General features: G+C 42.8%; 1 protein-coding gene across 7 annotated transcripts; it reads right to left on the bottom strand.

Moving 5' to 3' along the window:
* Nucleotides 1-21,733: 21,733 nt before the first annotated feature.
* mef2cb (myocyte enhancer factor 2cb) lies at nucleotides 21,734-87,930 on the bottom strand. Of its 7 annotated transcripts, XM_058635525.1 has the most exons (12): nucleotides 87,656-87,930; nucleotides 80,275-80,407; nucleotides 55,775-56,027; nucleotides 47,274-47,477; nucleotides 32,982-33,125; nucleotides 32,682-32,819; nucleotides 30,237-30,417; nucleotides 29,195-29,242; nucleotides 24,686-24,858; nucleotides 23,372-23,501; nucleotides 23,010-23,145; nucleotides 21,734-22,384 (listed from the first exon to the last, which is right to left on the bottom strand). In XM_058635525.1, the coding sequence occupies exons 3-12, from the start codon at nucleotides 55,826-55,828 to the stop codon at nucleotides 22,036-22,038; spliced, it is 1,557 nt and encodes a 518-aa protein (XP_058491508.1). In that variant the 5' UTR covers nucleotides 55,829-56,027; nucleotides 80,275-80,407; nucleotides 87,656-87,930; the 3' UTR covers nucleotides 21,734-22,035. The 7 variants fall into 7 exon arrangements, with proteins under 7 accessions (XP_058491508.1, XP_058491501.1, XP_058491503.1 ...); XM_058635518.1 differs by lacking the exon at nucleotides 32,682-32,819 and having other exon boundaries at nucleotides 87,656-87,929; XM_058635520.1 differs by lacking the exon at nucleotides 32,682-32,819 and having other exon boundaries at nucleotides 30,237-30,414; nucleotides 87,656-87,929.
* Between the last annotated feature and the right edge of the window lie 43,207 nt (nucleotides 87,931-131,137).

The following is a 131,137-nucleotide window of genomic DNA, read 5'->3' as shown; positions in this document are numbered from 1 at the left end:
AGTGTGCTAGGTTCAATCCCAGCTCTGCCATATTTATGTGTGGAAGGATCAAACTGTAATTCAACGGTTGAAATTTTGAAAGACTAAAGATGGGAAACCAAGAGTCTCATCATACACTGAAGTCGTCCACGCTTTGTGACACGATGACACTGAAAATCTTCGTTTTCTCAGACGTCCAAGATGAGACAATAACTGAGACAATAACTAAGCCAAAGAGCCTCAGTGGCCTCATGGATGAGATCTGACCTCATCACCCAGGGGTTGTGGGTTCGTGTCCTGTTGTGTTACAGTGTAAGTTTGGAAAGACTCAACCTGCAGGAAAATGTTCATCAATGTACAATAAATACTAAGTTTGAACTTATATTAATCACATACTCTGTAGGCTCCGCCCTCTCTGTGTCATCACCACCAGGAATCAATAATCAATCACTTTAATCAACGAGGAACAAAGCGTGTGATGACTCCACCTCTCCTTCCTCCTTGTGTCCTTTCTCCTCACATCCTCTCCTTCCTCCTCGTGTCCTCTCCTGTCACACACACACACTCAGGAAAAGCTTAAATCAGGACGTGGTCCGTGCGTCCTCTTCCATTCTCTCTCGAGGGTCTCACATGTCGGGGAACTTCATGTCGTAGAACGGCGTGGAGCGCAGCACCGAGTGTCCACACGGAGACGGAGGAGGACGAATGACGAGGTCAAAGACTGCTCCAGTTTAGACTGAAGTGAGGATGACTTCCTATACTATGACTTTTTTGACAGATTTTTGACGACATGCTATACTATGACTTTTTTGACCGATTTTTGACAACATGCTATACTATGACTTTTTTGATCGATTTTGGAAGACATACTATACTATGACATTTTTTACCCATTTTTGACAACATGCTATACTATGACTTTTTAGACCCGTTTTGGATGACATACTACACTATGACGTTTTTTGACCCGTTTTGGACGACATGCTATACTATAAAGTTTTTGACCAATTTTTGACGACATGCTATACTATGACTTTTTAGACCCGTTTTGGATGACATACTACACTATGACGTTTTTTGACCGATTTTGGACGACATACTATACTATGACTTTTTTGACCGATTTTTGACAACATGCTTTACTATGACTTTTTTAACCGATTTTGGACAACATACTATACTATGACTTTTTTAACCGATTTTGGACAACATACTATACTATGACTTTTTTGACCGATTTTTGACGACATGCTATACTATGACATTTTTGACCGATTTTTGACGACATGCTATACTATGACTTTTTTGACCGATTTTTGACAACATGCTATACTATGACTTTTTTGATCGATTTTGGAAGACATACTATACTATGACATTTTTTACCCATTTTTGACAACATGCTATACTATGACTTTTTAGACCCGTTTTGGATGACATACTACACTATGACGTTTTTTGACCCGTTTTGGACGACATGCTATACTATAAAGTTTTTGACCAATTTTTGACGACATGCTATACTATGACTTTTTAGACCCGTTTTGGATGACATACTACACTATGACGTTTTTTGACCGATTTTGGACGACATACTATACTATGACTTTTTTGACCGATTTTTGACAACATGCTTTACTATGACTTTTTTAACCGATTTTGGACAACATACTATACTATGACTTTTTTAACCGATTTTGGACAACATACTATACTATGACTTTTTTGACCGATTTTTGACGACATGCTATACTATGACATTTTTGACCGATTTTTGACGACATGCTATACTATGACTTTTTTGACCGATTTTTGACAACATGCTATACTATGACTTTTTTGATCGATTTTGGAAGACATACTATACTATGACATTTTTTACCCATTTTTGACAACATGCTATACTATGACTTTTTAGACCCGTTTTGGATGACATACTACACTATGACGTTTTTTGACCCGTTTTGGACGACATGCTATACTATAAAGTTTTTGACCAATTTTTGACGACATGCTATACTATGACTTTTTAGACCCGTTTTGGATGACATACTACACTATGACGTTTTTTGACCGATTTTGGACGACATACTATACTATGACTTTTTTGACCGATTTTTGACAACATGCTTTACTATGACTTTTTTAACCGATTTTGGACAACATACTTTACTATGACTTTTTTAACCGATTTTGGACAACATACTATACTATGACTTTTTTGACCGATTTTTGACGACATGCTATACTATGACATTTTTGACCGATTTTTGACGACATGCTATACTATGACTTTTTTGACCGATTTTTGACAACATGCTATACTATGACTTTTTTGATCGATTTTGGAAGACATACTATACTATGACATTTTTTACCCATTTTTGACAACATGCTATACTATGACTTTTTAGACCCGTTTTGGATGACATACTACACTATGACGTTTTTTGACCCGTTTTGGACGACATGCTATACTATAAAGTTTTTGACCAATTTTTGACGACATGCTATACTATGACTTTTTAGACCCGTTTTGGATGACATACTACACTATGACGTTTTTTGACCGATTTTGGACGACATACTATACTATGACTTTTTTGACCGATTTTTGACAACATGCTTTACTATGACTTTTTTAACCGATTTTGGACAACATACTATACTATGACTTTTTTAACCGATTTTGGACAACATACTATACTATGACTTTTTTGACCGATTTTTGACGACATGCTATACTATGACATTTTTGACCGATTTTTGACGACATGCTATACTATGACTTTTTTGACCGATTTTTGACAACATGCTATACTATGACTTTTTTGATCGATTTTGGAAGACATACTATACTATGACATTTTTTACCCATTTTTGACAACATGCTATACTATGACTTTTTAGACCCGTTTTGGATGACATACTACACTATGACGTTTTTTGACCCGTTTTGGACGACATGCTATACTATAAAGTTTTTGACCAATTTTTGACGACATGCTATACTATGACTTTTTAGACCCGTTTTGGATGACATACTACACTATGACGTTTTTTGACCGATTTTGGACGACATACTATACTATGACTTTTTTGACCGATTTTTGACAACATGCTTTACTATGACTTTTTTAACCGATTTTGGACAACATACTATACTATGACTTTTTTAACCGATTTTGGACAACATACTATACTATGACTTTTTTGACCGATTTTTGACGACATGCTATACTATGACATTTTTGACCGATTTTTGACGACATGCTATACTATGACTTTTTTGACCGATTTTTGACAACATGCTATACTATGACTTTTTTGATCGATTTTGGAAGACATACTATACTATGACATTTTTTACCCATTTTTGACAACATGCTATACTATGACTTTTTAGACCCGTTTTGGATGACATACTACACTATGACGTTTTTTGACCCGTTTTGGACGACATGCTATACTATAAAGTTTTTGACCAATTTTTGACGACATGCTATACTATGACTTTTTAGACCCGTTTTGGATGACATACTACACTATGACGTTTTTTGACCGATTTTTGACGACATACTATACTATGACTTTTTTGACCGATTTTTGACAACATGCTTTACTATGACTTTTTTAACCGATTTTGGACAACATACTATACTATGACTTTTTTAACCGATTTTGGACAACATACTATACTATGACTTTTTTGACCGATTTTTGACGACATGCTATACTATGACATTTTTGACCGATTTTTGACGACATGCTATACTATGACTTTTTTGACCAATTTTTGACAACATGCTATACTATGACTTTTTTGATCGATTTTGGAAGACATACTATACTATGACATTTTTTACCCATTTTGGACGACATACGATACTATGACTTTTTAGACCCGTTTTGGATGACATACTACACTATGACGTTTTTTGACAGATTTTGGACGACATACTATACTATGACTTTTTTGATCGATTTTGGACGACATACTATACTATGACATTTTTTACCCATTTTGGACGACATACGATACTATGACTTTTTAGACCCGTTTTGGATGACATACTACACTATGACGTTTTTTGACCGATTTTGGACGACATACTATACTATGACTTTTTTGACCGATTTTTGACAACATGCTATACTATGACTTTTTTGATCGATTTTGGACGACATGCTATACTATGACATTTTTGACCGATTTTTGACGACATGCTTTCCTATGAGTTTTTTGGGTGATTTTGGACGACATACTATACTATGACTTTTTTGATCGATTTTGGACGATATACTATACTATGACGTTTTTGACCGATTTTTGACAACATGCTATACTATGATTTTTTGTCACATTTTGGACGACATACTACACTAAGACTTTTTTGACCCGTTTTGGACGACATGCTATACTATAAAGTTTTTGACCAATTTTTGACGACATGCTATACTATGACTTTTTTGATCGATTTTGGACGACATGCTATACTATGACATTTTTTACCCATTTTGGACGACATACGATACTATGACTTTTTAGACCCGTTTTGGATGACATACTACACTATGACGTTTTTTGACCGATTTTGGACGACATACTATACTATGACTTTTTTGACAACATGCTTTACTATGACTTTTTTAACCGATTTTGGACAACATACTATACTATGACTTTTTTAACCGATTTTGGACAACATACTATACTATGACTTTTTTGACCGATTTTTGACGACATGCTATACTATGACATTTTTGACCGATTTTTGACGACATGCTATACTATGACTTTTTTGACCGATTTTTGACAACATGCTATACTATGACTTTTTTGATCGATTTTGGAAGACATACTATACTATGACATTTTTTACCCATTTTGGACGACATACGATACTATGACTTTTTAGACCCGTTTTGGATGACATACTACACTATGACGTTTTTTGACAGATTTTGGACGACATACTATACTATGACTTTTTTGACCGATTTTTGACGACATGCTATACTTTGACATTTTTGACCGATTTTTGACGACATGCTATACTATGACTTTTTTGACCGATTTTTGACGACATGCTATACTATGACTTTTTTGACCAATTTTTGACAACATGCTATACTATGACTTTTTTGATCGATTTTGGACGACATACTATACTATGACATTTTTTACCCATTTTGGACGACATACGATACTATGACTTTTTAGACCCGTTTTGGATGACATACTACACTATGACATTTTTTGACCGATTTTGGACGACATACTATACTATGACTTTTTTGACCGATTTTTGACAACATGCTATACTATGACTTTTTTGATGGATTTTGGACGACATGCTATACTATGACATTTTTGACCGATTTTTGACGACATGCTTTCCTATGAGTTTTTTGGGTGATTTTGGACGACATACTATACTATGACTTTTTTGATCGATTTTGGACGATATACTATACTATGACGTTTTTGACCGATTTTTGACAACATGCTATACTATGACTTTTTTGTCACATTTTGGACGACATACTACACTAAGACTTTTTTGACCCGTTTTGGACGACATACTATACTATAAAGTTTTTGACCAATTTTTGACGACATGCTATACTATGACTTTTTTGACCGATTTTGGACGACATACTATACTATGACATTTTTGACCGATTTTTGACGACATGCTATACTATGACTTTTTTTACCGATTTTGGACAACATAATATACTATGACTTTTTTGACCGATTTTTGACGACATGCTATACTATGACTTTTTTAACCGATTTTTGACAACATGCTATACTATGACTTTTTGGGTGATTTTGGTCGACATACATTACTATAACTTTTTTTGACCGATTTTGGACAACATACTATACTACGACTTTTTTGACCGATTTTTGACGACATACTACACTATGACGTTTTTTGACCGATTTTGGACGACATTCTATACTATGACTTTTTTGACTGATTTTTGACGACATGCTATACTATGACTTTTTTAACCGATTTTTGACAACATGCTATACTATGACATTTTTGACAGATTTTTGACGACATGCTATACTATGACTTTTTTGACCGATTTTGGACAACATACTTTACTATGACTTTTTCAACCGATTTTGGACGACATACTATACTATGACATTTTTGAACGATTTTGGACGACATGCTATACTATGACATTTTTGACCGATTTTTGACGACATGCTATACAATGACTTTTTTGACCGATTTTGGACGACATACTATACTATGACTTTTTTGACTGATTTTTGACGACATGCTATACTATGACATTTTTGACAGATTTTTGACGACATGCTATACTATGACATTTTTGACCGATTTTGGACGACATACTATACTATGACTTTTTTGACCGATTTTTGACGACATGCTATACTATGACATTTTTGACAGATTTTTGACGACATGCTATACTATGACTTTTTGACAGATTTTTGACGACATGCTATACTATGACTTTTTTGACCGATTTTGGACAACATACTTTACTATGACTTTTTCAACCGATTTTGGACGACATACTATACTATGACATTTTTGAACGATTTTGGACGACATACTATACTATGACATTTTTGACCGATTTTTGACGACATGCTATACTATGACTTTTTTGACCGATTTTTGACGACATGCTATACTATGACTTTTTTAACCGATTTTTGTCGACATGCAATACTATGACTTTTTGAACCGATTTTGGACAACATACTATACTATGACATTTTTGACAGATTTCTGACGACATGCTATACTATGACTTTTTTGACCGATTTTTGACGGCATGCTATACTATGACTTTTTTAACCAATTTTTGACGGCATGCTATACTATGACATTTTTGAACGATTTTGGACGACATACTATACTGTGACATTTTTGACCGATTTTTGACGACATGCTATACTATGACTTTTTTGACCGATTTTTGACGACATGCTATACTATGACTTTTTTAACCGATTTTTGTCGACATGCTATACTATGACTTTTTGAACCGATTTTGGACAACATACTATACTATGACATTTTTGACAGATTTTGGACAACATACTTTACTATGACTTTTTCAACCGATTTTGGACGACATACTATACTATGACATTTTTGAACGATTTTGGACGACATGCTATACTATGACATTTTTGACCGATTTTTGACGACATGCTATACAATGACTTTTTTGACCGATTTTGGACGACATACTATACTATGACTTTTTTGACTGATTTTTGACGACATGCTATACTATGACATTTTTGACAGATTTTTGACGACATGCTATACTATGACATTTTTGACCGATTTTGGACGACATACTATACTATGACTTTTTTGACCGATTTTTGACGACATGCTATACTATGACATTTTTGACAGATTTTTGACGACATGCTATACTATGACTTTTTTGACAGATTTTTGACGACATGCTATACTATGACTTTTTTGACCGATTTTGGACAACATACTTTACTATGACTTTTTCAACCGATTTTGGACGACATACTATACTATGACATTTTTGAACGATTTTGGACGACATACTATACTATGACATTTTTGACCGATTTTTGACGACATGCTATACTATGACTTTTTTGACCGATTTTTGACGACATGCTATACTATGACTTTTTTAACCGATTTTTGTCGACATGCTATACTATGACTTTTTGAACCGATTTTGGACAACATACTATACTATGACATTTTTGACAGATTTCTGACGACATGCTATACTATGACTTTTTTGACCGATTTTTGACGGCATGCTATACTATGACTTTTTTAACCAATTTTTGACGGCATGCTATACTATGACATTTTTGAACGATTTTGGACGACATACTATACTATGACATTTTTGACCGATTTTTGACGACATGCTATACTATGACTTTTTTGACCGATTTTTGACGACATGCTATACTATGACTTTTTTAACCGATTTTTGTCGACATGCTATACTATGACTTTTTGAACCGATTTTGGACAACATACTATACTATGACATTTTTGACAGATTTCTGACGACATGCTATACTATGACTTTTTTGACCGATTTTTGACGGCATGCTATACTATGACTTTTTTAACCAATTTTTGACGGCATGCTATACTATGACATTTTTGACAGATTTTTGACGACATGCTATACTATGACTTTTTTGACCGATTTTGGACAACATACTTTACTATGACTTTTTCAACCGATTTTGGACGACATACTATACTATGACTTTTTTGACCGATTTTGGACGACATACTATACTATGACATTTTTGACAGATTTTTGACGACATGCTACACTATGACTTTTTTGACAGATTTTTGACGACATGCTATACTATGACTTTTTCAACCGATTTTGGACGACATACTATACTATGACTTTTTTGACCGATTTTGGACGACATACTATACTATGACATTTTTGACAGATTTTTGACGACATGCTACACTATGACTTTTTTGACAGATTTTTGACGACATGCTATACTATGACTTTTTTGACCGATTTTGGACAACATACTTTACTTTGACCTTTTCAACCGATTTTGGACGACATGCTTTACTATGACTTTTTTGACAACATGCTATACTATGACTTTTTGACCGATTTTGGACGACATACTATACTATGACTTTTTTGACCGATTTTTGACGACATGCTATACTATGACATTTTTGACAGATTTTTGACGACATGCTATACTATGACTTTTTTGTCACAATTTGGACGACATACTAAACTATGACATTTTTGTCACATTTTGGACGACATACTAAACTATGACATTTACGTCACATTTTGGACGACATACTAAACTATGAAATTTTTGTCACATCTTGGACGACATACTAAACTATGACATTTTTGTCACATTTTGGATGACATACTAAACTATGACATTTTTGTCACATTTTGGACGACATACTAAACTATGACATTTTTGTCCCATTTTGAAAGACATACTAAACTATGACATTTTTATCACATTTTGAAAGACATACTAAACTATGACATTTTTGTCACATTTTGGATGACATACTAAACTATGACATTTACGTCACATTTTGGACGACATACTAAACTATGAAATTTTTGTCACATTTTGGACGACATACTAAACTATGACATTTTTTATCACATTTTGGACGACATACTAAACTATGACATTTTTGTCACATTTTGGACGACATACTAAACTATGACATTTTTGTCACATTTTGGACGACATACTAAACTATGACATTTTTGTCACATTTTGGACGACATACTAAACTATGAAATTTTTGTCACATTTTGGACGACATACTAAACTATGACATTTTTTTCACATTTTGGACGACATACTAAACTATGACATTTTTGTCACATTTTGGACGACATACTAAACTATGACATTTTTGTCACATTTTGGACGACATACTAAACTATGACATTTTTGTCACATTTTGGACGACATACTAAACTATGACATTTACGTCACATTTTGGACGACATACTAAACTATGAAATTTTTGTCACATTTTGGACGACATACTAAACTATGACATTTTGGTCACATTTTGGACGACATACTAAAGACATTTTTGTCACATTTTGGACGACAGACTATACTATGACTTTTTTGACCGATTTTGGATGAAATAACCAAACTATGACTTTTTTGTCACATGTAGGACGAGATACTAAAGTAAGACATTTTTGTCACATTTTGGACGACATACTAAACTATGACATTTTTGCCTGATTCTGGACGACATACTAAACTATGACATTTTTGTCACCTTTTGGACGACATACTAAACTAAGACGTTTTTGTCACATTTTGGACGACATACTATACTATGACTTTTTTAGGTAATTTTGGACGACATACTTAAGTATGACATTTTTGTCACATTTTGGACGACATACCAAGCTATGACATTTTTGTCACATTTTGGACGACATACTAAAGTATGACATTTTTGTCAAATTTTGGATGACATACTATACTATGACTTTTTTAGGTAATTTTGGACAACATACTATACTTTGTCTTTTTTGGGTTATTTTGGACGACATACTAAAGTATGACATTTTTGTCACATTTTGGACGACATACTAAGCTATGACTTTTTTGACCGATTTTTGACGAGATGCTATACTATGACTTTTTTAACCGATTTTTGACAACATACTATACTATGACATTTTTGACCCATTTTGGACGACGTACGATTCTATGACTTTTTTGACCAGTTTTGGACGACATGGTATACTATGAGTTTTTTGTCACATTTTGGACGACATACTATACCAGGATTTTTTTGACCCATTTTGGACGACATACTATACAATGACGTTTTTGTCACATTTAGGACGACATACTATAGTAAGACATTTTTGTCACATTTTGGACGACATACTAAACTATGACATTTTTGTCACATTTTGGACGACATACTAAACTATGACATTTTTGTCACATTTTGGACGACATACTAAACTATGACATTTTTGTCACATTTTGGACGACATACTAAACTATGACATTTACGTCACATTTTGGACGACATACTAAACTATGAAATTTTTGTCACATTTTGGACGACATACTAAACTATGACATTTTTGTCACATTTTGGACGACATACTAAACTATGACATTCACGTCACATTTTGGACGACATACTAAAGACATTTTTGTCACATTTTGGACGACAGACTATACTATGACTTTTTTGACCGATTTTGGATGAAATAACCAAACTACGACTTTTTTGTCACATTTAGGACGAGATACTAAAGTAAGACATTTTTGTCACATTTTGGACGACATACTAAACTATGACATTTTTGCCTGATTCTGGACGACATACTAAACTATGACATTTTTGTCACCTTTTGGACGACATACTAAACTAAGAAGTTTTTGTCACATTTTGGACGACATACTATACCAAGACTTTTTTAGGTAATTTTGGACGACATACTAAACTATGACATTTCTGTCAAATTTTGGATGACATACTATACTATGACTTTTTTAGGTAATTTTGGACAACATACTATACTATGTCTTTTTTGGGTTATTTTGGACGACATACTAAAGTATGACATTTTTGTAACATTTTGGACGACATACTAAGCTATGACTTTTTTGACCCATTTTGGACGACATACTATACTATGACTTTTTTGGGTGATTTTGGACGACATACTAAACTATGACATTTACGTCACATTTTGAAAGACATACCAAACTATGACATTTTTGTCACATTTTGAAAGACATACTAAACTAAGAAGTTTTTGTCACATTTTGGACGACATACTATACTATGACTTTTTTAGGTAATTTTGGACGACATACTAAACTATGACATTTTTGTCAAATTTTGGACGACATACTATACTATGACTTTTTTAGGTAATTTCGGACAACATACTATACTATGTCTTTTCGGGTTATTTTGGACGACATACTAAAGTATGACATTTTTGTCACATTTTGGACGACATACTAAACTATGACATTTTTGTCACATTTTGGACGACATACTAAAGACATTTTCGTCACATTTTGGACGACAGACTATACTATGACTTTTTTGACCGATTGTGGATGAAATAACCAAACTACGACTTTTTTGTCACATTTAGGACGAGATACTAAAGTAAGACATTTTTGTCACATTTTGGATGACATACTAAACTATGACATTTTTGCCTGATTCTGGACGACATACTAAACTATGACATTTTTGTCACCTTTTGGACGACATACTAAACTAAGAAGTTTTTGTCACATTTTGGACGACATACTATACCAAGACTTTTTTAGGTAATTTTGGACGACATACTAAACTATGACATTTCTGTCAAATTTTGGATGACATACTATACTATGACTTTTTTAGGTAATTTTGGACAACATACTATACTATGTCTTTTTTGGGTTATTTTGGACGACATACTAAAGTATGACATTTTTGTCACATTTTGGACGACATACTAAGCTATGACTTTTTTGACCCATTTTGGACGACATACTATACTATGACTTTTTTGGGTGATTTTGGACGACATACTAAACTATGACATTTACGTCACATTTTGAAAGACATACCAAACTATGACATTTTTGTCACATTTTGAAAGACATACTAAACTATGACATTTTTGTCACATTTTGGATGACATACTAAACTATGACATTTACGTCACATTTTGGACGACATACTAAACTATGACATTTTTGTCACATTTTGAAAGACATACTAAACTATGACGTTTTTGTCACATTTTGGATGACATACTAAACTATGACATTTTTGTCACATTTTGGACGACATACTATACTATGACTTTTTTGGGTGATTTTGGACGACATACTAAACTATGACATTTTTGTCACATTTTGGACGACATACTAAGCTATGACATTTTTGTCACATTTTGGACGACATACTAAACTATGACATTTTTGTCACATTTTGGACGACATACTAAACTATGACATTCACGTCACATTTTGAAAGACATACCAAACTATGACATTTTTGTCACATTTTGAAAGACATACTAAACTATGACATTTTTGTCACATTTTGGATGACATACTAAACTATGACATTTACGTCACATTTTGGACGACATACTAAACTATGACATTTTTGTCACATTTTGAAAGACATACTAAACTATGACGTTTTTGTCACATTTTGGATGACATACTAAACTATGACATTTTTGTCACATTTTGGACGACATACTATACTATGACTTTTTTGGGTGATTTTGGACGACATACTAAACTATGACATTTTTGTCACATTTTGGACGACATACTAAGCTATGACATTTTTGTCACATTTTGGACGACATACTAAACTATGACATTTTTGTCACATTTTGGACGACATACTAAACTATGACATTTTGGTCACATTTTGGACGACATACTAAAGACATTTTTGTCACATTTTGGACGACAGACTATACTATGACTTTTTTGACCGATTTTGGATGAAATAACCAAACTATGACTTTTTTGTCACATGTAGGACGAGATACTAAAGTAAGACATTTTTGTCACATTTTGGACGACATACTAAACTATGACATTTTTGCCTGATTCTGGACGACATACTAAACTATGACATTTTTGTCACCTTTTGGACGACATACTAAACTAAGACGTTTTTGTCACATTTTGGACGACATACTATACTATGACTTTTTTAGGTAATTTTGGACGACATACTTAAGTATGACATTTTTGTCACATTTTGGACGACATACCAAGCTATGACATTTTTGTCACATTTTGGACGACATACTAAAGTATGACATTTTTGTCAAATTTTGGATGACATACTATACTATGACTTTTTTAGGTAATTTTGGACAACATACTATACTTTGTCTTTTTTGGGTTATTTTGGACGACATACTAAAGTATGACATTTTTGTCACATTTTGGACGACATACTAAGCTATGACTTTTTTGACCGATTTTTGACGAGATGCTATACTATGACTTTTTTAACCGATTTTTGACAACATACTATACTATGACATTTTTGACCCATTTTGGACGACGTACGATTCTATGACTTTTTTGACCAGTTTTGGACGACATGGTATACTATGAGTTTTTTGTCACATTTTGGACGACATACTATACCAGGATTTTTTTGACCCATTTTGGACGACATACTATACAATGACGTTTTTGTCACATTTAGGACGACATACTATAGTAAGACATTTTTGTCACATTTTGGACGACATACTAAACTATGACATTTTTGTCACATTTTGGACGACATACTAAACTATGACATTTTTGTCACATTTTGGACGACATACTAAACTATGACATTTTTGTCACATTTTGGACGACATACTAAACTATGACATTTACGTCACATTTTGGACGACATACTAAACTATGAAATTTTTGTCACATTTTGGACGACATACTAAACTATGACATTTTTGTCACATTTTGGACGACATACTAAACTATGACATTCACGTCACATTTTGGACGACATACTAAACTATGACATTTTTGTCCCATTTTGAAAGACATACTAAACTATGACATTTTTATCACATTTTGAAAGACATACTTAACTATGACATTTTTGTCACATTTTGGATGACATACTAAACTATGACATTTACGTCACATTTTGGACGACATACTAAACTATGACATTTTTGTCACATTTTGGACGACATACTAAACTATGACATTTACGTCACATTTTGGACGACATACTAAACTATGACATTTACGTCACATTTTGAAAGACATACTAAACTATGACATTTTTGTCACATTTTGAAAGACATACTAAACTATGACATTTTTGTCACATTTTGGATGACATACTAAACTATGACATTTACGTCACATTTTGGATGACATACTAAACTATGACATTTTTGTCACATTTTGGACGACATACTAAACTATGACATTTTTGTCACATTTTGGACGACATACTAAACTATGACATTTTTGTCACATTTTGGACGACATACTAAACTATGACATTTTTGTCACATTTTGGACGACATACTAAACTATGACATTTTTGTCACATTTTGGACGACAGACTAAACTAAGAAGTTTTTGTCACATTTTGGACGACATACTATACTATGACTTTTTTAGGTAATTTTGGACGACATACTAAACTATGACATTTCTGTCAAATTTTGGATGACATACTATACTATGACTTTTTTAGGTAATTTTGGACAACATACTATACTATGTCTTTTTTGGGTTATTTTGGACGACATACTAAAGTATGACATTTTTGTAACATTTTGGACGACATACTAAGCTATGACTTTTTTGACCCATTTTGGACGACATACTATACTATGACTTTTTTGGGTGATTTTGGACGACATACTAAACTATGACATTTACGTCACATTTTGAAAGACATACCAAACTATGACATTTTTGTCACATTTTGAAAGACATACTAAACTAAGAAGTTTTTGTCACATTTTGGACGACATACTATACTATGACTTTTTTAGGTAATTTTGGACGACATACTAAACTATGACATTTTTGTCAAATTTTGGACGACATACTATACTATGACTTTTTTAGGTAATTTCGGACAACATACTATACTATGTCTTTTCGGGTTATTTTGGACGACATACTAAAGTATGACATTTTTGTCACATTTTGGACGACATACTAAACTATGACATTTTTGTCACATTTTGGACGACATACTAAAGACATTTTCGTCACATTTTGGACGACAGACTATACTATGACTTTTTTGACCGATTGTGGATGAAATAACCAAACTACGACTTTTTTGTCACATTTAGGACGAGATACTAAAGTAAGACATTTTTGTCACATTTTGGATGACATACTAAACTATGACATTTTTGCCTGATTCTGGACGACATACTAAACTATGACATTTTTGTCACCTTTTGGACGACATACTAAACTAAGAAGTTTTTGTCACATTTTGGACGACATACTATACCAAGACTTTTTTAGGTAATTTTGGACGACATACTAAACTATGACATTTCTGTCAAATTTTGGATGACATACTATACTATGACTTTTTTAGGTAATTTTGGACAACATACTATACTATGTCTTTTTTGGGTTATTTTGGACGACATACTAAAGTATGACATTTTTGTCACATTTTGGACGACATACTAAGCTATGACTTTTTTGACCCATTTTGGACGACATACTATACTATGACTTTTTTGGGTGATTTTGGACGACATACTAAACTATGACATTTACGTCACATTTTGAAAGACATACCAAACTATGACATTTTTGTCACATTTTGAAAGACATACTAAACTATGACATTTTTGTCACATTTTGGATGACATACTAAACTATGACATTTACGTCACATTTTGGACGACATACTAAACTAGGACATTTTTGTCACATTTTGAAAGACATACTAAACTATGACGTTTTTGTCACATTTTGGATGACATACTAAACTATGACATTTTTGTCACATTTTGGACGACATACTATACTATGACTTTTTTGGGTGATTTTGGACGACATACTAAACTATGACATTTTTGTCACATTTTGGACGACATACTAAGCTATGACATTTTTGTCACATTTTGGACGACATACTAAACTATGACATTTTTGTCACATTTTGGACGACATACTAAACTATGACATTCACGTCACATTTTGAAAGACATACCAAACTATGACATTTTTGTCACATTTTGAAAGACATACTAAACTATGACATTTTTGTCACATTTTGGATGACATACTAAACTATGACATTTACGTCACATTTTGGACGACATACTAAACTATGACATTTTTGTCACATTTTGAAAGACATACTAAACTATGACGTTTTTGTCACATTTTGGATGACATACTAAACTATGACATTTTTGTCACATTTTGGACGACATACTATACTATGACTTTTTTGGGTGATTTTGGACGACATACTAAACTATGACATTTTTGTCACATTTTGGACGACATACTAAGCTATGACATTTTTGTCACATTTTGGACGACATACTAAACTATGACATTTTTGTCACATTTTGGACGACATACTAAACTATGACATTTTGGTCACATTTTGGACGACATACTAAAGACATTTTTGTCACATTTTGGACGACAGACTATACTATGACTTTTTTGACCGATTTTGGATGAAATAACCAAACTATGACTTTTTTGTCACATGTAGGACGAGATACTAAAGTAAGACATTTTTGTCACATTTTGGACGACATACTAAACTATGACATTTTTGCCTGATTCTGGACGACATACTAAACTATGACATTTTTGTCACCTTTTGGACGACATACTAAACTAAGACGTTTTTGTCACATTTTGGACGACATACTATACTATGACTTTTTTAGGTAATTTTGGACGACATACTTAAGTATGACATTTTTGTCACATTTTGGACGACATACCAAGCTATGACATTTTTGTCACATTTTGGACGACATACTAAAGTATGACATTTTTGTCAAATTTTGGATGACATACTATACTATGACTTTTTTAGGTAATTTTGGACAACATACTATACTTTGTCTTTTTTGGGTTATTTTGGACGACATACTAAAGTATGACATTTTTGTCACATTTTGGACGACATACTAAGCTATGACTTTTTTGACCGATTTTTGACGAGATGCTATACTATGACTTTTTTAACCGATTTTTGACAACATACTATACTATGACATTTTTGACCCATTTTGGACGACGTACGATTCTATGACTTTTTTGACCAGTTTTGGACGACATGGTATACTATGAGTTTTTTGTCACATTTTGGACGACATACTATACCAGGATTTTTTTGACCCATTTTGGACGACATACTATACAATGACGTTTTTGTCACATTTAGGACGACATACTATAGTAAGACATTTTTGTCACATTTTGGACGACATACTAAACTATGACATTTTTGTCACATTTTGGATGACATACTTAACTATGACATTTTTGTCACATTTTGGACGACATACTAAACTATGACTTTTTTGACCCATTTTGGACGACATACTATACTATGACTTTTTTGGGTGATTTTGGACGACATACTAAACTATGACATTTTTGTCACATTTTGGACGACATACTAAACTATGACATTTTTGTCACATTTTGGACGACATACTAAACTATGACATTTACGTCACATTTTGAAAGACATACTATACTATGACTTTTTTGACCGATTTTGGACGACATACTAAACTATGACGTTTTTGTCACATTTTGGATGACATACTAAACTATGACATTTTTGTCACATTTTGGACGACATACTAAACTCTGACATTTTTGTCACATTTTGGACGACATACTAAACTATGACATTTTTGTCACATTTTGGACGACATACTAAACTATGACATTTTTGTCACATTTTGGACGACACACTAAACTATAACTTTTTTGTCACATTTTGGACAACATACTATACTATGTCTTTTTGGGTTATTTTGGACGACATACTAAAGTATGACATTTTTGTCACATTTTGGACGACATACTAAACTATGACATTTTTGTCACATTTTGGACAACACACTATACTATGACATTTTTGTCACATTTTGGACGACATACTAAACTATGACACTGTCTAAATAATTCAAGTTTTAAAGGTTCAATCCACCCAATGTTACTCCTTTACCAGCACAAGTCCTGCACCCGCTGACATCAGCAGCAAGAACAGCAGGCCTGCTCAAAATTCCGCCGCAGAATTTTCTAGTTCTTTTCTTTCTCTTTTTGAAATGCATGCAGAAACAAGTCAAACACAATGAAGTCACACCGAGGCACATCAGGGATAACTAAGAAAGCCAGTAACTTTACTGAAATCTCTGCAAAATACAAATAGCCTTTTTTTTCCCCCCTCCAGCAGAGGAGACTTTTCAAATTCCATCCCCATCATACGTGTGTTTGTTCACTACATACAGCTGAATCAAGAATCAAGAATCAAGAAACAAGTCCCCCCCCCTTTGAGTTTACAGAGATGTGGATTTAATTTAATACCATCTTTATCTTAAAGTGGCGACAAAGGCCAGCTTTTGCCGCTGAAAGCCCCCCCCCCACACACACACACACACCACCACCACTCCAGGAAAAACATTAGTTCCAAACCTCCTCATTTCCAGGTTTTTACAAGCTACATTGATACTACAAACTGACTTTTTTTAAAAACATATTAATCCTTGTTTTGTTCCACTTGTGAGTACAACTTAAATAAAGCAATGGTGTGTTTGTACACATGACTGTACAGGTGTATGGTCCCCCCCGTCCCCGTCCCCGTCCCTCTTCACCCTTTGGCTGAGGTTCTGCAGGGGTCAAATTCTGAGGTACCAACATTTTTTTTGTCGTATTATAATAGTGACAAAAACAAGAAAAACAACTGATCAACAGATGATGAAAAAGAATGACAAACAAAAAAAACCCATATAAGATATAAATACAGAGTTTTCTTTTATGTCTTTGGTTTAAAATAAACTACAGAATTCTAAATAAACATGTTGTGAGCAAATAGTCGTGTGCTTTTTAATCGGTGTAAACGTGTGTGTATGCGCACAGGGAGACCCAACGAAGGAACAAACACTGCTGCAGCCTCAGTAAATGCATAAACTGAGCTGCGTCCGACTCGTCATTGAAATGTGAAACCAATTGTACATTTGAGCAAATTCTTTTTATTGTGTCGTTTCAATGTTTGCAAAAAAAAACCCATAAATGAATGTTTTAAAATAAAAGTTGAGTTTACAACACAAACAAAAAATGCCACTGGCTTTGGTTTCTCCACACTTCTTACGCTGCCTGAAACAGTTTATATACATATATATATATATATATATATGTATATACGGTACATATATATATATATATATATATGTATATACATATATAATTTTTCTTCTCAGCCTTTTTGTACTGAAATTAAAAAAAAGAAGAAAGAAAAAATAAAAGAGAGAGAACACTGTTGTAGAGGCTCTGCCCCGGTTTGACTACACAGTTTTGTATACAGTAACAACAACGTGAACCTGCATGAATTATGCACATATAGAAATATCATAACATTTAAGTGACAGCAGATTACGGGGGAGTGGGAGGCAGAGAGAGATTATGTGGCTAGTTTCATTATTTTTCTTTCAAAAAAACAAAAAAGCAATTCATCTGAAAAAGGAACAATTGTGCTTCTCCCATACCAGCATGATCAATTTGTCCTTTGTGTGTGTGTGTGTGTGTCTGAAGCTGAACGTGGGAACATGAGGAGTCACAGGGAAAATGACATTTCATGAGAAATGATTCAAAAGAAAGAAAAGAGAAATGGTGTGGCTGGATTGGCTCTGGCCAAGATTACAGTGAAGGTGTTTCATGACATTAAGTGTATTAAATGAGTTCATATGTGATGATTTAAACTGAAGGCTCAGTCATATTTCCTCATCAGCGGCGACAGCCGCGTGTGCATCGTGTGTCAGTGTTTATTGTTTTTTTCTTGTCGTCCTGCAGTTCCAGTCTTGTGACATTTCCTTCCCACTAACAGGTTGTTTCTCAGCAATCAGGCCCCCCACCCACCCCACACACACACACACACACACACCTCCCTCCCTCCCTCCCCTCCGTCACACAAACTGTGGCAATGAGCTCCGGCTGGTTTTTAAGGTCAGACTAAAATACAACCTCTTCCTCCCGCCCCCTCCCCCGGCCCCCAAACAAGCACTGCTCGGGGCTTAAAATTAAAAACAAACAAAAAAAAAAACCAGACGACGTGTGCAACCGCACATCGAAACTCCACTAAGAAACCAACAAGAGAAAAACAAACAAACGAAAAAAAAAAATCATTATTATATATATTTATATATTAGAAAGCTATACACAAGCATGTTAATTTCACAGATTTTTTTGTTTTTAAAAGATTCTTAATATTACCATTATTATATATATAATTAGAAATACACGTTTAAAAACAAACCTCTACAAAGATAAAACAGTTCAGCAAAGCGTCAAATCTCAGTCTGTTTTTCATGGCTTTGGGCTGCTCGTCGGCGCGCCCTGACATCACCTCCCTTGTCCCCCCCCCGTCCCCCCCGTCCGAGTTGGGGGGGGGCGCGAAACTTATCCGTCTCTTATTAGCAAAGCTATCAAAAAACACATTCTGGCTTATAGAAACTACAAAAAGCCACAAAAATGCTTTGCATTGAATTCCTTTCATATGAAAATATAAGCAAGTGTATCGTACAATTGTTTTTTATTCCTTTTTTTTTTCTTTTTGTTTTTTTGAATTTTTTTTTTTTTACTTTAATAATAATACTGAATCGTTAACACTAGCTGGAGAGTTTCCTTGATTACACTAATGTAGCTCTTAGATCAAAATGGTGGTCCTTTTGGCCCAAAGGTTCCCACACACACACACACACACACGCACGCGCGCGCGTCTGTTTACCTGTACAGTCCTTCAAATGTTGCATAAAAGCTTTTTCCCATTGAGTGAGTAAATAAACCTTGTAAATGGCCGGCGACTTGACCCCTGCCCTTCCCCCCCCCCCCCCCTTGACCCTTTATATTTACATAAATACGTTGAACCTGCAACATGACATCATCTAAATGTTAACACACATTTTTTTTTTTGCAAGGGAGAACCGCAGAGCGAGAGCGAGAGAGAGAGAGAGAGAGAGAGAGGGTAATATAGCAATGAAACCGACACTGTACACATGTATTGTTTTTGTCCAACTCAAGTGCTAAGATGTTTTTTTTTGTTTATCCACTGGACACACACACACTCATGTTTATGCAAAAAAAAAACCAAACAAACCAACTTTTTTTTCCGCGTTTTTTCTCCTGTTTTCGTCTTTAGTCACTGATATATCGCTGAGGCAACATTGTTAAGTATGTTTTCTGAAACAGAGTACCTGACTATTTTTTAATTCCGTTTTGTCGCTGCTTATTTGTTGATATGCATATATGTACACACACACACACACACGTGTAAAAGATATATGCATACGTGACTCTCTTTTTTTCCTTTTTCTTTTTTAAATCCACACACGATACGATGTATGCATAGTTCCCCCCCCCCCCCCAAACAAAAACGCCCTCCGATCCCCGTCCCGATCAACGCCCGCCCTCCCATTACAACACCCCCACTGCATTATATAATGTCAATATGTATAGCACACGCACGCACACGCACGCACACGCACACACACTCGGAAAAAAAAAGGAAAATGAAAAATAAAAAGAATTACAAACAGATTCATGAAAAGGGGTGTTCCCTTTTCTTTCCTTCAGCATTGAAGAGATAAAAGGAGCGAGGCCGTGGGGTCGGGCAGTGAGTGAGTGACTTTGGGGCACTGTGACGATGCGTTGTTGGGGCACCGTGGGGGGGGAGGAGGGGGGAGAAGACAGTGCTATCATGTTGCCCATCCTTCTGACAGGCGCACCCGCTTGATGGACGGGCTCTCGCGTTCGTCCAGCGCGGGCCGGACCAGTCCCAGGGGCGAGTGGAACTCGTTCCTGTGCTCGTCGCGGTCGCTGCCCTCGTGGGAGCTGCTACAGCTGCTCAGGCTGTCGACGGGAGAGCGCCCCGAGTCCTGGCGGGACGAGGCGTTCTGGGGAGGCGGCACGCCGCCGCCGTAGCCCCCCGACGTGCTGTTGGTGCGATCTCTGGGAGGAGAAACAGGTTCCGACTTGATGTGCAGGCTCTGAGCAGAGGGCAGCGAGAGATTTGAACCCTGACACAGGTGAGAGTTAGAGCAATTTCTGTGGGAGGGAGAGCAGAAGGCGAGAGGGTTACAGAGATGCAGGGTGCAGGGTGTCACGTACACAAACATCTGTGTCTACATCAGGAGTGTCAAACATGCAGCCGTGGGCCAGAACCAGCCCACCAGAGGATCCAATCCGGCCCGCAGGATGAATTTGTGTATTTGTGAAAATTTCACATTACAATTAGAATTTAATCGTAATGTGAAATACTTTATTTTTCACTTCCAGATACCTGTGACTAACTGTTCTGTGCCTTTATAGATTCACTGTGGTCTGTGAGTTGTGATGCATGTTTAAATGGTAAATTAAGCCTAATATTCTTGAAATTGCACAGATTTTTCTCAAGAAAATGGGGAAAAACAATAATAATAATAATAATAGGTTATTATGCCATTTTTCTTTATGCTAAGATCTGAAACTAGCGATTTAGACTGTTAAATGTGTAAATAGTGACGTTATAAATCAAGTGCGGTGAGGTACAGCTCATTGTCCCATAGACGTCCATTCAAAAACAGTTCCCCCTAGTGGTGATTTTTTTTTTTTTGTCCAACGTCCTTGGCTACATTTTTTTTATACCGGAAATAAATAAATACAGTGAGACCACAAACGCCCGGACACTCACCCGAGCTGGCCGAGGGCTGAATGCTGCATGTTCTGAAGGTGTTGCTGTTGCCAGCCACTCATCGAGCCCAGGTGAAGGGAGCTGCCACTGTTGTAGCCAGACAGGGAGGACAGATCTGCACTATTCAGGGAATACTCTGAGAAGGAAAGAGACGACAGGATGTAGATTATGGGCTTGTGCAAAGACGTTGCAGCGAGCATTTATGGCTGAGACAATAGCACCCTCTGCTGTTGGACTTTTGCATGACACCAAACTTCAAGAGCAGCTCATACTGAATGGACTTGTGTTTGAAACGTGTGCAGGACTTTGTAAACAGGACTGCTAGAGATGATTTATGGAAGTACACAGAGCACGGTACGTACCGGTACCATAAGATGTAGAGATGGCAGATGGGTAACCGCCCATGCCTTGTCCTGGCAGAGTGGGAGTTGCTACTGATACCACTGGGGTGGCGAGTGACTGTGCCGACTGCGAGTTGTTTATTCTCTGGTTCTGTGACAGAAGAAGAAGAAGAAGAAGGAGAAGAAGGTAAGACACAGAGATGAGAACACGCAGAGAGATACGAGACAGACAAAAACAACAACAACAAACAAACAAACACTGCAATAAACCCGGAGAAGTTTCTGTCCCTTTTCCTCTTTTCTTTTCTTCTCTCTTGTCATTTCAACAGATGCTGAGAAAATGAACGCGATGCCAACTTCTGAGCAAATTAATTACTTAACGTGCGGCGCGGCTGAACCCTGCCAACCCTATCATTTACCAGCCTTTCCGAAAGGGCCCACTGTCGCTATAGTAACGCCGTCAGTCTCCACAGCAACGCGGGCTAGCGATGGCAAAGGAGAAGCACTTGACTGTGGCAGAGGGGATGGTTTTGGCAGAATATCAGGGATTCAAAACGACTCTTTGTTACCTTTTCTTTTATCATTTTTGTCTTTTTCTTAAATGTCGCGATCGATTAAAAAAAGCTGTGAGCGTGCAACAGAAAAAGTCCATACGCAGGCGTGAAGATGAAGGGAGTGATGGGAAGAGAGAGAGAGGGAGGGAGAGAGAGGGGAGGCAGGGGCTGAGGGAAGAAAGAGGCCAGGCTGCTTTTACGCTGACACGCCACTGGATGGCACTATGGGCCCTCAGAAGATGCCACGTGAGGCCTCATCTTCAGCGCAGTCAGCAACAATAAAGGTTAAAGTTACTGTTCTTTAAAAACCTGTATCTTGCTGTAATAAAGACATTAATTACAGCAAAAATAAATAAATAAATAAATAAATGGAGCACAAATGAAGAGGTTGCTATCACTTCTACCAGGTACAGTATGTGTTGCTACGAGTTTCTGCTCACATCTACTTCTAATCTAATTATTAATTGCTAAATTTCAACAGCAATCCGACTCACCAGCAGCAGATCGACATCCTCGGACTGATTGGATGTAAAAAGCGGAGGGGATGATAAATGCAAATGAATGAAGAATACAGACGTAAGTGAGGAATCGAGGAATCAATTCTAGGAGGCGACTAATGTCACGACTAACTGAACACGGGAAGAGATATCGAAATATCAGGGATGGGAGAACACACACGTGTGCATCAGTCTGATACAAAAGAAACATGAGGGGGGGGGGTCAAAGGCGGGATGATGATGATGATGAGACAAAAAAGAGGAATAAAAAAGGGATTACTCACAATGGAGGGCATGTTGTTCTTGGCGCCAGGAGGGATGAGCACGCGTAGGTCGGGCTTGCGGTTGTTCATGCCGAGGTTCATCGGTGGGGGAGACTTTGGCTGCATGTTCTTGTTCATGCCACCCGGAGAGACCAGCAGACCAGGCGAGTTGCGGTGGTTTCCATACCCGTTTCCTATAAGGGAAAAAAAAAGGGACGGGGAGGGGAAGCAAAACATTAGGCACGCCGATATTCTTGAATTGTATTATGAACCACGTGTTTTAAAACCTGTTTCGTGAAGTTTAATGAACCCTAGAAGTCCCGCTGTCCATGACGGTGCAGCCTAATTAAGAACGACAGGAGTCCATTTGCACCTTGTGCTCATTTTTTGGGGGTTTTTCTGTGTCACTACGACTTCCTGTGGTGAACTTCACAAGGTCTGTGAGCTCACCAGTAAGAGGACGACTTAAAATACTCAAACGCACTCACACATTCCATTTTTTAGTTGTTTTTTGTGCCTTGATGATGACGATCACGCCGACGAGAGCACGGAGACCAGAGACGACTGACGGTTAAGGCTACATGTGCCCTGCAACAGCCAGGGATTTGTGTAAAAACATCTAATTACGGGTCGCGAGACCACAGCGAGGGATGGGACCCATCATTTGGCCATCACAGTTAAACACATGTGGTTCTTCCAGACAAAGACCCTGCCTTTGGGACTGCCACCAGATCTGCATTCCCTAAGTACAGAGGGCCCGAGTGCAGCACCCATTCACTCCCCTCAAAAAAACCGGTGGGGCCAAATCCTAGCAACGTCATTAAAAAACACAGAGAGCGGAGCATTCTTGCGAGCAACAACGTCTTTGTTTCTAACCCTAATCCCACAGGCTGTTTTTCCCCCCTGACTAGTCCTTCCTTCTCCTCGCGGGACAGAACACAGGGCCGCTGTGTGGACGTTCCCACTTGAAAGACAGGCAGGAATTATACGTTAGACATAAATGAATTTCCTAATCATATACTCCAGGGGGGGGGAAAATGAGTCGCAGATGTCTTCCAGGGCAATTTCCCCTCGCTGATCTTTGTTTAATTTGAGAGCGAGGGTTTTTTTTTTTTGTTGTTTGGAAATGAAAAGTCTGAAAAAGCTCAATTTCAACAACTCCGAAGAGCAAACGACCACTAGCGGTGGCGAGAGAAAACACTATGTGTGTGTGTGTGTCAGCTGACGTTGTGTGCGTTATTGTACAGTTTCACGTGTGCCTTTTTTTTCTAAGAGTACATGAGCACAATGTGACCGTGCGGCAGCTCCTACGTGTGGATGCACGTGTGTGTTCTGTATTGGACCCTCTCACTTCGAGTGTCAATCTCGCACTGGCAAAGAGGCAGCTGCCTCTTCAGTTTTCCCGCTCTCTTATTCCCGTGGCTGGCACTTTGTGAGATTGAGTGGGTGCATGTGGAGCCAGATGAATGAGACAAGCACACACACACACACACACACACACGTGCACACACACACACTTTGGTAAATAACTCAGCAGGAAGTACATCAGTGTTTCTGTACAAATGAATCAAAAGAGAGAGAGAGAGAGAGGCATTAATACACACTTTGGTCAAGATGACACGGACTTCATCTCGGAGACGTTTCATCCGACATCTGTGTGCTGCCACCCCCCCCCCCCGTGAGTCCGGTCAATTATGCTCCTATAGTTGACTGTGATCATGAGTGGCACTGGCTATAGTGCTTAAGCACTTCAGAACAGTGCATGTGCGAGATAATGAAGAGAGCGAGGAAAGGGCTGCGACTGGAATCGCGGCGAAGGACATTTAGGTGAACTGCACGCTGATGCATCTTGGTTTGCACCCCTGCCACCTCCCTCCCCCCCCCCCCCCCCCCTCGAATCAAACGGTGACACATGGCTTGGTGTCAGCCATGTAGAGGAAGTACCAAAATTAAACAGCCCGGGCAGGAGTATGCTCGGCCACTAACTAACGCGCACAGAGAGCAACACCTGATCTGAGATTCTGATAAACTTGCTTTGTGTGATTGCAGAGGTGTTAAAGGGACACCTGAGGTCATAGCTGGAGGGTGCACTGCAAACTGACTCTGTGTGTGAGGAAGGACGGACTACGAGATGCACGTGTTTGTCTCTCTCTGTGTGTGTGTGTCTGTCTTTCACACACACACACACACACACACACAAAGGAGAGGTGTGGTTAAATGTGAATACATTTCACTGTTACTGAAAATATTTCTAATGTCCTGTTGTGGTCTAACAGGCACACTCCATCCTATTCCCCCATACACACACACACGCTTCCGTTGCGGTTTGTGCATTCAACCCCAAATTCTCCAACTGAACGAAAGGTGTCACAGGCCTGTTCACACTTACAGCTTGTACATCTGGGACGCTGCCAAGACTCAAACAGACCGATGAGCCCTGACTTTGTCAGTTGTCAGTTATTATTTCTTCTTCTCCTTCTTTCTCTTTTCTTCTTCCGCGCGTGCGCGTGATTTTGACCGGCTCGCGTCTCAAAGACGCGGCGCGCGTGTGTAATTTATCTGAGGGAGTAATTGGAGTGTGATCAAGGTGAGAGGCGACCGGGGCTTCTTGTTAAATCCACTCGGTGCTTTTGGAGTGCTGAGCGCAGCATAGATGACAGCTACATAATTGTACAAATGGAGGTGGGAGGTTTTCACATGCTGGGGGTACTTGGTTTGGAGCTCGCTTCATCAGCTCTCTGTCTGTCTCCTTCACTCACGTTCTCTCTCTCTCTCTCGCTCCTCGCTGGCAAACGACTTGACGGATTAATGTGTGTTAACGCACACACACACACACGAGTACACACCTCGATCTAATGTTATATTTAATTTGCGTTAACTCAGCGTATACGACAGCGTATCGCTACAAAGTTTCGTTTGTACACCGCGCGGGCAAATAGAGGTTTATGAAGACGCTGTTGCTCGGCAACCGACAACAAAACAGACTTTGTGTTGTTTCTTTTCTCCCCCAGAAATTGGAACTAATTGCAGCTTCATCACGAGGAATGGGAAAATGATATTAAAGAAAATTAAAAACAACTCAAAGGAGGATCTGAGGATGGAATATATAAAGTCAATTCACACGAGGACTATTTTTCTCTGCTTTGGAGGAACTCGGTGATGCTAATCTCACGTATATAGCGAGAAATGAAACTACAAGACGTAGAAGACAAAAGGAGGTGTTACAGCGCACTCAGACACACATTCAACAACACACGGCCCTACATCTGCGTCCACAGGCCAGACAGCTGTTGTACAACGAGCTTATCAAAACACACGGCGAGGAGCGGCGGCTGGCGGTGCCGCGGTGGCTGGGCCACCTCACACTGACTCACTCGTGGAGGAACATCATTAAAATGGCTGACCAAGTCCACAGAACACTTCCATCTGTGTTCAACCACTGTTTCTCCTCTGCACACATGCTTCAGCCATCAGTGGATATTCATCACTACTCCTTCAACACACACACACACACACACACAGATGAGATTTAAGAGCGCTTTGAATGGAATCTTTTAGTTCTGACACGACTCCCTCTCTCCCTCTCTCTCTCTGTGTTTCCCTCAGTGTCGTGTTTTTTAGGCCGCTGCTGAGCGACGCGCGGCTCTCACAGTGCGCCTCTGTTCCACTCGGGCACGGCGACACAAAGGCCACGTTTGAATCTCGGACTCCGCAGCATGCCGTGGACCGAACACACGCCGCAACAAGTGGCCCCGTTGTGCGCGTGTGTGCGTATGTGCGAGTGCGAGTGACCAGACAGAGAAACCCAGGCAGTGACCCCCTTGTGACGGTGCCCCAGGGGCCAGACAGGGCTGCCCAGCTGTGCCCCGTTGACCCCCCCTACCCTCCCCATTCTCTCCATTTCACACTCTGCTCTGCCAAGGCTGTAAAATTTAACCATTTCAAATGTGCCATAAACTCGGTCCTGACATGTCCCCGGGGACAGATCCACTGACACACAGAAGCTAACACATAAGAGTTCTCAGACGCGGGTTGTTCTCCTGCTCCGTGGGATCAATATCGCACGGCGAGCGCCGTCTGAATGAATCCGGCGCACACACACACACACACATGCGGTTATTGTTTGGCGAGTTTGTCTCGCTCCAATTAGGCGCGGCGGGTGTTGACGTTTTTAATTTACACTCAAAAATCAAAATGCAAAAAAAGGGAAAGTAAGCTGCTCGGCGGCAAAGAGAAGCCGAAAACCAAAAAAGTCGGCTGATTACCTGTCAGTCAATCTGCCGCCCGAGCACATCGTGCAGTTTTTATTTGTTTCCCCACACTTGTTCTAGCGTTTTATAGCCCAACGCAGACAGGATGTTTCACAAGGCGAGCGCTGTGCAAACATTCCCAGATGAACTGCACGACCGCTAACATCAACACACCATGGACAGAATCTCCATTTGGGTTTGGGTTGCTATTAGTCATGCAATTTATGGCCTCGAGTGGGTGAGTGGGTGCCATATGTGTGTGTGAGGAGGCCATTCTTACCAGCACTGGTGCCTGCGCCAGTGGTGAGGTCAGCACCCATGAGGCCACCTGAAAGATGAAAGCGAGAGTGGAGCACAGGAGAGAGAAGCCCGTTAGAGCACAGACACCCACGGAACATCCACGGTAAACTCCTGTCTCAGGTCTCGCTCGCCTTTCAAGAAACTAACACGAATTCTATCACTGATACCAGAAGTGTTACACTTTCCCACTGGAAACCTCAACACACTGCGAGCTGGATTCATTATGCCCCGCCGTCCAAGAAAAATGGCACATTATTATTTTTAAGCCGTGTGAGGTGGAGGAGTGGGAGGGTCCGGGACACGTGTGGTTTGGTGTGGACGCTGCGAGTGCCAAAACTCATATTTAGTTTACGCTGGCGCTTCAGAGCATCCAGTTGTAATGACAGGGTGCGCGTGTGGGCAGCAGCCTTCAGACCAGAGGGACAGAAAAAGGACTTTAGACAACAATAACAAGCCAACAGGCCTGATTTACTGATGTCACCAGCTGACTGGACGCTTCTACGCGGGGGCCGGGCATCGCAGTGTGCAGAAAACTCACATTAAATCAAACTGAGAATGTCTTCTGTGTCACTAAATCATCACACAACTCTGAGCGAGCAATATGTGAGTGGACGCTCACCGGCCACTTTATTAGGTACACAGAGTGGCACCCCCGTGTGGTCGTCCGCTGCTATAGCTCATCTGCCCTAGGGTTTGATGGTCTTCAGTACCTGAGTGCTAGTTAGCGTTACTCCTGCAGGTTACTGACCTCTGGAATCTGTCATTCACTGGATATGTTCACTATTTTATTTTTTCTTTTGGGGGCGTTCTCTCTGGTTGTGAGTGAAAATTGTCGGAGGTCAGCAGTTTCTGAAATACTCAAACCACCTGGCGCCAACAACCGTGCCACATACTAAGCCACTTAAATCACCCGTCTTCCACACTCTGATGCTCGGGTTTGACCACGTCTACATGCCTGAATACACTTTTTACGCGTGTCTATGGGACAACAGCATGTACATGGGTGTGTGGATGCAAGTTACCTGCACTGGGAGGTCTGTGTGTAACTCCAGGAGACATGCTGTTTCTCTGTAGGCCGTGGTGCGCCAGTGGCAACAGGTTGTGGTTGCCTAGGGAACCTCCGGGATGGCTGTAGATGAGATTGTTCTGGTTGCTAACAGGAATGGACACGGGCATGTCGTAGTTTGATGGGGGGACGGCCTGCTGAGAGAGACGGACGGACAGAGAGGGGACAAAAGTGCGACTTTGATTACGACTTTGAAAGATTGTGGAACACCAGAAGCAAGCGAGCGTTCTGAAGACGCTTTGAAACATCCACAGAAAGCACTCGAGAAGCGGCCGTACACAAAAGGAAAAGACAGATTTCAGGACAAATGGACGGCTAACAATAGATAACCATGCATATACAAGACTATATGGGTGGTGACAGGGAGCAGTGCACAAAAACAAAAGGGTAAGCATGTTAAAAACAAAAAAAAGGGCCACTCATGAGTCTTTAAATTGCACCCAAGAGGTAATGATACAGTGGAAATACTCTGTCATTACAACTCCATGGAACTTACTGTCTGTATATAGGTTACTCTGGGGCTAAGGACTCCATCGTGACATTTATTGTGAAGGCAAAAAAAGTATCGCTGCATTTATATTCCCTGGAATACAGTCCTGGTTTATTACATTAGAGAAATAATAAAAATAAAAAAAAGGGCTATGGTTTACTGGGAACAAAGCCAATGGCATCCCACCGTCCTAAAGTGCTAAAGATAATTCAGTCTGTCTTCGCCTCGCTAAAAAGTCTGCAGGATTACTTGCAGAAAAAGTTAGCGCCAAGACTGCACGGACGCAATAAGGAATAATTTATTTTTCTGTCCCGGTGAAGCTAATGCAGAGTGTTTTTAAGAGGCGCTCTTGGATAGGACAGCGGTCTCATCGTGAGCGTGAGCCCAGGGTAACTTGCCGGCCCCCCGAGCGTCTCGTTTGTCATGTTTATTGTGTCACTTGGCAAGAAGGACTTAACCTTGGGAGTGCCCTGGAAGTGGTTGATCCTGCATGTTAGCTTTAGGAAGTACAAAATAGGGCCCTAAATTACTGCCATGTGTTCTCAGAGCCACGGAGCGAGCGCATCAGTGGGATCGCTGGGCTGGGTCACGTGGAATAGAGGCCTCAACGCTACGTCGTCCCTCCCCCAGTGTTCTTTTGTTGCCAATATTATGTTAACGTACGACGACGGTAACTTTGAGCGTATTTCATTGGCGGGCCTCAGTTTTACACAGTGGTGGTTTAGCCGAAAGCTAAGGATGCTTTATTTTATAACCAGTGAGGTGCAGCCTCTGGGTCTCTTTGAGTAATTCCTTCCATCTCGGATTCCTTGTTGGGGAGTTTTCATACCTCATGATTTTTCCCTGCCGCGTTTTTAATTCTTGTTTTTATCTCTGAGTGCACGGCACGTTTAGGCCCGGACACACCCAATTTCTGGGTTTAGAGGGGCCCCCCCCCTCGCCCCCCACTCCCCATCTGTAAGCTGTCCTTTAACTGGTGCCATCCTTCCTGTTTCACTCATCTTCCTCCCGCTGCCTCTCTCCCCACAGTCCCCTCAACAGTCCCCTGCAATCCAGAGGCCCAGTGCTTGGCAGCCACCCTGACCACACAGCGAACTGCCACTTGTTGTGTGCAGAGTCCCCACCCCCTCCACCCCCCCCCGTCCCCACTCAGCTCTGATCCCAAACCCACCCCAGCTCGCCATACCCCTGCCTCGCTTCTAAACCACATCTCCTCCCTAGAGCTCCACGTGGCTCAGACGCTACTACTGTTCTTCTATTGTGGAATTATCTCTTCCTTTGTGAGGGAAGAGCACTAACCATTCCAACATGGTGCTCTGTGAGTGAAGGGCAGGACATGTTTGCCTTTATGTTGTGCTGTGGTGTCTTGTCATGTTTAAACCCAGGAACAAATACGTCTTTAAAATGCAAATTGATTTGGAAAAAAAAAAGGTGCGATAATGGAAGCGAGAGAGAGTTTGTACATGTCTGCTGATGTCTCGCTGCCACACTGTCTGTCCTTGTTGTCGCGGGTGAGTGATTGCTGTGTTTCAGAGCGGGGAGAGGGAACAAGCACATGCAGACCGCACCTCCCCTGGGAGCAAGGCAAGGCATTGTGGGTAACGGGTTCAAGGTGGGGAACCCGGCGAGGTTAAAATGTGTCATGAGAGAAAGTCTGCAATTACTATAGCAACAGTGTCTGCTTGTTACGGCCACAGCGGCGTCAAATTAGAGGACGGCTCGTCAAGCTGCGATCGAGGGAAATCAAAGATCCCGTCTGTGTAAGTACGCGGCGTGATCTCACTCTCGGTCCCAGTATTTAGTCTCGAGGCAAACAATGGTGGTTAGACGGGTTAGCTCGACGGGAACTTGCCAGTCAGCGTTTTTTGGTTAGCCTGCTGCGGATGCGTGCCGTGTCAGCCCAGTACTTACAGGTATCTTATGAGTTTTGATCATGTGATCAAACTCTTCGTTAATCTGTTTGTATTTCTCCTCAGTGCGTGGCGTGAGGATGAGAGCCGACTCGAGCTCCGGGCTCTCGCCACCTTTGTTCTCCTTCTTGCTCAATGCCTGCCAGGTCCCACCACAACCGCAGAAGACGGACACGGGTGAAGGGACGGGGACACACACGTGACGAAAACAAGGACACGTGGACGAAGCAAACAGAAAGCACAGGGGGGAGGGAAAGAGAGGAAAGAAAGGTGAGAGGGAGGCTCAATGAGATGTACTTACACACAGTCTCTGTCTGCTGATCATCAGGTCAATGTCCTCGTTTATTTTCCTGTACTTGTCCTCGGACTCGGGGCTATGGCCGACCGAGTCGTCTGCGTCGGGGTCTGGGCTGTCGCAGCCATTTAGGCCCTTCTTTCTCAACGTCTGTAAACAGAGCAGTGGCGCAGCACACATGTGAAACAGAGGTTTGTAACAATGAACCAAAAAGACACGTCCAATTAAGAGGAAGTTTGGAAAAACATTTCCTGAAAATTAAAAATACTTTGGACTATTTTTAAAAAAAGATTTCCAGTGATTTTTTTTTCCCCTCCTGCAGAAACTGGGTGAATTTCTAAGAAGGAAAAAAATTGGCAGGCTTCCTTTTAACCTCCAACAACACGAGGACACACTGGCTTCTTTGTGAACAAGTGAAACACGCAGCTCCGCCGCTCAGGACGGCACAAAGGATTAAACCGAATCCAATAACAAGACGTGACGGATGATAACACGCATGACCAAATGACAAATCATGGGACCTTGAAACCTCATAATGACACGGGAGGGGGGGGGGGACGGGGGACGGAAAGAAAGAGAGTCATAATAGTAAAACACATTTTTTTTTTATAACCGTAATTATCGAATGATCATAAAGTACAAAAATAAATTAAAATACAGCAGAGAGCCACAGGGGTTCACGACTGTGGAATACTGTATGTGTGCTATTATTAAATGTGGTAGTTTCTGTTTTGGCCACCTGATGGCCACCTGCCCCCATTAGAGCAGCCGGGGAAACAGCAGACAGGCAGAAAGAAGCACCGAGAGAGAGAGAGACAGACAAAGAGAGTGCAAGAGAGAGAGAGAGAGTCCTTTTTTAGATATTGTTGACAACCCTAACAACGGGGATAAGTTTCACAGCACATTACTGTGTCTGATGTGCACGCGGCCGCGCGCTCACGCGTTCATTTGCTTCTCGCAAAGTGGGAGACAAAAGCACGGGGAGAGGAAAAGTACAGTAGCTGACAGTTAGAGATCTCATCAAAAAGACCTCAACGCACTCCTCCTCCTCCCAACTTCACACACACACACACACTCCTCCTCCTCCCCCTCCTTGGCTTTAATAAAGGGAGATTAGTCTACAGGAGGAATATCACGGGCCTGCTCCTGTCTGTGCAGTCGTCGCTTCACACTGCGCTCTCCGACTTTCATCTGAAGCTTCATATCAGACAGACGTAATTAAATTTACTTTAGCACACCCTGTATTTGATGCTGATCAAGTGTGTGTGTGCGCCTCTCTCTCTCTCTCCCTCTCTCTCTGTATAGGTTGTCATGTGTGTGTATGGGAAGGGAACGAGGGGAATGAGTCCGTGTTTGTGTGTGTGCATGTGTGGGTGTGTGGGAGTGGGTGTTAGCGTCACGAAAGAAGAAGAAGAAGAAGGAGAAAACTGAGAGACTGTGCTGGAGGAAGGAGGAAGATAGACGCTAAGATAAGTTAATCTCGGTGAACTTCTTCCTCTCATTTGTTTGTCTCCATCAGCACTCACTCACTCACTCACTCACTCACTCACGGAGGAGATACGAGTGCGAGCTGCTCCATCACGAGTGACAGGGAGTGATCTGCTTGCTTAGAAAACAAACAACAATCCAGTCATCTCTCATGTCAGCACAACAAAGGCCCGTTTTCAGTGTGGTTTTAGTGAACTTAGAGGGCTCCTTTTGTGTGTGTGTGTGTGTGTGTGTGTGAGGAGTGTTTGATTCCTTGAGGCATCTTTGTGGTGAAGCAGCTACTGTAAGCGTGTCAACATTTCGCTGGCTCTCCTCTACTTTCTCTGAAATCCTCACTCGGCCCCCAGAGTGGAAATGTGGAATTGTGAAATTGAAAGCGTCTCTCACATCTTTTTTTGACAAGTCTTCAGGAAATCACAAAACCAAACGAATCCACCAAAGGCGATGCAGGAGATCTGACTCCCAGCAAGGCCTACGGTAAATCAGGCCCCTCTCAGGCTGTTTCTGAGCTGGATGAGTCAAAAGAACAAAGAGGGAGCAGAGGTTTGGCATCATGTCTTTTTCTTTTTTTTTTTGGCGAAGGCGTAAGATGTGAGATGTTCTGGTATTTCTTTTGTGCAGTTTCTGGTCTTGGCGATGGATCTTATCGAACTGACAAGAGCTGAACCGCTGCCCCCCCCCCCCCCCCCTTTTTTTCTCTTTTCTGTTCACATGAGGATGCATGCGAGCAAAACAAAACTCTTCCGTCCCACTCGCGCTCATTCCCACCGCCTACCGCCGGCGGCTCAGGGTGCGAGAGAGGTTCACTTCCATTCTAGGAAGAGGCGAGCGAGGGCCCCGGGATAAAGGTGACACCCATATGGAGCTGCAGAGCTGGTGGTCTTGCAGGGGGGCGGTGGGGGGGGATTGGGCAACAGTTGCATAGGGTGTCGATGGAGTGTTATATGACTTGGAAGCATGTGGTCCATGGGCTTAGCTTTCCACCAGGGCTCAGCACATTGAGGGTGCGGTACAAGGGCACTATGCCACTTATCCCAGTTATGTCCACCTGTTTTCAGTCATCACACCTGTTGCCAAGGGCTGACACACAAACTTAACATCCAATTGGAGTTGCTGGTGCGCGCACAGAGCCATAGAAGGGCCGCTCGCTCTTCCAGTCTTCTTCCACGCTTCTTCCGCACCCCCCCCCCTCTCTAATAACCCATCACTTTATCAGCACTCTGCATTTGTTCATCAGCCGCTGCTCCAAATAAGGCTTCCGCGACACCATCGCTGTTAGTGTATAAGACACATTAACGATGCATATTTCAACAAGATGGAGAATAATTAACATTCAAAAAAAAAGAGCTGCTAATCCAATGCTGAGAGACACAGGTTTGAAGAGCAGGTATGAAAATAGTCTTTGGGGGAATATGTGAACAGAACAGGACGAGATTTAAACAGAAATATTCATGAGCTGTTCATTTGTGCCACCATTATTGTACAAAAACCATTCACTGTAATTGTGTTTTTTATGTTCAAATTAATAAATTATTACAAGAACCTAGGATCTGCTGCCTGATAAACTTTGGGTCATTAGTTTTTTTTTATTTTAAGCATTATTTTTTTTGCCTTTAAATTCATTTCCAATCACATTTGGGAAACACTAACAAAAGCTACAAACTTCCACAGTAAGCGACATGAAAAGAGGCCTATGCTACAGAGTACAGTAAATATGAGCGGGGAAAAAAAAAAAAGGGATGACGACACGAAAAGCTGCAAAAAGATGTGACTGCTTGCTCGGCTCCGTGTGTCTCTCTCTGTGGCCCCTTTGGAGGCTTGCTCCTAATTAAACTCCTTCTTCATGATGCTCCCTCATGACTCGACTTGTCACAGGGCCTAAGTGACGCAGGCGCAGCACAGACACCGCGTCCTACATACTCCGACGCCCCCGTCTCATCGGTACCCTTCACTTCCATATCCCCCCCCTCAGCTGGCTGGAGTACAGTGAGGTAGTTTGAGACGATCACAGTGGCCGTGTCATTCAACAAAAACCCCTGAATTTTAAGTCTAATTTCATCATTTTGGGGGGGTGATTCTTTCACATTGCTCTTGAGAGAGAACTGCGAGGAGGGTATTTGGGTGTGAGTTCTGAGCGGCCCCAGGGGGTCTGCTAGGGACAGCTGACGCTTGCACAGAACTCCTGCCATACCAGGATCCGTCTGCTCGGCATTCTGCCACCCTGCTCACCCTCTCTATCCCTCTATCTGTCTTTCTGCCCCCCATCTCTGCCTCTCAGTCTGTTGTGCAGTCTGTCTCCCGTCTCACGACTTCCTGCCGGTTTTTTTTTTCCCCCCGCTAATTTTTTTACCACAATGCCGACGCGTCTCGACGACGGCGAAGCGTGGGACTTCGCGACGTCGCTGGACGGACGCGCGAGCGTCTTTATCTGCGATGGGGTCGGTGCTGTGGTGAGTTGGAACAAGCCTAGCCGCTGACCGCTCCCCCCCCCCCCCCCCCTCTCTCTGCAGTTATGTTGGCAGTGGCTGAAGGGTATGACACATTCAATATTGTGTTTATGGCGATTGGCAACAGCCAGACCAGTGAATGTTTCTCAGTGTCTTCGGCCCAATGGCTGAAAAAAAAAAAACCTTTACAAAAACAGACTGTTTATAATGGACCTTTATGTCTTTGCCATCAGTGTGTGGCCTTCAGACAAACACACACGTTATAAAGACAAAGAGCCCCCCGCCCCCCCCCAATAAACACAGCGATTTATGGTTGTAGTAGTATCACCCGAGAGAGACAAACACAATATAACAGTATTAATAACTGTGCTACTTAGGTCTAATCATGTTTGCTATGCTGTTAAAAATAAATAAATAAATAAATAACTAAATAAAACAGCTCCGGTTTGTCACAGTGAGTTGAGAAAGCTTATTTTATTTTTTTTTTTTTGACACAATGGGATACTGCTCACAGGATTCTACAGACCTGATTCCAGGAGCGTTTTCCTCACGAGACCACAGGGTGCACTCACAGAGTATGCATGAGAGACTTTTCAATCGCTGGTTTAGAGGACCTAAAAAGTCAATTACAATTAAAATGACGTTTAAAGCTAGGGGCCACACTAATTAAATCCCCTTTCTTGAGAGCATTCTCTTTAAATAGTCTGCAAGTGACAAAGCTACGATTTAGATCCTGATCGTTTCATGGAAAAAAAATAAAAAGTTTGGAACACCAGAGACAACTGGGAGCTCCCTCTATGCTTTCCACCAATTGACTAACTCAATTTCACGAGAGTAGATTGGTAAGGAGCAATATGGCTCAATGTCAGTGGGGGTGAGGCAGTGGGGGATAAACACTGTCCCTTCCCATCACGAATCACAAAGTGGAAATGGACATGAAGTGGACGTGCTGGGGATTAAGCTCCCACTGTACAATAAGCACACTGGTGGCCTTTGCTGGCGGCAGGGTAATCACATGTTTGAGATATGCTCTCATTCTTACTTGTTCTTCTTTTCTTTTTCTTTTTTTTGTCTCTCTCCCCCTACCTCCCTCCCTCCCTCCCCTCCTCGACCACTCTTGCTCACTCTTTCTTTATTTCTCTCTGCTTTTCAGAGTGGAGGGAACATCAGAGGGATCAGGCTGGCTTAGCTTATTAGAAGCAGATGGCAGACCAAAGGCAAGAAGGCCACAGTTTCATGAAGCGTGGTTTGAACATGCCAGGTCCATGTCGAGGGGCATGCCCATGGATGATGGCTACATGGTGTGTCTATGTGTGTGTGTGTGTGTGTTTGATATGAGATAGTTGATTTTCTAGGTTACCAATCTGAGAAATGGAAGCCCCAAATTACACGTCTGTCTCTCCCAGTCCTCATCTGTGCATCCATGTGCACTGGCTGAGCCAACATGTGAAACACACACACACACACACACACACACACACACACACACATCGCATCAATGACTTTTCAGTTATTTGGTGGCTTTGAAGCCCCTCACTCCTGGTGCCCTGCTGCACTATAATCTCAAATCAAAGGCGGACGCCTGGAAACCATCATCTCTGGGCAAAGTGACCGCGCGCGGGCTCATATCTGCTGTTTAGCTGTGTATACGCTGTTTAGGGATTACTAGATTGACTGAATGGGAGTGAGAATTAGAGCAAAAAATAGAGGCAAGTGTTAGAGTGAGGGAGGAGGCGACACAGTGCCTCCAAACTGTGACACTGTGGCTTGTGCATGTGCTAAAATCTCCATTAAAAAAAAAAAAAAAAAAAAGGAGCCCGCTGCAGACGAGAGCCCACTCACAGACAGGCAGTGTTAGCTAGCCAGTACACATCACAATACCAGATGGTGCAGTGTTTCCCATATGGACGAGACACACACTAAGCACATGTCAGAATCCAACACTGTTTGCTCCAGCAGCATCACAGCCCCGGGAACAAAGTGGTCATTCAGTCTAGTCACTGCACTGTATAATTACCCAGATAGACATTATCAGACACAATGCCAGCTCAGTGAAAGTGGATAAAAAGGGCACTTATATCTGCACCCCCGTCACCCGTCTTTCATCGCGTCCACACTCGCAGTTGCATAACGCGTTTCCAGCGAAATGAGCGAGACGGCGGGTTTATCTATCTGTGTGTTTGAGTGGAAATTAAACAAGGGAAATAAATCACTTTTCCATGGTTAACGGAGTGGAAACACACCCGTAATCACAACAGGCGAGCACTTTATGTGACACTGTCAGTAAATCGATGACTTACTTCAAGTTATTAAAGACTCTGGAGCAACAGTGCCGCTTCAGCTAAACGACTCCAGTTACCTCGGGGTGGCAACGGGTTAAACTCCAAGTCGCCGCCCCCCCCTCCAGCCACCTTCTATCTACTCTTTGTCCCTCCACCGATCGTCACTTATCGTCTTTTGTCTCACTGTCTCTTATCGTGCAGTGCCACAGCAGGAAAAGGGAGCCTGAGGGAGGCCTTCAGTAACAATGACCAGCCGGTTGACCTCCATGCTGTGACCTTGAGTTTCCACACCCTGCCCAAAGCAGCAATCATGGCAGGAGATGGGGGTGAGGCCGGGGGGAGGCTCTAGGCAGGGCAGGGAATGCCATCTATATAAATAGATCTTCATTATTCTGGATTTTCCACAAATAGTTTCAAAGAACAAGGCATCATTTCATCTTAATGGCTGGCGTGAATTGTTTTGGGCTGTGTAGTGGAAAAGCATTGCCTTTTGGCAGCGTGGCCTCAGAAGTGGCCTGCCCCCTTTTCTTTTTTTTTTTTTTTCACCACTCCACACTATAGGGACCACATATTGGCACATTTCAAATGGTCTATTTTTAAAACCTGCTTCTGTTGTTGTGCGAGTACGTCAAACTTCCGCTTAGGAACACTGACCTCGGGGAAAAAGCAAAACAAAAAAACACTTCTGACAGAGATCCAAGTGCTACTCACTTTCTTGTGGGAGGGTCCACTTTTTTGATATTAAATGTTATCCGTCGTCTGCTTTTTAGGCTACTTGTAAAAAAAAAAAAAAGTGGAAGAAAGTCTATAAAACGTGAACTCAGTGAACTTTACTCTCTTTGTGTGGAATGCTTACGACGGGGGTTTTCTACTGCCAGTGTCAACATAGCAATAATGCAAAAATGAGAGCGTGAACCTGTAAAATAACGCAGTTAACAAACACTGCATTTTCCAAGTGGTGGGTCTGCCCTGTGGGTTTTATTAGGAGGTCAAACATAAGTGAGGCGGAGGTAGAGAAAACAACGCTGTGGCTCTGAATGTTCTCTCTTTTTGTATCTTTCACATCCGCCCCGCGCTCAGTTCATCTTTACGTCACGGCGCAAATGAGGAAACAAAATAAACAAAATAAACAATATATCGAATTGCAAGTTGTAAAAAATAAATGAAGTTTACGAAGAAGTTATCAGCGTGTTCACCCGGGGCCTTGTGTCATAGAAACCCCACATGAATTCATACTGACTAAACATATCTATACTAGAGCTGAAACAATTAATCGATGAATCGATAATTAATCGACAACTATTTGGATAATCGATTAAGCTTTTTTCATGATTAAAACAAGATTTTCGATAATTTAAGCTTCTTAAATGTGAGTATTTTCTTTATTTCTTTGCTCTGGATAACAAAGAAATCATCAAAAGTGAATCATTTTGGTTTGTGGACAAAACAAGACATTTGAGAACGTCCTCATTTCAACATTTTTTAAGTTTTTTTTGATATTTTATGAACCAAACGATTCATCGATTAACCGATTATGAAAATAATCGTTAGCTCTAATCTATACAAAAATGATTTAAAGAGGTTTTCAAGTGGGTACGTGGATTTATAACTTTTATCACACTCTGTGACCTCTTAACACAGTTAAATCCACTGTAAAAATCAAAGAGGAAAAATCCCCCCAAAAAATAAGAAGACAAGAAGTTGTCTATTTGTGGAAGTGTGTGTGTGTGTGTGTGTGTGACTAGTAAATTAATTTCTACTGTGTACAAGGAATCAAATGTTCATGGGCACTACAGGGTCACAGACTGTTGGTCTTGAGCATGTGGTCGCCGAGGGCTACACTTCACGGTCGATCTTCAGACACAGAGAGAGAGAGAAGCTGAATGAACACCCTGACAATTCGCTTACTCACTCATCCGTTTCAAAAACAACCCCCACCCACTATGTTTCAGACATAAGGAAAGGGGGAGTGAGTGGGGGTGAACACGAGAGCGCTTCCAAGCCCATTCTTCTACCCCTCTCCCGGCAAGGACCGCAGCGAGGCAGCTATTTTTAGCCTCACCACAGACTATTTTTAGACCACTACCACTATTTGAGGCATTTATTAGAAAAAAAAAAGTACATCAAACACACAAACAGAGATGGCGGCGGTTTGTTTTGGGGGCCACGGGTTTTATTTCCCCCCCTCCTATGCGGCGAGTTCGGCACATGTTGCCAATTGCGCTGGAGTGTGCGGGACATATAGTGACAGGTATATTTAAAGGCAAGCGCAGACGACTACTCCTCCCGTTTTACGCTGACTTTTTTTTTCTTTCTTCTTCCTTCTTTACATTTTTACGCGTCAAAAACGTTTCTATCTTCGTCTTCAAGTCCAAGTCCAGGCTGAAGAGGACAGAGCAGTGAACAGTGTGTGAGCAGCTTTCAATTCTTCTTTATCAGGCCTCAGATTGTTACCGTTTCCCCCAAAAATGAACTACCAATCAGCGTACGGATATACTTAAAGAATTAAAATGACTAGTGTTTGCTACACATACTGTGGCTGGACGTCTGTCTAAAGAGTTCAATGATCGTATCATCTGGCCAGATAATCTTTTTCCTCTCTTTGAGGACCTTGAATGCCATTTGGCAAACTCCGAGCAAGCTGTCATATGGCTTCCATCTATTTATGACCATAAAGGCTTGACTGATGGGAGTGTGGTTGAGATGGTCTGGCAGGTTCTCCATCTTTGCAGTGCAGAGCCCTCACATGGTGGCTGCTGGGTTCTTGGTCATCTCCCTCCTCTTCCTGCCCCGTTACTCAGTTTTGGTCCATGTTGAACCGTTCCAGTGGTCCGGGTGGTTCTGGGACCTCTGTGCTGCCCCTGACGTGCTGTATGACTTAACGCGGTTTAATCACAGAGAGAGAGATCCATGGCTGTCATAGTTTGGTTTCAGGCCCAGACATGCTGTGTAATTTTAGTTCCTCGTACGTATACACAGATGTGTGCCTTAAACTATGTCCAATCAATTAACATAAAGATACATTTAAATCTTCAACACATTAGATGTCCCCAAAAATGAAAGGGTCTGGGGTTTTTTTGTGTGCGTTTGAAGACGCGCATCATGCACGTGAAGTGTCATCAAAGTCTTTGTTTTAACAAACCGCGCCACTGTGAGCTTGAGCCGTGTCAAAAGGTTAATTCACTCCAGTCAGTCAAAGCGGCTTCAGGCCCTAATCCGACGAGAAAAACAAGTCATCATGTTGCCGATCTCTCGCTCCCTCTTCACGACTGAACACTGAGGCACTGTGCCCATTGCCGTGGCAACCCCACCCCCCTGACTCCACCCCATGTTGCCCTAAACGACGCCACGCGAAATGACAGTGGACAACTGTAGGACGGGAGATATGATACGACTCCCCTTGTTGCTCTTGGATGCAAACACATGTAAAAGTCATTGAGGATAAATTAGTGAAGGCATTCAAGCCCGGAGTAATTATACAGTCTTTGAGCGGCATGAGAAGGAGTCATTCAGTGAGAGCTGATCAGCACAGAAAACTCCTTAAGGCTAATGTTCTCCATGCTGTTTGGAAACCAAATAAGCATATAGAATAGCTCACATGCTGGAAAATATTTTTACAAGAGCGAGGCTGCGACGCTTAAGAGAGGGAGATCACATGTCCTGTCGACTAATGAGAAAGCAGAACGAAAAAAACACAAAAAAAAGCATTTAAATTAATAAAAAGGGGGAATTTTATTTGGGGGGAAAAAAGAGACTTAAATCAGCCAAATTAGCCTCTGTTGTATTTACTTTGTGTGGAAAATCCTCTCTTTTTGCCACAAATCCACAGATATTCTACCACGTTTTGTTCTTCTCATGATCTCCGAGACATACCTGCTTTATGTGCGTTCTCTTTATGTTTCTTCACTTACCCCTGCCCCCCCCACCCTGCCCCCTCCTGCCTCCTGTGGACTGTCACTGGGCTGAAATCACACCTGTGCTCCTCGCACATCTCGGCACACGGGTGAAACATACGCAGGGTGAAACATGGTGAGGGAGCTTTGCTGAATCTCATTAGCCAAGCGGGTAGTCATTAACAGAATGACCTTTGGAAATAATTACCAGCCTTCCTCCCTCCATCCCTCTTTCCCTCCCCCTCCTTCTCTCTCCTCGCACTCATCCATCCCTCTGCCCCTCCCCTTCCCCCTCTCATTCACTAGTTCCATCTTGGCGAGGACGGAAGGAAAGGAGGGAAAAAGGGGGCGGGCTGAGGACACAGGCGGTGAGGTGGGATACTGCTGCGGGCCGCTGCTGTTTAAGATTACAGGGTGATCTGAACTTTGAGATTAGGTTAATCTGCTGGAAATGGGATTGGTCAGTGGCATTTTCCCCCGGTCGGTACCTGGAGCCATGTGCCGTTCCATGTGATACTTGGAGGATGATGATGATGATGATGATGGTGGTGGTGTGCTGCACCAGGTGAGGTCACCACAGTTGCACACACCCATGCAGTGCAGTCACACCAACACGGGCCAAAAGTAGATCAGCTTAGACCCGTGTACTGTATGTACACAGATCGGAAAGGCCCCTTTCACGTTCTTTTGCAATTAACAACCCCCATACTGGCATAATAAATCACCAATTATAGCTCAGAGTGATTGTTCTTCAGCAGAGATATGTATTTTTTTTGGTATTTAAAAAAAAAAAAAAATCTATTCTCCAGTTTCTCTTCTAATGCTGTTCATATGTCCAGAAAAGTGTCCTGGCAGACAGAGTATAGGAAATCTATCAGCGTGTTTGGCTCTTTTATCTGGAGCCAGACACAGAATGTACTGTACACCTGCCAGGACAACACACTTCATCCAGAGATGGATGATCATCCAGTGATCATCCAAGCAACAAGCGCCTCTGTGAGGTTAGATGCCCCTTCTCTCCCTCTCTCTTTGAACAATTAGCATTAATTAAGAGGACCTCCCCCACTTGTTTATATAACAGCTGATAACGGCGTGTAGTACATGTTTTATTACAGTATCTCGGGGGGGGGGGGGGGGGGGATGATTTGATTTGTGTGCCTGGGGATTAAATGTCGGCATTCAACACGTGAGAAGAAGAAGAAGAAAGAGAAAAAGAAAAAGAAAAGAAACACAAGTTTGTGTTTTAATTGATTATAATTGGTTTCTGGGTGTCGTGCATTGTGATGGTGACAATAATAACTCGGAGCTATTTTCGATTAGCGACGCCTCTTAAATGTTAACACCGTGCTGCGAGGAGGGCTAGCTTTGGTTTCTTTGGTCCTTTACTTTCACGGAGACTTGTGAAAGTGTCATTCCCAGCTGAGACGGTTCTCAAGTGAGTCACCAAGACCTTCTTTACCACTCCTCCCTCTCTCCCTCTCTCCCTCTTTCTCTCTCTATATATATATTTTGTTTTTAATTTCTTCCTCTTAGAGACACCGATTTATCCATACACACATTTTCAACAATGCACACAATTTAAGATGATTTAAATTCCATGAAAACTCGGACGAGGGGAGAACAAATAAAAAATAAAGACAGGAAAAACAGTGAGGGAGGGAGAGAGAGAGAGAGAGAGAGAAAAGCCCCCCCCCAGCCTCTTGTAAACATGCTGTAGCTAGAGAGTCTGTGCAACACTCTCAGTGCCACTCTCTCAACAACACTAATTATCAACCAAAGACATGCTAATTACATAGAGCTTTATTGCTAATGTAGCAGGCCTCCATGCCAGCCGCCCACACTCTGAGCTCCGCTCCCCTACCTCTGCCTCTCCTCCCACTACACCTTCAGGCACCGCAGCTACAGAATAAGAGCCCTGCGTTCATGTGTGTGTGTGTGTGTGTGTGTGTGTGTGAGCTTCCTCACAAATTTGAAATTAGATATGTCATGTATTAGGGTCTAACGGTTGCTTTGTTTGTGGGGAGGGGGGGGGGAGGAGTAAAGATTTTTGATCTTTACTGTGTAATCCAACCCCTTCATGTCGTGTACTTGACTTCCCTCTCGTCGTTCTTCCAGCTCCACAGGTCACTTCACTCACCGCCTCAAACTACCCACCCACGCTCCCGCAACCTGTGACGTAGCCCAGCAGCGGCGGCGCACGAGGACCAGCGGGGGAGATCAACTCCCCCGGTCCCCCCCCCCCCCCAACACTCCCTTTCATCCGTGCTAAACGTGCCAGTGTCAGCCCTGTGGCCAATCCTGAAGGCCCTCTTCAGATCGATTTCTCCCACACTGCGAGTCGCTGCGAGGATATGGAGTCCTCCGAGTCCTTCGGGGATCACATATTGTGGGGAAGTGATCCACAGCATCCCCCCCCATGCCCCCCCCACGCCTGACACAGCTGTTTACACGCTAACCATCCTCCATCTACGGTGGAGACGCGGTTAGCGAGAGCTTCAAAGCAGAGAGCTCTCGTCGTCGTCACAGTGCACTTGCTGAAACATGTGATGACTCCTGTTAATGGTTCAGCTGGGGCGGGGGGGGGGGGGGGGGCAGAGGGGGGGCAAATACACTGACTGAAGTGTGGCTGAGCGGCTTAAAAAAAATAAATAAATAAAAATACTACCAGTGCTTAAAGGCAGTGTCATATATTGTTTGTATTCCTGCTCATACGCTGTGGCATTTCAGATGGATTCAAAAATAAGCCTGAAATAAAACATTAGGAACACGTGTTGATTATTTAATATTTAGTGTGACTATATGAAAAATACCGAGTGAATCTTTTTAAGAATGTAACCTCACAGCATCACTGTCTGGACCACATTAGTCACTCTAAAAGAGGCCTGATGATATGAATGATAGGACGGGAATAAGAGCACACGCTGCACAGAGGAGGAAGAAGAAGAAGAAGAAGTTCAGTGTCCAGTAGATTTATCTGTGTCTCTAAATCCTTTCCACGATAATGCACCCAGTCCATTCTCTCTCTCTCTTTTTTCTTTTTTATTATTCCACTGTGAGGAGTTAGTCATACTGTATGCTGAGTGCTGTGTCTCCTGATGTATGCGCTGCATTAACACGCTACACATCCGACTGCACCAAAGGTAAACTGGAGGGAAACAAAGGCCGACCACTGCTTTGTTCATATTCAATGATAACAAATCTACAGCTGCCACTAACGATTCTTTTCTCGATGAAGACTATCAGACTATCAGAAAACTTTAAAAAAAATGTTGATCGGTGTTCGCCAAACGATAGACTTTTAACGATTTCTTTGTTATCCAGAGCAAAGAAATGAAGAAAATATTCACATTTAAGAAGCTTAAACAATCGGAAATCTTGTTTTAATCATGAAAAAAAGCTTCAAAACGATTATAAAAATAGTTGTTTAATAAACGATTCATCGTTTCAGCTCTAAAATAATCACCAGCTTTCTTTAGGGCCAAGGTTCTCAAACTCTGGCACGTGCACCATCAGCGGTACGCAAGCAAGTACTCTTTGTGGACACTTTGTAACATGTAGAGATATTAAATGCTTTGTTTGTGATACTAAAACACGTAAGAACAACTCGTTTAGCTGTACATTGTGTGTCAGGTGGAATTAAACCCAACAGGAGTGAGTTAAGGATAAACCCCTTGCATGGATGCATGAACACCTGTGCAGGGCCTGAGGTCCAGATTGAATGTTGCATAACGTGTTCACATTGAGAGCTTAAGGATCCTGGAGTCTCTCTCAGCGTCATTCCCCCGCTTTATCTACCGGCCTGACGAGAGTTAACGTTAACGGCACGTGTCCAGAGCCAGTCGGATCACTGTCGGGGGACAGGTGACTTTTAAACGTACACGTTCAACTCAGACCAAACATATGCTCCTGACACACTTGTACCTTTTTCTAGAGGAGTCTAAAAAGAGTGAACCCTTGGGAAGGACCAACAAACTATGGGAGCAATTAATTCAAACACACTAGGTGTGAAGACCAAAAGAGAGAAGTAAGGGTTGGTGAATGAGTCACAAATGCTGCAACCATCTGTCTACTTTTCCGTTCCTGTGTGTTTGCATGAGTGTGTGTGCGTCTGAGTGTCGCACGCACACACGTGTGTGTGTGTGTGTGTGTGTGTGTGTGTGTGCCATCTTTGTTTTCCTCGTTACTCACCTCCACAATATCAGAGTTGGTCCTGCTCTCGTGGGGCTCGTTGTACTCGGTGTATTTAAGCAGGACTTTGTCCATGTCTGTGCTGGCGTACTGGAACAGCTTGTTGGTGCTATTGAAGATGATCAGGGCGATCTCGCAGTCACACAGCACGCTCAGCTCGTACGCCTTCTTCATCAGGCCAAACTTTCGCTTTGTGAATGTCACCTAGGTAAAAAAAAAAAACAACCAGAAGAAGAAGATCAGACGATAACAATGTATAAATAATTGTTCTTAACAAAGTGAGAGAGTTGTGCTCACACCTACACTCAACTGAATCTTTTATTAACACCCTCGCAGTCATAAGTCTCGCTTACCTGGAATGTGGTGATCATTTAACTACAGAGAAATCCCTCCCCCTCACCCCCCTCACCCCCCTCACCCCACACCCGGGGGATTGATTCTGCACTAATGGCATAACGAGAAATCCGACAACTTCTTCTTTTTTCTTCTTATTAGTAATAATAAGGAGATGGACATGAAAGGGAATCTAAGTTTGCTGATGGTTCAACAAACCGCTGACTGCAACAGTCCGTCCACTGTACCAGGAAAAAAGAAAAACAAGAAAAAAAGAAGCATGGTGTTGAATTTAGGGAAGTGAAAACACTACGTCTCAGACAGATAACGGTAAGGAAGGATCACTCTTTGTCTCCTACATCAAAGTGGACACAGGCTCGTCGCGGTGAAGTCAAATGGGGTGAAAACATCTCGTCACATACTTTCAAACACATTTCCTGACTATTTTGTGTTTGTTTTTCCCACGGTAACACACACACACACGCTGCTACAGTCTATGTTGTTGTGTAGCCCAATCGAGTGCCTCTCGTCGTGATTAATACACACTGGTATAAATAACTGATGGAGTCCTCCAAGCTATTTAAGCTTTTAAATAGTAACAGTGTGCTCGACATAAACCACAAAAAATGCCCTTTGCAATAGGGCCACCCCCCCCCCCCCCTCTCTCTCTCTCTGTTAATGAGTATGTGTAAGTGTGTGTGTGTGTATTTGAGGCCCAGGACTGATACTGACTGAATAAGAGAGAGATACTGTTCTGTAAGTTGGCTGCAAGTGCCCACATTGTCAAAGTAGAACAAGCTACACTATCCCTCTATTGTTTAGGTAAAAACTAGAGCAGTGAAAGTGATTTAATTCCAGGGAGTTGCACCTGGTTACTTCTCTGAAGCCACGTGTGCGTGCACGCTCTAAAGAAACAAGAGAAAAATGTACATTTTGCCAGCTCCTCTCTTTCTCTCTCTTAACAACACTGCTTTTTTTGTGTTTGCTTTGAATTCTAATTTCTTTTGTTTTCTTCAGTGGCTCTCTCTCTCTGTGTGTGTGTGTGTGTGTGTGTGTATTATGTACATTGGAGATGTGTATTGACAAAGCTTTTTCCTTTTTTTTGGTCTTTCCTTTCTTTCACTGCGAGGAGATACTGCCAGAACAGTTCCCAGCTGGGAGCTAATGATCTCAGTGTGTTGATTAACTACTTGTTTATCTGGTCTCTTCTGACACTTGCATGGGCCAAAAAATACAGAGTGGAAAAAAAACTCCCGAATCTCACTTAAACGAGCTTTGAATGCAATAATAATTACAGTAACTAGGCTGTAAGGCTTTTACAAAGACGCCTTTAAAGAGGACACTCATGTGTGTGAGTGTGTAAATGTATTTGTTACCTCTTTAGGACCTTTTTTTTCAGGCATAAACACTGACCTTGTCGGGACCAGGAGACCTCATGGAGACCAAAACCTGGTCCTAATCAATAGTGAGTTATGGTTAATGTTAAAAGGGACAAGGCTTTGTTTACGCTGTCCAAATGAATGGAAGTGAATGTGTGCTTGTGTGTGTGTGTGTGGCGTTTTAGCCTAATGCATGAATGGATTTGTGGCATAAATTCATCATGTACTGCCCTTCACATTTTCTTGTTACAACTTGGAGAGCTGAAAGAGGAGACAGGCTAGGATGGATATTGACAGATAGTTTTGTGTTGCCTGAAATGATATCTTCCAGGATGTACCAGAGAAACTGAATATCAAACTATCCCTAACATCCCCTTCTCTCTCCGTCTCCCCCTCCCCCCCGCACGAGCTCGTGTACATTAAGGCCCGGTGATGTCACCGTTATTTGTCAGACAGCGGAGGCGGAGGCCTCGAGACGCCGACGGCGCTCCGACGCCGAGCACAAACTGGTGCGCGCGATGTCAGCTCCCGTACCTCGGCACAAACTCTCATCTGATCCACAGACAACATACGGAGGGGGGAAAAAAAACAAAAAAACAAAAAAAACACGGCTCCCCTGGGCTCTAAATACCATGCTGACATTTACACAGTGATACTAAAATATAAAAAAGGCACATTCTTAACGCTGGGAGATCAAAAGGCGTCTTGTGACAATAAGATTAATTGTCATATCCAACCCACTCTGAAACGTAAGCACCCTAAAGGTGTCTGCCCGCCTGCCCGTGTGGGTGTGGGGGGAGTAAATAAGACGACAGGACTATAGGACATACAGGTCAAAGCAGGCTATTCAGGAACAGGGCATGGAGAGTGTTGTCTTCCGCAGGTGTGTTTGAGGCAAAGGGGGCACCAGGGGGAAACAGGACACAGATAGCTGCTGGCCCGGCTCCACTGTCACCCACTCTGCTGGGGCCATTAATGTTTCAGAGGGTGGCACGTCGTGCACACACTGAGCTGGGTGTGGGTCCCTGAGGGCTCTGGGTGGGGGTCTACATCAGGGCTCAAGCTACACTCACTACCTCCGATCTATACTGCAAAGTGACCACGGAAAAGAAGAAGGTTGTACGGTTGTAAAATGGCTCATTAAACCGCAAAAAATGTTGGAAATAGTGTAAAATTAAATATTATTTCATTAAACACATCTAGTTTCACCTAACTACATTTTAAAATTGCTACTTTCACTTGTATATAATTCAAATAATATCACTTACGAAACCCAGGAGACACTTACTCTCATTGCTTCTCATTCCAAAATAAATACAAATAAAAAATCTACAGAGCGCGATCCAGTCAAACGTTTGTCCCGAAACCTCGCACAACACATAACACAAGGATCCGCGCATGCATTTCCCACACACTCAGCTATAATTCACACGTAGACTGACTTTAACAGCGCCACAGGAAAGAGAACGAGTGCGATAATGAAGCCGTAACTGACCAAACAATAACACCTACAGAAGTATCACACCTCACCCCCACATCTCAATCTGACACATACAACATGTTGCCTTCCTCCAAATCATAGGCTACGTTGCTGACGTGATGCACATAATATTCACAAATCCACAGGAGTATGGAGTTCTGGGTTGTTGAAGATAAATGCTACCTTTGACAGGAAAATACTTGATTCTTGTAAACATCACGTGGGCTGGGATCATTACTGGAGTCATCTGTGACTTCATGGTCTGACTTCATGCCATCATGTGACCCCTTTCCACATTAGCGGTGATGTCACCACTGGCTTTTCCTGTGAGAGTGGCGAACAGCGCCGTGCAAGGGCCCACACAGACCGATTTAAACTAGTGCACTTTTGAGTTTTCCACAGCTCTGGCCCTTGAGTGGGTGAAAACAGATGCTCTGACTGGTGCTTTGGACGTGTTACAGATACACGGCAGTGTCAGGCTGGTTCTCACATCATCCTGATCGTAATAATAATAATTCATTTGAAATATTTAGAGCAATTTGCAAATGATTTCATTAGTAGCAGGGTTACATCTAAAGCACATGTTGAATTTTAATTACTGTCAAGTCTAAATCATGACAAAGTGGAATCTTCCAGTGTCACTGTGATGTCTGTGTTTGGAAGCATCTTAAAAACGGAACCAAATACTAATAAAAGAACACTTTAACCTTCTAGATCTTCAGTTCATAGGTAAAATTAGAGAAAAAGGGAGATAAAATAACCCCTCATAGTGAACGTATGTTGACACATGGTGATAAATAAGTCTTATTTATTCACCTTTGTCCTGCTCCACAATCCATTAACACACGCCATCATCTCTCTCTCTTCAGAGCCACTTTCTTTCTAACTTTCCCTGGACTTGTACGAAGAGAAAATGACCAATTAAAAGATAAATAATAAGAATAATAATAATAATAATAATAATCTCTGCTCTTCAAAATTGACCTGTCACGTATTCCTCCAGCAAAGATAACTAGAGGGATGAGAGGAGAGGATTGACAGTGGGGCTGATATTCTCTGCCACATGGGTAAGAAAGAGAGAAAAGACAGGAGGAGGGGAGGGAGGGAGGTAGGGGGGGGGGGAGAAGGGAGATGAGAGGGGGCGGACGCACAGGAAGCACATTTGTATGCATTTCCTCTCATAACAGGAAGAGGCCAGTGGCTTCCCCTTCACAATGGCTTCGCTTCTCCTTCCCACCTCCTGCCTGCTTCCCTGGGGGAGGAGGAGGTGGAGGAAGAGGAGGAGTGGAGAGACAGGCACCACAGAGCTGGCTGCTGGTTAGCAAACCAAACATGGCTGTGCGGGGACAGACGGATGGACACGCACGCACGCACACACACACACACACACACACACATGGAGATGTCAGTCAGCTAAGCAGCGGCACGATTTGTCTTGAGACAAACACTTATCCCATTGTCAGGGGCCAAAGCAGGAAGACGCGGGCTTACGCAAAAGGAATAAGAGGAGACCGGGACCTGGGTCTGAACTCTGCCTCACAGCCAGACTACCTGTTTAGAAGGGTGTTGTGACAAAAACAGGCTTCGTCCTGCCTCTAATATTGACATTATACAATGTGGGAGGAGCAGACAGCAAAGTCCTAAATCTGAATTCATTCAAAATCAAGTGAGTCGTTAAGAGTGGAGTCAATGATGCCAACGATGTCATATTGTCGAGACATAATAGTCATAATAATGACATATCAGTACATGCTGCGTCTGGTGATTCTAGAAAAGAAAAAAACCACGACTGGAATAGGTTACGCCAACTGGATGTTACACTGCGAGGCCCCAGTTAGAGGCCAGCATGACAAAAAAAAAAAATTAATAAATAAAAATAAAACAAACTTATGTTATTCATTTAAGGTGGCTGGTGCCAATAAGAAAAGAAAAGAAAAGAAAATTGAAAAAGGATGACTGATTTAACATGCATGTGGCCATATCTTGTATGTCCATAACAAGAATTTACTTCTTGCCAAGTCAAAGTATATGAAAAAAAATGCACTTTTATTTTGAAATTTTAAAAACAGCCAACAAAGGAAAGAAAGAAGAGGAAGCTAGAAGAAAAAAAGCAAACAAAAAAAAACCCATTACGACTTTGTAGTGAGGAGGGGAAATTCAGAGTGAGGTGAGAGAGTAAAATTAGCCACCTGACGAACATGTGAATGGGAAACAAAACACGGAACAAGTGCAGAAGGCAGAAGAGAATAAAAATACAACATGAGCGCAGATGAGAGCTCGCTGAGCCCTTTCTCAGCCGAGGTCTCTGCAGCGCGCAGCATATGACAGAGGAGGAGCGCCACTCGCTTCGGTACGACGCGGAGACGGCGGAAGGTGGGAAAGAGGGAATTAGAGGAGGGGTGCGGGAGTGAGGAGCTACCCTGTGGGCCTCATTATTTTCCTGCTGTTAATTTCACTCGCACATTTTCTCACCCTAGCACTGTTGATTGGAGAGAAGAATGCTCTGTCGTCGTCGCCGAGAAAGAAACACCCCTTATTTCAGCTGCAGTTAAAGTGGCGAGAGAGGAGAGGAGCCATATGCAGGAAGACGTTTAAAAGAAAATGTTTTTTTCATCTTCTTCCAGCTCCATATGTGCTCGTGTGAGTGTTGTTGGGAAATCCTGTTGTTGTACTTCCTGCCACTGATGACCTGATCCATGTTTAACCTTTGGCCTGGGGTCAATCCCCTGTGGAACCTGCATGTGCGCCCCCCCCCCCCCCCCCACAATTCACACAGACAGGTCATCCTAAATAAAGTCCACTGTGAGGAAACGTGAATTCCAGCCAATTGTCGTAAAAGAGTCGCAACCGTCTAAGTATTAATGAATTATCTGTAAAATCCTGCCAGTGTGCGTGTGTACAAGCACACACACACCTGTGCATGTGTGTGTGAGTCTGCTTTCAGTGTGCAGCCCATGAGTTTACGGCACAGGAGGCTCTTTCATGTGCCCGAGGCTGCGAGAGGGTCTGAGTGGTCGGGGGGCTTGGAGCCAGGGCTCACACACTGCTGCCCACTGTCCAGAGCTCCGGGCAGCCAGTCAACGCCAGGGAGGCCTGGCCCTTGTTGCCCCTGCTCTGGGGAAGTGTTTCAGGGCCTGGGGGTGGCAGCCCAAAGTGGCCGCCCAGAGAGAGCCAGGCCATGTGCCCACTATCACGCTGCTGCTGCTGCTGCTGCTGCTGCTGCTGCTGCAGGGTGAGCAGGACTGTAGGTGGCGAGGTTTAGCGCTGACAGCCACACCACATGGATGACTTTATACAGATATATAGATATATAGACATATCATACACACTTTTTCCCGTGAAAATACTGCATGGGACACATTTGAAATGGAAAGAAAACACTTCACAAAGCTCGTCTGGTGTCAATTTGGCCTGCGCTCTCGGACATTCAGTCAAAAAGGAAGTGAGAATATGTAAAACCAAAGCTTCCGTTTTCTTTCCTTCGTTTTCTTTTATTTTTTTTTATTTAGGTTTCTGTCTCTGTCTTGTGATGTTCGCCCTCTTTTTTTAAGAAAAATGATGTCATTATTTAGGCTGTGGGTTGTATGACACTGACTGCCATATGCCCCACACAGCTGGACTGTACTGTAGTAGCACCTCACATGATTTGCTTACATCATATTCAAAGGAAAAGTTGTGAGGGAGAAAAAAAAAAAAAAAAAACCCAACAACTAAATGAGTAATCTATCATTTGAGAGATCAAAACAACAAAATCCAGAGATATATTGATTTTCCTTTCCCTGAACCCTCTCTCTCCTCCTCCTCCTCTGCCTGTAAGTAAAGCCCGGATATCTCAGGCATCGATTCCCTTCAGGTGTCCTTCCTGTCTCCCTCTTTCCCCTTCTTATCCTCAGGAGCCGGAGCGCTCGGTGCAACTGGCGTGCCTTGTCGAACCGTGGAGACGGCCGAGAGAGAGAGAGAGAGAAGGGCTGAGATAACAGCAAGGAGGAAGTGTGGGTGCTGCTGCAACACGATAGCTTTTGTCCTCATCAAACCTCTGTGACCTCCTCCTTGCTCTTGCTCCATCTCCCCGTCTGAGTCAGTCTCAATAGTAAACACATGATTTTTCACTTGGAGCAAATGGTGAAATACGAATGTGTCTCTTTATCTGCACTCTGACACGAGCATAAATGATGTCGTACAAGTCCCTTATCTTGGCTTGTTACTTGCAATGACTTTGGCTGAGATCTGCTCCTAATATTTTGTGGTTCAATCGATTCCCTCGAGCCCCTTTATCCTCTCTCTTCCTTTGGCCCCCAAACGCCGGCGCGTCTGATAAAGCACACGGCGAGAACTTGTTGGGGAGACTTATTGTGGGTTAAGATGAGGCAACGGCAATGAAGAGGGCCCCCGTGTCCAGGCGAGGTGTGTTTGTGCTGACGTGGAGTGTTTGACCTGTGATCCAGGGGCCACATTAACAGCGTATGGATCCAATTGGGCTGCCAGGAAGCTGACAAAGTGTCAGTGGTCAGTTGTGCCACAGGAAGTGATCGATTGTAGGGCCTCGGGGGCAGTGTTGAGAACTCTGTCTCTATCTATTTCCTGCCACAGATCCTGGTGTCTGCTTGGATCACGATGTCCACAATTTATTATGTCTCGCTCTCAAGTGATGCCATCTGTTTGAAAACAAGTCGCCTGCACGGATTCTTTTGATTCTGGGACTTTTTTTTATTTTTGCTTTCAAATTGTTTAATGATTTTAAATGTAAAAAAAAAAAAATCCCGAGCTGCTGCAAATCAAATCTACGGTGACGGATGGAGCTCAGGGAAAAATACTGTGAGCCATGTGTCACGTTCAGACCAACCCGTCTCTGTTGTGGTTGCTTGTTTATCATTTTTCCCACTCGCCCCTGCGTCTCCACTGCTGTCCGCTAATATTCCACTGTCACTGAGCTAAACTGGGTGGCATAGTGTTAGAGGTGGGGCGTGTGATGGGTACGCACGGGCATAACTCTGAGGGCCCACTGATACTGATACTGATACACAGAATGGGTGTTTGAGGATGACATTATGTTCTTATGTAAATCCACTTATGACCAACATGCTCCTGGTGTCTTCACACTGTTTTCTTAGACCGATGAGGGACAACTACTACTATTATATTCTTCCACCCAAAGCAATAACTGTGCTTCCCCCCCCCCCCCAGTTCACATATTGCCCAGACTCCCTGAAGACCTTCATTGTTGAGGGCTATGTGGGGTGTAGGGTGTTTCTCCTTCCTCCCTCCTCCACCTTCACACTCATCCATCCTCCCATCCCCCAGGGACTCACCTGTCTGTTGCGTTCATCCATAATCCGCGTGATCTGAATCTTTTTCCTCCCCATCGTCCCCGTCTCTTTCTTTCTCTCCTCTTTCTGAAAAAAACTTTGCCTTCTTCTTCCCCGTGCCCTTTCTTCTTCTTTTTTTTTGCTCGTCTTCTCTCTCTCTCTCTCTCTTTACTCTTCACTCTTCTGCTCGTCCTTTATCTGTCTCTTCTCTGCTTTCTTTTTGTTCCAATCAACTCAAAGATTGCAGCATCTGTACCTGCAAGAAAAGAAAGGAGGTGGGGGGGGGAGAGAGAGGAGGAGAGGATAAGCATTAAATGAAATGAAATATGGCAAAATACTGAGAGGAGGGAGAGAAAAAAAAATAATAAAAGTGGCATCGTGGCAGCCACAAGGGAGGGTGAAGAAAGACAAAGAATCTGTCAACAATGTTGTGAGAACCGCTGTGTTTTTCACTGTCGATATCATGCAAATCAGATTCTGCATTTTTTTTTTTATTCCAAGGCACCGACTATGAGAGGAGACAGCGCTGTCAGGATCTCACCGCGTTCACAGAGACTTCGACAGTGTTTTGGAAGTGCTGCTAACTTAAATGCTCTAATCACCAACACTGTAACATTACCTCCAGACTGAGGAATACATTTGTTTCTTCCTGCACAAAAACTGCACTGTATTGACAGTAGAAGTGCCAGACGCAGCTTTTTCTACTCTATCTCGCTGCTCAACTCCAAAATGGCAGACTTGAGTCACTAGATAGAATACAGATGTAAGACTGAGCTCAGTCTTACCATGTTCTGACAAAACAAAGCCAAAAAGAAGAGGGGGGGGGGGCGGAGTGCCAAGAGTCATCTTTTGATAGCTGATAGTAAAAGGATGTTTCTTAGAGACAGAAATCAAACCAAATTCCTACATGAAGTTAATCCAGCTGGAGATGCCGGTTCTCCAAATCTCCTGAATCCGCAAGAAAAAGGGCATCTGAGACACACGTGAACACAAATGCACTTGTCCACAGATGAGTGTGCACGTGTGTACCTGTGTTTCACGAGTAGGGGCCGGCGGCGGCTGCTGAGCCGGCCTGCATGTGCGAGGGAGAAAGAAACTTTGCGTGAGTGAGTGACTGTGTGTCCACGTGCGAGTGTGTGTGTCTGTCTGTGTGTGTGTGTGTGTGTGCGTTCGTGTGTGAGCTTGGCTAAGCCAGAGCTCCAGTGCATCTCTCCAGAGTGCTAAAGTAGGCCAACCCAATCTATCTCAGGGAAGAGCAGAAGAACTGTTGTTGTGTTTTCTTTTGACAGTAGAGGTGATAACGTCCCTCGTTATGCAAATGAGCATCCCATTATTTAAGCTCAGTGCAATGCAGGGGAGCTGTCAGCGCCGTCACATAAGAAAAAATCTTCCATCTACCCTGCCTTTTTCTCCCTCTCCCTCTCTCTCTCTCTCTCTCTCTCTCTCTACTTTCCCCTTCTTCTCTCTTCTCTCCTTTCTGAACCAGATTTCCGGCACCTGGCAGCACAAGCATCAGACACTGATGTGGAAGACGACACTGCTTCACCAAAAGACATGTCAGTCTGAGTCTCTCTCTCTATCACTCTCTCTCTTCTATCATAAACCCTTGCTCTCTCACACTCTCTCCCACACACACATTGTACTGCACCACTTCCTTTACCCCCCCCCCCCCCCCTTTTTTTTCCCTCCTAACCTGAATCCATGTATTTATTGAGTAACATGCATGAGAAAGCACAAGAAAGCTGTAAACCCCTGGGGTGAGCGCAGCACATTGCGATGCACTTGACCTCTTTGTGCTCGAGAGAAGGACACTGATAATGAAAGTGTGTAATAGGAACATCCAGGCGCTCTAGTGATAGTGATGAGCAAAAAGGCATGTGGCAGTTATTATCTCACTAAAATGTCTCTTTGGCCTCAAAATGCAAAACGGGTGATGGGTGAACTGAGTGTTGAAAGACTCCACGCATTCAGTGTCAGTGAAACGAAAACTAAGTGAGACAATAGAATTTGAACAATGATCAAATGCCTGACAGAAAGACTTCCTGTGCAGAATGGTTTGGAGCACACCCACCAGCTAGACTGCGCCATCATAATAATAAGATCTAAAATAACTCTGTAGCAAGCTCTGAAGAGGCTATCCAAAACATTTTAGCATTGCTCAGAAGAAAACACACCCCGTTATAGAGGGAACAACAAAAAGCTGCCCTTTGAAAAAAAAACAAAAACAAAGAAGGATGTTGTCAGACAAACTAGCGACACTAAGGCGCTTTGGCACAAGACAGCCAGACAAGGATATCAATCAAGCTGGCGTACCTCAATCACAGCCTGACAGCATCATCGCCTCCCCAGTCTTTGTGCTCGACACTACCCAGCCCAGGCACCGCTCCAAACAAGGAGGCGTTACCTCTGTGATCCCTGCCTCCAGGCCGCCACCATCACCATCACCACCACCTCCTCCTCCTCCTCCTCCTCATTCCACCCACAGCTCACTGAGCAGAACCCTCTCAATGTCAACACCCGCTGGGGCAACACCTTAGGCCTTACGTAACATTAACGCTAAGACTAAGCTCATGTCCTGAACATTTAATCCCTGCTTTTGGCTCCCGACGCCGGCCAATGCTCCCTGAGGTGATGAGGCTCTGCTGCTACCGCTTGCCACTTAGCCCCCGTGCCTACACAACCAACCCCCCCCCCATCTTCTCTCACTTGTGCCTCCTCTACCTCCTCCTACTCAGCAAAAGTCCCCCCCCCCATCCCCTCCTCTTCCTCACACCCGCCCCCGTCCCATATGAATGCCAAGCAGTGCCCACCTCCTCATCTCGCCCCGTTTTCCCTCTCCTTCCCTTGTGGCGAACAGAGCATCAGTTAACAGATTACCACTGAATCACTCAATCCAATTTAGCCTCCTTATGCCACAGCAGTCAAATCTCTCACACACACACACACACACACAGAAAAAAGACAAAACAAAAAACTGCATCGTGAACAAGTGTCAAGTGGCAGCGAGCAGTGATCCTCCGCGGGAATTTTTCACAGGCACGTCTGACCTTGAGAGGGCAAAAGAGGTGAGAAAGTATAAGACAAGGGGGGAGGGAAAAGGAAGACGCACAGTGTACGACACGAGGAGGAACTAACAAGCTCTTACTCTTGAGCCAATTTGCTAATCTCAAAGTAAGGCAGCGAGGAACGAGGGAATCAGAATACACAAAAGGGTTTATTTATCTCCTCTGTGGACTCTGACTAATGGTATGCCCGCGTTCACACTCGCCCGGCAACTGGAAGGAGACCGGAGGTCAGAGAGCACGCCGGCACCGGGCGGGCAGAAGGACAACGGTTGCTCCTCTGCTTGTTTTATATCCCGCGTCCCAGCTCTCTGCACATTTGGAGAGGTGACAATGAAAGGGAGGGGAAAACTGAAACACTGAGCGAAGCGAGGGAAACGGAGTGAGGCAAAAGGAGAGGACTCTTTTTGAACAGGCACCAGGCCTCTCCAGGGGGAGGGGAAGCGCTGTACCCACGACCCTCCCATCTGTTAAGCAGACGGACAGAGAGAGAGAGAGAGAGAGAGAGAGGGAAGGGATGGAGGTTGGGGGAGAGAGAGATGGAGAGGGAGCAGCGATTCAGCACATAGATCTAATGAGCATTCTCCCTCTCTGTGTCTCAGAAGTGGAGCTGAGAGGACGATGAGAACATATACACTCAGTGCACCACAAGGCTTGATTCTAGGTCGCCTCGCTCCCAAGTGTTTAGTCACTAAAAACTAATATACAGCACACGGCGCTTTTTCACATTCTAATAGACCGTCTGCAGGGTGCTTGTTAATGTGGCTTTGTTATTGAGGACAGACACCAAGGATGACTCCCGCGACTGAAGGGTGTGTGTGTGTGGGGGTGTGTGTGTGTGTGGGGGGCAAAAAGAGGAACTTTACCTTGACTCATGACAACACAACACAACCCTTGACATTGAAAGGCGACTGCCAGGTTTTTGTCTGAGCCCGGGAGAAGGGAAGTGCCATCGAGAACCAAATAAACACGAATTCCAGTTCCAAGAAAGAAAAGAAAAGAAAAAAGTTCAGTCCATTCAGCTACCGTTTGGAGAACTGTGAGGGGGGGGGGGGGGGGATGTTAAAAACGAAAGCAGCGATGTGAACACAATTCTGCTGATGCCGACATTCTCAAATCCTAATTCTACATGTTGCAGCAAATTGGGGAAGGTGATTTATCACGACAGGATTGGTGATGTTTTTCCAAGAAACCCCACCTCGGCAGCACAGCTTCAGCTCACGGTACATCTGCAACACATTTGGTACGAGCATGTGCTCTGAAAAAAGAAGTAAAGAAAAAAAAAAGGAAAAAGGAGAGCATATATTTATACGTATTTATATATAATGCCAGTATCCCCTATCCTCCGAGGAAATGCGGTTGTGAGGATTTGAAATAACATATTACACTGCAGTAAGTAAACCTTTTAGGAGGTGTATGGTACATTAAATAAACGCTCTCTCTTTTTAAATAAACTCTCATTTCCTTGAAGAGGTAGACGAAGGGAGGGGGAAAAAAAAAAGTGCTTTAATATAGTTTTCCAAATACAATCTGACTGTCAGTACACACTGACAGTGCTCCGTTTTCATTTGAGCGTTCGTGTCATGTTGTCCTCAAGAACATACAGTATCTTTATCACAGGCGGAGATTTTCAGAGGTTTGTGTGCCGGTGTGGATTTGTTTCACGTGTGTGTGTGTGTGAAAACCACTTTATCTCCCATAAGGATGAATGGAGATATATGAGCAGAAATGAGAGGTGGGGATCGGATCAAGCAAAGGAGGGAATCGATGGCCAGGGCTGGATGGAAACAGAAAAATGTGTATCAGGTCTCATTGTGCCTCTAATGTCATTACAGGCAGTGACTCCTCTATGTGGCACGCTGCACTACCCATCTGTCAGAGCGAGATAGGCAGGGTGACGAATGGCTATCACTGCTATACTTCCCCTCAACCTCCACCGCCCCCACCGCCTCCACCACTCTAATGTCTCCATCTTTTTTTTGTAGCGCTGGGGGAGAAAGAAGAGTGACCTAAACCTGGGCGGTAGCCCACGCGTAGGTGGGTCTCTGTGCCTCTGAATCTCAGCAGATATTAGGGCTAATTTAACACGTTAGCAGCTAAAGAGATTAGCTACATGTACATGTGGGGATTAGAGTGATAGTGGTGGATCATCCTATAATGTGCTCATTCCTTTTCTCTCTCTCTCTGTCTCTCTCTCCCAGTGAGTATTATAGCTAAACTTGAATTGGAGATGCGGCGGGCGGTGTGAGCTTTGCTTGGTTGTTCTTCGGCGTATGTGTCGGAGGACACGTCTTCACCTGTCTCTCTCCATTAGCTCCCGGTTTAGCTGGATCATTAGCGAGACAGAGACAATTTCACATGTGTTCTATTTTCAAACTCTATGTGGCTTAGAACTGAGACACCTGTCTATTGATGAGGGAGGAAAGTGAGCCAGTAGCCGGTGGTTGGCACAGGTTTCATAAGCGTGATTGACAATTATCGAAGAAAGTGTGTTATTATCATACGTATGGAAGCTCTGGAGCTACACCACAGGCTCTCTCCATCCCTCAAGTTCAACCCATTCCTCAACTTAAAACTTCATACTTCAACTTTAAAGGCTAATTATTTTAAAACTAATGGGACTCGTGCCCAAACTGTTTCCCCTGTTATCCTTCAATCCAGCAGCTCTGCCCGCGGGGTCTTGGGAGGACAGAAAAATGGGAAACGCATACACGTCTCAGCGGAAGGACGTGACATGAGCCGGCACGGACAATCAAAGGTGCTAAAGGTGCTTCCTTCACCAAATCACTCACAGGCTAACAGAGCGTTTAATGGGACCTGAAAAACCAAACCACCGCTCCGTCCCTTTTTATTACACAGCAACAAATCAGGACTACAAATAACTGCTTGTTAAAAATAATAAAAAATGAAGCAACAGGCATATTGGAAGGCAAGTGGAACATTTGGTTATATCTTACTAATGAGACAGGTTCAACGGGGGCAAAGCAAAAATGTAAAATTATACTATTTGGATTAAGAATACTGTCAATTTTAAATAATTAATTAAACATTTCAACCAGTGAGGATACAGAAGTTAATAATCCTGAGAGCACGAGGTCCTGCCTTTCGTTTGGGCAGCTGCACGTCTCACTCAGCACCAGTAAACATGGGCCTTGGGCCCTCAGAGCCACAATGGAGATAGGTGGCCATCCGTCAGAGGCAGTATGCAGACAGGTGAGAGCTATCTTTCCATACTCTATTGGTGACTTCCCCAAAGGACAAAAATGACTTGACAAAATGCGTCAACCCTACTCTCTGAAAGGAGGCCAAGGACTGTATAACGCTGCAGCTGCGAGGCCGAAGGCAGCAAGAGGGCACACGGGAGAGAGCGGTGAAGCCAGATAGGGTATCGAGACAATGGAGCCATGAGTGATAAACAAATAAAGTTACGGGGGTGACAATGACAAACTTGCCACACACACACATGCTCCCTGTGCCAAACTGGCGTTAGAGGGGGAAAAAAAAGGAGAAGAGAAGAAAAAGCAGAAGCGACGGCGAGCCACGATGTGGAGAGGCCCCGGAAAGGCTGGAATGAATCACCATTTAGTGCATTCAGACTTTCCATGGCATGAGCACAGGGAGGGGCAATGAGCACATGCATGGACGAAGCAGAGATACAGAAGATGATATATTGTTTGTTTGTTTAAATCAACACAAGCGGAGTGACAACGTAGGAGTTGGAAACCATGGAGTTCTTGCAACAGTCATCACCAGCCGGTCCATTCATTATGTGCCGTTCTTTCTCATCCACGTTACCCCGAAATGGAAATGTACAACATTGGCATCATGTGTTATTAACTCATCCAAACAATATCTTTTTGCAACCAGTGGAGTTGCCCCCTGGTGGCAATCTGCTAATTCTGTCAGTGGAGTGCAACAAAAGGGATAAATATGAGAAGTACTGCAATGGTTTACAGCGTAGAAGTGGTGCAGATTGTGGGAATAAACACAAACTACTTCACTTAAGTCCCACTATGTATTACCTGCAATCATCTATCCACATCTCTCCGTCTCTACCTCACTCTCTCATGCTCTTCCCACTCTCACTTTCAACAGCACACAGGTCAAGTCTTCCAGCGTTTGAAAAACAACCGTCTTAAGTCACGCTGCAGGAACCAGGTGTAACCAACAGCCGATAGATGACCGCGGAGCGACCGACTATGTGCACAGATAAGTCTCAACTCTCTGCTTATTGTTCACGTCTGCGACACAAGCAGCTCCCTAATGAACAATGTGAACCGATGTTGTGGAATCGCAAGTATAAACCCCTTGAATGAGTGTTCCCAGCCCCCACAGGAACAGCCAGGAGTCATGTCACTAAGAACACAAAGCACTGACATATTCACCCAATTATGTTCCCCGCCGAGTATGACAATGTCTCAGGATGTTAGCAATGTTCTCCAGTGGGGGTGGTGGGGGGGGAAAGGGCAGAGAGTGAGTGTGTGTGTGTGTGTGTGTCAGAGGTTTGAAACCAAGGCTAATTTGCTGTGTGGGCCACGCTTGCTTATGTTAAAACACAGCGAACCTCACACAAGGCCCCATGACTCTCCTCTCCTCCGTGGCCCTCACTCCAGACTGCATCAACACCAGACATCACAGTTAAGACGACCCACTGATGATTTCATCACACACACACACACACACACACGGCCCTACCCCTTGCTCTGTCTCTTCGCCACAGCATTCTAATCACCCTAATTAAAAGCTTTGTTCATTTAGAAATCTCTGATGACAATTTGTTTCACTCTACCCTACAGCAGTGGTGGCTGTGAGGAGGAGAGAAGAATTAAATTTGATCTTCTGACAGCAATTATTAAATGCTCCCTCCTGGCCTCAATTAAGGCCTGCAGGCTAATGCTAACGCGGCTAGCCCTCATGCAACCAAACACTTCCTTTTTTCCTCTTCATCATTCCTTAGCATCACAGTATGTGTGTGTGTTACCTCTTCAGGACAGAAACACTGACCTTGTGGAGACCAACACCTGGTTCTAATGAGGCAGAACCTCATTTCTGAAGGAACTAGGTTAAGATTAACCGGTTATGGTTAAAGTGAACCAGATGAAACTCAAAGGACTCAAAAATGAGTTACTGTATCTGTTTTGCATATACGTGCAGACGGGAAGAGGCAAATAAATCGATTCCTTTTTTTTATATTCGGGGTGGGTTTATTGTAACTTAGTCAGCATGTGAAGAGCGAGCGGCAAACCTACAGGGAAGTTGTCTCACTTTGTGTTACGCAAAGTGATTATTTTAGGAGAGAGGACCCTGTCAACCAAAATATAAAAGCCTGCGGTGACTTTCACTGGTGGTTTCTTCTCTTTTGCCTCAACTTACAGTACGACTAACTGTGAGCGGCTAATGACGCTACACTGGCATTACTTCATGGTTGTATAGCGTCGAGTCTGTGAAGCAGAAGGTTGCACACTTCAACAAGGATGTCCTTCATGGATTCGACCTTCTGTTTTTTCTTTCCCTTTTCTCTCTCTCTCTCTCTCTCTCTCTCTCTCTCTCTCTCTTTTTTCTTCTTCTTCTCACAACGGTCCCTGTGCTCGGCTTGGAAACCAAGTAACCTAGATCACAGAGTGAGGCGAGTGAGGGACAGTTAGTGACAGAGAGGGAAGGAGATGAGAAGAAAGAAGAGACGGAGGTGTGAGAGGGAGAGACGGGCAGGATAAATTGAAAGTAAACAAAGCGGGGGACTTTGAATTCCACGCGTCATACTTCAAAAGAATAAAATAACTATTATAATAATAAAAACTCAACTAGAATGATGTTGCTGATTATCGGTGTGCATTGATGGTGCATAGAGATTGCTCCACTGTCAGTGTTTGCTTAAGCAAGAGGCAATATAATGTTTCCCCGGGCACTGTCTTCACCACAAAATGTAAATTTGAGACACAAGTTTCGAGTTGACGCTGCTCTGAATCTATAATTCAAGGTCATATTTAGGTAGCTTTTTTTTTTTTTTTAAAAAGCTAATAAATGTAACAAAGTCTGTGAAAACACGGGAATCTTTTTTAGCGCATAGCTTGAACTCTTGCACTTGCACACAGTGCCTTAGCGTTTCCCAGGGGACTGCTGGTGGTGGGACGTGCGAGCCGAAAAGGTTGCGTGGAGTGTGGAAGGCGTGCGGCGGCATACGGCACCTACACATCAGTCTCTGTTTAGGGGAGTGGCCCCAACCAAGGCCAGAACTGGGCCAGACTCAGTCCAAGCCTCTCATTAGTCATCGGCTGGGTGCCGCTTTCCCTTTTGGAGTGGTTAAGGGGGGAACTGGTGAGGGTCTGGCAGTTCCACTGTACTCCACTCCCAGCACCATCACAACCCGACCTCATCAAAGCGAGCGCTCGTAATTTGTCACAGAAAGCAGCCAATTAACATATGTTAAGGGAGGAGGGAGAGACGAGAGAGAGGGAGGGGGAGGGGGAGGAGGGGAGGGGAGGGCGAGTGAAAAAAGATAGCGTATGATTAAAGAGTCTGCACAGCTGCACAAAATCAAGATGGCAAAGAGAGAGGTCTGAAAGAGACCTCAGACCCAGTAATCTGATAAAGCTTACTGTTACTTAACCCCCATAAGCAAGAGCGAGCGAGAGACGGAGAAGACGGCGGCGGCATGAAATAATAGAGATGAACAAATATTAAATTACTACTGTGAAGCTACAACCTTTGGCAAAGTGCCCCCCCCCCACCCCGCTCTCCATCTGTGGCTACAGCGAAGGCCGCTGTATCGCGTGGAGACGACCCCTCTCGCTGTTTGACCACACTCTATTTTTAGCCCCCACTCTCAGCGACGCGCCTGACGTAAGTTCACAGTCATGTTCAAAACGTCTTAAAATCTGAACGCCCCTGTGCGCCACGTCGATTAAACATCCTCTTATTCTTTCTCACGAAACAAATGTGTTTTTTTTTCCATTTATTTTCCCGTCATAAAGTCTCAGACAAGTTGCTCACGTTACGGCTTGTATGTTTGCTTTCAGAGTTCTTGTTTTTTTTTATACATGTAGTGTGCGGTTATTTATGCATGTGTGCATTTGTGTGTCTGTTATTGTCGATGCTGTTGTAGAGAGAGAAGGGGGAGGGGACGGGGACGGGGCGGGGGACGGGGTGTCTTATGAAGTGAGCTGTGTGATATCTCGCCTTGTTGTTGGATACGGTGGCAGGTTGAATGCATTAGCGGTGCATGCCGATGCCGTGCTTGTGTTCTGTCGTCGCTCAGCCACCCTCTGCCTCGTCTCTCCGCGGCGACTGATCACACGGGGCTGACAAGCGAGCGCCGGGGTCTTGCGTCTGCCGCGCCAGGAGGACGCTCTAAACAAATCTAAGCGATTTTCAAAAATTGTTTGCCGAGTTGTGGGGGGAAATCCCCACGAACGACAAACTTGAGTGCTAATAGTCACATGCGACGACTGGTTGAACATGGAGTATACCATAGTTCCTTTTTCTCCTCCTCTTCCTCACTCAGACTTACACCATCAAGCATCATTCCTTATTTATTCATCGTCTTTATTCGGGAGGGCCTGAGTGGACGAGTGGAGGAGAGGCAGCGGAACAGAGGGGGCAGTGGCACTTTGTGTTTTGGTTCACAGGACTCGCTGCTTGGCCCAATCTCTCTCTCCCCTCTCTTCTTCCTCTCTTCTGCGAGCTGATGGTTCAGTGAAGGACCTGGCTGCCTGGAGTTCCCCCCCTCTACTCAAATCCCTTTGCTACAAGCACAGCTGCACCGTTCACATAACCTCGCCTGCCCCCTCATACTCCACCTCCCCCCCCCCACCCACCCACCCACCACCCCCCCGGCTAATGATAGCAGAGCACGTCTCCTCCACAAGGCAACAGCTTTTTCCACGTCATGTACGTACACACAAACTCGACACACACACACACTAGCGGGCACATCGTCTCCCTTCTCCCTCTCTCGGTTCGTCCACTTCATTTTTTCTCACATCATTCAATTTCTTCCCCTTCTCTTCACCCTGAGAAAAAAATCCCCCAGTCTTGTGACCCGGGGAAGGCCTGAGAACCTTTCACAAACACACACACACACCATCAACCTCCACACTTTTCTCTCTCTCTCTCTCTCTCTCTCTTTTTCTGCAGCCCGTCACAGTGAGTGACCTGCATCACAGCTGTGTGTGGGAATGTGTACGGGGGTTGAGTGAATGCATGCATTTGCATGTACCTGCGCACATCGACGTTCACACCGCATATGGTCGCGCGCACTGAGCGCATGTGTTATGCATTCACTTTATGTGCATATATATATTTATATATATATATATATATATCTGTTGGAGAAAGTGTGTGTGTGTGTGTGTGTTTGATGGGGGGGGGGAGAGGGGGTGTCTGGGCTTTCGCTGTGCCTACTGTGAATAAACAACTCATTACACGTGTACTTAACCAAGGTGAGCTGGCAAAGCAGTGGAAGTTAATCCCCGTTATCGTTCCCACCGTTCCTCTTCCTCTTACACTACAGGGAAGAGGAGGTATAGACCGAGCAGTGTAGGAGGAGGAGGAAAAAGTGGAGGAGGGAGAGAGGGAGAGAGAGAAGCGAGCAAAGCATGTGAGCGAACTTCCCACAAGTGCCTTTCTTACCTATATTATCCCTTCTCACTCTATCTCTCGCTCCCTCTTTCCTGCTCTACCCTCTCTCCTTCCTCCTCCTCCCTGTGGATTTTGCTCTGCTCTTCCTTGTTTTTCGACCATCTCTCAGAACTGGGTCATCGACAGACTGTGCGGCAGCATTTTGAAGAACATTGGGCGGGGGGGGGGGGGGGGGGGGAGAAAAAAGCATGTTCCTTCTGTGAGAACAATCCAAGGCTTTTTTAACAAGTAGCCCCGCTTATCAAATTAAGCTGTCAAAAGCACATTATTAACAGGCAGCACAGTTTCCATCACAGAGAAAGAGGGGAGGGGAGGGGAGGAGACGGGGGAGGCAAACACATGCAAAAAAATAAATAATAAAAAAAATAATATGATTTCGCTGTATGTAGACACAGTCCACCATCTTCGCACGTTTAAATGCTGGAAAGATTGGGTCAGCATGTACGAGTCAAACAAATAATTAGCTAGTTCAGTCAAACAAAATAAAAAGAAGCACACACTTTCAACCGCTCACGTCAGCGACGCGTTCAAACCTGGACCACGTAGATTCTAAATACTGTAAATGTCTCTAAAAACAAGTGTGAAGCCAGATTAGCGCGTAATTGAAAAAGAAAATGAGTAAGAAAGAAGAAGCAGAGTGTGAGCGAGACGGCGTATAGCAGCGGGACAAAGAGATGTAGAAATTTAATTTAATGAGAACTTGTCATACAGATGGCAGTGGGAAGGGAACTAACACCCTGTAACCTTATGTTCAGAGACTAAGTGGCAAAAAAAAAAAAAACACGGTTCAGTTTAAAACACTGCATTGTGTTGTCATCCTGACAAGTCTTGAAGCCTTACAGTCTGCTCGCTATTTGTAAGAGGAAATGAAGTTGTAGGGGTTTTTAAATCTGACAGCGTCAGATAAGGCTGCTCATGCTGAACTGCTTTTGTGTTTCCCTCCGAAGACTGACTTTCTCACACCCTCAACTCCAGTCCCATCCTGTTTGCTCAGCCCCAGAAGGGGCCGGCTCTGCCGTAGTCCGGAGAGAGGGGCCGGGCCGGGCAGCGGCGGCGGGGCTGATGTGACGTGGAGGCACTACACGACTGTACTGGAGCCACGGCAGGTATCCCCCGCACTTCCTCTGCTATTTATAAAACCATGAGTCCAGCACTACAGGGCCAAAAATAAGACGGAGGCCATTTTTATCCTGAATAATAAAAGGGCGCCTCTCTCCCTCTCTCTCCCTCTCTCTCTCTCTCTCTCTCCTTGTACTCACACACGCATTAGTGCTTACACACAAAGACGCAATCGCTAGGATCACAAATATCCAACCTCATTAAAATATTATTAACAGACATTAACGGAGTGAAAAGCTCCTCGAGAGACAATGGAACCCGTCGTCGTACTGAGCATGTGCATATCCTCACACACACACACACACACACACACACACACACACACACACAGCAGACAAAAGTCAATATCAAGGCTGGGCTATTTCGGTAGAGAGAGAGCAGTGTTTAGGAAGTGTGGGCCGGGTGCCAGTATTCTCCTCACTGTCGTCTGGGCGTCACTGCACTGCTGCCGTTAGACGGACTCACCTCTTTCCTCTCTCACCCACTCCTCACCCTTTTTTTTTTTTTTTTTTACCCCCTACCCGTTTTCCATTGTCAGTGCTGTCCCTCTCTCTCTCTCTGTCTCCCTCTCTCTCTCCCTGTTTCTCTTGTACACACACAAGGTTATTTGTTTTTCCACTGGGTCGAACCACAGTGCCAGGTGAAAGCATCCATTGGCAGGAGAAAGAGCGTGGGCTGGTGTGAGATCACAAGGCCCCACTCTGCCCAGCAAACCTTGAAGTGAAGTGCCGGGCTGGAGTTTCAAACAAAGTGCCCCCCTCATTCATTATACATGCAACTGCACTGAAAATCTCCTTCCGCAACACCATCGCTAACCCCCCCCCACCCCCCCACCCCCGCCTCTATCTTTCTTTCTCCCTCTCTCCTTACACCGTCCCTCTCCTTCTTCTCCCGTTTTTTTTCTCTTTCTTTCCAGACAGAGCATCCATAAAGTATGAATAAAATTAATGACATCACGAGCTGCTCTTTTGGAAGAGCCACTGTTAGAAAAAGCCATACATCATCATCATCATCACGGGGGCCGAAGGACCCGAGATGGAAAAAAGTGAGAAAAAAAAAATTTGAGACAGCAAAAAAAAAAAGAAAAAAAGGTGTGCGTGCATCACGATGTGTTCGGGAAAAAAAGTTTGAACACAATTAATTTCCCCCCCCCCCGTCTTCTTAAATGTCCTCGTGTGTTTGCAACATGTCTTTCTCAGTCCTGCTCTCTCTCTCTCACTTTTGGTCCGCTGAGTAATGCGAGGGTTCAAAAACAGTCCTGTGCTCCGCATTATTTTACAAGCTGGCCTTTGGTGTGGGAATGGCACAGATGACAGTGGAAAAAGGAACACTGGTGTGGACTTTGGCAGCGCAGCGTCTGGTTAGGCTGTGCTGTGCTGTGTGGAAGAGGGGAAGCGCCGAGTGGGGATGCTTATATAGCTTCTTTTTTTTCCTCAACTTAGACGGTGTTAACAGCATTTTCAACAGCACGGTCCCCGCTGACTTAGAGCACGAAACCTTTACTGACTTCACTGACTGTGTGCGCAGATATCTGAGACCTGCGAGGATCATCTTTAAGACCGTAACACCGGAGAGCAGACACGGTATAGCAAGGCACTTCAAGGAAATGTAGTGTGACATGGTTTCATTAAATCCTTCTCCCTCTCAAATCTACAAGATCAGCTCAAAGAAAATAGCCAGCATCTATGTGAACCCCAGCAGCAGCAGCAGCAGCAGCAGCAGCATGGATGTGGAGCAGTGGCGGCAGCGGAGCAGATTGTGGCAGCCAAGTGAGCTGGGGTTTCAGATGGATGGGAGCTTGTGTGAGGCCGAGGCACAGAGCTACCTCTGTGCGTCTCACCGGACCGCGTTGCAGAATGACTCGGCTATGTTGCAGTCGCGACAAAGATAAATTACAGTCACTAGAAAACATTTCGACTATTTTTTTCCTCTCTCTCTCTCTCTCTCCATGTTGCCGCACTCCTTTTTATTTTATTTATTTATTTATTTACTTTTGATTTGATTTTGGCGAGATTGGATGTGATCCAAATGTGTGCCACACCAAAGGGAGATGGTAAGGGTGTGTGTGTGTGTGTGGTGGGGGGGGGGGGGTAGCTTGGGGTTGTCTCTGAAAATATATGAGGTGGTAAAGAAGCTGTTCCACAGGTCAGGTACTGTGTTTTATCATGGAAAAGGTCTCATGCCGGCAGATTTATGCACACGGACAGCAAATACTTCTCCCTCAAACCGACCACTAAAAGTGACTAAAAAGGGATTCCCAGTTAATTCTGGATCCACCGCACAATATGTTTGCAGCAGATACTACAGATGGGCACTGTACTCAGTCTGTAAAAATATCACAGACAAGACAATTAAAGTTAGTGTGTGGTTGGGGAACCGTGTTCGCTCTCATGTGAACCTAAACCCTCTTTGACTCTGATACGCCGAGTCTTCCCGACGCTGACGCCGGACGGCATTCGCTCCGATCTGAACAATCCAGTGTTTAGACAAAGAAATGCAAAGTCTGCTCTAGTCTAAATGTTTCCCTTTGTCTTATCATTCCCAATCCTCCTGCTGCTGCTGCTGCTGCTGCTGCTGCTGCTGCCCCTCAAACCCTCAGAGCCGGCGTGCTCGCCTCCCAGGACTCTCGCTCCCTGTCCAAATATTTCACGGAGCAGGCCTCAGAAGTATGGCGAGGTGTGTTGGGTATCTCTTTAGGTGGGCTGCAGCTGACACCGTGGTTCTGTGGTCAGCAGCACTGCTGAGCACAGACCACCCAGCAGGCAGCTGCAGCCATAATGACCAACAGGCCGAGGCAGGAAACAGGAAACAGGAAGAAGAAGAAGGCAGGACATCCTGTTCATCTAGATCAGTGTGTTGAACACGACATCACGGAAGAGCATCGCGCTTTAATGGAGAATACCTCATGTGAGGCCAAACACGCCGCCGCCGCCGCCACCGTGCTCTCATCTCAGCTCAAATAAACTTCCATCTACGTTGTCTCACTCTGTGTGTGTGTGTGTGTGTGTGTGTTTTCCTCTGTGCATCTATTTTCTCACTTTGCCTTTTCAGCCCTCACACTGACACTGTTTTCCAGACTGCTCCATCATCCCAGACATCAAATCCTACCCTCTTCAGTGTGAGGAGGATAAAGGGAGGAGGAGGAGGAGGAGGGGGGGGGAGAGAGAGAGGAAAAAACAAAACAAAACAAAAAAAACAAAAACACGCACATTTTCATTTGAATATACACCAGCAACACCCTCACAAAACTCCCGACACAAAAACAACACAAAAGCACAAACACTCTGACACGCGCAAACAGACGGAGACGAGGCACAAACGTGAACACACACACACACACACACACACACACACACCTCCCAGACACACGGCACACACTGACAGACAAACACACAAAGAGAAACAGCGAACACAAAGCACAGCACAGCCAGAAGTCGACTTTATGCAGAAATATTCTAAAATGTGTTTTACAATACAATTAAACATCAAAGGCTGATATATTCCTCTGTGATCTTTAACACCCCAGTGAACACACACACACACACACACACACACACACACACACACACACACACACATCCACTTACAGTGTATACAGAGAAAGTTGCTGAACGTCACTGCTAATTACTAGATAGAGACAGAGGATCATTATGCAGAATCCAGGACATATTCAAATATATGCATTCAATGCAAAAGGAAAGGACTGTGTTATTTACTTGTAATATTATTATTATTATTATCATTAGTATTTCTTTTAAAGTTTCATGGGTAAACGCAGCACTTATGAGGATAGAAAACAAACAGGCGTGCACAACAGTGAGGACAATGAAAGGGAGATCTGTTTCAAAGTGAGGGAATAAACACACAGTGAGGCTGGGCCTGATGCTTTTCATGGGTGCTATAAAATGTATGAAAAAAAAAAAGAAGAATCAGAAGAAAAAGAAGGAGACTGTTCCTCTCATGTAGCAACAGTGAACACCTGCCTTACGCAATAAACACAAACACAACAAGCCCTTGAGTTATTATAAAACTTTAGTATTTTCATCTGCGCACAAACAGGCAAAAAAAACAAAAACGACTAAAAGAGATCCTGCCTTTATTCTTTGTTCACATTTGGATATTGGATGTAACGTGACAGCATTTATATGAAGGCGTCAGGACTCAATGTTATTTACTGGATGTATCCGAGGATGTGTGTCTCCTCTTAGAAACGAGGCAAACGCGGGTTTCTCAACAATCGAGTCTTATATTACTTTCCTGTTTAACCCAAAGGGCATGAAGTCCAATTACAGCTCCTCAATATCTGCCTCCACATCTTGCCAACCTGCAATCTGCAAATGAGCGTTTTACTGACGTTTAGCTGAGCAAACTCTGCAAAAGCCCCTTTCAAAAATATTTGAAAGCATTAGAGGGGAAAAGAAAAAAAAATATATATATCTAAAGCATAGCAAAAGAAAAAAAAAGGGAGGGGGGGGGGGCTATTAAATTATTTGCTTAAACATAAATGCTTGTGATGTTTCCATTAAGATAAATGTTTTCAGAGATCTGGTTTTCCATAAGGAGGGAATCTGAAAACTGTGCCCTCTGTACAGTATGAGACGTCTGTGCTGTGACGCAGAACAGAGGTATACTTTACCCCTTCTTTTTTTTCCTTCTTCTTCTTCTTCTTCTTCTTCATAAGATACAGAATTTACAGGCTACGACTCCCCCCCCCCCCTTTTTGTGGTCACGCAAAAAAAAACAAGGAGTCAGAAAAATTACAGGCAATATATTTGATATTTATGATTCGGGATTAGGGACCGTCTGCCTCGTGTTGATTCTGCGTTTTAAAAACACATGGCACACAGACACTGTGTCCCCCCCCCTTTCCTCCTTCACTTAACTAAAGCTTCACTGAGCCCCTGGTGTACAGCAAAGTGCCCTGACAATCGGCTCAATGCTGTGGCCAATCACAGGCACACGTGACCTTCTAAGCCCCTCTGTGTGAGAAGCGTGTGTTGTCACTGTTGGTTTTTGAGAATCAGCAGCCAAAATCCCAAATGATTTGTCAGAGAGAGAGAGAGAAAAGGTCCTGGAAGGGAACGAGAAATAAAAGCAGCGCAGGCCAAAGTTGTGTGTGTGTGAGTGAGTGTGTGGGTGTGAGTGTGTGTGAGGAGCAGAAAGAGAAAGGGACAGAACAAGTGTGTGTGTGTGTGTGTTTATGCAGGGTCTCTGAGATTACACAGCTTGGCTGAGAGAGTCCTCTGTGTGTAATCGTGGGTCCACATGCGAGCGCTCACCTTCCTCTGAGCGGATTAACCTAACGCTAAATCCCAAGAGAGCAACAGGCCAGACAGGCCACACAGAACAACTTCATTGATGATGAGTAGAAGAGGGGATGATGATGGGGGGGGTCGGGGGGGTCATGCGTTTAAAAAAATCACCCCCCCTTTTTTTTTATTGACTAATATACTTTTATCTCATTTTATTTCACCAGTAAACAACTTACACCAAAACAGCATCCTGGATTATTAAAAGTAATGGAAGAATACACAACATTAAATGTTAAAAATAAAAAAAATTACTTTTACACCGGCTGTATTTTTTTAAACTGTAAAACGCAATTAGGCAGTTAAATGACTTCATGTATGCAATTAGTCACAAATCAGCTTGATGTGCTGCAGCACACGTTATCACTTACATATTTCACTTTTCGAGAGTGTGCCTTCAAAAAAAAAAGGAAAAAGAAAAAGTCTCCACATTAAAGAAAATCCCAAATGTGATACTTGAAAATATTATGAGAGCTTCAACTTTAAGAAACTGCAGCGTAAATGTCATTAAAAGTGAAACAGACCGCATTTGTTTAAGTGCCGGAATTTATGCTTGCCATTTTACAACAAATTCACAATAAAAAAATGGGAGAGATTAACTTTAATGCCCATATTTATGAGCGTGAGTTACATACACGCAATGTACTCAGTGCCACAATTGGTCTAAATTAAAATGAAGAGTGCTGTAGTAAATTTTAAATTATATTACCGTCTTTAGTGCATCTGCACTTTTCATATCAGTGGGGCCTCAAATCAACACCGAGAGCAAAACAAGTAAATCTAAATTTTCTTCTTCTTTCTTTCTTTCTTTCTTTCTTTCTTTTTTTTTTAACATCCAAAGCTGTGAAACCTGTCACAGGTTAATTATGGTGTCATTGTTAATGCTCTCACTGCAACAGGTTCACTGGAGCCACATGAGACCCAACTTCACCGGCTGTATCAATAAATAAATCCCTGAAATGCAGTTAATTGCGGTGGAATTAAGTCTGCACTAATCTCACTCTCAAAGTCACAGAGAGGGAATTGTGATGCAGCGTGAACACACCAAACCTTCACTAAAACACACATTCACAGCACTGTTGTCACCGAGCCTCTGGATTTAAATACACCTGACAGACTGTGTTCCACTTAAATGTAGTTTAGAAATGAGGAACATTTACATCACTAATTATTTCCTAATCCATTTATGCTGGTTTTAATCTGCAGGACAAGTTGGAATCATTAATAATAAGGCCACTTTATTTGTGAAGTGACTTTTCCATGATAAGATTTCTGCCTCTAAATTCTCTGGAATGTTAAAACTACTTCTTTCTTCTTCTTCTTTTCTTTTTATTTTATTTTAAACGTTTATTGTCATATAATTTGGGGCTAAAGTGGCATAAACGCCCCATTTAACTTTTAATGTGCCATGATTGCAGCACACAGGGAGGAGAACGAGCATTTTAAATCATATTATATTAATAAAGGAGGGCGACCTATTGAGCGGATGGAGCTGTGGGACTGACTGACTGACTGACTGTGTGTGCGCGCGCCTGCATGTGGACACGAGAACGCCACGCAAGGTCGACACGAACAACGACCAAAGCGCACGAGGCAGGAGCTTGACTCTCCTAATTGACCATAAACAGATATTTGATGTCAGCCTGTAATGATATCCTATGACACAGCTGTCACCGGAATAAGTCGATCAGGGTCACAACAAATCGATAAGACACAGTTAGTTTAGTTAAGGAGGCGGCGCGCGCGTCCAAAATAGACCCCCTTTAAGTTCTTTAACAACCCACTGGAACATTTCAAAATAATCCTCGCACACTTTTGTTGTTGTTGTTGTTGTGGATGTGTTTTTAAGCGGCGAATGAATGAGTGACTGAGTGACTGGGTGAGTGTCCTGTGAGTGAGCGCGGTACTTACTTTTTGTTCGGTCGGTCTTTGCGCACGAAAAACCGTGTCCGCCGGGGTTCTGGAGGTCGAAAGACGACAACAAGCGAGCAGGTCCGCGCGCCGGCTGTGTTTTGTGGGTCGGGTTGGGGGGTCGGTCGGGTCGGGGGGGTGGGGGTTCCCGTCCGATTTTGACAGGAGGAAGATCTGCAGCCGCTGCGTGCGCGTGATGCTGGTGGACTTTTCACCAAGACGCACTTAAAATCCAGGAGCGCAACTTAGCAGAGGACGACGCACGGGAGGGGGAGAAAAAAGTAACCTACAGGAGGAGGTAGGAGTCTCTATAATGTCAGAGAAAACTACTCTCTCTCTCTCTCTCTCTCTCTCTCTCTCTCTCTCGCGCGCGCTCTCTCTCTCGTGGAGCCGGTGGATGGAGTGTGGAGCAGTGTCTCGTCGGCGCTTTCTTCAGCTGGCTGCTATAGACTGAGGTTGTCGCTGATGTTGATGTTGAGAAGCTCTTTCTGTTCCTTCCCACAATCCTCTCGCCCGACTCTTATTTCCCTAAACCCTCTCCCCTCGATCAAGGCTGAAATAATCGATTTCCTCTCCCTCCTCGCTCTCTCTCTCTCTCTCTCTCCCTCTCTCTCTCTCTCGCTCTCCTTTTTTTGACTCCTGAAAGGGGGCGGTCTCACATTTCCCAACTCCACTTTAATGAAAGAGGCACGGCTCCTAATACGTTATTATCGCGCCGGTCCCTATAGAGTGGACGCACAATTAACTGCTCAGAGAGGAGAGAGCACCACGAGGGGAAGGAGGTGGGAGAGAGTGCGCTTCATCCGTTATGGAGCAATGGAGACGTTGTGCGCGTCTGCAGCCGCGGTGTTAGACAGAGAAACAACGCTGACAAAGTTGTTTTTTTTTATTCTCTGGTGTCATGGTATTTAACATAAGATGGGAAGTTTTACCGAAACTTAAGTGTATCTCAAACTTACCCCACAAGGGGATAATAAAATCTACTTATTTCACTTGTTTTGGGAGGTTTTCAGAAAATAACATTTGGGGGGAAAAATACAGAAAAAATCCTCCCTTGCTCCTTATTGCCTCATAGAGAATAGGAAACCCCCCATTTCCAAATTATCCTACCAAAAAGTCAAGTTAAACTAACCCCCCACCTCCCCTATATGGACCTATAAGGCTGCACCCTTAAGTAAAGTTAATGTAGAAAATAAAAGTTATAGCATAAAGTGTAAAATAGTCATTTTTAATGATGCTGACCATTTTTAAACGTCTCTATTTCTGAGACACGAACAAAGAGTTGTTGCACAATGATACAGTGCAAACCAGGAAGAAGAACAATAAAATGTAGGATCAAATATGTCTTTATCGACACCAACATTCAATACATTTCCTCCATGTTTGCACATTATGAATAATGCCTCTGTTTGTTGAGATGCTCCAAACCTTCTCCAAATATCACTGTGTCTGTAGCTGCTGGTCCCGTTACTACTGATTCAATATGTTCTACTGTACGGCCTCCAAACTTTCCGTCTCCCGCTTGCTGCCAATTACTTTCCAGGACCCGGTTTTTATCTCCTACACTTGATAAGCACTGACACAGACAGTAAGCATGGAGAGTGGAGGGGGGAATTACCAAGCCTTTATCTATCCAATGAAAATGATTTAAAAAAAACAAACAAAAAAAACATCCACTCTATTAGTGTGAAGACAACAATTAGAACAGCAAGTTCGCCACTTCAGATAAGACGGGCGGCACAATGTCGTACAGCGATGCGTTCCCTGATAAGCCTTGTAATATCACTGTTGTATTATATTCACATTATATGAGGGGCTGTATCAATTAAAACATGTTTCACGGCTGCTTTGAACGATCACACTGTGGATTTATTATAACTAGGCTCTGTACTCATATATATATATACATATACATATATATATATACATATATATATCTATATATATACATATATAGATATATAATATGACCTGTCCAGGGTGTACCCTGCCTTTATGTCAGCTGAGATTGGCACAGCGTAAAAGATGGATGGATGGATATACATATATATATATATATATACTATAATATAGCACGTGATTTAGCTGCAACTAGCTACTTCAAAAAATGGAGACAAAGAAGAAGGAGGAGACAGAGAAGAAGAGAGAAACAGCCTAAAACATGACTCATCAGATTTGATGTTTTTTCCGATTTATGATCCAGGGATTTTGACCAATATCTGGTAGATACCGATAATAAACTCACCCTCATACACAAAGTTTTGATTAAACATTGTTCGTTCACATCGTTTTGGGGATGTTAAGCCCGCTTAAAGTTTCAGTGTGTATGAACTAGTGACATCTAATGGTGAGACTGAATATTACAACAAACAGGGAACTACGGTGGCCTTTACGTACCAAAAAGGATCTTGTTTGTCCATTTGGGTTGTTGTTGAAACATGGCAGCCTCTGTAAAGCAAGGCCCTTGCCCAAAGTACTGGCTTAATCTATTTAAACTACAAAAACTAAACATATTTTATACAAACTATACTTATAGGCCGTAGTTACAAATTCTCCTAATGATGCCTTAACTTATTAATCCAGTAGATAATTTGCACCACTTTGTAGCCACAGTAAAAACTTTGTTGAGTGTTAATAACATACTTACTCACTTTTTTATCTTTTCTTTTTTTTTTACTTTTTTTTTTTTTACCAAAATGACTTTCAATTAATTCTACATTTCTTTTATATTCATGCAAACATGCAACAGAGCATTTCCTCCACAGCGTAGCTGATCATGGTACAGTCCGGTCTGAAACGGTAAAGCCCTCGGTCAGGGCTTGTGTTTGGAGGACATCCCGCAGCAGGGGCGCGGGAAGTGGGGTGCTGAGGGTGCTGCAGCACCCCCTACTGACAAGGGGTGGAGCACACACTTTGCTTGTTTGGTCTCCTTTTGTTTAATAAGAAATTGAATAATAAGTTGATGTTTTCTAACTGTGAATGATGATTTGTTTGTTCGATAACATATAAAAACATGCTTAACCCTTAGTGCTCACTCAGGTGCACCCATGGTAAATACACAACTCCTTATATGGACATCCTGTGGGGGTGTTTATAGGTCACATATTCAGGCTTTAAACCATTTTTTTTCTTCTTCTTCTTATGTGTTGTTGAGTCAAAGTTAGAATTCATTTCATATCGCATTTTAGTAGTGATATAATTGTGCAGAAGTCACAAAAATAGACCGTCTCTCTTTTCATTTTGTTCATAAAGACGAGCCAAGGGAACTTTGAACTGTGACGTATTTCCAAATTTCACAAATTCAATCCAATTTTAAGCTTTTTTGAAATTTTATGAGCACTTTTTGCTCAGATAGGATGATATAGTTGGTGAAAAAAAGCATATAAGACACTCTATACTGCATATTCTTATAGCCTCTGTATATAATACTGTACATTTTAACGTAGTCATGGAAACACTCTGTGTTCTAAGGGTTAAAGTAAGTTGAATTATTACTTTCCACTGCCTCACGTGATGACATCAGCACACTCAGGTCAAAGTGTGAGAGGCGGCACCGGTCAAAATATGACAGGGGAAAACAATAGCACAGAAAAGAATTCTGGATTTTCTATTCATGTTCCCGTGCACATGTCCAGCAGCTCTTTTTTTTTTCCATGCTCGGTGGAAGACGTCAAGCTTTGTAGAAGAATAGACTGCTTGTGTTTGCCCCGACGATCGCAAGGGAGTGGGCGGAGCCAGTCTAGCTCCACCCTGATAAGGTAAGGGTGCCAAAGAATGGAACGGTTGGGGCTGGTAGTTTTGGTACTTTTGCTGATGGGAAAACTGAACTGTTCTAGGTGGCAGGTTTCTAGCGACCCCCACAAACCCATGCGGTTTGTGGGGGTCGCTGGTGCCAATCCGAGCGGATTTAGGGCTAAAAGGCGGGGATAAGCTTCGGTTCATTGTGTTACGGATTCAAAACAATGATCTTTCTTAATGTAATGCAAACAATGTGATGTACTCATTTAAAAATACAAACTGTTTCCAACATGTATTACATTTCTTGTGTGTGTGATTTGCTAACTGCCTCGTTTCAATTTGAAAACCATCCCAGTCAGTTCAGCCACCCAGGCATTTGGGGTAGGAGATGATGAGACATGAAATCAGTTAATAAATAAATCAAGCTGGCTAATCTGCTCGACAGGCAAACACTGCAGCCTGTAACTGAAGCCGTCGGTGTCTGATGACTCGGGATACCACCTTCACATCACCTGACCCTTTAATCTTTAATAGCATTTCCTCTGGCCCCCAGAACTCCATGATAATCAATAGGGTGCAGTCGGTTAGACACAGTGGGCATCGTGAATATCGAAATGAAACGAAACATGCAGATGTGAAATTTTGGCTCCATTGAGGCCTCTTAGCTCGTGCCCGTGGCGAAACTGTCATACGGACGGCGGCGATTGCCTGAGCGACGGGAACGTACCACATTCAAGGTCCGTTCGTCTGGCGTCGCGCCGCGTGCCCTCGGTGTCGTTAGCCCTGCCGTGCTGTCAGTAATTCATCGCAGAGAGGTCCGTTCGGTGTTCACAATGCTCGAGGTTGTGTTTGGTCGGCACCTGGGGGGAGAAATAACAGGAGAGTGTGAGAGTGAAACAGTAATAGTTTGGCTGTGTAAACCGTGTTAATGTCTCTCTGTGTGTGTGTGTGTGTGTGTGTGGTGAGTGATGTCCATAAGAAACAGAGGAATAAATGGGGGAGGTGGATTGAACATATTTTAATGGTGGAAAAAAAAAAAAATCATTAAACGATGCAAACACTGGCTCATGCATATTCATAAACGACTGTCTGAGTCGTCTGCAGGGATATACTTAGTGTCGGGGCACACTCGGCCTCGCTGTACGCACATACATTAAATGCAAAGTAGGTTAAGGACGACATTTTTTTGCTCTTGTAATCTCTGTGTGAGGGTTTGCAGCTCAACGTAAACACAGTAGAAAGAGTTGAAAGTGATATCGCCGGATTATTATTATCATTATTATTATTATTATAGTTGTTGCATTGCTATCAACTGGTTAAAGTAGAGGTAAACAGTGAGTGTGTGTCACAGGTTAGATATTGTAGGTTGCGGCATGGGTGTTATCTTTAGCCAGAGCTTTTTCACCTTAATTAGAACAAACTAGATTATTAGTTTCTTGCCAAGTAAAACTTTCCCAGCCTCACTCATTAGCCTTTGTCCCTCCCTCCTACTGTAACGAGCAGTCTCAATCGCGTGTTTTGGGTATGACTATGTGTTCAAGTGTGGGTTGACAGTGTCATCTAAACCTGGTGGAGGAAAAAAAAATCAACAGTTTGCCAAAACAATTATGTAATTTCAAATATGTCACAGTTTATATATACACACACACACACACACACACACACTTTAGGCTTTTGGGTAAAATGCAATTTAGCGAGGTTTGGCATGAGCCGTGCTGAAGAAGAGAAGAGGGAAACAGCGACTGGATGTTAAGTCAAACACATAAGTGCGGTTTGCTGATATTGATCTTGCTTGGATTGTTTCTTAAGCCTCTCCTGGCAGTCACTTCACAGCGTGTGTCAAACACTTGCATGCAGAACAGCTCGCCTGAAAATGTGTGGTGTTTTCTTCTTTTTTTTTCTCTCTCTCTCTCTCTCTCTTCTTTGCCTGTTTGCTTTTTTTTTTTTTTTTTTTTTTTTTCCTTTTTTTGTGGGAGACAGAAAAGAATGTCTCTCACAAGCAAAAGATAAAAACAAACACATTTCCAGGGCAAACAGGAACAGCCCGGGCTGAGGCGCAATCTGTTGTCGATCATGCTCACGTGAAAACACAATCTGCCAGTCAAAGTAGATGATGTTGTCAAGCGCGGTGCCTCGCCGCTCCGGAGAATTAGCGAGCTATTACAGAAGCACCGCGAGACACGCGGGGCGTTTGTTCCGTGGCGGCTGTGTCTGACGACGCTTCCAGGTCTACTTTGTTTAGCATTTTACTTCTTTCAGTCGTTCTCCCTGCGTCCGCTCCCCAATGAACGTGAGAGACATTTGGGTTTCTGACGTGAGATTGATGCTACATGATTTGACGACCAAACCCTTCACAGAGGGCACAGGAAGACCTGCAGGCCAATTTAACTCCCAGGCTCAGCTGGGGATCTATAGATCTTCCTTCTGCACATGTGTATGTGTGTGTGGGTGTTGGTGTGTCTGTCTGTCTGTCTGCCTGTCTGCCTGTTAGATCAATACGGCTGTTTGAAGGCAGTCCCAGTGCCAGTATTTCCACATCGGAGTCACAATAGATCAGGCTGAATTTCCACGACTGAAGACATTGTTGTTTTTTAACTCTAAAAATGTTAGAATTTAATGAGATGGAAGAACTAATGGAATATTATTTAAGCATTAAATGTCATCAGCAATTGTAGAAGGCTATCACGCTTCTAATTAACCATATTACAAGGTCATTTAAGTACATAAATCAGTTTTAAGGGTGTCATTTGACTAAATCTACACTTCTTTTTTTTTTTTTTTTTTAATGAACACATTGATCGCCGCGTTTTTTGTTTATACTCGTGTAACAGATTACGTTGATATCGCTGCAGGAGACAGACAAGCCTGAACACCTGTGTTCTGTTTCTCAGGTATAAGCAATCACACTCACACTCTGAAGGAGAGAAATGAAGATGCTTCCGTTATCTCCCCGGCGCCCGTGCGCCTGCTCTTTATGTAAGTCAGCCAAAGTGTGAGATGATTCCAAGCTCCTTATTAACCAGGTCTATAATGATACTCACAGGGCAATATCATTAATAATTACAGTCACATGAATTGTACCGGCGCACAAAATAATTATAGGAGCAAATGTGAGAAAAATCTGTTAATTAACTGAAATCATATATCCTCTCTTATTACAATATATATATATATATATATACATACATATATAGAGAGAGATATAAAGACGTTCATGATTCTGGGGAAGTATTTGTTTGTACATTCAAATGAGATTTTGTAATAAAAAGGTAGAATTGCAAGCTCGCTGGCATTATTGCTTTACCTGAATGAAGCCCATATTGTCTAACGCCTTCACAAAATGTGTTTTTATCATAACTATAACGTACAAATGACACACACAAATGTGTCGCTAAATTGCCATCGACTATACACTAAGTCGTGTATGTTGAATCACTCCACGCCCCACATATCTACAGCAATATCTAATAACCATGAAGCCACGGTGGTGTTTTTTTGTTATGTACTACGGCTCAGTTAGCTATTTTTCTTCTTGATAAATGAAAAAAAGAAAGTTCTGTCTACTTAACATTAACAGACGCGTTCCACGATGCTATGACTAATCTTTCAGTGAAATCACACAGAGTGTTAATTTCCATACCACAGTTTTTCTGTGTGGTTTGGCAATTAACGGCGTCTGGCTGGCATGAAATTCACTGTGGCATCTCGTACACTTCCTCGTCATGGGGTTCAGTTTTCAGAACGGCAACCAAACCCGCCCCCACCCCCCCCTTACACACACACACACACACACACACACACCCGGGATCAAAAGCTGCATGCGATGATAACAAAGTGGTTCTGAGACCATAATGGCCACGTAACGACCCCTCGCCGAGCGGTGTCAAACGGCGGAGGGGGGTGGGGGTTGGGAGGGGGGGGGGGGGGGGGGGTCTGAGACAGCGCCGGTGATTTGCATGTGTCATGTTTAACCAACAGTATTCTGTCTGTACACCTTTTATGCATTATGGATGAGGCACAAGCTGAACAACAAGCTCTGCCTTTGTTCTGCCTGATGCTCCAGTTACATCATAGGAAAAGCCCCATGGTCCTGTGACTGCACAGGCTGGCTGCGACGCGGCGCACATGTGGGGAGCCGCCGATTGTGGACCTGTTGCTCCCACACTTTCACATGAAGATACGTACGTAACACAAAGAGTGTAACCGCAGTGTCGCCGGGTGACATACGGGAGATCTAAACCCCACTATCGAACAGATATTTGTTTGTTAACGAAAGTGACGAGGCTGCAACACTGTACACTCTGCATGCATCGAGTGTAATTCAAAGAACAGGCACAGTGTCACCGCTAATTTATTACCATGCACCGTTGCGTGGTAACTAATGATTTCCATAAGACCAACACCCCCCCCCCCCCCAAAAAAAAAAAAAAAAAAACAACCACATTTGTATATTCAGAAGGAAAAGCAGCTGTTGACTACATGATTTGATTATTCAGACTTGATATCTGCCGAGTAATTAACTTGATGAAACTGTCAAGACTGCGTAATGATTTTACTATCAAAACATTTTAATGCTATCAGTGTGTCGGCGTCAGTGTGTACGTACGTGGCAGATGCAATAAGCGGGACACCTGCTACATGTAAAAAGCACATTGTGTAATTAAATGTGCTGCCTGCAGGGGAGCTCTGCCTCCCTCCTGGCACAGAATGAACTTTTTATTGCCGTGGATGTATCCGCCATACGGAATTGAACCAGTGTATTTCCACTGAATGTCCTTTATAATGTAATGTGATATTTTTTTTTTCATAAAGAGGAATCACCTGAGCATTTTTAGACCAATTAGGGGAGTTCGTTAAGAAATGACGTTCTACTAAACATTATCCCCCACACTCATAAACATTTTAACTGACTTGGTTTTTATTATAAGACCTGATGGTGTGTTCTCTCTCCTCATCTCCACTATCTGTAGACGCGGTGTTTCTTCTCGGTTACTTCAGGTGAGGAAACAAAAACTAAACTAACTTCTCCTCCTTTTTAATGAATTGGAAAATAATTCCCCATACGAGTTGTTTTATTGCCCCCCCTCCCTAATTGTATCCATAAAGGGGAGATGCCACTGTTTTAAGGTGGGGTTTTTTTTGGGTCTCCACTCACCAGGTGCCCCCTGGGGTTTCATGAAGTGGTGCAAGGGCTGTGTCTGAGACACTATTAGCGTTTAACAGAGTTAAACCTGCGGCTGAGCAACAGCCCAAAATATAAATGATTGAACTTTTTTGGACTAAATTGTGAATTTAATTTTATTTGCGACTCAAAAAAAAAAGTTTAAATAACCTCGTGACACGATAAGGGAATCTTGTGGCTTTAAGTGGAACGAGTGCGATGCTGTGTATCATGTGACTTTGACATTTGAGACAGGTATGTTTGCTATTTCGTATAACTGTCAACACTGGTTTTATTTTTGTTTTATTTTTGTTTTGCAAGCTCAAACCGGCCATCTTTTATATAACGTTTGAGAAATAAGACAACATGAGTTATTTAGGGACAGCAGGACAATGTTTTTAAAGATTTAACCTCAGTACTTAATGAGAATAAGAATATTTGATTCTTTTGACCCTTTCTGAACAATATTGTACAATATGACAAGGAGCATGTTTGTCTGAGAAGGGCCTATCCCGTCAGTTTATAGCACTAAAGTTTCCATTTCCCATAGTAAACATGACACAGCAGAGGTCCCTTCAGCTGCTGTTGACCTCGGCCAGTTCCCCTGACAATTAAAGATCACTCAGCGGGGCTGTGCAACTTCTCCCACACTCTCAACAAGCAGCTGATAGCATCTGACTGTGAAGAAAAAGCAAGCGGAGCGGAATATAATGTGTCTGAAGGAGGATTCCCCAGCACTTGCGTTTGATAGTGAGGCCTATAGCAACCATCAGCGCGGGCCCACGCTGCACGGGCAGAGCTCAGCGGATGAGCAGCAGCAGCAGCAGCAGCAGCAGCAGCAGCGGCGTCTAAAGCTCTTTGTGCCTCCAGGATCACCCCGGACTCATTCGTATTCAGACATGATCAGAGGGGAGGCAGGCAGCCGAGATTAGCCGCAGATCAAAAGCGCTGCCTCGCGCCAGCACTCATGTTTTGTAGATTTAGGCAGCCCCGGCACACAGGCATTGTACAGTGGCGGCGGAGCGTCATACTGTTTTCTGGCCTCCACTGTGCTCAGTGGGGGTAGATGGAAAGAGAGTTTTTCAGACAGGAGGCCAGACTGGTGCTGGAAATCATCCAAAATTATATAATAAAGACAATGGAAGAGAATAAAAAATAAAAGGGAAGAAATAAGAGCAAAATGTGTCTACTGTGAGCAATTACAGTGAAACAAAGATACGTTTGCTTTCCATGAAACTGCTTCCATATGTGTAATATGTTTTAAAAATGAAATGCTCTTCCTATAGAAACTACCTTAACTAGAACTGCAGAGCATGGATGGAGTTGTGCCGGCGATAACCATGGAAACTGACTGCTGCTACCATAACTATTGCAATACTTTCTGTTCCAATATATCACAGGAAGGAAATGAACAACAAATGACTCCTAAGTTGCATTTCAGGCGTCTCATCATGTATGCATAATTGTGTTCACAAATTCATTTTAAAACTGCAGGAGGAAGAAAAATGGATCCCGTGCATTTACATATCGATTAAAAAAGGGGGATATTCACAACATAAAAGAGCGGCAACAACGACTCTAACAGCACAGTGTGGTGGTGAAATGACAGGATGAGTTGAGTTTCAAAGGCGCGCCGGCCGCCCGACAGAGAACAAAAACAATGTGTTTCCTCCACTGCACTGACCATCAAAGTTATGGAATTCAGGGGCAGAGAGCTCGTAAGTCGAGGGCCGAGCAGTTCCTGGAAACTGGGTCAAAGTTTCCCCAGGTTGAGCCTCTTTTGGGTTAACAGCAGCGCTCATGCTGTCCAGAGAGCACGCGTGTCCTCTTGTGTATACTCGGAGAGTCAGAGAAGCAAATACAGTCAATATCAAAAGGAAAATAAAGCAAAAATATGAGCATATCAAGTGCAGGAAAAACACAATATTTCCTCTTATTTTGTCCAAAGGCTACAGTCGAATTAAATATGGTAGGAAAATATCCAACCGGGTCGCTCACCACTCATTAAACACGAACAAAGACTTTGGTTTAGAATGAAATTCCATTCGGTTGTTTTGGGATAATGGCCCTGTACAGTAGAGGTGATTTTAAGTATAAATTCTCTATGAGACAAAAAGTTTGTGGTTTTGCCTCGAAACTTTTTGCCCAGTGTGTCTTAAACACTCAACGGCACATTGCACCGAAGTGTGCATTTGCCACGAAGGTAGCTACCTTGAGGGAGTGAGTCATTTCTAAAGCAAACAGCATGTTAAGGCCATGCTCTTTTCTCTCGCTGATAATTCCAGATTGTGCACCGAGCGTTCGGAGCAATTACCCTTGAAAGTACCAGTAACCTAAACTGACTGTGAAGAATTAGAAGCAGAGAAACAACACAATATAAAGTTCCACTGTAGTGACTCAAACCATTTGTCTTGCCTCAGAGAAATAAAACGTAGACTTTAAAAACTTAGTTAGGATCCTCAATCAGCTTTTTTCTTTTCTCCCCCCGCGTGCACCGCAGAGGTGATTTGCAACAGCTGGGACGCGAGTCCTTCTTTAGCAGTGTCAGAGCCTCTCTCTGGTGTCTTTTTACTTTGTCAAGAGCTGGAAAAACTCAAACTAAACACCAATTAAGTGTGTCTTTTAGCCCTCGTGGTATCGTTAGAGTTGCTTCTGTGTTTGGCGACATGACAAAGGCATCATTCACTAAATCCAGCAAGGGTATAATGAAACAATTAGTCAACTGCACTTGAACATGAATTTCAGCGGAGTTCAAACTGAGCAGCTCAAATATCAAAATTATGCCTTAATCTGTTAAACATGTCACGACCCACTGTGCCGAGCGTGTTTTTTAAAAAAAAAACCCTGACGGAGGCAGCTTTTCCACGGACAGAATGGCATTGAGAGCGAGGGGAGGAGAAGAGGGAAAGAAAAGGGAAGGGGAATAGGTGAAGAAGTGAAAACTCACCCGTGCCGTTTCGTTGTGCTTCTCCAGGAAGCTTCACCCCGCAGCACCAGCTGAGGCCCAGTTCAGTCAAACACTTCTAAAAAAAAAAATTGAGCAAAACCAAAGGAAAAAAAACAGTTTACGAAATAAAAAAGAAAGAAAGAAAGAAACAAAAAATACCAACAAAAGGCCTAAAATAAATGTCCTGCATGTGATAAAGCCAGACCAGCTGGCTTTGAATAGATCCCCCGATTTGGGTTGTGTGTTTTCCCCCGATCTCTGTCTGATCTGAAACCAGGTCTGGTTCTTTCCAATACACCCCCCCCCCCCCCCCCCAACCCCCACCCGGCTGAATCCACCTGTCCCCATCACTCTTGGGTAAATTTAGCCTCGTGAGGGATCAGTGACATACACACACACACACACACACACCAGACCTTTGTCAGCACTAGCATATATGCCCTGGATTATTGCCCCCCCAAGAATGCTGCCATCTTCACTGTGGCAAAAAAAAGACATCCCTCCCCTCCTCCCTCCTGCCTCCTCCCTCCCCCCCTTCACACATCCACAGCTTGAAACCGTGTAGACGACATTCCTCTCATTAGCCGCGTTCCCTCTGAAGCGGAGCGTCTACAGGTGGAGCTATAATAAATATCCACACGCGTCACGTGAACTCTTAAGTGTGTTTCCTTAACCTTCGCGTGGGCAATTAAAAAGAAAAAAAAAAAATACCACACTGTCACATCCCGTGGACTTTCATTGTCGGCAAATTCCGGATTAGATCCCGTTTAAAGATTGCCGTCCCTCTAATTTGTTGACACAGGTTATGATAGACGCCAGGCCACGTTAAATAGACTCTTAGCCGTTTAATATCCCGCGTCAGCACGATATAAGTGAATCATAAGTCAATTATCCACTGGAAGAGATTAACTAGCAACGATAGCATCTTGTCAGCAGTGGTATACACCTATAATTTGGTCATTTTGAGCTCATTTAACTAAGTATATCTGTGACTCAAATCCCTTTTCAAAGAGCCTTAATGCTCAGGAAACTGATAAAAATCATGTGCCTCCATCCAGGAGGAGAATTGTGTAAGCCATTTCTCTCCTTAAGTATCAACAAATCAGAATATCCTCTGCGAGCAGAGGTTTGTGGAGGTGGCGTTTTACACCTGAAGCCAAAATCTGATATAATCTCACTGAGCCATTCACTTAAATTAGCGTTTGACGTATTCCCTCATCCATCAGCCTGTCTGCTAATGCCAAGATTGACAATTTGAAGGAAAAATGAGTAAAGGATAGACTCATACTTCCCAGAATACATCCCCAAAAAAGAGAGAGAAATCCCACCTTTACAGGAGATTAAACCAGAGATTAAACTCCTCTGAGGGTGAAATACAGTTTGCATTGATCTCGCTGTATTGTTTACATGTTTCTGGGCACTGGAACTTAACTAATCTGTTTATTTTGGGAAACTTCTGTCACCGCGTCCACCTGCACCACTATATGTCGAGGGCATCAGCGTCTGTCTGCCTGTCTGTCTGTCTGCCTGTCTGTCTTTATTTGCTATGACCTCATTGACAGGAAAAATCAGCCAGAGGGGAGAAAAACAAACAAGTGTTTTTGTGGATGTCGGTAGGGACTGGTTAATGGACGATGGTGGATGTTCATTCAATTACGACCGTGTCCGTCGTAAGAGAGACGGGGAGGGGGGGGGGCAACATTAACGCGGTGATATAATCTGTGTTGTAGATTGAAGAAAGCCCGAGTTGTTTCTTTTAAAACAAATCCAAATTGTGCTAAATGAGGATGTTAATTGTTTTGGCTTGTATATTTTGGCCGCAGACTTTCTCTGAGTGCACATCACGGCCCGGTGAAAGGGCATTTTAGCTGCTTCCACCTTAGAAGTGAAGGGACGGAGGACTAAAGGCACGCTACGGTCATCAGAGAGAACAAGACTGTGCTAAACTGTCGACCGTTGTAATGTGACAGAGTACAAATACTTTGTTAGGTTAGAAGTAGAATTTTCACTTATCTGTACTTTGTTATTTATATTTCTGACAACTTTGACTTTTACTCCACTACATTTCCTAAATAAAGGTGTAGTTTTACTACATTTTTACTACATACATTTCCCTTAATCATCTTTGTTACTACAAAATAAAAGTTCAGTTGGTGACGTAATGCCTGCTTGTTGTCGCTAGTTGTTTTGTAGCGGCACCAGCTGTTAGCCGCTCAGCCGTTAGACGCAGATTTCGGCTCCAAGTGGACTTAAAACACACCAGCGGCTCGTTGTTTACCGTGTCCGGCAACAAGGCTCTGGTCTCTGGTCTCCAGGTTTCATCTCACAGCTGTCAGCTGAGCGGCCAACCGGTGAGCTATATATATATACATATATATATATATACATATATATGTATATTATGTATATATATATACATATACTAATAAATAATAATAATAATAATAATAAAAGCTTAAAAAATACAAGGTTGAGAGAGAGAAAGCTTGTCACCATTCATGACAGAAGGCTAATTTTTTACATTACATTACATGTCATTTAGCAGACACTTTTAACCAATGCGACTTACAATAAGTGCATTTCAACATTTGGGTACAAACAAGAGCAAGAAGTAAGTAAGGGCTTCAAGTATGTCAAACTATAAAGTGCTAGCCAAACTGTAAAATGCTAACTTTTAATGTTTAAAGTTCGCCTGTGGCTATTATGCTTTTATTGTTAAGAAGCCACAATAAATGTCCTATTCAAAGTAATTGCTCACTTTGTTTAAATACTTTTACTTAAAAGTACATTTTATATCAGAAAATTACTTTTGACACTTAAGTGCAGTAAATGTCAGGTAATTGAAGACTTTTACTCAAGTAATTCTACCAAAGTCATTTTCTGGTAAGATACTTATACTATTGCTCACGTGTCGCTCTCAAGTACTTTATACAAGACTGGTGTTTATGTGTGTGTTTAATAGACTGTACATAAGAAATGTCACTTCCAAAGCGTTCCCCTTTTCCAAACCGGAAAGGTTCCATCCAATTTTTATATGCAGTCTATATAGCGCGTTCATGCGTGTGCCCTGTAAGTACAGAACTCTCTCATTAGCACTACATGAGTAGCGCAGTGTTCATTAGCATGTGTGTTCCTGTGTCACTGTGGGTGCATCTGTGTGCCCCGCGCCGTGGCTCACTGCACCGTGGGCTATGCCACTGGTGAAATACAAAGGCTTCTCTCAGCTCAGAGGTGACAGGCGCGCGACAGGAAACGTGCCGCGGCGTCTCCCGCCCGAAAAAAAATAAAAAAACCTCCCTCACTTTGTTTTATTTTCTAACGCTTTATCATTAAATCATCAACAGAAAATTAAAGTAATTACCGTAATGAACCCACTGACAGGTTTATGGGACTCTGGGTGGATTTATGAGTGCTTTTATAACAACTCTGCAGTCGTCTCGGGGGCAAGGCTGCAGGAACCACTTGTAAGAATACTGGGGCTGTGTGTTTGGCGAGAATCTGCAGATACGACGCGCATTATCGACGATGAAAAAAAAAAAAAAAAAACACCTATTAAAAATAGTAATGTATACGCACGTTAAGAATATACAGTTCAAATGGCAGAAAGCTTGCTGCCAAATTCTTGTCTGAGGCTTAAATACAAACACTGTCAAGATACAGTATCAAGTTCTATTTTAGTGTATTGATATTTTCTATGGAACACATGCGTCCGTGAGAGTTTCATTTTCTCATAAACGATAAGAAGTCCTGAGCTCTTTGGTGTGACTCCTCCCTTCACATACAGTGCGGTGCGTGGCGTGGCGTGAGCTGACTTCAGCTGCGTCCGCTCCACACAAGGTCGCTCTGTGTGTGTTCGGCCTCGGAGAATGAGGAGGAGGCCGCTGCAGCGCACAATCACCACTAAAGCACATACCTTTCTGGCCCCCACAGCCCCAGCCCCCCCCCCCCCCCCACCCCCGCCAGTCCAGACACAAACCCCCGGGGCTGTATGTTTATCAAGCGTCTCGGGGCAAGACTGCTGATTTAGGGCCGCGGCTCACGTCCCGTTAACCATCGTTTTCATCGCGACTCACTCTCGGTTAAAGGGATTCTGATGTGCTTGATAAATACCAGCCCGGGCCTTAACCCGACCAGGACCTGGGTAGATTAACAAGGTTTGACCGAACCGGCTCTGTCCTGATCAGCTCTGTTGGTTTTGTAAGAGCCCCCCTCCCCACCCCACCCCACCCCCTTGTGAGAGGATTTGATAAAACACAGCAGGAGGAGGGTTTGAAAAGAGAGTTAGGAAAGTACAAGGGAGAGAGATTGAGAGAGACAAGGACATTGAGAGATGGAGGGAGCGCGAGAGTGAGAGAGTGAGCGCACACCTCAATCCAAAAACAATATTTAGACTGAAACCTTACCCTCTCCATCTGGCTCTTTTGAAGGGTGGATTATGACTGGTGCCATGGCTAAGTCTTTATACCACACTGTTTCTTCTGTAAGCCCAGTCTGACATTTTTCCTACAGGACAGTTGTACAGGAAGTAAATGTAAGTATCGAGTGTTCAGAGATATAAGTCACACACACACACACACACACACACACACAGAATCCCCTGGTAAATCTTCCATTTACATCTTAAAAACACGTCTTTTTATTCACTCCGCCCTGCTGTCTGCTCGCTCTCTCTTGCACCGGGGAAAAAATACAGACAGCATTTTCAGGTGACCATGGAAACAAAGTGAAGCACTTACCCTTGCACTCACTGCTCTGTGCTCACCTTAACTTCCACATAAATCTCTCTCCAGCTCCTTTTCTGTCCGTCTCCAGGGGGCTGGGCACAAATTGGGATGAAGTGCTCCTTCCTCGCAAGTATTGACTACATGCCGCATATTTGTAGGAAATCTAAAGTGAAAATAATTAAACGTGTGCATGCTGACAGAAATCAGACGACTGGGAGTCCCACCCTTCAAACTATACGACCCTAAGGCTCCATTTAATCTGACAATTGAAACATCAGCTTACAAGGAGAATGAACATAACTCACAATGATGTTCATGTATACTTGTGTATATATATATATATACATATATATATATGTATATATATATATATATATACATACACATGTATATAACCCAGGAACTGAGATTGTGATGAACTTGTGATGCCATTTTCAACTTAACTACACGCTGTGCCATTATTTAATGACGCCATCCATATTAACTCGTTATGATTGCGACTTCCTTTGAAAGCATGTCAAGCAAGAAATTGCCTATTAGTGTACATATACATATATATATATATATATATAATTTTTTTTTCAAAGTAAAGCTATAAAGCATTAGCATTAACGCACCGCGGGGAGTTCATACATACATCACTTGATGAATCAGAGAATAATAAACTGGGCTAACCAGATATGTTGTTGTCAGCGATGCGTTTAAACACAAATTGTTGAATGCATGAATTGTTGAATAATCAGCCGCCAGGTTCTGAATGTTATTTATCTCAGTAAAATATATATATAAAAAAATAATCTGTTTCACCGTTACGGAGACAGTTAAGCGTATCTTTGCATATGCTGGCAAAATAATAAATCTCTTGTCTGTCAACACTGAAGGGGGCCCTTTTTTAGTTTTGTTTAAAGTCTGGCGCTAATTCAAACAACAATAGAATGTGGAGTAAAAACAGTTATTTCAATATTTGACAAATGACGTGAGACGGTTTCCACGCGACGGTTTAACGTGGACGTTTTATTTTGCACTTGTAAGATTAAGTGGAAAAAGGATTCAAGGAGTATTCAATTTGTATTTGTTTTGAGTGCAGTGCAGCGATACCAGGCGAAAGCCTCCGCCTCACACTTGCTTATGTCTTACAACGCATGACATGAGAACGTGCAGCGACGCGGCCGCAGCCTGCCCTGATGACTGCAGACAGAAGCTTGAGGGAGTACAGTACTTTGGTGCCCAGGGAAAACAAAGTCTCAGGCCAGAGGTTTAGGGTGTTGCCTGGCTCTTCTGTCAGCTGCATTTAACATGACAGAACACAACTCTGAGACGGGGGGGAAAAAGTGATTATGTCAGTTGTTTCATTGTGCCGTTGACTGCATGTGACTGCCACGCATGCAACGGTCCCGAGAAAACACAAAGACAATTTCAAGAGTCAAGAAGTCGTTGTCGAATGTGAATGCACAAACAAATCTGACCTACAATGACATCAACAATAAAATGATGTTGACATCATTAAATTTTCCAATTGAATTTTATTTGTACTGCACTGTACATAGACAACATTGTGGCGAGTGGGAAAAACCCAACAATTCACACAATGAGCAAACACTAGGCATCAGTGGAGAGAAAAAACAGACTCAAAGATGTGCGGCCATCTGCCTAGACAGGTTGGGGTGAAAGGGCAGATAGCGGTGGAGAGAAAGGACAAGAGGGAGATGAGGTAGAAACAGAAGAGAGAGACCACGAGCAGATATATACAACAATTGTATCATGTTATAAGTTTGGACAGGACAGTTCTGAGTCAGTGATGACATATTTATAGAACTACAATGTCATGTATCCAAGCAGCAGCAGCAGCAGAGATTGTTGATAACAATGAAACTGACATTGACTTTTCATTATAGCACAATAATAATGGTGATGATATGTAAAAGTGTAAATCAGAAGTCCTATTAGATCTTACAGTTGTGATAATATAATGTAATATAATTAAAGTGTAGCTTTATATATATATATATTATAAATAATTTTAATATTTTATTATATTAAAAATTATTTATATTATTTTTATATAATATAAAATATTTTTAATAAAGTGTAGCTTTTTTTTAACCCTCAATGCTCACCCATGGCAAATTGCTGTGGGAATAATACACAACTCCTTATATGGACATCCTGGGGGTGTGTGTTTATAGGTCATATAATATACTCAAGCTTTAAAAAAATCTTCTTATGTGTTGTGTTGTCGAGTCAAACTTACGATTCATTTTTTTGTCATGATATAAAGTAGCAATAATTGTATATATGTATATATATATATATATATATATATATATACATATATATATGTATATATGTACGTGTGCAGACCCAGACTCGGCGAGCGTACGCATGCGTGTGTTTGCTGACACTGGAGGCGCCGGTTCACAGACAGTGAGAGGGAGCGAGAAAGAGGGTGAGACTTGTCATCCACCTGTCAGCAGCAGTAATCACGCGTGTTTCTCTCTCCGTGGCCTCTGCCGCACGCCCTCCGTGTTGAACACTGGAGAATAATCATTTAAATGTCTCCCAATCAGCCCTTTTGCCATCCTCAATTACACCTTGCCAACCTTACATTTGTATAATTTGCTAATCTAGCCGAGGCGTGGAGCTGTCAAATGTGCCAGAGGAAGCAGCAAAGCACCAAGTGGAGACTGACAGATGGATCCACCACGACGGAGAGCCACGGCTCCGGATCTTCCATATGCCCTGGCACTACTGGCAGATTATGATCCCATTCGGCCGGATTTTTGCTATCATTTCTTTGTTTTTGTTTTTTTTTGTCAGTTAACAACCACATATTTCTTTCTTCACAAAATAGCATGTTATGTTGTATTTGCATACAAGCCTGTTTCATTCATTCATCTCTTTTCTTTTTTATGACCCAGCCTTGAAAGAGGATTTTCTTTGAACATGTGTCACAAATGCACCTGAAACAAAATGATTTGTAGGAAGAAGAGGAAGAAGAAGAAGAAGAAAACAAAAACACCATGGAGCAAAGTGCCAGTGCTACAGTGGTGATTACTTTGTGTCTTTTACTTTTATCCCTCTGTGGTTCAATTCTGCAGTCAATTTGATTGATGAAGCAGAGGAAGAAGATTGTTTGCATTGCGTTGTTTTTTGACCTGGGATTAAATGCAGATTAAATGCATTCCCACCGGTCAAAAAGCCATTTAAACCTGTGTTTAAATGTTGGTATCACTACTGAAGACTTGCGCTGGCAGCTCTGCGTTTCCTTTTTTCCACAGGTCCCGAACTCACTCAGGGGGTAAAAGCATTTTAAAGGCTTGCTCCTGGTCTAACTCAGGTCTCGGTGGTTGTGCGCAGATGGATGTGGAGTGCTGCTATAACCCTGAGTTGTCACTCATTTCAGTCTTTCAGGTTAAATTGGTCAAACACTCGCCTTCTCTCCTAATGGAGAGAAGGCGCCTGAAAGTACAGTCGGTGTAACAGTGTGACGACAGACTCCCAAGCACCTGAAAGTAACATGTAACAAGTCACATACTGCTAACATGGCTACATGATTAAATCATTTTTTCCTTACTTCTAAATGATATTCAATTTGCACAAATATGCAAAAACATGTCCGTCAGGAGTGTGGGGCTGTTAGGGAGCCACGGAAACGTAAACAACGTGATTGCCTGGCAACGGCAATGTAAAAGTCGGCGGGAATCACTGGCTCGGTAATTTTCAAGGACTGCTCAAAGACACAGACACAGTTTGATTAGTTAGTGAACAAATGTGACGTTTCCTTTGCGCTGGTAAATCAGGACGTCTTTGGTCTGTGTATTTTGCTTACATGAACCACACTGGGGATTATTTTTGAGATAAAAAAGTCACCATTATCTTAAGGGGAAAAAAAACCCCACAATAACATGTTTGTAATTTCCATTTAAAAGTGAAATTAATGAGTTTCGTAACAGTTAGATTTCTGGATATTTAACATAAGAGAGCCTGAGAGTTTCATCCTTGCAAAAACATCCTCGTCATCATTAGTAGTGAATTAGCCCGTGTCTCTTTGTCAAAGTAGAGGACGTCCTCTGATGTCCTCACATCATTCGCTCCTCCACTCCGAACACCTCTTCCGAGGGAAACGTGATCCCGCTCCAGGATTTGGGATTGGCTGCGGCTTTTTTACGACACATATGTGACAATTTAATAAGGCAAACGTGTCGTCGCACCCTCGGAAAACAGCTCTTCTTTTGTAGCCATCTGTCTGGAGCTGTTGAAGCCCCCGTTTCTTCGGCTAACTTAGCTGTTTCATGCCATTCCTGCACTTCTCACAGGCGACGAGTATGATATCACCGTATACTGTACTAAAAACAAAAAAATGCACAACGTGTATTAATAAAAACAAACAAACGACAACTTTGTTGCCTTTTCATAAATCATTAAATCAACGTTCTCACCCTCGTCATGTTTTTTCTTTTCTCACACTACTCCTGTCCTCAAAATCCCATGCTTCTCTGATAATTAATGCCTCCTGCCATAAGCTCGCCACGTCCGACAGCTTTTTCTGCTCTGCACATTTTTCCCAACTGGACTTCTGACAGACACTTGCACAAACAAAAAATGCAACACCTCTGCAACAGATTCCTCACGGGTGAAGGAAGGGAGCGCGAGAGGAAATCAGAGGAAGGAGAAGAAGAAAACATAGTTACTGAGCATTTGTGTGTGTGTGTTTGTGTATACATTTATCTCATATGTAACGCTGTTACCTGTCCAGCCAGACGACACAGCACTCCGGCTCGCTGATGAACGATTTGTTCTCACACTGTTCAAAACACCCTCGACTGACTATGAAAACAACTCATCTGTCAACACTATTTTCAGACTCGCTCTCTCCTGTCTGTGTGTGTGTGTGTGTGTGTGTCTTAAAACCAAACTGGGGGGGGGGCATGTTCTCCTTTGGAACCAGAAGAGTTGACACAAATCACACAATATAATCTTGATATTGAAAGACAGCTGTGCTTAATCCTTAATTGAAAGTATAGGAATCAGGAGCACCATGAAATGAATGATCTCCCTTTTTTTTTAAGAGTTTAAGGGGGAACACGCGGGAAAATGTGAAGTAATCCAGTGGTGGCACTTTTATGCTTTTGGAATAATGCAAAATGACACCTAAACAGTGAAGAAAAAAAGAAAAAAAAATCAATGTTTTACACTAACACGTGGAGGCAGGAGCTCTTGGTTCTTAGGGTACAGCCGTCGTGACTCATCGCGGGACTCACGGGCGCCTGCTGTTCAACACACAACGTGGCGAGTGGTGTGCGTTTGTAATCCATATGTTCTTAAGCTCCATTTGCAGTTTTTACCATGTTTTTTTCACTCCTTTGCCTACTTCCTTTTCCTTCTTTGGATTCTAACAAATGATTTTATGAATTTTTCCACTTATATAATAAATAAGCGCCAACAACCCACACATGCATGCGTCTTTTTAGTGCGTTAACTTACACATAACGATGATAAACAACACGAGACAAGGGTGCATGTCTTTGGGAAGAGCTGGCACACTAAATATAAAAGTCAAATCAAGCCGCACAATAACAAATCATAAAAATGGGAAACGCTGAAAGTCATCTGCCAGTAATTGTCTCAGCAAAAGTCGCTTGTTAAGCTGAAGAGCGAGGGTTTGGACCTCCTCTGCAGCTGATAAGGCTTTGTGTGGAGTTTTTCTTTTTTGGGTGGGTGGGGGTGTTAGTGTGCACCCCCCCGACTAACAGACTTTATTGATTCAAATTAATTAATCCACTTAGAGAGGAAGGGGGATTCTGTCGCTCTGCAGCGACTTAAATAGTCCACACAAATTAAACTGTACATTTGTTGCCTTTAATGATATTCCCAAGTAATTGAATTGCAGGAATGTTTCAAAATATGTGGCATTAGCATGAAAAAACAACAAAAAAAACAACCATGTGTTTCAGCCATGGATAACCCAAATAAATTTGATATTAATTAATATTTGATACGGTTGAAGCCTGTTTAGTGCGATTGTAATTATACCATCTCTGTGGCGAAGTAAAAAGCACGTGACGGAGGGAAGGAAGAGCAGATAGCGCTAATAGAAATCCATGTTTCAGATGTTAGTAAATACCACGGCACAAAGAAGGGGGAAAAAAGAGGGGTATTTTCATTTTATATAAGAATAGACGCGAACGTAACTTTTCAAGTTCTGTTCAAGAATCCATCACCGTGCTCTGAACCTGCTCCAACGCGTTTGCTTTCGCAGTAAAGTTCGAGATGTCCCATATGGGTCCCCGTCCCTCTTCTTCCCGCCTAACGTTCTGTGACAGCCGTACACGAGCATCTTTGGCTAATCCCGACAAGGAAAAGCACAGATTAGACTTCTTCTTTTCTTTTTCTTTTTTTTTTACCTGCACACATGATTTTACATGCCCTCCATGACACCTGCCACTACCCAAGCCAAAGAAAAAAAAGAAAAAGAAAGAAGGAAAGCAGATAGACAGCGAATCAAAATAGGTACGAAATAATTATCCCTCTCTAAATTACCCAGTGAAGTTGGTGAGATAATTGATGCAGCGTTGCTCCTCGCACATCTGTTTTCCATGACACGTGCCTGAGTGTGTACACAACTGTGTGTGTGTGTGTGTGTGTGTGTGAGCACAGGTTTTGCCATGCTTCTGAAGACAAGTGAAAGTGCCTTCACACCTTTGTTGTGGTTGTTTTGTCTCACACACACACACACACACACACACCAGAACACACAGAGCAGGTAGACACACACACACACACACACGCATTAGTTCAAATGTATCATCCATCCAACGCCCCCCCGCCCCCCCATTGCGTTTAAACAATTCAGTGTGCGTTGCATTATAGTGTAGAATTTACACCGCTATTTACTTATTACTAACATATTAGTACGATCCCTTCTTTGGAGTCGCACTTTTATTCATTTCTCTGTCCCAGCAAAAGGTTTTAGTGCAAAAAGAAATAGACTAAAGATCCTGTACATTTGAAACTGTGTGGATTCCTTGTTGAGGACAATATTATAACATTTGTATGAAAGACTGCATATGACAAAAAGGTGTAATACGCATTTCTTTGGCAGAAACAAGTAGCTCGAATTACTTAATATTGTCACCAAAAAGGATGTTTACAACATAGTAAATTGCAAATAAATTCATTATAAACACATAATTGCAATCTTATACTTCCAGGCAGACAAAATCCCATCAAATTACAGAGTCATCAAGTTTAGTTTCGCCCACTGGGCAGCCATTCGTTGGAACTATGACCTTCTTCATTGACAAAAGTTATCATTGAACATGTACATCAATAAAGAAATATCTTTCCAAAAGCAGGTCTCGGCCTGGTCAGAGGACAAACTGGCAGGTGCTGCAGCGCCACCTGCAGCCTGTGCTGTATCTGATCGGTCGATATGAACGTGATTCGAACGATAACGTGTTACAGAGAGTTACAGGTGGAGCGAGTGAGATATTCGCGCCTCTGAAATTCAGACGGTAAACAACACGTGCGCTCGTTAAACACAAATCTGCGGCGCTCACAGCAGTGAGTTCTGTGCCGAGCATCAACACGATTGCACGTTTTATTGCGGGATATTGTTTCCTCGTTAATATTATTGAGTATTGATCAATCTCATGGAGAGATTGGAGTTCCCTCTGCGTCCAACGTGACTGACGACGGCGTGCCATTACAGCCGACGTGAGCCGGATGACCTCCCCCAGTCAAAGCCTTCTTCCACGTCTTTAAAAAAAAGGACCCTATGGTGATGGCTAATGAAATGCAACTCCTCTCCAGTTCCCCAGTGAGTGGAAGAGGATTTTTTTTTCTGATTGAAAACTTCCTGAAGGTGTCTTGCTTGGTTTGTGAAACGTTGTAATTACTGCTGGGGTTCTCCTCCTGCTTGTGTTTGCAGGGGGGCTGAGCAGCGTTTGCCGGCACTCCGGGGTTCTCCCTCAGTTCAGCACTCTTAGGTCCTTCTAATTAGAGCCTCTGCCACGTCTCCACGCTGCTGTCTCCACGCGCAGCTGGGGACCACCCCCCCAAATCAAGCTGTGGTGCACAAACGTTTGCCAATGCTCTGCGAGCAACAACAGGCGACACTCTCGGTGCGACGGGAACATTAGCTCTCTCTCTCTCATTCATCCCCTCCCTCACCTCTTCTTCACCACCACCTCAGTCTCCATCATACTTTTTTTTTTTTGTTCCCCCCCCCCCATCCTTCCTTCCTTCCTTGCTTTGTTCTCCCCTGTTCTCCTCACCCAACTCAGGCACCTTGGCTACAAAGAGCCCCCCACATAGGAAGATGAGAGGGAGCAGAGAGTGAGGAGGGTTCAGATGATGCACGGCGCCTGTGTGCGTTCCTCGGCTTGTGTTTGTGCTTCCGTTTGTGCGAGAAACTCCGAGAGTGTGAGGCGGCAGGAGATCGCCAGGGTAGTGAGAGTCGGTAGTACACCCAGAGGCACTGAGAAAGAACAGAGGAAACACTTGCCCTCCCCCTCCCCGACCCACCCCCCTTCCCCCTCCTCCATCAAGAGCAGTTGCTCAACCCCCGAGGTGAGGTGATGCAGGGATGGGGGTAGCATCGAAGGGCAGAGAGGTGGCAGGCAGAGCTACATTCGTCTGCTTTTCTCGTTCACCTGCTTACCTTTACAGTCTCTTCAAACTCTCCCCCACCCATCCTTTATACCCAGTGGAGACTGGTGAGGTAGGGTTTGTTTTTTTTTTGTGTGTGTTTTTTTTTCCCAGCTCTCGTCTCTGATAAAGTTGAGAAAACACCAGCTGCCTGTATACTTGCAAATCTATAAGATAAAAGCAGAAGTGTTAATATTCTGCACAGGTGAAACTCCCATGGATGTGTGGAAGTGTCTCTGTGTGTGTGTGTGTGTGTGTTTGCACGTCATACAATATTTCATTTTTGAAACGTTTTGGAGTTGTTTTTTTTAATCATACTCCGTCTGCTTTGATCGTCGCGGAGGAGAGAGGTTCGTAAACTGCTGTTGTTAGACCTCACCTTTCCGAACCCCAAAGAAACGGCAACGTTGTTCGGCTTGTTATACGTGCGTCGCTATATTCTGTTTGTGTGTGTGTGTGTGTGTGTGTGTGCATTTAATGAGTTACAGTTTGTTTTGATCAAGGATGGGGGGGGGTGCGAGAAACATAGATTGGAACAGCAGTCTTTGAGTAATGCACACTACGAGGGATAAAACAGTGTGTGACGTGGTGCGTGATGTGCCCTCAGGGACACACACACACTCACGCTGTACACACAACATCACATATGAGCTGTGCATCCTGGCTTCTTAATCAATAGGGAAAAAAACAACATATTATGGATGCATAATCTCTTATAATGTACGGTATACACAGAAAGAAAGAAAGAAAGAAAGAAAGAAAAAAAGTGAGAGCAAAAGTTACCTTGTTCTCTCCCGACAATATGACCCTGCACCTGGAGCGATGAGGGAAGTGACCATAGATACCGAGTACACTCTCAGTTCTGCTCTGGTTTTCCCTTCCATTTTTCTCTCCCCCCCCCCCCGCTCCCCCGTCATGTCTTCTGGTTGTTTGAGAACACACACCTGCAGCCAACCACCAACCACGTGCCATCTTTCAGTAATGTGCTGACTGCCTCTGATTTACAGCCTCGTGTCTCGCCCGGTAACCGGACAGTCAACACCAGTTTCAGTAAAATGAAGGCATAACACATCAGCCTTCATTTTACAACTCAAACCAACTCAAATTCAGGCTTTTTTTTTTATTTTCTTCTTCTTCTGTGTTGTTGACTCAAAGTTATAATTAATTTTTATATCACATTTTTAGCTTTTAGTCACATTAAGTAGCAAAAATTGAGCAGAAGTCACAAAATACAGCGTTTTTCTTTGTTTTTTGTTCATAAAAAACGAGCCATGTGAACTTTGACCTGTGACGTATTTCCAAACTTCACAAATTCAATGCGATTTGACACATTTTGTGTACTTTTAGCTCAGGAGTGTTTATGTAGTTGGTCAGATTGCCTGTAGGTTGTGCTGAAAAAAGGATATAAGACACTTTATATTACAGCCTCTGTATATACTGTACATTTAAGTAATGAACTAGTAAAGTACCACTTTATGTTACGGTACACATGTTCACCATGAGCTCGGTGCTTACTAACATGCATATAGGTAGCACACTAGCACATTATTAGTCATTATTAAGCACGTAGTAACACCTTATTCTACTTTATCACTTATTGACCGTAAATGAATGCTGTGTTGCAATAAAAGGTATAGTAGGTGTTAATGAGTGCTTAATAATGACAAATAAAGGGCTAGCGTGCTACTTATATGCATGTTAGTCATGCACTTAGTGAATATTTGTACCTGAATATGCGTTATACTACTGCATTTAACCTACTTATAATACTGCAGGTTAAATCTGAATGAATCTGTGTATTACTTCATATGTGACGAGTAGAAGTCAAGACTGTGCTGTGAGAACTCAAGTACATCCAGCTTGGAATCCTCTCCCTCATGATTTCACCAGTAGCCTAACTCTGTCATTAACACTGTCAAAAGAGCCGCTCTTAAAACCGAGTGCGTCTTGCTTTTTCTTTTCTTTCTCTCTCTCTCTCTCTCTCTCTCTCTCCACGGTACAGGCCGCACGGATGGAGTTGTCATCAGTTTAGTCCTCGCCCTTGTTTTAACACATCTCTGGGGATCACTGCTTCGTGAGCAGACATTTACATTTACTGTTTTTTTTTTTTTTTTTTTTTCTTCTTCCTCTTTAAACTTCTTTCTTGGCAGGTTGACCTGTCGAGAGGAAGCCCACGGTGCCTCGCAGCCAGTTGAGCTGTGTTCAAACGCTGTTTGAAAATGCCTCCTCTAGTTTCTGCCTCTGGGGAGCGCGGAATACTCCCGAGAGCTGTTATCCCAGCTTTGTCAAGCCTGAGAATATAAATCAGAATAATAATAATAATAAGAAAAATCATTTCCAGAAGTAAAACAAACAATTTTGGAAAATAATGTGTCAGAGAATTAATACAATGAGGGGTCAAGTGTAGAATTTGTGAAATGGACGCCCGCTATACGCTCTCTCTGGTAAGAGACGTTTATTTCAATATAAAAATATGCTATAAAAATGAAAGATTTCAACAAGAACCAACCAAAAAAACAGATGAAACGTAACGTACCAAACCGAAATGTAGCTAAATTAAGCGCGTGAGGCCGATACTGAGAGAGAGGGGCAGACAAAGAGAAAAGCTGCAAGGCCTCGACAAGCAATCTCCACGAAACAACAGTGATATAACTGAGAAAGCGAGAGGACGTGGGAGGCGAGCGGGTGGGTGAGGGGTTAAGGACGGGGTGCTCGTCTCAACTCGTTTTTCAGAGGAAGAAGAAAAAAAATGATCAGAACTTCTTTTCTAAAGTCAGCATTTCGAATCGGAGCATGTCCCCTCTCATTTAATGCATCGTTTTGCGGAGTGATAAATTTGTGAATTAGACATACATCCCGTTTTTTTTTTTTTTTTTTCTTTCGCTTTTAAGATACTGGGCCTCAAAAGGGAGGGAGCAGTGTGGAGGATTTAAGAGCGTTTCGCCGTGTCAAACATTAAAAACCCACAGGGAGAGCATCAGCACAATTAGACTGGGGTGAAAAGGAGAGAGAGAGAGAGAGTTAGAGAGAGAGAGAGAGAGAGAAAATCCACAGACAAAATCAGGATCTTAAGAGCGGCGGCGGCGTTATTCGTGTGTACAGTAACGTGGTTATCTGTCGCGAGTGATCCCTTTAAACGCTTCGTTTGCAGGGATAAAAGCGGAGCGCGGGAAATAAACTTAGTTCTGCCTCCAATCTGTAAATCCTTGGTGGTCATGGAAGATGATCCCAATTTGCTTCTGAGCAGCACTGTCAGATCTCACAATAATAAATAATTTAAAGACTTTAAGCAAGCAATTACGCTCCATACATGTGGAGAGCCCCGTGCACCGCTGGCTTGCCATAGCCAGACGCCGCCGAGGTCCCTGCAAAAACACACCAGTCGCTGCTCATGTCAGAGCCAGTAAATAACGCAGAAAGGCTAATGAGTTATATTTGATTTAATATCAGCTACGTTACACGTCCAAGACGTTTAAACGCAGGAAAATGACACAAATGTGTTGAGAAACCTTGAACCCTGACATTCTGTCAAACGCACTCCACATATGTTTTATTATTAGGACCAAGATTATTCATAGAGCTTAAGTCAAGATAACTAACGGGACCAATACGTCAGTTTCTGTCCACAGATGTGAGTGTAATTGTTAAGATAATCTGTCACGTTGGGTAAATAAAATCATACCTATGATCAGATAGCTGGAATAATGAATGGCCTTTGATTACACAATCCTAGACGGAGACCATCCAGGCCATAATCTCCTAATTTCAAGTCTTTCCTCTCCTCGATATCCACAATAACAGACGATAAAAGCTGGATTTGAACACTTAAGCCTTTTTTTTTGCCTATTTTAACCATAAAAGGACCAAAACCTGTCCTGTGAGTTAAGTGCTTTTGTCCATTTCACCAGAATATCTTTAAATATCTGGCAGCTAGTTACAATTTACTGCGTATTAACAATCTAAAACACGAACACCAGATTTTTTTGGGTGTCAAATTTGACATTTGAACACTATAAATGACATTTGTTTGAGTTTGAGTCAAAAAACAGGTAAAAAAAAATAAAATGGAAAACTATGGACAGGTGTTTTTCCCGCCCTACTTTTTTCCACTTTCTGGTAACAAAGACACCGATTCGCCGGCTTCCTGCAACAGCGCGAGTGAAATTACCATAATAACCACACGTGGGCTTTGACGTGCAACTTCTCAGCTTTCAGAAACCATCGGAATTATTTCCGATAGCACAAACCGACGCGTAATTACAGTAACGCAGTAACGTGTCGTCTGCGATAGTCAGCATCTATGGGAGAAAAATATGTATTGAAGCATGACTGATGAGGTGTCGACTGATTGACCGACTCCGACGCGTACGGATGCCGATGTGCCACCTGTGAACTACCTACGGCACGTGAATGAACCGCGCCGCCGCGGTTAATAAGCACGCGTCAGAACAGCATTAAAACAAACTTCTGAGTGTTGACATCGACTCCTCAAAGCGCACGGAATGTGTAATTTTCACATCACGTGACCCCAGTCTGGGTTGCAACCAGTGAACCAATCAGTCAAACAACGAAGTAAACAATAAGTAGAAACAGTCTGAGCCAGGGGATGCAGCGAGAGAGAGAGAGAGAGATTCTAAAAGCTGTACTTAGGTTTGATTTCTCTCTCTGTGGTGTGGTTTGTTCTCTCATGAGCTGTCTGCCTCTCTTCTTGAAGCCCCATGTTTGCCTTTTGTTTCTGCCAAGAGGATGCCAAATCATCAGCTCTCCTCCGGCTTCCACAGCAGCTTAGGTTCGACACCGAACCGCGGAACAATAATTACACCGTTCGACAATAAAAGACGGCAAATTACTCCGCCGCTTGATATGTTTGTACCTTTCTTTTACGAGGCGATGTCATTCTATTAATCTTTTTTAAACACCGATTTGAAATAAACCTCCCCCAAAATCATCGTTAATTATTTTTCGCTCGCATAAAAAAAAAAAAAAGGGGGAAAATAGCGCCAACGCAGCACATTTACATTTATTACTGACTGGGAGCTTTTAATTCCAAGATGCGAGTTGTGAGGTCTGTTAAACAGCATGCTCGCTTTCATTTTTAGGCTGGCAAAAGTTGCACGGGGAGGGGCGGTGTTGGGGGGAGACAAAGCCAGAAAGAACCAGTAACGGAGACAGAGACATTTAGGGAGAATAAGAGGCTATACGGTTCAGTTTTTTGGGCACAAACCCAGTATTTACCTAGAAGAGTCACTGTGTGCACTTGGTTCAGATGTCTCGGTGGCCACTGGAATCCCGTCTGTGAATACCTGCATTGAGCCGGCGTGGGGCAGAGGCCGGGCTGTGAGGCCACGGACAGGCAGGAGCCACTGGTCACCACAGTTTGAACACGGTGCCCTGGCGCTGTTTGCCACCGCCGCTGCCGCCGCCCTCCTCTCCTGCATGTGGCCGCCGCCGTGTTTGCTCATGCGTGGATATGAAATTGCAGCAAATAGGATGTGATGTGTGTGGGGCCGAGGAACCGTCGCGAAGGACCGGAGATGCATGTTTGGTTTATTTTGTGAAGTTATTCCGATGTGTGCGTGTTTGTCTAACTGCTGACAATCCTTGTGTAAACGACGCGCGTCCATCAATAAATAATGACTTGAGGTTTAGTGGTAATACGCTGAATTGGGCCTCGTCTGTTTCTTTGTATCGGAGCAGGATTGATCAGTTGCTTTTTACTGATTTCCCATTTTCACTTCTTTTTATGAATGTTTTCATTCTAGGAGCTAATTTGACTGCATATTTTTTTTATTTAAAAGAAACTTTATTGTCTGGATTTCATGACACATTTGGGTGGTTTTAGAGATTTATTCCAGTATATTGTATAAGTAGATTTATTTTATATTCAATCCCCCTTAGATTTTACACATTTGACATTTAAGATTTGTGTTTCATAAGGGTTTTTGCTTAATTTAATCATAAAAGGACCAGAGAATGTCCTGTAACTAAGTGCTTTTTTTCCATTTTTCCAGAATAACTTCCAACTGCTGGCAGTTATTGACAATTTACTGCATGTTAAAATACTGGTTTCACAATTTAAAATGAAGAAAAACAAAAAGGTTTAGTTTTTTGGGTTAAAATAAGATTATATATAAGTTAAAGGGTTAATGTGTGTTGATGTTATAAAACAAGTGAGAAATAGGCTAATTTTCCCATAGACTTTCATTTAAATAGCTATATAATTAATTCTTACTTCCTGGGTAGACTCACCCTGCAAAACTACTAAAACTACAGCATTAAATAATTTCACTCACAGGTATTATAACAACAATAATAATGATAATAATAATAATAATAATGATAATAATAATAATAATACTATTATCCCTTTGTCTGAACAAGCAGATCAACAGCGCAGTTGATAGTTCCAATGCAGATAACAACGACTATATCAGTTACAGGAGTTGCTCCAGTATCTAGCTCCAAAGCTGACACAAATGAATGTTTCTGAAATAACATGGATGTGGTCACGGGGGAAGGAATGGATAGAGAGAGAGAGAAAGAGAGAGAGCGGAGGCAAGAAAAAAGAGGCTGGAGTGTAGGGGTTTGGAAAAGAGATGAGGGGGAAAGAGAGAATTCCCAAAGACTTAATTCTCCTCCACTCTCTCTTCCAGGCCATCGACGTGTCTGCTTTCCCTATCGCGAGTAAAGCTGGAATTCTGTCATGAAATCAAATTGCATCATGCACTGTTGACAAAATCTTTCAAAGTTAACGGGGCATATAATTCATCCACTAAAATATTAGCCCCCTTTCCCGCAGGCTGGGGTTAGTCATGGAGAGCTGGAAGGGCCGTCGTTCGCTGTGGCGCATCGTGGTGGGGCTTGAAATAAGCTCATTATCAAATTTGACTCTGTCTCGTGTCTTGGATTCATGAAAATGCCCCGTCTCTTCTGCGAGGGTGGCTCGTAATGCTGAGTGGCAGGTACTCCAGAACAGTGCCAGGGTCCAGGGTCTGTCGCCAAGGTGATGACGTTATGGCAACCAGCTGTCAAGCGGCTGGATAAGCGCCGTTGTCGACAAACACAGTCACCAGAACCAGATGCTGCTAGTATTTCCACCAATTAAGAGTGAGGAGCCCGGTGCCTGCTGGAGGAGGAGGAGGAGGCCAACAGTGAAAGGAGGAACAACAGCATCACTGTCAGGCACATGACCACTGAGAGACAGTGGAGCCGGGAGGAAAAACAGCGGAAAGAAAGAGAATAATGCTGAACGTTAAAGAGAAAATACATTTCTGTGAGAGTTGCAAATTCATTAATTAGAAAACTTAAAAAAGAAACGAGTCTAAAGAGAGCTGAAAGTGTCACGAAAGGCTCGCTGATGCTTGGAACAAATTAAACTGTGAGTTGCCATGACGAGACAGTCACGGTGAACTTACAGGAGCCTGCTCCACCTGAGTCATCGTTGCCATCGCCACGGTGATGTTTCACTAGGGGAGGAAACAACACGGGGAGCAACTTGTAGTTTGGTTTCAACACAACACGGTTACGGCAGCACAAATGTCCTCGGGAACATGAAGAGCCCTGTTGTCTAGTCAAGCATGTTCTGAATGGAGAGTAATTTCATGTCCTTGTGTAAAAGTATACCCTATTGTTTGAGAATTAAGCACAGTGTATAGGCCTGTAATTATACCTCCACAATAGCGGGTTTTCAGAAAAGGGCCAGAAATAGCATTGGAGGGTTCCGGTCTGAGCTTTGAACTGCACAGCTACGAACAGGCTGACAGACTGTAAAGAGGCAGACAGCAGAGAATAGAATCAGCGGCTGCTGTTGTCGTTTTACTGCCTGCGGATTGGAGGGGGCCACCGCCATTGTCCAGTAACTTCCTGATTTGTAATGTGGTGCATGGGTTTGGAGATGCGGGCGCAGCGATTTGAAAGCGATTGTTAAATCCGGGGCTGCTGTAAAAAACAAAAAAAAAAACAAAAACAAAAAAAAAAAACTCAAACGCGAGGACATCTGGGAGAGAAGGAGATAAAAGCGGCTGAAAGAAAACGGGCGAAAGCAAAGGAACGGGAACAGAAGAGGAGAGAGTGTGTGCGAGTAATACTTTCCTGTCAGTCCCGCTCACACGAAGCCGTTTTGTATCCTGAAATAACGTCATGCTTTTACTCCACATTTCATAAGTGAGCCACCTGGCATGGTGCCTAACTACCCAGCAAATTGAGGGAATAATATCATTATATCATATACAATACAGGGAAATCCCAGTGGTGAGCATACCTGTATGAGCAGCTGTCTGATAGAACAGGAGGCGTGCGCACATTTGAGAGTCTGCGTGTGTGTGTGTGTGCATATGCTGTTAAAAAAAAAAATGTGGAGAAGAGTGTGTGTGTGTGTGTGTGTGTGTGTGTGTGTGTGTCGTCATTGACTTTGGCTTTATAGCAAGCTCCCGGGCAGTGCTTTACCTGGGACCTAATCAGTCAGTGAGCTTCACCACCTCCTGGGACCTCCCAGCTAGAGGGGAGAGTGTGTGTGTGTGTGTGTGTGTGTGTGTGTGTGTGTAACACAGAGAGAGACAGACAGAGTAAGAGAGAGAGAGAGAGAGAGAGAGAGGGTCTAAAGGGGAGCTGCTGCAGACGGCTGCGCTGAGCAGAACGGCCTTCTGGGAGCCGGCTCAACCCCGCCTTCTCAGTTTCAGTGCCGACGGCTCACTCTGACTGGCCACAGTCAAGGTGATCTTATGTTCTACAACTCACACCTCCACAGGTACACACACACACACACACACACACAGATACGGAAGTATCACTGCATCATACAGACAGAATGAAATGTCACTGTTACATTGATGAATAGGAGCTAAATCCAACTGTCATGCAGCGCTCATTCGCACCCACAAAAAATCCAAGCGGAGAGCGGCACAAATTCGCTGAATGGTGGCAAATAAGGTCAACGCAATGGTGTGCGCCCCAAATTCGGACCCGCACAAACGAACGGGCCATAGCTGTAGCTCCTAACTGCTCCTGACAGCATTAGCAGGACATGGCACTCTTTGTCTGGAGCCGAGAGCGCTCAGCGCGGCCAGGCGGCGGTCCTACTCGATGAGGAGAGGCTGGACGTCAGCCACGCTGAGCTTCAGCAGCCCCCCCTGGGCCTCAGTCCCTCGGGCGAGCGCAGGGTTCGAGGGTGAAACCGCGCAGCCCCGTCAAATGCCAGTCCGCAAGCCTCCGATGGCCAACCTCCACCTGGAGAATCACTTTACATGGAGAGCAAAAGAAAAAAAAAAAAAAAAAGAGGCGACAAAGAGGGGGGAGATGGAGACCAATGAGAAGAACGACGGCGAGGCGGAGAGAAGGAAACATAGCAGGTTGCCATGACGAGTAAGCGGGGGAATAAAACACAAACATAGACGGGTGGCACGGGGGTTGTGAGAGCAGTGACAGCTTCACTGCTATGCCTGGCACTCGCAGCTGCTGAGGTCTGGTGGACAGAGGAACGGCTCTCCTCCTTTTACAGTGTTCAGCGAGCGTCCACATATGCTCGTTCTCTCTTGTTTTCTTTGAAACGTGAAGCTTCTCACTCTCATTTCCATTATAGCCAATACTATAAAAGCGTGTCTTATGGGTTTTGTACATTTCCCAACTCTAGTCGCGGTCCTCTGGTCGTGATAGGAAGACCACCTGTGGCCTAAATGGAGCTGCTGGCAGGTCAAGTATGGCATGTGTGTGTGTGTGTGTGTTGCACGGATGATGCTGGAAAGACAATAACTTCTGAGGACATGCACAGTGGAGGAGTGGTGGGTGGGTATTTGTATGTGTTTGTATGTAATGGAACCGGCATGAACAACAAATGGAGAGAACCCAGAGAAGGATAAAATAACACAGTGGAGAGGAGACGGTGAAAGCAGTCCTGTATCGATCCGGAGCAGCGAGCCTGCCAGCTAGTGCTACCTTCCTCTTTCCAGTAAGACTCTGCTCTAACATGTAGACCTGCAGGCATCTCGGTGTACACTTCTTATGTGTGTGTGTGTGTGTGTGTGTGTGTGTATTCACGAGTTACACAACGTGTGCATACATTGCCCTCAAGTCTGTGATCTGCGGATTCAAGGAGAGTCGGTATAGGTCCCTGACTTTACATACTGTATACGCGCTACACAACTCAAAGGGGAAAAGCAATCCATACTTGTTAGTTTAAGACTGGAACAGGCGTCGCTTTGCGAGCACTTATCCATCACTGAGGCAGGCCTGCACGCTATTGGCTGACGCACGCACAGCATGAGCACCTGATTGCATATGAATTAAGTGGAAGTGGGCGGAAATGTCACAGTGACCGGAACGTACGAAGACAGCACAACCCCGGCATCGGGGGAACTGGGTCAAGACTGTTTGATTCATGTGTGGACTCTATCAAACACACACACACACACACACACACACAGCTATACTTCCTGTTGGTGTGCTCGTCAACCAGCAGAACAGGGGACTTCGGCGTCGTTACACACACACAAAGAGGGGACTCACCGTTGAACAGGGGACATTTTTCAGGTCACCTCTTTGTCATGATTTAAATCAACTTTAAAATCATGTCAAAGACACTCTGGTGAATTTTTTTTAAATATTAAGCAAAGTGGGGACCTGGAAGTGTGTGAGTGTTAAAGCTCATGCTCAGCAGCGCTCCTGCTGGCTGGAGCAGGGATTTTAACACCTCATTCACACACATCGTTTCTTAACACTCCTCCATTGTTTAAATGGCTCGCAGCCCCCTGAACAGTCTTTCAGAAAGTAGAAGGGATATTCATCAAACTACTTAGTGAAGAAACCAGTCTATTGAAACACAATTTATTGTTTTTTGAAACAAAATATAAAAGGTTCAGCTTTAGTAGATGTCAAGCTTGACACTGTATTAAAATAAAGGTCTGCCCAGAAAGCAAGAGAGAAATATGTATTTTAAAATATTAAAAAGAAAAGGAAAGGGATACAATTTGAAATACAATGGTCAGAAGAATTAAACTTGTGTGTGTAATATGAGCTTGACACAGACATTAACATTAAGAATCTGATCCCTGAAGCATGGTCATCTGCCCAAACCTTTTCCTCCAGTCAGGGTTTGGATCAGGTTTTTCTTTTTTTTTTACGCCTTAAAAAAATATTATCATTAAACAGTCAAATGTTACATTAAACTCACTCCTGTGGTTTTGAAATGTTTGGCTGTGGGATCCTACTGTCAAAATATTAATAACACTGTGAAACTGTGATTTCCCCATAACAAGTTCCATATTCTACACTTCTGATTTTCTCTCTCTCTCTCTGAAATGAGATTTTCCTCCTGCCGGACACCCGCCGTTTCTACCCAAGAGACCCAAAAAAAAAAAAAGAGAGGGCCTCTTAAAAATATTAAACTCTCCATAACATGCATGCGGGTGGCTGCTACTGCCAGTGTCACCGCCCGCGTGAATGACGCCATGTCACAGAAATACCTATCATCATCATCACATGGTGGCACTTTGTCAGAGGCAGCCGTCGCACCATGCAATTTAAAATCAATCCTCACAATGGTGAGACATGGACAAACGCTTAAAAAAACGACGATAAAAAAAGTTTTTTTTTTTTTTTTAAATGCAGACAAAGAAAATAACATACTCCATATATAACATAAGTGTTGTAATGTAAATGTCATACACTTGTCTATAGTCAAGGGATTTTATGTGGAAGGCTTTTTCGTCCAGTTTTTATGAAGTTTATTATGAGATTAACATAATTGGTCACATTTGGATGTGCAAGTTTTCCAACAGCTACCTCTACTTCCTATACGCCTGCGACGAGAAAGTGGGGTTTTCGCAGCAGAGTTGGAATCAACACGGCTGAACCAAATGCATCCTTTACATTATGCAGTACGACTTTTTAAACATCGTGTTGTTTCACCTTTCCTGGCATGTTCAACACCGCAAACAGATGTTACTGCGATGCAGGAATAAAGTTTGTGCTTTTCCAAACGCCACAGTGGAACAGAAAGAATCAGACTCAGCACTGTTCCTACCTCTGCTTTACACCCGGCATGTACACATGCCACACACACACACACACACACACACACACACGGTGAACCGAGAACACAGCCTCGGCACAGCAGCACAAACAAACACACTAAAAATACAAACTACGCATATCCAAACACTCTCACTCCTTAATGAGCTAGCACTTTTAAGAAAAGACTCCGCCACAACTCCATACCACACACTGATACCTTGAGGAGAACTCGCGATCGGAAGAGACGAACAGAGGAAAAAGAGGCACTCTGGGATATGAAAGAGGGAGAGAAAAAGAGGAGGTGAGAGGAGAAATCAAAAAGCGCCTGGAGAGAGGGAGGAGAGCAGGAAGAGGAAAGTGTTGCACCCCACTCCTCATATCTCTAAGGAAGATGATAGAGGAGATAGGAAGAAGACGGGGAGGAGGTGGAGACGGGGGGGTGGCAATGTTGGTGGAGGAGGGGTGGTGTGCTGTCGCTCTTGGCAAACAAGCGGGTGAGTAAATAGACTCATGGGCTTTAAGGGTTGGTGAAGATAGGTGAGGTGGTGGTGGTGGGGGGGGGAGGGTTTACAGATGCTGTTGTGTTGGGGGAACCTCAGCTGTTTGGGCTTCAACTGGAGACCCGGGCCCCTATATGTTGATGAGAGCGGCGTATCTGTCTCGTTTACACACACATCGCCTGGCCCTCGCATCCCTTCCTCCTTCCTTGCGCTCCTTGCATCGCTCTCCCACCAGCACTTCCCCCTTGCTGCTTTCAAACATCCCTAACAACCATCCTCACCATCCTCCTCTCTCACCCACTGCCTTCCTCCCCAGCCCTGCAGGCCCTTAACCTAGCTCTCATCTCCCTATGCCTTAAACCTCCCCCCTCTTCACCAGCCTCCTTCGCCCTCTCTCTCTTGTCTCTATCCGTCTGTCTCTCTCTCTCTCTCTCTCCCTTTTCATTCCCCTCCTCCCCTCCGCCAATCATATCCCCCTGGGTCTGTGCACTGCTGCTCGCCTGATGAGGGGGAGGATATCGCTGCTAGAGCTTTGATCCTATGAAAGCTGATATCCAGAACAGAGCCGTGGATCCTGCCACTGGGCACCCTGGCATTTCAACGACATGGCTCCGTGTAAAGTCTTATCGAGGGCCATTCCCCCGTAGCCTGCCAGCTGGGAACCTGAAGTCTAGACAGGTGGAGTCGGCCGCTCCAGCCAAGCATACCTGAGAGGATGTATGGAGAGCGTGTACCACAGTCACCTGTGAGCTGGTATCAAGTGATTCTGCAGCACCTGTAAAAGCAGGTGCAAGTATTGAACGTGTTCAGACTTTTTTTGCAAAATGGTTATATCATTCCCTATAGCAGGGGTGTCAAACATGCAGCCCGCGGGCCATAAGTGGCCCACCGGAGGGTGCGATCCGGCCCGGATGGATGAATTTGTGAATAATGTGATAGACGTGATACTTTTCGGCCTATAGCCTTAAAACAGTACACAGGTATTGGCTGATTTTATGTTTTTATTTAATTGTGCTCGTAAAAAAACCTTTTTGCAGTTTAATGCAATAAACCCTTTTTTGCCCCAGAGGTCAGGTCAGGACATTTCCTTGACCAAAAAGTTACACATTGCAGCTTTAAACATGTTTCCTCCCATCACTGAATACACAATAAAGTTAAATTTACTCCGAAACAAATGTAATATCACCCCTAATACTACTACGGGAGACAATGTACAATTGTAATCTTTGCAATTAGCTGTTAAGTGTGATTGAGATGAACAAAAATAAAGGAAAAACCACACTGGGATCACTACCACCGTTCACTAACTGCCCAACTCCGGGGCATCGTACAGAACATTCAGAGCTGACAGGGTGAGCATAAACAACCCTGCTTTCTTTTTCTGTTTTATGTTTGTCTAATCTAATTATAGGGGGGGGGGGGGCATTTTCTTTGTTGTAGTTTAGACTGATTTTATGACTGTTTGATTTCTTCTGCGGCTTGGGCGTCCGCTCCCCACCCTAAACTTGTCTAAATGCTGCAGAGTGCTGATCAGGCAGCGCTGGGATGAAATGTTAACCGAGGAATGTGCAGTCGCTTAATTACAGAAAGCCCCTTGAAGAACACACAGCGCCTTCCACCCAGCTCACCCGGCAAGCAGTTGCTGCTGTGTCGCTCGATGCCAAACGAGCACATTTTGCCATTTTACAAGAACAACTCGAGCTGGAGATGTTTGCTTACCTCGGTATAGATAAAAGATGAAGCTGCCCACAAGTGATCGGCAAAGAAAACTAGAAATATTAATCAGGGCGGGGGAAATAGAAAATGGAATAAGAAAAAATATGGTGGCACATTTTCGAGCAGGACATAATCACTATCTATTTAATTTACCCGAATTCACATGTGGGAAACACTGAACTAAAATAAACTTGCGCGGAATGACACACAATAATTATATATTAAAAGACTTGTAATGGGGAAATATTCAGCTTTTCCGCCGACTTCTGCGAGTGTCTAGCTGGTTACATCAAAGCAATTGTGAAGAAAATAAACAATTAGCCATGGACTGGGACTATGTTCATAAATAATGGATTCCTTTTTTCTCTTAGAAAATAAGTTCGGCACTGAGTAACCTTATATAGATCTAAAAGTTTCACGCTGTGAATTGACACACAAGATATTAGCCTTTCCCCCACAGGCCACCGTGAGGGGAGAATAAAAGAATGCCAATGACATTTGTGAATAACCAAACATCGACTTATGCAACTTATGGTGCAGCAGCAGGAGGAACGATGATATAATTGCGGCGAAGGAGAAGGAAAAGAAAGGGGAATACAAGGAAAAATGTGTTCTCTTTTTTGTTCTATGCAGTCTTAAGTTTCAGAAGTTAAAGCAAGACCTAAATTCATCATTTACTGGAAAAAAGAAGTAAAAAAAAAGCAGGTGAAAGCATTCTCTCTCACACACACACACACACCTCCTAAGTTACGTTAACTGCAGGTGGGGGGTGGGAAGAGAATGCAAAATGACAAAAAAAAAAGAAGAAAAAAAAGTTCCCCGCCTGTCCATCACTAAGCTATCAGAGTGTTATCTGTGCCAGACGCCCACCATCCTCAGCAGCGATATGGAGACGGCATCCAGGACCTCAGGACGCCGCGGGAAACACAGCAGGACGCCGAGAGAGGTGTGACAACGTCAGTGGATACAGCAGGCGAGGAGCACCGAATATACACACACACACACACACACACACACACGGTCACACAATAGAGACGTATACATGGAGTTTATTCAAGCACACACACACAGACACACACACACACACACACACTGCAAAGGCTGACACAAAGGCAAAGCACCGACACCATCTGATATTAAAAAAAAAAAAACTGTCACACCCACGCGAAACAGACACAAGTGAAAGTGTGTGTGACAGAGGGATCTGTGAGTCCTTCATCGTACTTTGTCATCACATAAAGTTATTCAAAGGAACTGCACTTAAAAAACTTCTGAAATGTACACTGTAAAAATATTTGACTGTACTTTCAGGCTAATTACTCTCAGTGTCCTGGATATCATACTTTCACAGAAGGTTATACTATCATTAAAAGCTGTAGCCTAACAATTATGCAATGTGTTACTGTTATTAAGCAGTATAAATACTACATTTAGTGTTATGTTACAGTAATTGCAATTTATTAGTGTGGTTTAGCAGTATTTCCCTGTACAGATGTTGTACTGTAATGTCACAGTTTTCTTCGTATGATTCAAAGGTGATTTTCACTCTAATTAATGTGGGGTTTTTCAGGCGGAGATACAAATATAACATTTCCAGATTAATTTACTCTGACATAGTAGCACATATCTTGATTTCTGCAATAATCTCACATGTGCTAGCTTCCTTATGAGACCAATATTTTACATACAGACCCTGTAATTGTGAAGATTACTCCATTTATTTCGAGGCAGGAAAAATTAGGCCTCGTATGGAAGAGGTGAAGTAATTAAAAATGTGTGAGATGATCATAATGTTAAATATTGTAGTATTTACAGTGATAGCCTGCAGGAAAATCTATCTACAACAGGGGTACATCTTCCAAAACTAAAACAAAGAAAAAAATATTAATTTCAAGTTTATAACCTGTGATGAAATAAGTTAGAAAAAAAAACAACAACCACGAAGCTAAAAAAAAAAAAGTGGGAGGACAGAGCGAGAGAAAGAAATGACAAGGAAAGATGTGTTCATGCCATGTCCATGTCCTGCCAGTATTGCACCACAAGAAGAAGAGGAAGAAGAAAACAGAGGCGCCGCGTCCAAAAATCACTTGGAAAAGAAACAGCGACTGCATGTTGTTCAATATTTGGAAGACTCGGTGACTGTCTGCTCAAATATTGCCCCGTGGCTGTTGGGCTTGAGAGAGGAACAGAGTGGCAGTGAGACTGACAGTGAGATCTCTGTCAGTAGCCAGCGCTCTGTTTATCCGTCTGTCTGTCTGTCTGTTTATCTGACTGTCAAATTATCCCTCTCGGCAAACAGCTCACCGCGACTTGAATGTAAATAACCCGGACGACGTCGGTCACGTGAGCCAGCTGCTCGGACTCCTCTCCGGTCAGCCCGGCCCAGCCACGGCACACTTGCCACATTCAAAGGAAACACGCTTGGTTGTCGTTGAAGTGGTGAACTGACTTTGTGAGCTAAATTCTGGGTTATTTTTGTATGGTGGTGTCGGCGGTGTTATATTTGAATTGCTTAATAGGGGTACGTTTTAATCACACATTCGCTGCTCGTACCGCGCCGTCTATAAGTAAGGTACGTGCTGTAATTCCACTCAATAATAAAGATGCCAGCATGTGCGTGTTTTCCCGTTCCACCTGGACATTAAAGGCTTGTTCCCCCACGTGAAGCCACGCAGACATAGACGCTAACTTACTTCCATACATCGCAACGACAACACAGGTTGGCGGTCGTGAGTGACAGAAGCTTTCATTAACATCAGATCATCCCAGGTGAAAATATCCTGGGCTGAAAAACCTTGATTCCGTGCAGATTATACAGCAAATACACGGCGGGCAGACGTAAACAGACACGTGTCAGTGAACCGATCCCTTTACCTTAAATAAAACGCACAAAAACTCTCCTGTCAGCTTTTCAGAGAAGTGGTTTGAATAGACAGAATCCAAGTGACTGACATGGATTTAAAGTGTGGGTCACACTGAAATCATTTAATATCAGTTAAAACTAATTCCTAAATGAAAAGAAAAAAAAAAAGAATGTCCATTACATTGTCAAATGAGTTCACACAGTGACACTGGTGAAGTTACACACTGGAGCTTTGTTGTGCATTGAGCTTTACAGCCTTACGACTCCTTCTAATTTAATTTAATTTAATTTGGGGGAACGGATGCTAATTGAATATCGAACAAAATGTCTTCTTGCTCTGCAGTCGCTGTGTCATAGTCGCTGCCCCCAGAATGCTTAGTAAAAAAAATAAAATGCACAGGCAGAGATTTTTGACATGTGTAAACAGAAATCATTGGGACTTCACCAACAAAACTTGTCCAATTTACCCCGAAAAGCCAAAAGGAGTTTCCATCCACGGCTGTCAACCTCGGAGTTTGATTAGGTGTATCAGCCAAACCTCTGGAGGTCCACACATGCACCGCGCGGCTGAAAGAGAATACTGTGCAAATGTCATGCAGCGTGTCATCGCTTTAATTAATGAAAGTTGCTCTTTTAAATTCTAAATACACAGAGAGAGCGTTTCAAATGCAGATGAGACGACTCCCCAATGCACTTTTCAATTATTCGACGAGGCCGATTTCCAGCCAAGATGATAACTACTGGCGGGGAACTTGGTGATATCGCTGAACAATAACTTTGGGAACTGTGATTTGAGCAGCACAAAGAGTGTCTTTGTGCAAGTAAAACACGGCGCTATAATACACTTGTCACCGTGACAAAAGACAAAAGTCAGCACTCACACAGAAGTGAGAACTCGTGTTTTTTTTTTGTCATCGCTCTATATTTCTATGCAAATCACACGCGACAACATGCTGGAGGAGAAAAGGAGGAGGCAACGGAGGGAGAGGGAGAAGGCGGTAACGCAACATTACGAATGTAAAAAAAAAAAACACCAACAACAACACATCTGCCTCATTTTGGTGATGTTTACTCTCACAGGATCCTCTGAAATGGAGCCAAATTGCACGGGTTCTGCAAAGGTTCTACAAAGTCATGGTCAGAAAAGCCTCCTTTCAATTTAAAGTTTGTATTCTTTAAATTGGCAGGTACGCCGCGGACTTTCAAACATGTGTGAGCTGGTAAAAAAAAAGGCAATTAACACCATTCTCATAGCCGGTGGTTGGTCACCGCACAATGTGGTTCTTTTTTCACACCAATTCACCCATGAATTGATGCATGAAAACCAAAGTCAAAATTCTTCAGTTCCACTCTGATCACCACAAAGTACAACGAGAGGAAGCTTGCGTACCACTGGTGGTACACGTGCCACACTTTGAGAACCATGGATTTAGATGATCTGATTGATGAAATAAATGATTTTGAGTTTAAAAAGTTAGTAAACTACTAAAATCGAGCTAAATCTGTGTGCACTACACAGTCATTCGACCCAGGAGTGAATGCTAATTCAATACATTCCATTTAAACCTGGGATTAACCCTTTATCGCCTAAACCTCAAAATGCCTGCCTGGACTTTTTGTTGTTGTTGCTTATTTTAACCATAAAAAGAGCCAGAAAATGTCCTGTGAGTAAGTGCTTTTTCACATTTTCCCAGAATAACTTACAATATTTTACTTTTTGACTGCATGTTGAAATGATGTATTAACAATTTTAAAATGAAGGAAAAAAACACCGTAGTTGTACATGAAAAAACAGATTTTGCGTATTAAATTTGAAATGTGAACAGTATAAAACATATTTAAAACAACATTAGTTTGAGTCTTGTATGTGTACAGGCATTTTTCCAATGCTCTCCTCTCCGGTGACAAAGACGCTGATTCGCTATCTTCCTGCAACAGCACGGGTGACGTTACCGTAATAACCACAAATTGGCTTTTAAATGCAACTTCTTAGCTTTCAGAAACTGATGGAATGTTTCCGATAACGCAAACCCACCGCGTTATTAGGGCAATGCAAAGCGCGCTCGCACAAACGTGTCGTCCGTGATGCGCTCGGTGTTAAAGGGTTAAACAGATTTCTTTTTGACCAGTGTGAACGGAATAAGGAGGCAAGAAGCAGGAAGCGAACGGCCCGTAATGCAGGAGTCAACCCCAACGAGACAACCCTTTGACTACGGCTTGAGTTTTGATGCCACCCAGTACGCCTGCCAGGGTGCTGAAATGGGGTGAGCGAGAGACGGACCAGCGTCCAACCACTTCACAGGAGGCAGCAGGATGTTTGGACATAGGTCTGTACTTCATAAACACTACTGGAGCCTAAATCCTCCATTGCCACCATGTCAAGGATGAAGTGCAGTATTAGAGCAGACATAATATATGGATGTCTGTGTGCTGGACTGCCGATGTACATCAACAGACCTCTGTTTACCAGGGAGACTCATGGCGGCGCTTGTCTGTCAGTGTCTGTGCATGATTATGTTTGATTAGGTGTCTCGACGTGTATATATATTAATGAAAATTGGGATTTTGATCTCTATGTGTGTGTGTGTGTGTGTGTGTGTGTGTAGGAATGCCCAGGCATGTGTGTGGGTATGTGTCTGCACATATTTATTTGTGTGTATGTGTGTGTGTGTGTATATATATATGATGGAGAAGGAGAAAGTTGGCGTGTGGAAAACCCGGTCTCGCTCAGAGCTGCTGCAGTCTGAACCTGTGCGGCTGCCAAAGAAAACTGTGGTCGGAAGAGTCTGCTAATAGAGCATGAGGCATGTCACCTGAAACTAGAATCATCTGAAACCCAGAAACCGCAGCAGGCAGGCATCTCCGTGGTCCTCTATTAAAGGGCCGCCAGAGGCGCTGGGTGCGTGCCACCCTCCCACCGGTGTCCTCCCCATTAGCCAGGCCTCTTCCGTTCGCGTGCCCAGCAGCACCATGGGACATCTAGTCATGTTAGATGCGCTATTAACGCCTGGTCCAGCGACTGAGCTCACCTTACCGCAGTTTTCCCTTAAGGAGCCATCGCGCGGACTTGAGCCCGGTGAGTTATACATCCTTGCATTCATGCTTCAGATTTAGAACATACAAGAGCACATTTACTCACCCACTTATCTCATGCTCACAAAAACAACCTCCCATTTGTGCCTCTACAGGTACATGTGTTATACAAACTGCCTGTTAACGTTCGAGACAAGAGTGTCCTTGTGCGAAGGCCAGGTATCGACAGCGAGAGGTTCCCATTCATTCGCGGCCTCATGACTTTCCCACCTGTCAGCAGTCACATAACATCAACCTTCAGCTTGAGAGCGTTTGTCAAAATGTAAAGCGTGATGAAACTGATATGGTATCTTAATATAAAGTGGTTGTAAAATGCATCCAAGTTTTAATTTGCAGTCGTAATCAAGATTAACAAGTGGTTACGTTGCCCCACTCCTTGTTTCTAGGCAACTGTACACAACTGTTGTCACGTGACCACAAAATTCAGAAAGTGCTCATTATTTCTGTTTCCACCATTCAGCCTTAGTGGGTTGTTAAGCCTCAAGTTAAAATGATTAAAACTGTTTTTATTACACAGTTTTCCTGCCTATTTTAATTCCTCCTTAAGAGGAGGAATTAAACTTACTTAACCAAACTTAACTCAACCTAAAAGGTCAAATATCAACATGTCACCCAGTTGACTCAACTTACCCAGTGACCTTCCCCTCACCTTGGGCAAGATGAGCCACAGGAACTTTTTCCAAGTTGTATTTTCAGGTACCTTTGACCCAGATTTGTTCATTGAGCAACTTTAAATAATCCTGAAATAGTGGTAGATGATTTAATTGTACTGATGTCTCATTTTTCCCCAATGCCAAGATGACAACATAAGTAAAAACCTGGCTCATCCTTCCCCAGCCCCACTCTCCCCCTACACATACACATATATATATATATATATATATATTATACCACTCTCTCACACAGGGATTGCACCTTTCTGGGCAAACTTCTTAGAGACCCAAAAAAAATTCCACACATCTTATCTTTGCACAGGTGCAATAAAATGTATTCCCCCCACTGCAACAGTCGCAATTTGGTGACAGGCTGTGGGTGGCTTGGAAGACGAATCGTGTCAATGGCGGCCATTAAAAAGGACCACACACTCTCCAGTCACAGGCGAGGCATGATGGATGATTATCTCAAGGTGTGACAGGTGCTGCAACGGTGGGGGGTGATCTCACTATCACCCCATCCTCCCCCCACTACCTCCACCTCCACCCCCTCTCTCTGTCTTTCTCTGCCTCTCTCAGCATATCTTGGTCAATGCTTTAACACCCCACTAACATGACTCTATTGACACACTCCAGATAGCGTCTGGTGGCTAATGAGTGTCTGAGTGCCTCTCTCTCTCTCCCTCACGCTCTCTCTCTTTCTCTCTCTCTCTTTCTTTCTCTCACTGCACCTCATCTTCCTGTTATCCTCGTTTCACTGTCAGAGCAGTACACTCTGCTCTATCTCACACACAAAGCCATCAGAGCTCAGCCGGCCACAAACATGTTTCACCCAAAAACCCACATTTGGCACAAAATAATCCACGACCGTAATGTTGATTGCAAATGAAATGAATTGCACACATGAACTCAGACCTAAATATCTTTTTCTTTTTCAATTGTTCACACCAAATGAGGATCGAGGAAGTTCTTCTGAGCCATCCTTTGGCTCGCTCACAAACCAAAAAGTTTGCGCAGTCTTTTAACTTCTGACCCCAGACCAGAATAAATCATGTACTCCCAGAAACAGGGAGTCAGGGGAGTTTCCCAAACGGAAAATTAAAAATGTTGAGGAAACAAAGGGATACCACCAGCTCCCTGTTCTGAACAGATTTGACCGGTTCATCATTTGTTCGACAGCTCATTTTCCGTTTTCCATATCTTATCACTTCACTCGATGATGAACAAACGATGATTGTGGTTTATCACATGGGGTGCAAGTTTGAAAAGATCTCTCTTTTTCGGAATATTTTCACTTTTGAGGTTCTTTATACAGTAGATATAACACAGGCATAGACAACAATAAAAAGTAATAATAAAGAAAAATCCAGCTGAGGTGGTTGGAGTCAAACGTCCATGTCACTTCCAGGAAATGTGCAAAAGCTCTTTTTAAAAAATCCTTTTGGCAAGTTATTTAAATATGCATCAGTTTGGGCAGCCTAGAGGGAAGGGAACTAATCTTGTAACCAGAGGGTTGCTGGTTAGACGCCCTACCCCTCTACATCTAAGCAAGGTACCCAATCGCCTGCGCCGCTCATTGATTGGGTTAATTGGACACTCTAAATTGACCCCAGCCACAAGTGGTGCCTAAATCCAGTGTACTCCAAATAGCAGGGTTGTGTCAGGAAGGCCAAATCAAATATGTGGATCCCTGAAAAAGCAGGTGATCCACTGTGGCGACCCCTAGAGAATGGGACGCCAAAAAAGAAAAAAACAACACCTTGGTGTTAGGTTTAACAACAAGCAAATGTGTGGATCCAACAAGAAAGTGCATTTGTCATAATGTCACATAACGTCTCGCCAAAAAAGCTCTCAGTTTTCTCCCATTCTTTCATTTTCAGGTACAGTGTAAGAAGCCCTGCTCTGAGATCTAACAGGGTTAGGGTTAAATCAAAGGGGGGGAAAAAGTTAGGATAAAAGTAAATGTCAAAGTTATGTGACTGCTCATTGACACAATTAAATAAATACTTCATGAATTGTGTACGTTCAAATCGCCCCAATGAATCACTCAGAGCGGGTCCGTTTGATTGACTTGTTTCATACAATAAATCTTTATTGCGCTAACATTAAATGTAATGCTGTCATGAAACTTTATGTGATGATTATTAATTTTAACTTTGATGATCGGTTTTCCAAATTCAAGTTCACATTTCTTATATCATGTTGCAGTAGGGCTGTTTCAGCCAGTCAGCCGTTAGTGCTAACTGGAAGCGAGCCATCTCCTACGCGGCTGCCAAGAGTGGGCTTGGAGTCTTTGGCCATGTGGCACCATGCCTTGCTCATTTTCTCTGCCAATGATCAAGGCACATTCTCCCCACTTGGTGAAAGAGTTGCAATTCCTGTTAATTGTGCTACAGTCCTGAAAATCTAATCTCAGTGGCAGAGGTCTAGAAAAATGCAAAATGGTCAGATTTGTGCTGGGGCAGCGTCTTCCCACGTGTAGCTGTTTCTGTAGTTGGAAAATAAAGACAAAAAAATAACTTTGAGTTATTTTTGAAGTGCAGCTTATGCACTGATGCTTTGCCATTAATCGTTTCATATATATATATATAAATATATATATACTGTATATATCAACATTTCAAGCCCTTGATTGACAAGAGCAGTGCTTTTATTGAACACTTTGGCTCCGTGTTCTTATGTACTTTCACTTAAAGCTCCAGTGCGTAACTTCTGTTGCCAAAACAGTGCTAGCTTTGCTATCCGCTATCCGCCCACCCGCGTAGCCCCTCCAGCACACAGAGCTGGACAGGCTTAATCAACAGTGTTTGAACTTGTAACAGCTTAAATGTAACGGTTTTTCCTTTATATTTAAAAGTCAAGTGTTTTTATTGTTTTGTTTTTTTGGAATTATCTAAATACTTTTTTCCACCTCTGATGAGGGCAGCTTAAAGTACATTGTCTAGCTTACACTCTGGCACATTATGTCAATGGGCTGTATCTATTTTAAAATTGTATTTTTAATAGTTCTTTACTTGTTTCCTCCATTGAATAAGCTCACAACACATGTTGTGTATTTTAGTTTGAATGGATTAAAGTTACTTAATGAGTCGTTTCCATGTCATTACCTGGGAATTAAAATGTATCTTACATGCTTTACCTTTTGTTTACAGTTGTAAATAATGTTTGCATTCATTTCAAAGTAAAGCCCAACACCTCTCTCCATACATTTAATAATTAAATTAAAAGTTAATATCTAATATCTACTGCTCGTGTGCTGCATTGAATGTTTTTTTTAATTGTGCTTATTGAAAATGCCAGGTAAATATCAACACCACCACCTTCACTCATTATTGTCAATCTCAAGCTAGAATTGCTCTGGAATAAACAAATAAACCATACCTCTTACTAAACAGCAAAAAAGTTGAAATAATTGCAATGCCCTAATTTGTCAAAAAAAAAAGAAAAGAAAAAAAGAAGAAGCAGAAATATGAAAACATCCAATTAACATGAAGAAAAACACCAAAAATAACACAAATAAATACAATACGTTCATTAGTCAATGTTGAATAATGGCTTTTAAAGAAAAAGAAAGTGTTAATCCCCCCGACAATAAGATCCTTCTGATACCTTCATTAAAGATTCCTTCCTGCACTGTATATGCTAATGAGATGTCTTAGTCATATTATTATTTGGAAAGAGTATAATTTCATCTCCCAAGTCTCACGGAGAAGAACAGGAGGTACTTTAGATTAAGCTCCATCCACAGCCACAACAGCATGTCGAGATAGATAGATAGATAGATAGATAGATAGATAGATAGATAGATAGATAACTGCTATCAGATAGATAGATGCCATATCTAGCTAGTTTTGTAGTTGGCTAGCTGCTATCAGACAGACTGACAGATAGACGGACTGACAGATAGACAGATCATCTGTAATCATTTATTACAGATGATTTTGACCTTTTTTACAATAGAATACAAATATGAAGAACAATAGAGAGTCTTCGTTGGTTTAGGAGTTAGCTGGATATAAGCCATGAGGACAGACTGTGAAATAGGCAGGGGCCCCCCACTCCCTACCCGACCCTTCCCTCCAGGCTGATGGTATCTTCCGCACTATATCAATTTCACTGTTACTGCCCAAATTTCCAGTCTCTGTGAAATGGCCCAAATAGCGTTACAAATGGCGAGAGATAAAAGGGTTAAACTAATTGCAGTTAGATAGTAATAAAAGTGATTCTTTTTATTCCGTGTCTTCTGTCTGTCTCTTCTGTATCCTCCAATAATGCCCGGGCTGATTAAAGTTCCCCCCCCCCTCCACTATTTCATTATTAAAGGAAACACAGTGCTATAAGACGTGGCGCGACTGTATTTTTCCACAAGGCAGCGAATTCGACATGCTAATTTTTGAATTATCACACTTACATTATTGCTATATACTCAAAAGATACATGCCCACCACTATCTCCAGTTTCCTCCTAGTTAACACATCCGATTGTGTTCTTGGGTTTTTTAAATGAATTCCATTGATGTGACCAATCAAGAGTCACATACATATAAATTTCCATTCAAATCGCACAATATGCTGACATGGCTTTGATTTCCATGGATTCAGAATTTTATAAACGCGTTTTTATCTCCAGCCTTTGTTTAAAGTCTTTGTTTAAAGCAGTCCGTCAAGTGTCAAAGGCAAAATTGGAAATGATAGCTGTCACCAAACTGTGCTCATCAATGATTCAGACTCCGTCTACAAAGAAGAAGCAGCAGAACAACTTGTGTGGCTTGTAGCTCCAAATCCACTTTGTGACAACTCCTTTACCCCGTCCATGTGTTTTTAATACGCACCAACGCAACAAATGCTTTCAATAATGTCGGTCAGTCAAATAAATAAAGGGTGTCTATTATCCTGACAGGCACAATTTGTTTTAATGTTAAAAACAAAATCACACTGTGCCTCTAGATTATTTACAACCAGATGTAAAGCATATGAGGGCCAGTTTTTTTTTGGGGGGGGGTAAACAAAGCCATAGCAACCAGTGCTGCACACAGTGTCAGTGCTGTCAGTGTTTATATTATGCTGGGCAAAAATCCATTATGTCAAAACTCATTTCCTGTGCAAGAAAACTAAACAGGAGCTGTCTAAAGAGGGAAGAGAAAATGGTGAATATTGCACTTTGAAAAATTGATTCAGCTTCCCAGGCCGCCGCAGAGTAATGAGCTACACAGAAACAAGATGTTTTGATAACAGGTAATACATATTACTAATTAGTATTTGTGAGAAGAAGAAAATTGATGAAACAAATTGTTACATAAAACCATTAAATTAACCGTTGGCAGTAATGCAAAAACAACTCTTTTTTAGAATTCGGTATTTACTGGATTAACCTTCTGTTGTGCCCGTAATGTTTTTTTTTTTTTTTTTTCCAATATCAATTCATTTATTTATCTTACATTTTTTATTTGGTTCCAAACACATACTCGCACCGTTCGGAGGCTGGAACCTGCCTCTGAACCTCAGCCCAACAACAAAGGGGATGTCACAAATCAGGAACTTACCTACCTCAAATAAACTTTTCAATAGTTCCCCAAACAGAACTAATGACCTTGAAAGGAGAGCAAATTAGCAAACATACAGAGCCATCTGTGTGCCCCGCAGGCAGGCGAATTATTCCGTCTTTGCCAAGGTAGTGTAATGAAGCTCGTACATTTTACATGCAAATCTCTGCCTAATCTTACTCCTCTCCCTGCCAATGTCTTCACCAAATAAATATATAAAACCCAATTATGATTTAATTAATAGAAATCTACCGTTCCATGGAATTGCTACTTTGGCTGGATTGACTCCATATTAGTTGCACCGTTGAACCACTATGTAGCTCCACAGTGAAGCCTCATCAGCTCTTGTTCTTCAAACAGCCCCCCCAGGGCAGAATGGGAGGCATCCTGAGGTCTAAGCACCACAAACCCACCGACCCTTAAGGTTGAAGCAAGACAAACTGCTGGGATACCGCCGCCGTTTGCCTCAGATTCGCGCTCTTGTTCTTTCTTTCTATTGCAGATGCACAAAAGATATTTGAAGTGACACTCGCTTGAGTGACCTCCAGAGAGTTCCTGTTCTACATCGCTTTGTGTGTGTGTGTGTGTGTGCTTGTCCTCTCTTTGTCTGTCAGGATGAAGACTGTAGATATGCTTCATTAGTCTCTCAATGGCAAGGTGTTATTAGAGCAGCCAAAATCCCAGAGACACTGTTTTCTACCCCACCAAACAGAGGACGGCACACACACTCACACACACACACACACACACAACAATCCTCAAACTTTTCTTTTTACGTCCAGACCCAATGAGCTCAGGCTGCCTCTTTCAGTCCGCATGACTCAGTCACTCAATCAGATGCCAGATCGGCATCTCGTCCAGACCTCAGTGGCTTCCACCTCGCATGAGTCAATCAGTCACTTGTTCCTTGTCCAACTTTTTGACGACGTGACTCAGACAAACGTTGGTGCAACTTGCACACAAACCGTTTACATGCAGAGACGGCGCAAATAATATGCGCTCACAAATGGCCATTTCATTAGGTACTGAGGACAAGCTAATAAAGTGGCAGGAGTGGCACCAAGTGTGGTCAGGAGACATCTGCTTCACGGTATGATGTCTTCTGTAAACCTCTGAGCATTTATTCGGGTTGCGGTTATAAGTTACTGTTTTCTTTCTATCATTTCAAACCAGTCTAGCCGTTCTCCTCTGACCCTTTGTTCGCAAACGGCCACTCACTGGATATTTTCTCTTTTTTTCGGACCGTTCTCTGTAAACCCATGACCCGCAGCCACTCCACATTCAAAATCAATTCAATCGTCCACATTCTGATGCTCTGTCTGGACTCCGGCAGGTCGTCTCGATCATGTCAACGTGCCTCGTGCTCAATGGTCTAGCTCCTCAGCTTTATCTCACTTCCCTGTCTCTCAGAAAAAACAACTACAGATGATGGAGCTTTCTCCGTTGCTGTCCCCAAAAGCCCTGGAACAGCAGGTCCTCCTTCACCGTCGATGTTTTTTAATACGCGTGAACGTCTCATCTTTTAGTTCTGGTTATGCACGTTTAGTTCTGTCCCTGCATGTGTACACAGTTGTACATACGTGTAACAATCCAACAATGTCACAGGAAGTTTATGCTGGCCTGTTCTCTGGAAGTCATCCACCAAGAGCCCTCAATCTGGCTGCTTCTGCTCCCACTGACAGCCGGCCTCACACAAGCTTGGCACCAGTGAGCTGGCCTCTGCCATGCCAGTCAAGTGTCTGCCCATACAAGGACAGGCCTTTGTTCACCAGTCCCCTGTCCCATCCTGTCCTCCACCCTGCTCTGGCCTGACCTGAAGACCCTCTGCCCTGCAGTCTAAATGACTGGATGTCCCTGTAGTGGAGAAGAAGAGAACAATGCAACAAAAAAAAGGAAAAAAGATTAACAGCCTGAAAAGAAAGAAAGAAAGAAAGAAAGAAAGAATAAATGCAAGGCAGGATGGAGTACACACTGGATCTGTAAGGTTCAGTTTGTGTCACGGTGGGATACATACAAATCCTGACACTTTCTTGTTGGAAGGTTGGAAGACGGGCATGAGCTTTTACTTTGGAAAGGCTCATCAAGCTGTTCCAGAAATCTGCTACTGTCTGCTCTGCTAAACAACCTGCAAGCACTAAGACAACAACTCACACACTTCTTTTTTGGTCTCACTGTGATTTTTTCCTCTCTCTCTCTTTGACAGCGTCTATTACCGTTCCCACCCAGCTTTCTCTGTCTTTAACCCTCACTAGGGTATTTCTTTTTTTCTTTAACGTCTGTTCCTTCCCTCCCTTCCCTCGCTTCCCTCTGTCTCAAGTAAGGGATCCAATGACTGATATGGTGTGATTTTCCAGGGACTGTGGGGATCGCAGTGCAAGCTATCAGGCCCTTTCAATCTCTCTGCTGTGGACGGCGATAGCAGGATCCTAATGGGCCTGTTCTATCAGCAAGCGGCTGGTCCCTGCTCGGGAAGGAGACAAGGGGACAGAGAGGGAGACGGAGAGTAAGAGTGTGTGTGTGTGTGAGACTGATCATTCTGACGCCTCCATCTGATAGCACTGGAGAGGTCCCCTGTCAAATGATACAGTACAGGCTCTTCTCTTTCACTGTCTCTATCTCTGTGTCTTTTCCATTCAGTTCTGTTCTTTCTTTTCTTTTCTTTCTTTAGGGCTGCTCCACCAAACATGTCACATTAGCTGTAATTCAATATTATACACAAAAAAACCGATGGCCACAAACACTTCAATTGGCACAATTCTCTCAAATCCAGTGTGACACCTCTTCCCATTTTAAGTACATTCCCGTAAATGTAAAACTTGACAAATCTCCTATCTGTATCCCCTGTACAGCACGGAGACAGCCACTTATCCCCCCCATAAACACCTTCCACCCACTCTTTCTGTTCTCACTTTGCGGCAATTATTAGGAGCTAATAGATTTGCAGTGTTGCCATTCGGTGATCCAATTACCAGGATCTCCATTAGCAATTAACTTCTAGCTAAAAATAACAATAATGCCAATTACATGCACACTTAATCACATAATCAGCATATTCTGTCACTACACAGTTATTGTGATTACCTCTATGTTTCATGAATTGCCTTGCCAGAGGGACGAGAGCACACATCAGTAGCAATTTTGATTACATGAGAATTACAAATGTGCCACCGTATGTTGGGATAATGAGTGGGCCAGAGAGGCCATTCTGTGGTTCCTAAATTGATTTCTGTAGTTGACAAAAGGACGGGCTTGTTTTTCGTAAGTGGATGGACTGTAAATTAATTGTCAACACTAAGCTGACAAATCTTCACAGAAAATCAAGCAATATTTATTCGTGTTTCTCTGATTGGGGTTAGCTCCTCAAACTCCGCGCCTGTTCGTAAAATGTGCCTTTCTTCTCGTTGAATTTGGGATTAGAAGAAGAGCATCCGAAATACACCAGGAAAGTTGAAAGCTCCAGTTGTTGAAGCTGAAATATTATTTTAAAATATAACATGGTGGCCAAGCGTGTACAATGGTCAACATGCAACAATCATTCACAACTCAAAAGTGGTTTAAAAACAGGGTTTTTTTGTTCTATTCACTGATTCACACAGCACGGTCACACTGCATTTCTACCGTGCGCGGAGTGCTTTTTCTGTCACACTTCATTCACACGCTGCCGGCACAGCCGCAAGGAGCAATTTGGGGTTAGTGTCTTGCCCAAGGACATATCGACATGTAGACTTAGAGGAGC

Source organism: Solea solea, chromosome 8 (genome assembly GCF_958295425.1).
Source record: "Solea solea chromosome 8, fSolSol10.1, whole genome shotgun sequence".
NCBI classification, from domain to species: Eukaryota; Metazoa; Chordata; class Actinopteri; order Pleuronectiformes; family Soleidae; genus Solea; species Solea solea.
Note: the sequence above shows the minus strand (reverse complement) of the source record. Positions and strands in the feature narration are given on the sequence as shown.

Coding starts and splice junctions, on each gene's coding strand:
- mef2cb (XM_058635525.1), bottom strand. CDS start 55,828: ATGGGGAGGAAAAAGATTCAGATCACGCGGATTATGGATGAACGCAAC. Junction 23,502..24,685: donor AGAACAACATGCCCTCCATT/GTGAGTAATCCC, acceptor CTTCTGTCACAG/AACCAGAGAATAAACAACTC. Junction 22,385..23,009: donor TCAGCCCTCGGCCAGCTCGG/GTGAGTGTCCGG, acceptor TCCCTCCCACAG/AAATTGCTCTAACTCTCACC.